Source organism: Oncorhynchus keta, chromosome 33, assembly GCF_023373465.1.
Source record: "Oncorhynchus keta strain PuntledgeMale-10-30-2019 chromosome 33, Oket_V2, whole genome shotgun sequence".
NCBI lineage: Eukaryota > Metazoa > Chordata > Actinopteri > Salmoniformes > Salmonidae > Oncorhynchus > Oncorhynchus keta.
This window is the reverse complement of record NC_068453.1, coordinates 1,748,003-1,892,181: the sequence shown is the minus strand read 5'-3', so window position 1 is coordinate 1,892,181 and position 144,179 is coordinate 1,748,003. Positions and strand designations below refer to the sequence as shown.

General features: G+C 42.3%; 6 protein-coding genes, 1 long non-coding RNA gene and 1 pseudogene across 11 annotated transcripts in view; 4 read left to right on the top strand and 4 right to left on the bottom strand.

Moving 5' to 3' along the window:
* The window catches only part of LOC118370496 (uncharacterized), a 6,568-nt gene extending 2,478 nt beyond the window's left edge, over window positions 1-4,090 (bottom strand). Inside the window, exons 1-2 of the long non-coding RNA XR_004822804.2 lie at window positions 3,830-4,090; window positions 2,154-2,244 (exon numbers count right to left, since the gene is read on the bottom strand). This is a non-coding gene — a long non-coding RNA (uncharacterized LOC118370496). The remainder of the gene's footprint in view (window positions 1-2,153; window positions 2,245-3,829) is intronic.
* LOC118370495 (AP-2 complex subunit mu) lies at window positions 3,420-50,518 on the top strand. 2 transcript variants are annotated; one of them, XM_035755533.2, is made up of 13 exons: window positions 3,420-3,600; window positions 9,726-9,837; window positions 23,834-24,011; window positions 24,108-24,195; window positions 32,920-33,002; window positions 34,986-35,121; window positions 41,543-41,690; window positions 43,194-43,208; window positions 43,786-43,917; window positions 44,027-44,162; window positions 44,396-44,493; window positions 47,601-47,712; window positions 47,890-50,518. In XM_035755533.2, exons 2-13 carry the CDS (start codon window positions 9,764-9,766, stop codon window positions 48,022-48,024), a joined length of 1,335 nt encoding a protein of 444 aa, XP_035611426.1. In that variant the 5' UTR covers window positions 3,420-3,600; window positions 9,726-9,763; the 3' UTR covers window positions 48,025-50,518. The 2 variants fall into 2 exon arrangements, with proteins under 2 accessions (XP_035611426.1, XP_035611428.1); XM_035755535.2 differs by lacking the exon at window positions 43,194-43,208 and having other exon boundaries at window positions 3,421-3,600.
* A 7,080-nt stretch (window positions 50,519-57,598) lies between these two features.
* On the top strand, window positions 57,599-101,169 carry LOC118370493 (matrix metalloproteinase-23-like). Of its 2 annotated transcripts, XR_008088905.1 has the most exons (10): window positions 57,599-57,788; window positions 58,032-58,190; window positions 59,176-59,312; window positions 69,748-69,887; window positions 71,738-71,905; window positions 75,599-75,763; window positions 76,088-76,198; window positions 77,055-77,181; window positions 77,568-77,836; window positions 100,794-101,169. XR_008088905.1 is itself a non-coding variant. In XM_035755531.2 (9 exons), exons 1-9 carry the CDS (start codon window positions 57,777-57,779, stop codon window positions 77,740-77,742), a joined length of 1,194 nt encoding a protein of 397 aa, XP_035611424.1. In that variant the 5' UTR covers window positions 57,599-57,776; the 3' UTR covers window positions 77,743-79,960. The 2 variants fall into 2 exon arrangements, 1 of the variants encoding a protein (XP_035611424.1); XM_035755531.2 differs by lacking the exon at window positions 100,794-101,169 and having other exon boundaries at window positions 77,568-79,960.
* LOC118370490 (choline-phosphate cytidylyltransferase A-like) lies at window positions 79,962-105,668 on the bottom strand. 2 transcript variants are annotated; one of them, XM_035755528.2, is made up of 9 exons: window positions 105,291-105,668; window positions 104,553-104,682; window positions 99,426-99,522; window positions 95,421-95,537; window positions 90,811-90,962; window positions 89,365-89,443; window positions 88,908-89,050; window positions 86,099-86,287; window positions 79,962-83,997 (listed from the first exon to the last, which is right to left on the bottom strand). In XM_035755528.2, the coding sequence occupies exons 2-9, from the start codon at window positions 104,673-104,675 to the stop codon at window positions 83,800-83,802; spliced, it is 1,098 nt and encodes a 365-aa protein (XP_035611421.1). In that variant the 5' UTR covers window positions 104,676-104,682; window positions 105,291-105,668; the 3' UTR covers window positions 79,962-83,799. The 2 variants fall into 2 exon arrangements, with proteins under 2 accessions (XP_035611421.1, XP_035611422.1); XM_035755529.2 differs by lacking the exon at window positions 95,421-95,537.
* A 149-nt stretch (window positions 105,669-105,817) lies between these two features.
* Window positions 105,818-108,657, bottom strand: LOC118370491 (stress-associated endoplasmic reticulum protein 1-like). Its single transcript, XM_035755530.2, has 3 exons — window positions 108,326-108,657; window positions 108,087-108,162; window positions 105,818-106,427 (listed from the first exon to the last, which is right to left on the bottom strand). Exons 1-3 carry the CDS (start codon window positions 108,407-108,409, stop codon window positions 106,387-106,389), a joined length of 201 nt encoding a protein of 66 aa, XP_035611423.1. The 5' UTR covers window positions 108,410-108,657; the 3' UTR covers window positions 105,818-106,386.
* A 221-nt stretch (window positions 108,658-108,878) lies between these two features.
* Window positions 108,879-118,720, top strand: LOC118370492 (eukaryotic translation initiation factor 2A-like). The gene is made up of 14 exons (XM_052491642.1): window positions 108,879-108,965; window positions 109,351-109,420; window positions 109,528-109,599; window positions 109,835-109,953; window positions 110,394-110,493; window positions 113,261-113,343; window positions 113,586-113,659; window positions 113,774-113,918; window positions 114,040-114,156; window positions 115,190-115,764; window positions 116,201-116,314; window positions 116,496-116,612; window positions 116,928-116,993; window positions 117,124-118,720. The coding sequence occupies exons 1-14, from the start codon at window positions 108,938-108,940 to the stop codon at window positions 117,187-117,189; spliced, it is 1,746 nt and encodes a 581-aa protein (XP_052347602.1). The 5' UTR covers window positions 108,879-108,937; the 3' UTR covers window positions 117,190-118,720.
* Window positions 118,721-119,388: 668 nt separating this feature from the next.
* Window positions 119,389-120,088, top strand: LOC118370497 (tRNA-splicing endonuclease subunit Sen34-like; annotated as a pseudogene).
* A 12,837-nt stretch (window positions 120,089-132,925) lies between these two features.
* On the bottom strand, window positions 132,926-142,348 carry LOC118370489 (clarin-1-like). Of its 2 annotated transcripts, none has more exons than XM_035755527.2 (3): window positions 141,745-142,348; window positions 135,394-135,477; window positions 132,926-134,019 (listed from the first exon to the last, which is right to left on the bottom strand). In XM_035755527.2, exons 1-3 carry the CDS (start codon window positions 141,995-141,997, stop codon window positions 133,754-133,756), a joined length of 603 nt encoding a protein of 200 aa, XP_035611420.1. In that variant the 5' UTR covers window positions 141,998-142,348; the 3' UTR covers window positions 132,926-133,753. The 2 variants fall into 2 exon arrangements, with proteins under 2 accessions (XP_035611420.1, XP_035611419.1); XM_035755526.2 differs by having other exon boundaries at window positions 135,394-135,573; window positions 141,745-142,341.
* Window positions 142,349-144,179: the final 1,831 nt, after the last annotated feature.

Here is a 144,179-nt window from a genome sequence, read left to right as displayed (position 1 = left end):
GTAATGTCCTTAAAACAAGTCAAAATGAGGCTCAGTAGTGTGTGTGGCCTCCACGTGCCTGAATGACCTCCCTACAACGCCTGGGCATGCTCCTGATGAGGTGGCGGATGGTCTCCTGAGGGATCTCCTCCCAGACCTGGGAGGAGCATCCGCCAACTCCTGGAAAGTCTGTGATGCAACGTGGCGTTGGTGGATGGAGCGAGACATGATGTCCCAGATGTGCTCAATTGGATTCAGGTCTGAGGAACGGGCGGGCCAGTCCATAGCATCAATGCCTTCCTCTTGCAGGAACTGCTGACACACTCCAGGCACATGAGTTCTAGCATTGTCTTGCATTAGGAGGAACCCAGGGCCAACTGCCACAGCATATGGTCTCACAAGGGGTTTGAGGATCTCATCTCGGTACCTAATGGCAGTCAGGCTACCTCTGGCGAGCACATGGAGGGCTGTGCGGCCCCCCAAAGAAATGCCACCCCACACCATGACTGACCCACTGCCAAACTGGTCATGCTGGAGGTCATTTTTCAGGGCTCTGGCAGTGCTCCTTCTTGCACAAAGGTGGAGGTAGCGGTCCTGCTGCTGGGTTGTTGCCCTCCTACGGCCTCCTCCACGTCTCCTGATGTACTGGCCTGTCTCCTGGTAGCGCCTCCATGCTCTGGACATTACCTTGACAGACACATCAAACCTTCTTGCCACAGCTCGCATTGATGTTCCATCCTGGATGAGCTGCACTACCTGAGCCACTTGTGTGGGTTGTAGACTCCGTCTCATGCTACCACTAGAGTGAAAGCACCGCCAGCATTCAAAAGTGACCAAAACATCAGCCAGGAAGCATAGGAACTGAGAAGTGGTCTGTAGTCACCACCTGCAGAACTACTCCTTTATTGGGGGTGTCTTGCTAAATGCCTATAATTTCCACCTGTTGTCTATTCCATTTGCACAACAGCATGTGAAACGTATTGTCAATCAGTGTTGCTTCCTAAGTGGACAGTTTGATTTCACAGAAGTGTGATTGACTTGGAATTACTTTGTGTTGTTTAAGTGTTCCCTTTATTTTTTTGAGCAGTGTATATTTATATATAGTCTTCACTCATTCCTACTTAGATTTGTGTATATTGGGTATATGTTGTGTAATTTGTCAGATATTACTTGTTAGATATTACTGCACTGTCAGAGCTAGAAGCACAAGCATTTCACTACACCCGCAATAACATCTGCTAAAAACATGTATGTGACCAATAAAATTTGATTTGGAGCTCTGTCACAGTGACCATCAGGTCCTAGGTCACCTCCCTGACCAAGGCCCTTCTCCCATGATTGCTCAGTTTGCCCGGGCTTCCAGCTCTAGGAAGGGTCTTGGTGGTTCATGATTCCATGTGTTATTTCATAGTTTTGATGTCTTCACTATTATTCTACAATGTAGAAATAAAGAACAACCCTTGAATGAGTAGGTATGTCCAAACTTCTGAATGGTATTGTATATAGGAAACATTGATTGTGTGTGTGTGTTCGGGTTCGAGAGACAGTAAGCTAGCCTAATTCTTGAAACATGTACCCTGCAATATGAAAGTGAAGATTTTCTTGATTGATCAAAGATCCTTGTATTTTTGTGTATTTTGTATTTTATGTGTATTGATGTGTATGTGTATTGATGTGTATGTGTATTGATTCCAACTAACCAGCTTTGTACTAGTTATGCGGATGTAAGTAAGTAGCCAAGGCTTGTGCGTGCCGGAACAGCTCATAGGGAAGGAGACTAACACAAAGGGTTCTACCTGGAACCAAAAAGGGTTTACCTATGGGGACAGTAGAATAACCCTTTTTGAAACCTTTTTTCTAAGAGTGTAGTGTACTACAGCAAGTGGATCCAATTGAAATAGCATCGCTTCTCATAAAGCAGGTGCAAAATCCTTGTGTCCTGATTCAACAAACACCTCCCTTGGTGAGTCATGTAAAGTTTATCCCATTTCTCTCTTGCTCATTCTCCCTGTCACTCACTCAAACTCACACACATGTGCAGTTGCAGAGAAGAGGAACAGATTTGCCAATTACACCCATTTTAACAATGTTTGTTGCAGGAATTATATGACAGACATAACTTTTGAACAAGATAATATTTTGTTTATTTTTATTTCCTCTTTACACATACTTACATGTTTGCATTTAGCTTAATTTTAAGACTGCCAAGATGTCCTCAATTGGGGGAACCTCTGTCCGAGACAATGTCCTCAGGATTATGGAGCGCTGTGTATATAAAAAGTTGTTTGAATATTACAACATGTATTAGGTTTAAGTAGAACTTCACCATTTATAGTTAAAAATGGTCATTATCCAACTGATGCTGATCCTCAACACGAGGGCCCCCCAGGAGTGGGTGCTCAGTCCCCTGTACCAGAGCTGCTTCTACCCCCAAGCCAAAAGACTCCTGAACATCTAATCAAATGGCTTCCCAGGCCATTTGCATTTCCCCTCCCCTCTTTACACCGCTGCTACTTTCTGTTGTTATCATCTATGCATAGTCACTTCAATAACTCTACCTACATGTACATATTACCTCAATTACCTTGACTAACTGGTGCCCCCGCACATTGACTCACTATTGTTATTTATTTACTTGTTACTTTTTATTTCTTATTCTTGTTCCTATTTTATAAATTGCATTGTTGGTTAGGGGCTCATAAGTAAGCTTTTCACTGTAAGGTCTAATAACATTTGATTTGATTTTATTACCAGGTTATGATGAGGTCTTAAATCAGCAATACGTAACTTGTAGGGCGACCCGACCAAATTCATATAGACAAGTGAGTGGGAGATCTGTTCTATGTGCTCTATTTCTATGCATCTCGTTCTTACATTTCAGTTTTTTGTCTTTTACTTTTTGTACACCACTTTCAAACAGCTAAAAATACAATATTTTTTGGTTATGAACAGCATATTTAACAGCGGTTAAGATGGTACAATGATTCTCTACACAATGACTGCTTGTTTTGTCACATAAACTGAAATTAGGCTAACTATTAGAATTTTAACAACCAGGAAATGGCGGACCGATTTCTGAATATTGCATCTTTAACTATGACCAGTAGGCTTCATAATATAGCACATAGTATAGTGGGCAGAATTATGACCAGATGCAGAGGTTACAATTATGACAAATTGGTAGTATGGTAGTTAGAAAAAAACGTAATATTCTGGTCCAAAAAAATACGTTAAAAAAACATATTTTTTTCAACCAGTTCAACCATGTTTTTCCCACTGGGCCTGATTTTGTTTTATATAATACACAATTTTTAAAAAATAGTGTAGTTTATTCCACCAAACTAAATGTATATACTAGTCTTGATAATTCTTGACAGCAAAATACGACTGTTTTAATATATAAATCCAGCAGTGCTAGCTAGTAGTGCTGGGTGTTCTCACTTCCCTATATCCGCGTCAGAGTCAGCTGACAGAGAGGCTCTTTGAAACGGTCGACATCTTGAATTGGAATAAGAAAGTGAAATAATACAAAACCTTGATCTTAACCATACTGTTTAAAAATTATTGCTTTCAGGACACGTAGCAAAGTCTTGTGATCTAAACGGGCCTGTGCATCTTCAGGTGAGTTCGAGGGAGACCGCTGGGAACAGTAGCAATGCAGTACAATTTGACTGAGATGAGAGCGAATGAGTCGTGACAACCTTGCAGTACCTTGATAGCTAGCTAACAGACACATTTCGCATGCTAGCAAGTTGATTAGAACAGGCCATTTGAAACGAAGAAACGGTGTTGTGTTCAGTGATTTGGAAAAAGGGACATGGTTATAGAAATACATAAAAGGACAGAATACCTTAACGGTGATAGGTACAAAAATTGATAGCTAGTTTTCGGTGATAAGCTAACGTTAGCAAATTTTCCGGTCAGGCAGACGTCTAGCTGTAGTAACGTTGGCTAGCTAATTTCAAAACCTCTTACGTCAGCTGACATTAGCAAGCTAGGTACATTGGTTTGCTCCATCCCCATCGGAATCGACGTAACAACGATATTATAACTCGTATTTCATGTGTCAGCGCCCTTTGGCACTAATGATGTTCACAGGCCATTGCAATGTCAAGTTGTCAAAATGGACACAAAACCAAATGCCTTGAAAGTAGTTACGATGGTTGACGTTAACTGCTAGGCTATTCTAGAACGCTGAAGACATGTTGATGCATGAAATTATTAATTTAATAGGATTTGTGTTGATACAGTTTGAATGGATGAATAATTCAATTTGATTAGTCACATGTAAGTAAACGGTTGTATTCGGTGCGAGGTCTTTGCCAACAATGCAGACTTAAAAATGAAGAAAATGTGCAAATTATAACTGAACAAAAATATAAATGGAACCATTTCACTGAGTTACAGTTCATATAAGAAATCAGTCAATTGAAATAAACTCACTAGGCCCTAAATCAATTGATTTCTCATATCTGGAAATACAGATTAAAAAAAGGTGAGGCGTGGATCAGAAAACCAGTCAGCATCTGGTGTGACCCGTGGCGATTTTAGCATGTAAAATCTTGGTGGGGCAAACTCAAAAAAATGTTTTAGATGCATTCCAGCAAAGACACAACGCAACGCAACGCAACGCAACACTAAACTATACATTCATTGCACTATAACAGCGACAAGCGGTGCCCACAAACTGTTAGGGCCTACATAAAGAGAGGCTTACAGAGCTTTCTTTTCAGCACCATGGAGTTCATCCTTACCACCGCTACACCTGGCTGTCAGCGGAGCCTTATCTGGCAATGCAACAATTCATTCAGCTTTGTTTACTGCCTTTAAAAAAAACAGCTGATATGGCTGACTTTCTTAAACAAATGTGGTTTCTACTGACAATTGAGATGTACAAACTATGGCATGAGAGAACGATGAGCGGATAATAGGCATTCCATAATTTCGATTAAGACATTAATGAGCGAGCTAAGACGGGCGTAGTCAATATAACTGTGTTCAGCACTTTTGAAATGTACAGCGACAGAATGCAGAACATGGACTGCTCTTACAGTATTTTCCCTGCACACCAAGTCAGAACCTCAGGATAAATAAATGGGGCATATAAGCAAACAATGAAAGCTCTTACAATATTAGATGACAGTTCTCAAAAACAGGTTATAGGCTACATGTGCAGCACCACCAATTCAGAACAGTAACGTTAGGTGAAATTAAGAGGTGAAAATATACCAAATTGTTAGGGTGAGGCACATAGGCTACTAACAGCTTACTACACAACATACACTTATTATTACTTTCTTAGCCACCGTATACATATCTCCCTGGCATATTACATGATTTCTGCAGCAGCATACAATACATTTTTGGACTCCCCTTGGCTTGTGATGTGCTCACTTTTAAACATGAAGGTGGCCCGCGGGTCCTTTGTGGGCACATTTTGTCATCAAAGTCTGGCATTCTCTGGATATATGGTGGGAACTTAGAAAAAAACACAGCCACTCCATTGAATAGCAGGCTAGTGGTTGCTTTGCAATGCTGATTCCTTCCAAACGACTCAATGTTGAATTTGCGATTTGTTGTGTAATCTTTATCTCCAATGGCCGATGAGCACCGATACATTTTATCTATAATTTCTCTTCATTAATTCTCTTCATATGACAAGGATAAAAAAGGATTTGCCAGTAGATTGTCAACTTGATTCATGATGATGACTGCTAGCTAAGGCTTTGAAAGATAATGTTGATTTGATCAGTCCAATCAAAACTACTGTACATAGAACGTGATTTGATGTAATTTTATCTGTGGCCAATGACCTTGAGTCTTCTTGGAAGGGCACTTGTAATATAATTGTATGGCAGGACCCAAAGGGCTGAAATTTTGGATGTCTACCCTTACTAAAGACTTAAACTTGGCGATGACGTAGTGTCCCCATGAGTGACAGAACACTGAGCCCATTACGGCGCAATGCTCCTATTTTCTGCTGACTCGCCACACCACCACAGAAAGCAAGGCTGAAACACCTGCATTTTGTAGCTGCCGTACTCAAGAAAACAAAAAAGAGACCGTGTGCATGTGGCTTTATTAACTCAATTGTATATATATTTACTAGACGTCGACCGATTATGATTTTTCAACGCCAATACCGATTTTATTGGAGGACAAAAAAAGCAGATACCGATTAATTGGCCGATTTTAAAAATGTATTTGTAATAATGACAATTAGAACAATACTGAATTAACACTTTTTTAAACTTAATATAATACATCAATAAAATCAATTTAGCCTCAAATAAATAATGAAACATGTTCAATTTGGTTTAAATAATGCAAAAACAAAGTGTTGGAGAAGAAAATAAAAGTGCAATATGTGCCATGTAAGAAAGCTAACGTTTCAGTTCCTTGCTCAGAACATGAGAACATATGAAAGCTGGTGGTTCCTTTTAACATGAGTCTTCAATATTCCCGGGTAAGAAGTTTTAGGTTGTAGTTATTATAGGAATTATAGGGCGATTTCCTTCTACACCATTTGTATTTCATTAACCTTTGACTATTGGATGTTCTTATAGGCACTTTAGTATTGCCAGTGTAACGGTATAGTTTTCGTCCCTCTCCTCGCTCCTCCCTGGGCTCGAACCAGCAACCTTATGACAACAGCCACCATCGAAGCAGCATTGCCCATGCAGAGCAAGGGGAACAACTACTAGAAGGTTCAGAGCGAGTGACATTTGAAACGCTATTAGCGCGCTAACTAGCTAGCCACACGAAGAGCTGCTTGCAAAACGCACAAAAGTGCTGTTTGAATTAATGTTTACGCGTCTGCTTCTGCCTACCACCATAACAGGCAGTCCTTGTGGAGTGCAACGAGAGAGAGGCAAGTCGTTATTGCGTTGGACTAGTTAACTGTAAGGTTGCAAGATTGGATCCCCCGAGCTGACGAGGTGAAAATCTGTCGTTCTGCCCCTGAACGAGGCAGTTAACCCACCATTCCTAGGCCGTCATTGAAAATAAGAATGTGTTCTTAACTGACTTGCCTAGTTATATATAAAAAAAAAAAATTGGCGCCCAGAAATACAAGAGAGCAGTCACGTGTGTTTTTGAGGCAAAAGTCCGAGCTGAATCGAGCGGAACAGGTACTCTAAGCAAGCAGTGTTTTTTACATAATGTCACACACACATACGTATGTACCTGCTCTGTACACACGCTTGACTGTGTCTGGCTGGCCACATGACAACTGTTTCACTATTACTTTTGCCCTTTTATAGGGAGCAGAGGTGGACAGCCCACCCTGGTTGTCATCTTATTAAGGTCTTTGCAGACTGTACGTAGGATTCAGTCTTTTACAATTATCACGTCACACTGTGCGATGTTACCAAGTATGCATCTTTAGAAATAGTTTTTACATAAAAACATTGTCTGAACTCAAAATCAAATATGCTTCCCCAAAATAACACGATAGAAAGTTTTGTTTAGAGTAATAAAATCCCAACAGGCAGCAACATTTCAGATGTGTCATGTAAACAAGATTTATTCGGGAAATCTTGCACAGCATGTAGGCTAAGCATTTAAACCAAACCTACAGTGTGGCAAAAAAGTATTTAGTCAGCCACCAATTGTGCAAGTTCTCCCACTTAAAAATATGAGAGAGGTCTGTAATTTTCATCATAGTTACACTTCGACTATGACAGACAATGAGAAAAAAAATCCAGAAAATCACATTGTAGGATTTTTTATGAATTTATTTGCAAATTATGGTGGAAAATAAGTATTTGGTCACCTACAAACAAGCAAGATTTCTGGCTCTCACAGACCTGTAACTTCTTCTTTAAGAGGCTCCTCTGTCCTCCACTCGTTACCTGTATTAATGGCACCTGTTTGAACTTGTTATCAGTATAAAAGACACCTGTACACAACCTCAAACAGTCACACTCCAAACTCCACTATGACCAAGACCAAAGAGCTGTCAAAGGACACCTGAAACAAAATTGTAGACCTACACCAGTCTGGGAAGACTGAATCTGCAATAGGTAAGCAGCTTGGTTTGAAGAAATCAACTGTGGGAGCAATTATTAGGAAATGGAAGACATACAAGACCACTAATAATCTCACTCGATCTGGGGCTCCACGCAAGGTCTCGCCCGTGGGGTCAAAATGATCACAAGAACGGTGAGCAAAAATCCCAGAACCACACGGGGGGAACTAGTGAATGACCTGCAGAGAGCTGGGACCAAAGTAACAAAGCCTACCATCAGCAAGGGCATTGAAGATAAAACATGGCTGGGTCTTTCAGCATGACAATGATCCCAAACACACTGCCCGGGCAACGAAGGAAGGAGTGGCTTCGTAAGAAGCATTTCAAGGTCCTGGAGTGGCCTAGCCAGTCTCCAGATCTCAACCCCATAGAAAATCTTTGGAGGGAGTTGAAAGTCTGTGTTGCCCAGCAACAGCCCCAAAACATCACTGCTCTAGAGGAGATCTGCATGGAGGAATGGGCCAAAATACCAGCAACAGTGTTTGAAGACTTACAGAAAACATTTGACCTCTAACATTGCCAACAAAGGGTATATAACAAAGTATTGAGAAAAGCTTTTGTTATTGACCAAATAGTTATTTTCCACCATAATTTGCAAATAAATTAATTAAAAATCCTACAATGTGATTTTCTGGATTTTTTCCCCCTCATTTTCTCTGTCATAGTTGAAGTGTACCTATGATGAAAATTACAGGCCTCTCTCATCTTTTTAAGTGGGAGAACTTGCACAATTCGTGGCTGACTAAATACTTTTTTGCCCCACTGTATATTAATCTGACTATTCACACACACTCTGTGCAGGCCATTTCCCTATTTGTCATTCACCAGGATCGGCTTAACACAATAAAAGGCAAAACAAATCTGATACTGGTAGGCCTACGACCGTACGTATCGGTACTTAATCGGCAGACCTAGACCCGGTCACACTGAACGAGCTAAGATGTCCGACAATCGTTTACGTCCTAAGAATTTGCCTACTACGTGGAAGTTGTCTAGGACATCAAAATCGTGACATTAGACGACTAAAATCGTGCAGTCTGCAAAGGCCTTTAGCCAGCTCTCTGCTCGAACAGGGGTGGAGTGGCGCCTTCAATCAAGCTCAATCATGACATGAATTGGAAATGTATTTCCTATGGCAACTGAAGGTCAAATGAAATGGCAGATGTTTTTAATTCGTTAACAAATTTGCCTATATGACATCGCTCCTCTAAGTAGTGTTCATTAGGGTGCATAATGGAAAATGTTTTAAACTATTTGCACCAAAACACATGTATCAATTATTGGCTTTTTAGGTAGGTCCCTCCCTGTTTGTATGCTTTCTTCATTTTGGGACCTAATGAACACCACCCTGAATCCTCTCCTTGTTTCTGTGTGTTAACTATAGTCATGTCTTTCCAGGAGCAGTAATCTGGTATAGGCATATTTTATTGGTCTTCCTGAGGAGTGGGAAGGAAGAGGATTAGTCTATCGAGGGCTTTTCCTGTTGTGTATCATGCACTTTCTTAAACTATTCCTCCTTTCCTGCCTAGTAGAATCTAGATTAATGTAGTAGCTCTCTGTGCCTCTTTAGTCAGATATGTGATTTTATTTCTGAATTCTTCCTGACTCAAGATGGTTCCAAAATAAGCCTTTCCCCCTCTGATTTTTATATTGTTGTGCTGACTGCTGATCACTTCCCTACTCTCTCTCTCTCTCTCTCTCTCTCTCTCCCATGCAGTCATCCTCATGGCCTGTTATGACTGAGAGGCTGCCATCATGATTGGAGGATTGTTCATCTACAACCACAAGGGGGAGGTGCTGATCTCCCGCGTCTACCGCGATGACATAGGGTAAGTCCACAGAGTAGTGGAGCACGGTATACTGAAAGTACTTTTCTATAATTTTTTTTTTTTTAGCGGTTCGGTACTAACATTTTGTTACGTCTGTCAAATGTGTCTCACATGATTGAGAGAATCAAGTCTATTTAAAAAAACAATTAACACTTATTTTACCAGGTAAGTTGGCTGAGAACACATTCTCATATACAGCAACAACCTGGGGGGATGAATGGGCCAATTGTAAACTGGGGATGATTAAGTGGCCATGATGGTATGAAGGCCAGATTGGGAATTCAACCCCGGTGTCCTGGCTAACACCCCTACTCTTACGATAAGTGCCATGGGATCTTTAGTGACCACAGAGAGTCAGAACACCCGTTTAACGTCCCACAGGGAAATGTCCCCAATCATTTTTTTAGACCATAGGAATGGGTGCCTCCTACTGGCCCTCCAACACCACTTTCAGCAGCACTTCCAGCAGCGTCTGGTTTCCCATCCCCTTTATAGCGTGAGGGCAAAGTGCCTGCTCCTCTTAGTCATCCATTGCTAGGTTGTGTGGGCTGCATTGTTAGCTCCCCACCCATGCTGCACAAACACTTGAATAATGGAAGATGTAGAAAAGTTGAAACTGTTAATTACTGTTTGCAAAACAATGTCCATACAGGCTAAAACACTTTTACAATGCAAGACTATACTGGTAGCTTCCTGCTTTAATTGTAGGCTTACTTTCCTTGCTAGACATTACATTACATTTAAGTCATTTAGCAGACGCTCTTATCCAGAGCGACTTACAAATTGGTGCATTCACCTTATGACATCCAGTGGAACAGCCACTTTACAATAGTGCATCTAAATCTTTTAAGGGGGGGGTTACTTTATCCTATCCTAGGTATTCCTTAAAGAGGTGAGGTTTCAGGTGTCTCCGGAAGGTGGTGATTGACTCCGCTGTCCTGGCGTCGTGAGGGAGTGTGTTCCACCATTGGGGAGCCAGAGCAGCGAACAGTTTTGACTGGGCTGAGCGGGAACTGTACTTCCTCAGTGGTAGGGAGGCGAGCAGGCCAGAGGTGGATGAACGCAGTGCCCTTGTTTGGGTGTAGGGACTGATCAGAGCCTGGAGGTACTGTTCCCCTCACAGCTCCGTAGGCAAGCACCATGGTCTTGTAGCGGATGCGAGCTTCAACTGGAAGCCAGTGGAGAGAGCGGAGGAGCGGGGTGACGTGAGAGAACTTGGGAAGGTTGAACACCAGACGGGCTGCGGCGTTCTGGATGAGTTGTAGGGTTTAATGGCACAGGCAGGGAGCCCAGCCAACAGCGAGTTGCAGTAATCCAGACGGGAGATGACAAGTGCCTGGATTAGGACCTGCGCCGCTTCCTGTGTGAGGCAGGGTCGTACTCTGCGGATGTTGTAGAGCATGAACCTACAGGAACGGGCTACCGCCTTGATGTTAGTTGAGAACGACAGGGTGTTGTCCAGGATCACGCCAAGGTTCTTAGCGCTCTGGGAGGAGGACACAATGGAGTTGTCAACCGTGATGGTGAGATCATGGAACGGGCAGTCCTTCCCCGGGAGGAAGAGCAGCTCCGTCTTGCCGAGGTTCAGCTTGAGGTGGTGATCCGTCATCCACACTGATATGTCTGCCAGACATGCAGAGATGCGATTCACCACCTGGTCATCAGAAGGAGGAAAGGAGAAGATTAATTGTGTGTCGTCTGCATAGCAATGATAGGAGAGACCATGTGAGGTTATGACAGAGCCAAGTGACTTGGTGTATAGCGAGAATAGGAGAGGGCCTAGAACAGAGCCCTGGGGGACACCAGTGGTGAGAGCGCGTGGTGAGGAGACAGATTCTCGCCACGCCACCTGGTAGGAGCGACCTGTCAGGTAGGACGCAATCCAAGCGTGGGCCGCGCCGGAGATGCCCAACTCGGAGAGGGTGGAGAGGAGGATCTGATGGTTCACAGTATCGAAGGCAGCCGATAGGTCTAGAAGGATGAGAGCAGAGGAGAGAGAGTTAGCTTTAGCGGTGCGGAGCGCCTCCGTGATACAGAGAAGAGCAGTCTCAGTTGAATGACTAGTCTTGAAACCTGACTGATTTGGATCAAGAAGGTCATTCTGAGAGAGATAGCGGGAGAGCTGGCCAAGGACGGCACGTTCAAGAGTTTTGGAGAGAAAAGAAAGTTAGCTTACAGCTGAATTCACTAACCTAATACATTGTTTGTGATAGCTTTGAAATCAGTATATGTTGCGTTAATTGTCACCAAAAACATTGTTAATAAACTTTTTCAAAAACTCATTCACTTCTTCGTCTCCCTCACCTCCCGCCTGGTTTCCACTATAGATTCCATAGCCACATTCTACCTTGTGAAGGATGTCATTACTTTCTTAGAGACAACGCAAACTTTTATAAAAGAAGAGCTTGCTGCTTCTATGCAAATGTTGATCAGTACAATAAAATAATGTTCTCCTAGCAGTTGCCAATCAAATAAGTCCTAAATGGAAGGAAGGGATTGTTTGTCGTCTGTAGCCCCACGAAATCGGCTCAAACAAGCTCAATAACTCAATGCATGCATACGCTCCTATTGAATAATATGCATTTACCTGTATTATGAATAGACCTAGGCAACATCTTGATTTACCCAGTTTATCTGTAGATACATCAAATAAATGACCATTATGTTATTTAGTAGTTAGATTGGTAAAATTGGTAATGTATGATAGTAATATAAAGAAATGGTAAGAGAAGCTTAGGCCTAGCCCCAGAAAGATAGAGATATGCTGACCGCATGCTACGACACCGACAGGCATTTCTTTACCCTTGTCAGATAGTCTACTGCGTCTGCTTTACAGATATATGCGTACAGATGGAGGCTAATTCGTTCATTTTCTTTCCAAATATTTTTTTTCTAAGATAAGCATTATATTGTTAGATTATAGTAGTAACTGGTAGGCCTGAACGGGTCTTCCTCACCTCAAGTTCAACTGTCAGAGTCAGTGGGCCCCGGCACACCAACTGTCTTCATATCATAGGCCTGCAGTAGGGCTATAGACTAATTATAGCCACACCAGACAAATCCGTCACAAAAGTTTCAAACTTTATTAGGGTAATATCAAAAGTAAGTCAAGTCCATTGTTTATAGGGACAATACAAGCAGACTATTATATTGCAGCAAACACAACATTACATATGGAACTCAATTTGGCAAAAAATGTCTCAACAGAATGGTTTAAAACAGGTTATACACTGAGTACAAAACATTAGGAACACCTTCCTAATATTGCATTCCACCTGCTTTTTCCCTCAGAACAGCTTCAATTCGACAGGGCATGGACCCTACAAGGTGTTGAAAGCGTTCTACAGGGATGCTGGCCCATGTTGACTACAATGCTTTCCACAGTTGTGTCAAGTTGGCTGGATGTCCTTTGAGTGGTGGACCATTCTTGATACACACGGGAAACAGTTGAGCGTAGAAAAAACCTAGCAGCGCTGCAGTTCTTGACACACTCAAACCGGTGCACCTGGCACCTACAGTGGTTCCTCCTTTAAAAGCTGTGAGCTTACACCGCGGGACTTAGAGGTACCCAGTGTCACGGCTTCATTGCTCCAGACCACCACAAGGGGGAGTTAGAGCACTCATTATGCATTTGGGTCCCAAGGTTTTCATATGACCAATCATATCTAGTGGTTCCAATGACGAATTTGACGTTATGTCACCCGTCGCTGGTGACTTTTCTTCAGCAAAGATGACTGACAAAACATTATGGTGGAAGCAAATGTAAGTAATTATAACGTCATAACAAGTCAAGCAAAAAATGTACAATTGAGAGGAATATGTTAGTTAACTTCTTGGTGACAGGGGGCAGTATTTTCACATCCGGATGAAAAGCATGCCCAAATTCAACTGCCTGCTACTCATCCCCAGAAGATAAGATATGCATATTATTAGTAGATTTGGATAGAAAACACTCTGAAGTTTCTAAAACTGTTTGAATCATGACTGTGAGAAAACAGAACTTATTTAGCAGGCAAAACCGCGAGGGACAAACCATTCCGATTTTTTTTTTGGGGGGGGTCACTCTTTTCAATGAGGTTTCATTGGGAATCCAGATTTCTAAGGGACCTTCTTGCAGTTCCGACCGCTTCCACTGGATGTCACCAGTCTTTAGAAATTGGTTGAGGTTTTTCCTTTGTGTAGTGAAGAAGTAGCCCTGTTCAAAACGAGGGTCACTTCAAGTGTACTGTTAGATAGAGGCTTCAGTTTGTTTTCCTCCTGTATTGAACACAGATCATCCCGTCTTCAATTTTATGGATTATTTACGTAAAAAAATACCTAAAGTTGTATTACAAAGGTAGTTTGAAATGTTTTGGTAACGTTTACAGGTAACCTTTGAGATATTTTGTAGTCACATTGCTCAAGTTGGAACCAGTGTTTTTCTGGATCAAATGCGCCAAATAAATGGACATTTTGGATATATATCGACTGAATTAATCGAACAAAGGGACCATTTGTGATGTTTATGGGACATATTGGAGTGCCAACAAAAGAAGCTCGTCAAAGGTACGGCATGATTTATATTTTTATTTCTGTGTTTTGTGTCGCGCCTGCAGGGTTGAAATATGTTTTCTCTCTTTGTTTACGGAGGTGTTACCCTCAGATAATATCATTGTTTGCTTTCGCTGAAAAGCCTTTTTGAAATCTGACATGTTGGCTGGATTCACAACAAGTGTAGCTTTAATTTGTTATCTTACATGTGTGATTTCATGAAAGTTTGATTTTTATAGTAATTTATTTGAATTTGGCGCTCTGCATTTTCACTGGCTTTTGGCCAGGTGGGACGCATATCCCAGAGAGGTTATTAATGTAGAGACAAACGTTTGTGCATATTATTTTGTCATAAAGTTCATTTACGAAAATCGCTACATTAGCAAGCTAGCTAGTGTTAGGAGATGCAGCTGAAGTAACATAGAGTTGAAGTTTACATACACCGTTTTTCACAGTTCATGGTCCTTCTGTAGCTCAGTTGGTAGAGCATGGCGCTTGTAACGCCAGGGTAGTGGGTTCGATTCCCGGGACCACCCATACGTAGAATGTATGCACACATGACTGTAAGTCGCTTTGGATAAAAGCGTCTGCTAAATGGCATATTATTATTATTATTATTATTATAGTTCCTGACAGTTAATCCTAGTAAAAACTCCCTGTCTTAGGTCAGTTAGGCTCACCACTTTATTTTAAGAACATGAAATGTTTAAGAACATGAAATGTCAGAATTATAGTAGTGATATATTTCAGCCTATTATTTATTTCATCACATTCCCAGTGGGTCAGAAGTTTACATACTAATTGAGTGTATTTGGTAGCATTGCCTTAAAATTGTTTAACTTTGGTCAAATGTTTCAAGTAGCCTTCCACAAGCTTCCCACAATAAGTTGGGTGAATTTTGGCCCATTCCTCCTGAATGTCGGGGAATTGAACCCCGGTCTTCCGCGTGCCCTGACCGCACGACACAGGGATTCTTAGCTAAATATCCCAGTACTGTACTGCCCAACGTCACGTTGTTCATATTTTACATTCCATCCTCACGGAAACATTTTGTTTGGAATAGAAACACTATAATGTTAATTGAATTAATTAAGCAAGTACCAGTCAAAAGTTTGGACACCTACTAATTCCAGAATTTGTCTTTTATTTTTTGCTATTTTCTACCTTGTAGAATAATAGTGAAGACATCACAGCTATGAAATAACAAATGGAATCAGTTAAGAACAAATTCTTTATTTTCCAGGACAGCCTACTCCTTCCTCCCCGTCGGGGAATTGAACCCCGGTCTCCCACGTGCCCGAATTCTGTAATACAGACATGGCCTGCTCTCCCTTATGTAAGGAATTAGGCACTTGCCCATGTTTACTGCAGTATGTATTGTAGGCTATGTTTACTTGTCAGACTGCACAGTAGCCTAATAAACAAGTGCAGGTTGCTTATATCTTCAAAATGCTTTATTATCCAAATGTAAAAGTACTGTATTTCGTCATCAGCATCTTTATGCTTTCGTTATGAAATAATTATAAATACTCATTAAAAATGCAGATGTTGATTTAGTTATGGATCCATAACAAATTACTATGGGAATAAATATCACTGATTTACAGAAATATTGGAACAAAGTTGTCTAATGAAGGCAAACAATTTAGAATCCTCCAATACTGTAGCCTACTCCTGATCGTCACTTTGTACAGCGCCATATTTTCCATTCCATCCTAGCAGAAACCCTGAGGGTTTCGTTTGTCATTTTTCTCAGAATAGAAACACCATGGTATTAAACAATTTCTTAAAGCCAAATTTCTTAAAATCAATCCCATATACTATGTAATTATATGTAATTACAAGAAAGGTTTTAAATTCTCTGGTAATGCCAATATGGAAGACTATCAAATGCTTCTCAAATATGCCCTCTGGTGGTCAAACTAGCAATAACTTGCAATAACAGAATAAATATCTGAGAATTAAATAACCTGCTACAGAATGCTGCAGCAGCACGCAAGGTGTGCTGCAGTATGACACAACTTTTAAGGAGCAACCACTGGACTACCATACTCTGGTCAAGGGCACTTAAATATTTACTTGCCCATTCACCCTCTGGATGGCACACACACAATCCATGTCTCGAGGCTTAAAAATCCTTTAACATGTCTCCTCCCCTTCATCTACACCAGTGGTCACCAACCTTTTTTGAGTCAATCACTTTTGAGTCCTCCGTTGACACTGACTAAAAGGGGACACCCCTTCTAGCTGATGGCAACTCGAGTCGCACCGCATTATTTCTGCGTCATGCACAAATTCATGTTGTTACTCCTATGACCAGAGAAAGTTAAATATGGCTTATTAATATAAAAAAGGCCCAAGCTGCTAATAACAACAATAGATACACTTTCCTATTCATTCATTGTAAAATGGGCACACGTTGCCTACCCGGCGTCAGGACAGCTGAATCAGGTGCACCCAACCGCATGAGACTAATTAAAGAAAATTGTAACGCTAGGTTTTATCGTTGGCCATCGACTGAATGCTTTGGAGATCGACCGGTTGGTGACCACTGATCTACACTGATTGAAGTGGATTTAACAGGTGACATCAATACAGCTTTCACCCGGATTCACCTTTTCATGCTCAAGGAAAGAGCAGGTGTTCCTAATGTTTTGTACACTGTGTTTTGCAGCAATTGCCAACAAATGCTAGTGCCAACCGTACCCAAAAAATGACAGCAATCGGTTAATGTTATTTATTTACAACTGACTTTCATATAACTTAATAAGGAGCAAACAATTAAAGACAGATCTCACTTAATTTTGCCAACAAAAATGTGTCAACAGAATGAAACACAACAAGTGCATATTTAAAGAGCTGGTTTAGATGAATAAAAAACTGTTCGCTGCTCTGGCCCCCCAATGGTGGAACAAACTCCCTCACGACGCCAGGACAGCGGAGTCAATCACCACCTTCCGGAGACACCTGAAACCCCACCTCTTTAAGGAATACCTAGGATAGGATAAAGTAATCCTTCTCACCGCCCCCCCCGCCTTAAAAAATTTAGATGCACTATTGTAAAGTGGCAGTTCCACTGGATGTCATAAGGTGAATGCACCAATTTGTAAGTCGCTCTGGATAAGAGCGTCTGCTAAATGACTTAAATGTAAATGTAAATTGTCCACTACATTCCTCCTAGGCTATAGCCCCCCCCCCCCTGTATTTTGTTTTACCTCAATGAAAAAGGCCAGGGCTTCTCTCTCTCCCTCTCTCTCTCTCTTGCAGCAGGCGCATGCACCTAAGACAGCGCATAAGGAGTGAGAGAATGGTGCTTAATTAAGCATGACATCGGTATGCCTGCTACAATTTTATTTCATAGCTTTGTTTTGCCGGTGTTAGGTTCTAAATATCAGAGTAAGAACTCGACGGACATTATGAAAGCTTTAACCAAGTTTATCCATCCCAAAGGATCGAACAGCTGAACAGACAAAGACATATTCACACAAGCACTGATATTTAATCCTTTCTCCTATGCTGAGTCTCCTGCACATCTGAACAGCCAATGCATCTGTTGCTAGACAGAACCTTAGTGATATCTGTTCTTCCCCACTTCATCTGACCTCTGCCCAAACGGCTCACTCCTCCAACTCACGGCTGTCATGGTGACTGGTACCAGACTTTCTCTTCTCCCAGAGGATCCCTCCCATATGATCCCTTATGGTGAACAATAACATATGCTGACATCATGTAAACGTTATACATGACCCTTTCTCCCTCAGTGACATGAATAAGTATATTTAAATTCTCAGAACCCAACACCGGCTAATGGAAACACTGGTGTGCTTGCACCTGCCTTTCGTGTATCTCTTCCTAACCCTCTGCCCTGATTCCCATTTTCATTATCCATCTTATTTCCCTCTTCTGTTCCTCCTCATCTTTTCTGTTTGTCTCCACTCTTTTTGCTGGTACCATTTCTCTCCATGTCCATCGTCTTGTCCATTGGCTACCGTTGGAATAGGTAAGATGATATGCTTGCTTGGCAACTGATCATGTGTCTTGCCGGGCCTGCCAGCTGCAGTGACAACCCCCTATTAAAGCCGGGTTTCTTTTTCTCCAGATGTAGGCTACATTCCCCTTTACCGGTTCTTCAGTGCATCTCATGGTCCTTTTTCACTCTCCCCCTCTTTCACGTTCAATCATCTCATATCTTTACTTGCCTAATAGTTACAGTGGAGAGAACAAGTATTTGATACACTGGCAATTTTGCAGGTTTTCCTACTTACAAAGCATGTAGAGGTCTGTCATTTGTATCATAGGTACACTTCAACTGTGAGAGACGGAATCTAAAACAAAAATCCAGAAATCACAGTGTATGATTTTTAAGTAATTACTTTGCATTTTATCGCATGACATAAGTACATCAGAAAAGCAGAACTTAACATTTGGTACAGAAACCTTTGTTTGCAATTACAGAGATCATACGTTTCCTGTAGCTTTTGACCAGGTTTGCACACACTGCAGCAGGGATTTTGGCCCACTCTGCCATACAGACCTTCTCCAGATCCTTCAGGTTTCGGTGCTGTCGATGGGCAATACGGACTTTAAGCTCCCTCCAAAGATGTTCTATTGGGTTTAGGTCTGGAGACTGGCTAGGCCACTCCAGGACCTTAAGATGCTTCTTACGGAGCCACTCCTTAGTTGCCCTGGCTGTGTGTTTTGGATCATTGTCATGCTGGAAGACCCAGCCACGACCCATCTTCAATGCTTTTACTGAGGGAAGGAGGTTGTTGGCCAAGATCTCGTGATACATGGCCACATCCATCCTCCCCTCAATATGGTGCAGTTGTCCTATCCCCTTAGCAGAAAAGCATCCCCAAAGAATGATGTTTCCACCACAATGCTTCACAGTTGGGATGGTGTTCTTGGGGTTGTACTCATCCTTCTTCTTCCTCCAAACACGGCGAGTGGAGTTTAGACCGAAAAGCTCTATTTTTGTCTCATCAGACCACATGACCTTCTCCCATTCCTCCTCTGGATCATCCAGATGGTCATTGGCAAACTTCAGACGGGGGGACATTGCGTGCGCTGCAGGATTTTAATCCATGACGGCGTAGTGTGTTACTAATGGTTTTCTTTGACACTGTGGTCCCAGCTCTCTTCAGGTCAAATCAAATTTTATTTGTCACATACACATGGTTAGCAGATGTTAATGCGAGTGTAGCGAAATGCTTGTGCTTCTAGTTCCGACAATGCAGTAATAACCAACAAGTAATCTAGCTAACAATTCCAAAACTACTACCTTATAGACACAAGTGTAAGGGGATAAAGAATATGTACATAAAGATATATGAATGAGTGATGGTACAGAGCGGCATAGGCAAGATACAGTCGGTGCTATTGAGTGCAGTATATACATATGAGATGAGTATGTAAACAAAGTGGCATAGTTAGTGGCTAGTGATACATGTATTACATAAAGATGCAGTAGATGATATAGAGTACAGTATATACGTATACATATGAGATGAATAATGTAGGGTATGTAAACATTATATTAGGTAGCATTGTTTAAAGTGGCTAGTGATATATTTTACATCATTTCCCATCAATTCCCATTATTAAAGTGGCTGGAGTTGAGTCAGTGTGTTGGCAGCAGCCACTCAATGTTAGTGGTGGCTGTTTAAAAGTCTGATGGCCTTGAGATAGAAGCTGTTTTTCAGTCTCTCGGTCCCAGCTTTGATGCATCTGCAGTGGCTCGGGTGGTTGTTGTCCTTGATGATCTTTATGGCCTTCCTGTGACATCGGTGGTGTAGGTGTCCTGGAGGGCAGGTAGTTTGTCCCCGGTGATGCGTTGTGCAGACCTCACTACCCTCTGCAGAGCCTTACGGTTGTGGGCGGAGCAGTTGCCGTACCAGGCGGTGATACAGCCCGACAGGATGCTCTCGATTGTGCATCTGTAGAAGTTTGAGTGCTTTTGGTGACAAGCCAAATTTCTTTAGCCCCCTGAGGGGGGGGGGGGGCTGCTGCGCCTTCTTCATGATGCTGTCTGTGTGGGTGGACCAATTCAGTTTGTCTGTGATGTGTACGCAGAAGACTTTACTACCCTCTCCACTACTGTTCCATCGATGTGGATAGGGAGGTGTTCCCTCTGCTGTTTCCTGAAGTCCACAATTTACATTTACATTTAAGTCATTTAGCAGATGCTCTTATCCAGAGCGACTTACAAATTGGTGCATTCACCTTATGACATCCATTGGAACAGCCACTTTACAATAGTGCATCTAAATATTTTAAGGGGGGGGGGTGAGAAGGATTACTTTATCCTATCCTAGGTATTCCTCAATCACAATCATCTCCTTAGTTTTGTTGACGTTGAGTGTGAGGTTATTTTCCTGACACCACACTCCGAGGGCCCTCACCTCCTCCCTGTAGGCCGTCTCGTCGTTGTTGGTAATCAAGCCTACCACTGTTGTGTCGTCTGCAAACTTGATGATTGAGTTGGAGGCGTGCATGGCTACGCAGTCGTGGGTGAACAGGGAGTATAGGAGAGGGCTCAGAACGCACCCTTGTGGGGCCCCAGTGTTGAGGATCAGCGGGGTGGAGATGTTGTTGCCTACCCTCACCACCTGGGGGCGGCCCGTCAGGAAGACCAGTACCCAGTTGCACAGGGCGGGGTCGAGACCCAGGGTCTCGAGCTTGATGACGAGCTTGGAGGGGACTATGGTGTTAAATGCCGAGCTGTAGTCGATGAACAGCATTCTCACATAGGTATTCCTCTTGTCCAGATGGGTTAGGGCAGTGTGCAGTGTGGTTGAGATTGCATCGTCTGTGGACCTATTTGGGCGTTAAGCAAATTGGAGTGGGTCTAGGGTGTCAGGTAGGGTGGAGGTGATATGGTCCTTGACTAGTCTCTCAAAGCACTTCATGATGACTGAAGTGAGTGCTACGGGGCGGTAGTCGTTTAGCTCAGTTACCTTAGCTTTCTTGGGAACAGGAACCACGGTGGCCCTCTTGAAGCATGTGAGAAAAACAGACTGGGATAGGGATTGATTGAATATGTCTGTAAACACACCAGCCAGCTGGTCTGCGCATGCACTGAGGTCGCAGCTGGGGATGCCGTCTGGGCCTGCAGCCTTGCGAGGGTTGACACGTTTAAATGTTTTCCTCACGTCGGCTACCGTGAAGGAGAGTCCGCATGTTTTGGTTGCGGGCCGTGTCAGTGGCACTGTATTGTCCTCAAAGCGGGCAAAAAAGTTATTTAGTCTGCCTGGGAGCAAGACATCCTGGTCTGTGACGGGGCTGGTTTTCTTTTTGTAATCCGTGATTGACTGTAGACCCTGCCACATACCTCTTGTGTCTGAGCCGTTGAATTGAGATTCTACTTTGTCTCTATACTGACGCTCAGCTTGTTTGATTGCCTTGCGGAGGGAATAGTTACACTGTTTGTATTCGGTCATGTTTCCGGTCACCTTGCCCTGATTAAAAGCAGTGGTTCGCGCTTTCAGTTTCACGCGAATGCTGCCATCAATCCACGGTTTCTGGTTTTGGAAAGTTTTAATCGTTGCTATGGGAACGACATCTTCAACGCACGTTCTAATGAACTCGCTCACCGAATCATCAGCGTATTCGTCAATGTTGTCTGACGCAATACGAAACATATCCCAGTCCACGTGATGGAAGCAGTCTTGGAGTGTGGAATCAGATTGGTCGGACCAGCGTTGAACAGACCTCAGCGCGGGAGCTTCTTGTTTTAGTTTCTGTCTGTAGGCAGGGATCAACAAAATGGAGTCGTGGTCAGCTTTTCCGAAAGTAGAGCGGGGCAGGGCCTTATATGCGTCGCGGAAGTTAGAATAGCAATGATCCAAGGTTTTTCCAGCCCTGGTTGCGCAATCAATATGCTGATACAATTTAGGGAGTCTTTTTTTCAGATGAGCTTTGTTAAAATCCCCAGCTACAATGAATGCAGCCTCTGGATATATGGATTCCAGTTTGCAAAGAGTCAAATAAAGTTTGTTCAGAGCCATCGATGTGTCTGCTTGGGGGGAATATATACGGCTGTGATTATAATCGAAGAGAATTCCCTTGGTAGATAATGCGGTCGACATTTGATTGTGAGGAATTCTAAATCAGGTGAACAGAAGGACTTGAGTTCCTGTATGTTGTTGTGGCCACACCACGTCTCGTTAACCACGAAGCATACGCCCCCGCCCCTCTTCTTACCAGAAAGATGTTTGTTTCTGCCGGCGCGATGCGTGGAGAAACCAGCTGGCTGCACCGACTCCGATAGCGTCTCTCCAGTGAGCCATGTTTCCGTGAAGCAAAGAACGTTAGTCACTGATGTCCCTCTGGAATGCTACCCTTGCTCGGATTTCATCAACCTTGTTGTCAAGAGACTGGACATTGGCGAGAAGAATGCTAGGGAGTGGTGCACGATGTGCCCGTCTCCGGAGTCTGACCAGAAGACCGCTTCGTTTCCCCCTTTTTATGAAGTTGTTTTTTTGGGTCGCCGGCTGGGATCCATTCCTTTGTCCTGGGTGAAAGGCAGAACACAGGATCCGCTTCGCGAAAGTCATATTCTTGGTCGTACTAATGGTGAGTTGACGCTGCTCTTATATTCAGTAGTTCTTCTCGACTGTATGTAATGAAACCTAAGATGACCTGGGGTACCAATGTAAGAAATAACACGTAAAAAAACAAAAAACGGCATAGTTTCCCAGGAACGCGAAGCGAGGCGGCCATCTCTGTCGGTCATTGACCAGGTCCTGCTGTGTAGAACTGGGCTGATCCCTCACCTTCCTCATGATCATTGATGCCCCACGAGGTGAGATCTTACATGGAGCCCCAGACCGAGGGTGATTGACCGTCATCTTGAACTTCTTCCATTTTCTAATAATTGCGCCAACAGTTGTTGCCTTCTCACCAAGCTGTTTGCCTATTGTCCTGTAGCCCATCCCATCCTTGTGCAGGTCTACAATTTTAGCCCTGATGTCCTTACACAGCTCTCTGGTCTTGGCCATTGTGGAGAGGTTTGAGTCTGTTTGATTGAGTGTGTGGACAGGTGTGGACAGGTAATGAGTTCAAACAGGTGCAGTTAATACAGGTAATGAGTGGAGAACAGGAGGGCTTCTTAAAGAAAAACTAACAGGTCTGTGAGAGCTTGAATTCTTACTGGTTGGTAGGTGATCAAATACTTATGTCATGCAATTTATTTACTTAAAAATCATACAATGTGATTTTCTGGATTTTTGTTTTAGATTCCGTCTCTCACAGTTGAAGTGTACCTATGATAAAAATGACAGACCTTTACATGCTTTGTAAGTAGGAAACCCTGCAAAATCGGCAGTTTATCAAATACTTGTTCTCCCCACTGTAAATGTCTCTTAACACTTTGTTCCTCTTCCGTGTGTGTGCTTGCTGCTCAAGGTCTAGCTTTTTAATGTCTCTAACAACCCCCTCCCTTTCTTTTCTGTATTTGTGTATCCAGGCGCAACGCGGTGGATGCGTTCCGCGTGAACGTGATCCATGCACGGCAGCAGGTGCGCTCGCCGGTCACCAACATCGCCCGCACCAGTTTCTTCCACGTCAAGCGCTCCAACATCTGGCTGGCGGCGGTCACCAAGCAGAATGTCAACGCCGCCATGGTGTTCGAGTTTCTCTACAAGGTATATTTATTTGTGTTGTATGTATTGGCTGGCGCAATTGAATGTTCTTCCTTGGGGATTAATAAATAACTGTTTATTATTTTATCTCATCTTAAGATGTGCGACGTCATGACAGCCTACTTCGGCAAGATCAGCGAGGAGAACATCAAGAACAACTTTGTGCTGATCTACGAGCTGCTGGACGGTAAAGGAAGCCTTTTCTTTTGCCACTCTTTTAGGATATCGTAAGGAAAGAGCAGAGCTGATGTGTCAATCATCTAATGTTGCTACTGTGTGTGTGTGTGTGTTAGGGATGGGCATTTGAATTGATTGCCATATTCAAATAATATTTAAAAAATGTGGATATCCCGATAATTGAAATGCATGTTTTAAATATGATATATATATACAGTGGGGCAAAAAAGTATTTAGTCAGCCACCAATTGTGCAACTTCTCCCACTTAAAAATATGAGAGAGGCTTGTAATTTTCATCATAGGTACACTTCAACTATGACAGACAAAATGAGGAAAACAATTCCAGAAAATCAGGATTAGGATAGGATTTTTAATGAATTGATTTATTATGGTGGAAAATAAGTATTTGGTCAATAACAAAAGTTTTTCTCAATACTTTGTTATATACCCTTTGTTGGCAATGACAGAGGTCAAACGTTTTCTGTAAGTCTTCACAAGGTTTTCACACACTGTTGCTGGTATTTTGGCTCATTCCTCCATGCAGATCTCCTCTAGAGCAGTGATGTTTTGGGGCTGTTGCTGGGCAACACGGACTTTCAACTCCCTCCAAAGATTTACTATGGGGTTGAGATCTGGAGACTGGCTAGGCCACTCCAGGACCTTGAAATGCTTCTTACGAAGCCACTTCTTCGTTGCCCGGGCGGTGTGTTTGGGATCATTGTCATGCTGAAAGACCCAGCCACGTTTCATCTTCAATGCCCTTTCACTCAAAATCTCACGATACATGGCCCCATTCATTCTTTCCTTTACACGGATCAGTCATCCTGGTCCCCTTGCAGAAAAACAGCCCCAAAGCATGATGTTTCCTCCCCCATGCTTAACAGTAGGTATGGTGTTCTTTGGATTCAACTCAGCATTCTTTGTCCTCCAAACACGACGAGTTGAGTTTTTACCAAAAAGTGATATTTTGGTTTCATCTGACCATATTTTTATTTATTTCACCTTTATTTAACCAGGTAGGCAAGTTGAGAACAAGTTCTCATTTACAATTGCGACCTGGCCAAGATAAAGCAAAGCAGTTCGACAGATACGACACAGAGTTACACATGGAGTAAAACAAACATACAGTCAATAATACAGTATAAAGAAGTCTATATACAATGTAAGCAAATGAGGTGAGAAGGGAGGTAAAGGCAAAAAAGGCCATGGTGGCAAAGTAAATACAATATAGAAAGTAAAACACAGGAATGGTAGTTTTGCAATGGAAGAATGTGCAAAGTAGAAATAAAAATAATGGGGTGCAAAGGAGCAAAATAAATAAATGAATTAAATACAGTTGGGAAAGAGGTAGATGTTTGGGCTAAATTATAGGTGGGCTATATATAGGTGCAGTAATCTGTGAGCTGCTCTGACAGTTGGTGCTTAAAGCTAGTGAGGGAGATAAGTGTTTCCAGTTTCAGAGGTTTTTGTAGTTCGTTCCAGTCATTGGCAGCAGAGAACTGGAAGGAGAGGCGGCCAAAGAAAGAATTGGTTTTGGGGGTGACTAGAGAGATATACCTGCTGGAGCGTGTGCTACAGGTGGGAGATGCTATCGTGACCAGCGAGCTGAGATAAGGGGGACTTTACCTAGCAGGGTCTTGTAGATGACATGGAGCCAGTGGGTTTGGAGACTAGTATGAAGCGAGGGCCAGCCAACGAGAGCGTACAGGTCGCAATGGTGGGTAGTATATGGGGCTTTGGTGACAAAACGGATTGCACTGTGATAGACTGCATCCAATTTGTTGAGTAGGGTATTGGAGGCTATTTTGTAGATGACATCGCCAAAGTCGAGGATTGGTAGGATGGTCAGTTTTACAAGGGTATGTTTGGCAGCATGAGTGAAGGATGCTTTGTTGCGAAATAGGAAGCCAATTCTAGATTTAACTTTGGATTGGAGATGTTTGATATGGGTCTGGAAGGAGAGTTTACAATATAACCAGACACCTAAGTATTTGTAGTTGTCCACGAGCCGTCCAGAGTAGTGATGTTGGACAGGCGGGTAGGTGCTGGTAGCGATTGGTTGAAGAGCATGCATTTAGTTTTACTTGTATTTAAGAGCAATTGGAGGCCACGGAAGGAAAGTTGTATGGCATTGAAGCTTGCCTGGAGGGTTGTTAACACAGTGTCCAAAGAAGGGCCGGAAGTATACAGAATGGTGTCGTCTGCGTAGAGGTATATCAGAGACGCACCAGCAGCAAGAGCGACCTCATTGATGTATACAGAGAAGAGAGTCGGTCCAAGAATTTAACCCTGTGGCACCCCCATAGAGACTGCCAGAGGTCCGGACAGCAGACCCTCCGATTTGACACACTGAACTCTATCAGAGAAGTAGTTGGTGAACCAGGCGAGGCAATCATTTGAGAAACCAAGGCTGTTGAGTCTGCCGATGAGGATGTGGTGATTGACAGAGTCGAAAGCCTTGGCCAGATCAATGAATACGGCTGCACAGTAATTTTTCTTATCAATGGCGGTTAAGATATCGTTTAGGACCTTGAGCGTGGCTGAGGTGCACCCATGACCAGCTCTGAAACCAGATTGCATAGCAGAGAAGGTATGGTGAGATTCGAAATGGTCGGTAATCTGTTTGTTGACTTGGCTTTCGAAGACCTTAGAAAGGCATGGTAGGATAGATATAGGTCTGTAGCAGTTTGGGTGAAGAGTGTCCCCCCCCTTTTGAAGAGGGGGATGACCGCAGCTGCTTTCCAATCTTTGGGAATCTCAGACGACACGAAAGAGAGGTTGAATAGGCTAGTAAATAGGGGTGGCAACAATTTCGGTAGATAATTTTAGAAAGAAAGGGTCCAGATTGTCTAGCCCGGCTGATTTGTAGGGGTCCAGATTTTGCAGCTCTTTCAGAACATCAGCTGAATGGATTTGGGAGAAGGAGAAATGGGGAAGGCTTGGGCGAGTTGCTGTTGACCGGGGTAGGAGTAGCCAGGTGGAAAGCATGGCCAGCCGTAGAAAAATGCTTATTAAAATTCTCAATTATGGTGGATTTATCAGTGGTGACAGTGTTTCCTATCTTCAGTGCAGTGGGCAGCTGGGAGGAGGTGTTCTTATTCTCCATGGACTTTACAGTGTCCCAGAACTTTTTTGAGTTAGTGTTGCAGGAAGCAAATTTCTGCTTGAAAAAGCTAGCCTTGGCTTTTCTAACTGCCTGTGTATAATGGTTTCTAGCTTCCCTGAACAGCTGCATATCACGGGGGCTGTTCGATGCTAATGCAGAACGCCATAGGATGTTTTTGTGTTAAGGGCAGTCAGGTCTGGGGAGAACCAGGGGCTATATCTTTTCCTGGTTCTAAATTTCTTGAATGGGGCATGTTTATTTAAGATGGTTAGGAAGGCCTTTAAAAAAGATATCCAGGCATCCTCTACTGACGGGATGAGATCAATATCCTTCCAGGATACCCCGGCCAGGTCAATTAGAAAGGCCTGCTCGCTGAAGTGTTTCCGGGAGCGTTTTACAGTGATGAGTGGAGGTCGTTTGACCGCTGACCCATTACGGATGCAGGCGATGAGGCAGTGATCGCTGAGATCTTGGTTGAAGACAGCAGAGGTGTATTTAGAGGGGAAGTTGGTTAGGATGATATCTATGAGGGTGCCCGTGTTTAAGGCTTTGGTGAGGTACCTGGTAGGTTCATTGATAATTTGTGTGAGATTGAGGGCATCAAGTTTAGATTGTAGGATGGCTGGGGTGTTAAGCATGTTCCAGTTTAGGTCGCCTAGCAGCACGAGCTCTGAAGATAGATGGGGGGCAATCAGTTCACATATGGTGTCCAGAGCACAGCTGGGGGCAGAGGGTGGTCTATAGCAGGCGGCAACGGTGAGAGACTTGTTTTTAGAGAGGTGGATTTTTAAAAGTAGAAGTTCAAATTGTTTGGGTACAGACCTGGATAGTAGGACAGAACTCTGCAGGCAATCTTTGCAGTAGATTGCAACACCGCCCCCTTTGGCAGTTCTATCTTGTCTGAAAATGTTGTAATTTGGAATTAAAACGTCCAAATTTTTGGTGGTCTTCCTAAGCCAGGATTCAGACACAGCTAGAACATCTGGGTTGGCAGAGTGTGCTAAAGCAGTGAATAGAACAAACTTAGGGAGGAGGCTTCTAATGTTAACATGCATGAAACCAAGGCTATTACGGTTACAGAAGTCGTCAAAAGAGAGCGCCTGCGGAATAGGAGTGGAGCTAGGCACTGCAGGGCCTGGATTCACCTCTACATCGCCAGAGGAACATAGGAGGAGTAGAATACGGGTGCGGCTAAAAGCAATAAGAATTGGTCGTCTAGAACGTCTGGAACAGAGAGTAAAAGGAGGTTTCTGGGGGCGATAAAATAGCATCAAGGTATAATGTACAGACAAAGGTATGGTAGGATGTGAATACAGTGGAGGTAAACCTAGGTATTGAGTTATGAAGAGGGAGATATTGTCTCTAGAAACATCATTGAAACCAGGAGATGTCATTGCATGTGTGGGTGGTGGAACTAATAGGTTGGATAAGGTATAGTGAGCAGGACTAGAGGCTCTACAGTGAAATAAGCCAATAAACACTAACCAGAACAGCAATGGACAAGACATATTGACATTAAGCAGAGGCATGCTTAGTCGAGTGATCAAAAGGGTCCAGTGAGGGGAGAGGTTGGTTGGGGGTCACGGCGATTTAGACAGCTAGCCAGGCCATCGGTAGCAAGCTAGCATAGGATGGAGGTCTGTTGTTAGCCACCTCTTGCGTTCCGTCAGTAGATTAGTGGGGTTCCGTGTGGTAGAGGGGATTAATCCAAATCACACAACAACAAAAATAAAAACAATAGATATAGTTATAGAGGCCCAAGAAGAAAACATAATAATAATAATAATAATAATAATAAAAATGAATCAATTGTCCGGTTGTCTATTCAGATAGCAGCCGGTAAGACAGCTAACGGTTAGCAGGCCGCAGATGGGCGTTCAGGTCACGTCGCGAAGGAGGAGCCAGCCGGATCTCCTTCGGGTAGATAACATCGGCAGTCCAGTTGTGAAGGCCCGGTGGGGCTCCGCGTAGGCAGTAAAACGGGTCCGGATAGGTGTTTGCGGCCCAGGAGTGATTGATGGAACTCAGGAGTGATTGACGGAGCTGGTTAGCCCCGGAATAATTGATGTTTGCTCCGGAATCGACGAAAGCCGATAGTCAGACAGATAGCAGCTAGCTAGCTGTGAGATCCGGGTATGAATGTCCAGAGAGCAGTTGAAATCCAGGGACATGGAGAGAAAAATTGGTCCGGTATGTTCCGTTCTGAGCCGCGCCATACAAAACTGACGATAGATTTTCGATCAAAAGGATAGCTGATGACCACAAACCGTGGTTAGCTGAATACTAACGATTTGCCAGTAAAGAAGCTAACTAGCTTCTGAACTAGCTTCTGAACTAGCTTCTGAACTAGCTTCTGAACTAGCTTCTGAACTAGCTTCTGAACTAGCTTCTGAACTAGTTTCTTGGAGGATTACAGATTTGAGGTAAATAATACTTTTTTATAAATATAAATTGGTGAGGCGGGTTGCAGGAGAGTGTTTTGAAGATGAGTTGATGGAAATTAAAAATGAAATGTATGTGAAAAAAGTTGTAAATATATATATATACAGGACACGACAAGACAAGGACAAAAGACGTCTGAACTGCTATGCCATCTTGGTCTCCCATATGACATTCTCCCAATCTTCTTCTGGATCATCCAAATGCTCTCTCGCAAACTTCAGATGGGCCTGGACATGTACTGGCTTAAGCAGGGGGACACGTCTGGCACTGCAGGATTTGAGTCCCTGGCGGCGTAGTGTGTTACTGATGGTAGGCTTTGTTACTTTGGTCCCAGCTCTCTGCAGGTCATTCACTAGGTCCCCCCATGTGGTTCTGGGATTTTTGCTCACCGTTCTTGTAATCATTTTAACACCACGGGGTGAGATCTTGCGTGGAGCCCCAGATCGAAGGAGATTATCAGTGGTCTTGTATGTCTTCCATTTCCTAATAATTGCTCCCACAGTTGATTTCTTCAAACCAAGCTGCTTACCTATTGCAGATTCAGTCTTCTCAGCCTGGTGCAGGTCTACAATTTTGTTTCTGGTGTCCTTTGACAGCTCTTTGGTCTTGGCCATAGTGGAGTTTGGAGTGTGACTTTTTGAGGTTGTGGACAGGTGTCTTTTATACGGATAACAAGTGCCATTAATACAGGTAACGAGTGGAGGACAGAGGAGCCTCTTAAAGAAGAAATTACAGGTCTGTGAGAGCCAGAAATCTTGCTTGTTTGTAGGTGACCAAATACTTATTTTCCACCATAATTTGCAAATAAATAAATGTAAAATCCTACAATGTGATTTTCTGGATTTTCCCCCCTCATTTACTCTGTCATAGTTGAAGTGTACCTATGATGAAAATTACAGGCCTCTCATCTTTTTAAGTGGGAGAACTTGCACAATTGGTGGCTGACTAAATACTTTTTTTGCCCCACTGTATTTTCTTACTTCAATGGGGGCGCTACTCAGGAAAGAGCCAGTGTACTCTGCTTGTTGTTTTTAGCAGAAGGGTGGGGGAGGGGCGGGAGAGGGCCAGGGGCCAGTGTGTGAGATGGAGGACACGTATTGCAGCGATAGGTTATCTATTATCTCATCCGGTAGTGTCTTATCTTGACAGCATCAAATCGATGTAAAGACGCTAGCTTCACTTGCCAGCTAGCTAGCTAGCAAGGCTAATTGAGGCTATTTTGCTGCGCTCTTCGTCCTTGTCTACAAAAACAGCCTTACCTGTTGGTTGATCATTTTAGCCTGCTCCTTCTCATTTAGCCAACTTCATTCGATAATTGTAATTTCATTTTGAATTGATTTAGAAATCTACCACTTTATTTGCGACACATGGAGCCTCTGAATGTAGTGCTGCTTTGATTGCCCGACCAATAGCAAGTTACAAAGTGTGTAGGCTACCGGTATGTCTTTTTTTAAGTGCACTCATAAAAAGTGTAATAAAAATAATTTTTACTAACATTTCGATTGTCATGGTCTATCCTTATATATGTAGCAATTAGGGCTGCCCCCGACATAAAAAAGTGATGTCCTTTCGATCAATCAATTGGTCGACATTTTTAATCGTGTATTTCTCCATATATTGATACCTCCTATGCGTTTTAATCAAATCGACTATATTCACTGAGCTTGCCTTGTGCTTTTAAGCACACACTTAGATTGAATTATTAAGACACATAAATGACTAGTGGGAGTCGACCAGCAATTGATTTGATTGAGCTGGGCCAGGCTCAGACTTTATGATGTTAAAAGAAAAGTAACTGCTCGAGACAGTGACCTCCTTGAACATCCGTTGTCAATTTATCCAATCAGTTATTGTTTTCTTGCGCAAACCGTGAGCAACACCTGTCAAACGCAGACATTTCTCAAAACACGGGGATGTCGAGTCGCATGAGACTAATATTATCAGAGGACATTTAGCGTTCACTAACAAACAGTAGGTTATTTTGGCTGGAATTGTTACTCTCCTGACATGAAAAATTACTATTCTTATGTAATATAACCAAATACAATTTCAGTAGCACGTCTTAGACTGGTGGACTGTGTCATCCCCATGACCTCCACAATGGGTCAGTCCACTCAGCGTGAATCAGACTGGTGTCTTGTACACCATTATTTTATTTTTTGCTACTGCTCGACTAAAGAAATCTCGCTCGACCAACAGCCTATCGCGCAAACAATCGACTAGTCGGCTAAATGGGGTCAGCCCTTGTAGCAATATCACATAGATCATTTCATTTTGGACAGTCTTTTCATTGAAAAAATAGGCTTTTTCCCCCCAAAAAGTAATCGAATACTAAAATCCGTTCATATATTAGAATAGTTTAATAACTGCCCATCCCTAGTGTGTGTGGTCTCATTTACAGCATGTTATTTCCCCAATCGTTTTACAACAACCTAATAAACTTTACAGGAATTCCACACAATCGTCATGCCACATCTTGAAGTGGTTCTCTCGTGCTGCGGTCAGCCTTTCTGCTGTGCTGTTGTTTTTTTAGGTTTAGATTTTTGTAACTTCTAAGCAAGAAAATCTCAACCTAAAGAAAATATAGCGCCGGCAGATGTCGAGGTGTGCTGTGTGACGGTGACAGACATTGCAGACTTGCTAATATCCACTCAAGATATTGGTGATATTATTATGATTGCTTTTCTTTTCAAAAATGACTTTTTACATTTTTAAAAATAAATGTTTTATACAGATAGTGACATTGAATTATAGTGGTGAAAGGTGGAGAGGTTGTGTCTAAGGCAGTTGGCCAGATTTAAAACCTATGCCCTGCCTGTGCATGTGTGCCAGAAGCTGCGCCATTACCCCTAGACCAGCTAGGCCACATATTCATTTTCTTTAGGTGAATAGCAATATACAGAAAATGTAGCAGTGGAAATGTTTTAAAAACATACAAGTACAACTTTCTTCTGATCTATGATGTTTGGGAAAGACAATATTGTTTTTTTACTTCATGAGAGTAACGGTTGGAAACAACCCCTCCCCTGCAACCATTTCCCAGATCGTCACTCATGTTCAACACGGTCTCTGAATTTACCTGCTCAAATAAGGGTTACATAAAATAAGATGGTGTTTCTTTGTGAGCCCATCTGGTGAGCTCATAGCAGAAGTGTGTGGTCTCACGGTCCCCTTGTCCCTTGTAGAGATCCTGGACTTTGGCTACCCCCAGAACTCGGAGACTGGCGCACTGAAGACCTTCATCACTCAAACGGGCATCAAGAGCCAGGTGGGCACCATGATCATTATTTTAAGTTATCTCTCATCCAGTTTGGACTGTGTGGTAGTCACACTGTAGTATACCTTTTCAGCTGTTGATGTTGGGTATGAGGGATGGCTTCGGTCAGAGCTGATGACAGTGATGAATTCGATGTAGACTTGTGTAATGTATTTTTCTCTTGCTGGCTCGCTTTCTGTGTGTGTCTCTGTCTCTCTGTCTCTCGGTGTCTGTCTCTGTCTTTGTGCTACGTGGCTGCCGTTTATCCCTTGGTCATTTCATTCTCCAGCACCATGTGAGTACTCTCCCTTTTGATTGGTTGTTTAAAGGCAGACTCGGCTGTTTAACAACTTGCACAGAGGGGTGACTGTCTCCTTACGGATATATGACCAACATATTGCAGAGTCCAACTTTACAGATTGAGTTGTCGTTAGAATTACCCAGGTGAAAAGTGTTAACAGGCATAACAATCTGGCATGGGGCGACAGGTAGCCTAATGGTTAGATCGTTGGGCCAGTAACCGAAAGGTTGCTGGATTGAATCCCCAAGCTGACACGGTGAACATTTGTCGTTCTGCCCCTGAAGAAGGCCGATAACCCACTGTTCCCCGGTAGGTCGTCATTGTAAATAAGAATTTGTTCTTAACTGACTTGCCTGGTAAAAAAAAAAAAATGACATTCTCATTTTCTCTCTCCCCCCGATCTCTGTCCCTACTAATTCTTCCTCACTGTCCTTTTACCCGCTTCTCTTTTTCTCCATCACTCCTCTCTCTTTCCTCCTCCTTGCCCTCTCTCTGTCAATCCCTCTTCTCTCTTTCCTCCTCCTTGTCCTCTGTCAATCCCTCCTCTCTCTTTCCTCCTCCTTGTCCTCTCTGTAAATCCCTTGTTTCTCTACTCCTCCCTGTCCTTTCCCTCTCTGTCCATCCCTCCTCTCTCTTTCCTCCTCCCTGTCCTTTCCCTCTCTGTCCATCCCTCTTCTCTCTTTCCTCCTCCTTGTCCTCTGTCAATCCCTCCTCTCTCTCTTTCCTCCTCCCTGTCCTTTCCCTCTCTGTCCATCCCTCTTCTCTCTTTCCTCCTCCTTGTCCTCTGTCCATCCCTCCTCTCTTTTTCCTCCTCCCTGTCCTTTCCCTCTCTGTCCATCCCTCTTCTCTCTTTCCTCCCCCTTGTCCTCTCTGTAAATCCCTTGTTTCTCTACTCCTCCCTGTCCTTTCCCTCTCTGTCCATCCCTCCTCTCTCTTTCCTTCTCCCTGTCCTTTCCCTCTCTGTCCATCCCTCCTCTCTCTTTCCTCCTCCCTGTCCTTTCCCTCTCTGTCCATCCCTCTTCTCTCTTTCCTCCTCCTTGTCCTCTCTGTCAATCCCTCCTCTCTCTTTCCTTGTCCTCTCTGTCCATCCCTTTTCTCTACTCCTCCCTGTCCTTTACCTCTCTGTCCATCCCTCCTCTCTCTTTCCTCCTCCTTGTCCTCTGTCAATCCCTCCTCTCTCTTTCCTCCTCCTTGTCCTCTCTGTAAATCCTTTGTTTCTCTACTCCTCCCTGTCCTTTCCCTCTCTGTCCATCCCTCTTCTCTCTTTCCTCCTCCCTGTCCTTTCCCTCTCTGTCCATCCCTCTTCTCTCTTTCCTCCTCCATGTCCTCTCTCTGTCAATCCCTCCTCTCTCTTTCCTCCTCCTTGTCCTCTCTGTCCATCCCTTTTCTCTACTCCTCCCTGTCATTTTCCTCTCTGTCCATCCCTCCTCTCTCTTTCCTCCTCCTTGTCCTCTCTCTGTCCATCCCTTTTCTCTACTCCTCCCTGTCATTTTCCTCTGTCCATCCCTCCTCTCTTTTTCCTCCTCCTTGTCCTCTCTCTGTCAATCCCTTTTCTCTCTACTCCACCCTGTCCTTTTCCTCTCTGTCCATCCCTCCTTTTTCCTCTCTTTATCAACCACTTGTTTCTCTCTCCTCCCTGTCCTTTTCCTCCATCTCTGTCTATCCCTCCCTTTTCTCCCTCTCTCTGTCTCCAGTCCAAGGAGGAGCAGTCTCAGATCACCAGTCAGGTGACTGGGCAGATCGGCTGGCGTCGCGAGGGCATCAAGTACCGTCGCAACGAGCTCTTCCTGGATGTGCTGGAGAGCGTCAACCTGCTGATGTCCCCACAAGGTAAAACCGATGTGTGTGTTTTGCAGCAAGGACTTTGTAACACTGCTGTACTGAAACAAATCAACAAAGACAAACGTACACTGGACTCGGGTCTTGGGCCTTGCTTGAATTAATACATTCTATTGGACATGTTTAAAATGCATTTAGAGGTGACTAATTCATGTGAGGACAACAATACATAAAAATGATAGAGAATTTAAAAAACAATGAAGTCTTCCAACTTATTTCCATATTGGTCCTCATTATCACGTGGGCAGCAAGAATGGACCGTTTGGGCAAGACTGGCTGTGCATTGGGCACTTCAAAAGCACTTCACATTCGATACTTTTGGAAAATACATACAACAGTGATCTACAAAACATACTTTTTTTTCTTTTCTGGCTCTGTATGTTAGCACTTTGGATATGAAATGGTATAATGACAGACTGGTTGAAGTGCAGACTGTCAGCATTAATTGGAGTGTATTTTCATCCATATCGGGTAAACCGTTTAAATTACAATATAAAAAAAAAAAACGTTTTTACATAGGCCCCGTTTTTAGGGACCAAACGTATTTGGACAAATTCACTTTTATGTGTATTAAAGTAGTCAAGTATAGTTTTGGCCCATATTCCTAGCATGCAATGATTACATCAAGCTTGTAACTCTACAAACTGTTGTCTGCATTTGCTGTTTGTTTTGGTTGTTTCAGATTATTTTGTGCCCAATAGAAATGAATGATAAATAATGTACAGTTGAAGTCAGAAGTTTACATACACCTTAACCAAATACATTTAAACTCACTTTTTCACAATTCCTGACATTTAATCCTAGTAAAAATTCCCTGTTTTAGGTCAGTTTGGATCACCACTTTATTTTAAGAATGTGAAATGTCAGAATAATAGTAGAGTGATTTATTTCAGCTTTTATTTCTTACATCACATTCCCAGTGGGTCAGACGTTTACATGCACTCAATTAGTATTTGGATGCATTGCCTTAAACTATTTAAACTTGGGTCAACCGTTTTGGGTAGCCTTCCACAAGCTTCCCACAATAAGTTGGGCGAATTTTGGCCCATTCCTCCTGACAGAGCTGATGTAACTGAGTCAGGTTTGTAGGCCTCCTTGCTGCTCGCACACACCTTTTCATTTCTGCCCACAAATTTTCGAAATTTTCTAAGGGATTGAGGTCAGGGCTTTGTGATGGCCACTCCAATAACTTTGGAAGTATGCTTGGGATCATTGTCCATTTGGAAGACCCATTTGCGACCAATGGGTTTGCGACCAAGATGTCTGTTTCTTGCTGAGCGGCCTTTCAGGTTATGTCAATATAGGACTCGTTTTACTGTGGATATAGATACTTTTGTACCTGTTTCCTCCAGCATCTCCACAAGGTCCTTTGCTGTTGTTCTGGGATTGATTTGCACTTTTCGCACCAAAGTACGTTCAACTCTAGGAGACAGAACACGTCTCCTTCCTGAGCGGTATGACTGCTGCGTGGTCCCATGGTATTTATACTTGCGTACTATTGTTTGTACAGATGAATGTGGTACCTTCAGGCATTTGGAAATTGCTCTCAAGGATGAACCAGACTTGTGGAGGTCTACAATGTTTTTTCTGGGATCTTGGCTGATTTCTTTGATTTTCCCAAGAAAAGAGACCTTGAAATACATCCACAGGTACACCTCCAATTGACTCAAATGATGTCAATAAGCCTATCAGAAGCTTCTAAAGCCATGACATCATTTTCTGGAATTTTACAAGCTGTTTTAAAGGCACAGTCAGCTTAATGTATGTAAACTTCTGACCCACTGGAATTGTGATACAGTGAATTATAAGTGAAATAATCTGTCTGTAAACAATTGTTGGAAAAATTACTTGTGTTATGCACAAAGAAGATCACAAATCTCATAATTAAGATTCCTCAAGCATGCAAGTATTTTACACCATTTTAAAGATAAACTTCTCGTTAATCCAGCCACAGTGTCTGATTTAAAAAAGGCTTTACGGCGAAAGCACACCAAAGGATTATGTTAGGTAAGCACCAAGTCACAGAAAAACACAGCCATTTTTTCCAGTCAAGGAGGTCACAAAAAGCAGAAATATAGATAAAATGAATCACTAACCTTTGATGATCATCATCAGATGACACTCATAGGACTTCATGTTACACAATACATGTATGTTTTGTTCGATAAAGTTCATATTTATATCCAAAAATTTGAGTTACTTTGGCGTGTTATGTTCAGTAGTTCCAAAACATCCGGTGATTTTGCAGAGAGCCACGTCAATTTACAGAAATACTCATCATAAATATTGATGAAAATACAAGTGTTATGCATGGAACTTTAGATAAACATCTCCTTAAAGCAACCGCTGTGTCAGAATTCAAAAAAGGTTTACCGAAAATGCACACCATGCAATAATCTGAGTACAGCGCTCAGACAACAAAACAGCCATACAGATATCCGCCATGTTGTGCAGTCAACAGAAGTCAGAAATAGCATTAGAAATATTCACTTACCTTTGATGATCTTCATCAGAATGCACTCCCACCAGGAGTCCCAGTTCCACAATAAATGTTTGATAAAGTGCATTTATTTCCAAATACCTTCTTTTTTGTTTGCGCGTTTAGTACACAATCCAAACTCAAGTTCAAGCGAAAGTTCTGACGAAAAGTTATATTACAGTTCGTAGAAACATGTCAAACGATGTATAGAATCAATCTTTAGTATGTTTTTATCATAAATCTTCAATAATGTTCCAACTGGAGAATTAATTTGTCTGTAGAATTGCAATGGAACGCAAGCTACCTCTCATGTGAACGCCGCGTGGTCAGTTTATGGCACTCTGGCAGACCTCTGACTCATTCAGCTCTCATTCCCCCTTCCTTCTCAGTAGAAGCATCAAACAAGGTTCTAAAGACTGTTGACATCTAGTGGAAGCCTTGGGAAGTGCAATATGACCCCATATACACTGTATATTCGATAGGCAATGACTTGAAAATCTACAAACCTCAGATTTCCCACTTCCTGGTTGGATTGTTTTCTCAGGTTTTTGCCTGCCAAATGAGTTCTGTTATACTCACAGACATCATTCAAACAGTTTTAGAAACTTCAGTGTTTTCTATCCAAATCTACTAATTCTATTCATATTTTAGCTTTTATGGCTGAGTAGCAGGCAGTTTACTCTGGGCACCTTTTTATTACAGCTACTTACCGTAATTTCCGGACTATATGCCGCTACTTTTTTCCCACGCTTTGAACCTCACGGTTTAAACAATGACGCGGCTAATTTATGGATTTTTCCCGCTTTCACAAGATTCATGCCGCCATAAAACTATATAATGTGACGTAAATCGAGCGCGCTCAAACTTCCCATCATTCTGATTACGGTAGTAATTTTGTCACCCTCATCATGGCAAAGACACGGAGAAATGCATATGATGCAGCTTTCAAGTTGAAGGTGATCGATCTGGCTGTTGGAAAAGGAAATAGAGCTGCTGACAGCGTGGAGCATTGTCAAAAACATCCACTATCATCAACGTGTTTCGAAAGGCTGGACTGCTGTGTGTTGAAGAGGGCAGCGATCCAACATCGGATGAAGCAATTCTGAGGCTATTCAACTCCGACACCGAAGGAGATGACTTCAGTGGTTTCAGTGCACAGGAGGAGGAAGATAGTGACCAATTACTTTCTTGGTAGGCTACTGTTTAATTTTTGTTACAAGCCGTGTTTCGTTTAAAGGCTGTGTAAAGTTAATTTGTTTCAATGTACAGGTACCTGCGGTTTATTGACATGTGCGGCTTATTTATGTAAGAAATACATATTTTTTAATAATTCAGTGGGTGCGGTTAATAATGTTTCTAAACACTTTTACATTAATGTGGACGCTACCATGATGACGGATAGTCCTGAATGAATTGTGAATAGAGAGGAGTGAGAAAGTTAGACTTAAAAATATCATACCCCCAAGACATGCTAAGTTCTCACCATTTACAATAACATAACAGGTTAGCATTTTTTTGTGGGGGGGGGGTGATATTTCTGCGTCTTTCTCACTCATTATTCACTATGTGCAAAGGCTTTCATCAGAAGAAGAGGAATCGTCAGACCAAAATGCATCGGGATACACGTTCATCTTTATTGTAAGGAACTGAACAATGAATACAAAAATAACAAAAGGAAAACCCAAAACAGTCCCTGCAAGGTGAAACAAACACTAAACAGGGATACAACTACCCACAACTAAAAGTGGAAAAACAGGCTACCTAAGTATGATTCCCAATCAGAGACAACGATAGACAGCTGTCCCTGATTGAGAACCATACCCGGCCGAAATACAAAACCTAGACATACAAACATAGAATGCCCACCCAAATCACACCCTGACCAAACAAAAATAGAAACATACAAAGCAATCTACGGTCAGGGCGTGACACTATGTTAGCATCCACATTTAATGTAGAAGTGTTTAGAAACACATTCTATTCTTATTTACAATAAAAGGGACTCGGAAATGACAAAATACATTATTTACTGTACATTTGTATTGGGCACAAAAATCGAAACAAGTTTGTAGAGTCACAATCTTGATGTAATTGTTGCGTGCTAGGAATATGGAACCAAATACTACACTTTTGACTACTTTAATACACATAAGTGAATTTGTCCCAATACTTTCAGTCCCCTAAAATGGCGGGGGTGGGGCTATGTACTAAAAGTGCTGTAATTTCTAAACGGTTCCCCCGAAATGGATGAAAAAGACAGTTTGCATGTTAACCTCATAGTCATTGTAATGTTTCAAATTCATAGTGCTGGAGTACAGAGCCAAAACAACAAAGTATGTGTCACTGTCCAATACTTTTGGAGCTCACTATATATGCACAATCTACAATCACCAAGACTAGATAAGGTCAGTGATCCAATGATCTATCATGATCTCACATTACAAAGACTAGGCTACTAGGCTTTACAGTTGCGGCCAAATATATTGTCAACCTTGCACTTTTTGTAAAAATGTCCCAAATTCTTCTAAAATAAGTTGAAATGGAAAAACACTTTTGGTCTCCACACCATGTTATTGGATTTTCAGCATTGCAGAACCAAGTGCATTTTTGAAAATCAGTTTAGAAAATAAAGACAAATGGCATGGACAAAATTAGTAGCACCCCGGAGCTTGTTGCACAGCCTTTGGCCAAGATTACTGCAGACAAAGGCTTCAATGAGCTTGCTGTACCTTTCTGCTATCAATTTGGCAGCAACAAACTGCTCTAATTTTTTTTTGAGAGGTGCCCTCCACCAGATCTCACCATTGGTTTTGGATGTGATTTGAACCATTCCTGGCTGCTTTTTGATATGTGTCCTGCTGGAAGTCCCACAATCTTCGATGGAGACCCAGTTTCTGGACACTGGTTTGAACATTGGACTCCAAAACACCTTGATAATCTGCTGATTTCATGATGTCTTGCACACATTCAAGACCCCCAGTACCAGAGGCAGCATAGCAACCCCACGATTAAAAGAGTAGACTTAAAGGTGCTACACCTAAGATTGTTGCCTATTGAGTTCTCCCGCCGACGCGGCATCTGTTGTACACGTGGGAAAGCTGTTCTGACTTTGGCGGTGTTATCTAGTGGGAAATCCTGTGTAATATCCATGTTTCTAATAGTCTACACTGTATGCTCAATTTCTGTTTATGTGAGAAATCAAGCACTGAATACTGCAAGGGAATCATTGTGGCCATCTAAATCGAAATGACAGAGCGATTTCCGCTAGATAACAGCTTTCCCATTTTGACAACAGATGCCTCTCCGGTGGGAGAAATCAATAGGCCAATATCGCTGGCGGTTAAGTAACACCTGTGAAACACTATCATTACACTATTACTGCAGATATGTTATGGACATTTTCTGAAATTACAATGTAAAAATTAAACAAAAAAATCCTGTGTGTAGCACAGAAATTGGTTCTGCAATGTTAAAAATCCAATAACAAGGTGTGTAAACCAAACATTTTAGCAGAAATAGGGAATTATTTAAGAAAAGTGCAAGGGTGCCAATATATTTATAATATTTTTGGGTGACAGGTAGCCTAGTGGTTAGAGCGTTGGCCAGTAACCGAAAGGTTGCTGGATCGAATCACAGAGCTGACAAAGTAAAAATCTGTTGTTCTGCCCCTGAACAAGGCAGTTAACCCACTGTTCTCCGGTAGGCTGTCATTGTAAATAAGAATGTGTTCTTAACTGACTTGCCTAGTTAAATCAAGGTTAAATAAATATGACGATGAATGCAAATTTAGAGGAGTGGTATAGTGCCAGTGTGGACACTAGAGGCCGCCACCTGCCTGTTTTTAATGTGTAAACCACTCCTTGACAGCTCTCCTGAACCGGTTACCTGCCTTCAGTGTTGCTCCATGGTAACCTCTTCTTCTGCTCAAATCAGGCCAGGTGCTGAGCGCCCACGTCTCAGGCCGCGTGGTGATGAAAAGCTACCTGAGCGGCATGCCGGAGTGCAAATTTGGCATGAACGACAAGATCGTCATCGACAAACAGGGCAAGGGGGGCGCCTCCGAGGAGGCGACGGGCAAAAGGTGAGGGGACAACGGGTGTGGCCGGCTTTGAATATTTAGATTTGAACTGCTTTTATTTGATTGATTTGCCAGCAGCATACCACCCTGCATCCCACTGCTGGCTTGCCTCTGAAGCTAAGCAGGGTTGGTCCTGGTTGGTTCCTGGATGGGAGACCAGATGCTGCTGGAACTGGTGTTGAAGGGCCAGTAGGAGGAACTCTTTCCTCTGGTCTAAAACATATATATATATACAGTGCATTCGGAAAGTATTCAGACCCCTTGACCTTTTCCCCGTTTTGTTACGTTACAGCCTTATTCTAAAAATGATTCAATAACCAGTTTCCCTCATCAATCTACACACAATACTGATACTGAATAATGACAGCAAAAACAGTAAAAAAAAATCATTTAAAAAAGCTAATTTATTAAAAATAAAAAGTGGAAATACCTTATTTACGTAAATATTCAGACCCTTTGCTATGGGACACGAAATTGAGCTCAGGTGCATCCTGTTTCCACAATGTTTGGCTTGCCAATGACATCAATGAATTTGGCAAGAACACAACAGATCTGGGACCAGGCTAAAACTGATTAAATCTTTTTTTCCCCTCATCAATCTACACACACTACACCATAATGACAAAGAGAAAACAGGTTTTACACTTTTTTTTTAGCATTTTAGAACTCTACCATAAAGGCCTGTTTGGTGGTTTTTCTGGAAGGTTCTCCAATTTCCACAGAGGAACTCTGGAGCTCGGTCAGAGTGACCATCGGGTTCTTGGTCACCTCCCTGACCAAGGCCCTTCTGCCCTGATTGCTCAGTTCGTCCGGGCGGCCAGCTCTAGGAAGAGTCCAAACGTCTTCCATTTAAGAATGATGGAGGCCACTGTGTTCTTGGGAACCTTTTTTAGGTACCCATCCCTAAATGTTTAGGTACCCATCCCCAGATCTGTGCCTCTACACAATCCTGTCTCGGAGCTCTACTGACAATTCCTTCGACCTCATGACTTTGTTTTTGCTCTGATATGCACTGTCAACTGTGGGACCTTAATATAGACGGGTGTGTGCCTTTCCAAATCATGTCCAATCAATTGAAATGACCACAGGTGGACTCCAATCAAGTTGTAGTAACATCTCAAGGATGGTCAATGGAAACAGGGTTCACCTGTGCTCAATTGAATCTCATAGCAAAGGGTCTGAATACTTATGTAAATAAGGCATTTCTGTTTTTTATTTGTACTTCATGTGCAACGATTTCTCAGCCTGTTTTCACTTTGTCCTTTTGGGGAAGTGTGTCTAGATTGAGGGATATTTGTATTGGATCCATTTTAGAATAAGGCTGTAACGTAACAGTGTGGGAAAAATGTGACTTTGTTCATCATTTTCCATCACCTTTTCTATGAAGTTTTTTTTATTTCCTGGCATTATGTTAAGAGTGCTAATATTTTAAGTGTCAGTGTCAAGCTCTGTGTGTTCCCCCTTGATTTGTGTTTTTATTTTCTCCCTCTCTGTGCTGGACCTCAGTGATTTGGGGGGCAGGTAGTGTACATCACTCACTCGGTCAGACTGCTCTCTCCATACTCAGTCTGCCTCAATCTGCCTCTGTGTGTGTCTGTCTTGTCTGTCCATCGTTTTGTCTACACATGGTTGCGTTCACTACAGAGCAATGTTGTGTGTCTGATTTTCTGACATGTAGAATTGGATGGTAGTGTTCATAATCAAATGTTGCATCCTTCTGAACGCGACATGGCATGCAAGTCAGACTGACCAGGCAATTTGTGTGTGTGTGTGTGTGTGTGTGTGTGTGTGTGTGTGTGTGTGTGTGTGTGTGTGTGTGTGTGTGTGTGTGTGTGTGTGTGTGTGTGTGTGTGTGTGTGTGTGTGTGTGTGTATTTCAGTATGAAGGAGTTCAGTGTGTGCATCAGCTCAAATTTGAAATTCATACTCTTTGTAAATTTGTGTTAGTCGTTAAATCTCACTGTCATCCATTTTGTAATACACAGACATTAAAATGTCTGTGTATTATGATTAGTTTAGGTTTCCCCTCCAGTGTGTGTGTGTCTTGTCCCCTTTAAACACCTTTCTCTCCCTCCCTCTCTTCTTTATCTTCCTCTTAGTGGCGGTGGTGGCGGTAAGCAATCCATAGCCATTGACGACTGTACATTCCACCAGTGTGTGCGTCTCAGCAAGTTTGACGCTGAGCGCAGCATCAGCTTCATTCCTCCGGACGGAGAGTGTGAGCTCATGAGGTAACCAGCAGCCTGTGTGATACGGACACACGCACACACACATTCACACACAGGCTCTGACCGTGTGTCCGTTTTGTGTGTGTGTGTGTTTGCCTCTTCTTCTCCACAGGTACCGCACCACCAAGGACATCATCCTACCCTTCCGTGTCATCCCCCTTGTCAGGGAGGTGGGCCGCACCAAGCTTGAAGTCAAGGTGGTCATTAAGTCCAACTTCAAGCCCTCGCTTCTGGCTCAGAAAATTGAGGTATGGCTACAGAGGGATATAGGGGTACCATATGAGCATTTGGACACAGTACCTGACCAGGTCGTGGTCATCACGGTCAGGTAAAAGTCCTGAAATAACCTACTTTTGTAGTAGTGCTCAACAGCCATTTCGGATGCACCCTTGGTCTCACCCATTAACTAATGAATGAGTGTTTGTAGATGGGGAATGGATCCACTGAGCTGAATGTCTTTTTCCATGTTCTTACTACCCAGGTGCGCATCCCCACCCCTCTCAACACCAGCGGGGTCCAGGTGATCTGCATGAAGGGCAAGGCCAAGTACAAGGCCAGCGAGAACGCCATCGTCTGGAAGTAAGTTTTCCTCACTGTCGTTCTCAGGTTATCCGTACCAGGGTCCTGTTTATTAGGGCTCACGTTGGAAAACATAATGCAACCGGGGGGAGGGGGAATAGAAACATATTGGGCATGTCCAGGTAGTCCCTCCCTGTTTCAGTAAATTGTTTCTGTTTCGTGCCTAATGAACTCAACCCAGGTTATGTGCCAGCCTGATGAATGTGTATGCTTCGCAGTCATCTATAAACTACTGACCGAAAAAAGGTTTTAATTGGGGACTTTCTTTCACGACACGCGGGGTCGAGCGATCGATGAGTGCTAACCAGGGCCCTAAGAGCTGCAAACTCTTGTTTTTATCAACTAATCCGGACTGTGTGTGTGGCTGAGGGTCAGATGTTTACATACACACATTTGACTGTGCCTTTAAAACAGCTTTGAAAATTCCAGAAAATATCATGACTTGGCATGGCTTCTGATGGGCTAATTAACATATTTTGAGTCAATTGGAGGTGTACCTGTGGATGTATTTCAAGGCCTACCTTCAAACTCAGTGCCTCTTTGCTTAACATCATGGGAAAATTAAAATAAATCAGCCAAGACCGCAGGAAAATAAATTGTAGTCTGGTTCATCCTTGGGAGCAATTTCCAAATGCCTGAAGGTACCACGTTCATCTGCACAAACAATAGTACGCAAGTTTAAACACCATAGGACCCCGTGGCTGTCATACTGCTCAGGAAGGAGACGCGTTCTGTCTCCTAGTGATGAACGCACTTTGATGCGAAAAGTGCAAATCAATGGGTCTTCCAAATGGACAATAACCCCAAGCATACTTCCAAAGTTGTGGCAAAATGGCTTAAGGACAACAAAGTCAAGTTGTTGGAGTGACCATCACAAAGCCCTGACCTCAATCCTATAGAACATTTGTGGGCAGAACTGAAAAAGCGTGTGTGAGCAAGGAGGCCCATAAAACTGACTCGGTTACACCAGCTCTGTCAGGAGGAATGGGCCAAAATTCACCCAACTTATTGTGGGAAGCTTGTGGAAGGCTCCCCAAACATTTGACCCAAGTTAAACAATTTAAAGGCAATGCTACCAAATACTAATTGAGTGTATGTAAACTTCTGACCCACTGGGAATATGATGAAAGAAATAAAAGCTGAAATATATCATTCTCTCTCCTATTTTTCTGACATTTTCACATTCTTAAAATAAAGTGGTGATCCTAACTGACCTAAAACAGGGAATTTTTACTAGGATTAAATGTCAGGAATTGTGAAACACAGACATTTAAACTCAGTTTATGTAAACTTCTGACTTCTATTGTATATCTAGCTATGTCCCTCTCATTACAAATGAGACTCATTATAAATGATAGTTGAATTGTTGGAGATTTTCATTCAGCAAAGGATTGAGAATATTTTCCGAGCTCAAAACTTGTTAGTTGGACCATATTTTAGACTCCTCTGCAAGACCTGTGTCCACATGCTGGACACTATGGATAATAATCACTACGCCAGCTCTGCAACTAGTAAGTGGCGCAAGCTAGCTAGCAAATTTAGCTGGCTAGCAAACAGATCCACACACGCATTGCTTGCAAATGTGTATAGCCTACCGGTGGGTGATTAGTCTACAGCCAAATGAACTTGAATGCTGGAGTTGCTATCTGGCTAGTTGCTAGTTTTTCTTTTGGATGTTGAGTTTAATATTGGAACCTTTTTTGATGGTGAATATTATAGTTCAAACATGCTATAGTTGCTTAGGGTCGACTTTTCCATGCAAGTGTTTGCAAGAGATCAAGCCGATAACAGCACTACCGTTGCACCGCAGTAGGTGGTGTATATTGTTGAACTTGTCTATGTAAATGAGAATTATATTTTACTGCTGTAACGTTCATAGCTGACTCCACTTGTAAATGGTATTTTTTTTATAATACAGTCGAGTAGCCTACATGCAAATGAGAACACCAGCTGTCTCATACTGACTGATCGAAGCAACGCTGGAGAACTCTTAAAGCGCATTGTGACTTCTTGCCGGGGTTTGTTTTGTCGCGCTGATATGTAATATTTCATGAAGACTAAGCTTTCTCAGTTGTAAAAATGGGCCCCCAAAAAATATATATACAGTACCATTCAAAAGTTTGGACACACCTACTCATTCAAGGGTTTTTCTTTATTTAGACATGAAAACTATGAAATAACACATATGGAATCATTTAGTAGCTAAAAAAGTGTTACACAAAACAAAATTTATTTTAGAAGATAGCCCCATTTGGTAGAATTCCAAGTCCATTCCGGCAAGAACAGCTCAAATAAGAAAAGAGAAACGACAGTCCATCATTATTTTAAGACATGAAGGTCAGTCAATCTGTACAATTTTAAGAACTTTGAAATTGTCTTCAAGTGCAGTCGCAACAACCATCAAGGGATATGATGAAACTGGCATTTACATTTACATTTAAGTCAATACTTACAAATTGGTCAGTCAATCTGTAAAATTCTAAGAACTTTGAAATTGTCTTCAAGTGCAGTCTGGGCAACAACCATCAAGGGATATGATGAAACTGCCACACCTCCAGGCTGTGTAAGGACTATTTAACCAAGAAGGAGAGTGATGGAGTGCTGCATCAGATGACCTGGCCTCAACAATCACCCGACCTCAACCCAATTGAGATGGTTTGGATTGAGTTGGACCGCAGAGTGAAAGAAAAGCAGCCATCAAGTGCTCAGCATATGTGGGAACTTCTTCAAGACTGTTGGAAAATGTATCTAGGTGAATCTGGTTGAGAGAATGCCAAGAGCTGTGCAAAACTGTCATCAAGAAAACTTAGAAAAATCTATTTTTGATTTGTTTAGCACTTTTTTGGTTACTACATGATTCCATATGTGTTATTTTGTAGTTTTGATCTCTTCACTATTCTACAATATAGAAAAAAATCAAGAAAAACCTTTGAATGAGTAGGTGTGTCTAAACTTTTGATTGGTCTGTGTGTGTATATCTCTTAATACTTGGAATACTAACAACCATTTAGATTAACCGTGCCCATCCCTAGTGTGTGTGTGTGTGTGTGTGTGTGTGTGTGTGCTGTGGAATGGTGTAAACTGTATGTGGGTATATGTGTTTCCAGGATCAAGCGTATGGCAGGGATGAAGGAGTCTCAGATCAGTGCCGAGATCGAGCTGCTGCCCACCAACGACAAGAAGAAGTGGGCGCGCCCTCCCATCTCCATGAACTTTGAGGTGATTAGGTCTTTTATTTCCTTTACACAGTCATCTCTACTGTAGCTGAGCTCCAGGTCAGTTTGTGCTGTATAGCCAACTCCTATGGTTGAATGACCCAGATGTGCAAACATTTCTGTTCTGTCAAATATGGAACTCTCTCCCAGGTGTCATTATGGTTCTGTTATGGTCTCCCAGGTGCCATTTGCTCCGTCCGGGCTCAAGGTGCGCTACCTGAAGGTGTTCGAGCCCAAGCTGAACTACAGTGACCACGACGTCATCAAATGGGTGCGCTACATCGGCCGCAGCGGCATCTACGAGACACGCTGCTAACCGCCCCCTCGCGATCGGGCAGAAAGAGCGGTGCAACAGGGAGGAGGGAGCGAAAGACAACAGCATGGGATCGCTACCTTCCCATCGATTCTGTTTTTTCCCATGCGCTGGCTGACAAATGAAAACTAATTTTTAAAAAACAGGACCATGCTTTCAAAAGTGTTGAAAATTATGAAATGATTAAACACATAAATGTATAGATAATGCAAACGTCCTGTGGAGTACAAAAAACACCATCTGCATCTAAAGGGTCTTCGACCTCTTTTAATCTCAACAAAAAATCCATTCCACCCCTATGAAATGTAGTTTCTTCATATAGTACTACTGAGCAGAGCAACATAGGGCTCTGGTCAAATTAAAGCCACAAGTTACATTACCATAGTTGTCTACAATTCCTGTTCTACCCATCTATTCCTCATGGCACTGAATTAGTGGATGACTACCCCTTGCCAATAACCACAGATCTGACCATGTGTCAGAGGGGTAACTGCTGCCCTCCCTCTCTTGATGCTGGTGTAGTAGTGTGTGTCGCTCTTCTGTTCTCCTGTCCTACCTCTCTCTCCCCAGCCCTGCCCCTGTATCTGTATAACCAACCGGTGGAGTCCCTCTTTAGCCTAGTGTGTAGTGTGCAGCAGTGTAGATGCATCCATTAAGTGTCATGCCATTTCCAATACATTTTATACGTTGTGTTTTTGTAACACCCCGCCTTCCCTTTAGTATATTAGTGATGAATCGTCTTGTGTTTTTGTATTTAGTGCTTTGTCGTGCTTCTCAAAGCTCTCTGGCCCCCATTCCATCGCGCTCGCTGCCTTTTCCTACACTCAAGTCCTCTACTATTTCCAATAGCTGTGAGTTAGTGTCATTGTCATTTATGATACCTCTATTTACGCAGATATAATAATGAAGATGTTTTATCTGTGGTTCCTGTCGTTTTCTGTCTGTGCTGCAGAGATTCATTCTGTGTGACCAAAATTGTCAGTTTTAGGAACAAACTAAATTCATTGACAAACTGAGAACGGCATACATCTGTCTGAATATAAATATATATAAACACATTTCTATATTGTATGAATCGAGCAGAGCCAGCTGTTACGGTCTCAAGAGTCTGCTGTTAGTGACGGTGTCTGTTTAAGAGACTCAGTTGAGCGGATCTCTGCGTGTGTCTGTGTTGCTATTCTTCCCCAGGACCATGTTCTGCTCAACATCTATTAGGAGTCTGGAATTCTGACCGTCCCATACGCTTTACATTAGCATGGGTGTATTTCTTGTCCAGTTAAAGGGATAGTTCACTCAAATTACACTGGCATTGGTTTCCTTATCCTGTAAGCCAGTCTATGGACAAGGTATGACAACAACATGCTTTGGTTTACTTTCCCTGGCACTGTTATCACGTGCTAACGTTTTAGCACAAATCTCATTCAAATCATGGGACCAATATTGGCATTTGTCATGCATCACGTTCATACATTTGGACATGATAAATAAGAATTTGTTCTTAACTGACTTGCCTAGTTAAATGAAGAAAATATGCATAAAAATTGGTAATATCAGTTCCAAGACTTCAATGGGACTTGTGGCCCAAATGCTAAAATGTTAGCATGTAGCAACGGTGCCAGGGAAACTAAACGAAAGCATGACTTGTTCTCATACCGTGTCCAAAGACTGCTTACAGGGTAAGAAAAGCAAATCGTAATTTGGGTGAACTATCCTTTTAAGCTTCAATAAACTGCTATACTCCATGTGCACTGACTTTCCACCACCCATACAAAAATATTGTTTACAACTTCATTTTGAAATCCGTTTAATGAAAGGGTTTGGATTTATGGCACAATGGTGTGTGTTACCAGAGATCGGGAGATGGGCTGTGTCCCAAATGGCTCCCTGTATAGTACATTACTTTTAGTCTCGATCCCAAATGGCTCCCTGTATAGTACATTACTTTTAGTCTCAATCCCAAATGGCGCCCTGAGTGCTCAACTCCTCTCAGCCTACTGGACTTGGACTGCTTGCATTTCAAATTAAAATTTTAAAACATTCCACATTTTCACTGAGTGTGGCTTGAGATAGCATTGCTCTTCCCATATTCCTTCTGCTTCCATTGTGGCGTTTTGTGTGTATTCAACAAAGGCTATCAGATTGTCTGAGCAGTTGCAACAAACACTGAGTGACACTACAAAGTTTCCATTCTCTTTTTCTCTGTCACTACATTCTACTAATTAACACTAAAATGTGTCTCTCTGGCTGTCTGTAATGGCACACTATTCCCAAAACCCCATGGGCCCTGGCCAAAAGTAGTGCACTATATAGGCAATAGGGTGCCATTTCAGACCTAGTCTCTTTCTCTGGTCAATGCCCACTATGTCATGCCACACCCTGAGAGATGGGGAGGGAGAGTCCTGGGGGCTTGCCCCCTCCGCTTCAATGTTTCAATGGGCTCCATTTGGTAACTTTGTGACTGTCAAGGTAATCCCAATAAAAAGAAAGGTGTAACCAATGGAATCGTGTCTATTGACTTATTTCTGCAGCAGAAGTTCAGTTTCTGCCTTGCAGTTTCAGTTCCTTCAGAAAGTATTCCCACCCCTTGACCTTTTCCACGTTTTTTTGTGTTATAGCCTGAATTTAAAATGGGTTCAAATAGTATTTTTTTGTCACTGGAATTGTTTTTTTGTGTTTATTATTCATCAAAAACAAATGTGTTAAGTATAACCACTGTTATGGCAAGCCTAAATAAGTTTAGGAGTAAAAATGTGCTTATCAAGTCACATGGACTAATTGTGTGTGCAGTAATAGTGTTTTATTTTTATGACTACCTCATCTCTGTACCCCACACATACAATTATATGTAAGGTCCCTCAGTCGAGCAGGTGAATTTTAAACAGATTCAACCACAAAGACCAATGCCTCGCAAAGAAGAGCACCTATTGGTGGTTGGGTACAAAAAAAGCATACATTGAATATCTGAGCATGGTGAAGTTATTAACTAAACTTTGGATGGGGCCTCAACACACCCAGTCACTACTGTGGAAGGACCACCAGGGGGCAGGCTGGTCCCACGGATAGTAGCCCAGCCCGGCATGTGAGTAAAGGTGATCAGAGGTGGGTTAAGCACAGCTGACAGTACTAATCACCTATTTTCTTCCCCCTACAAGAGAGAAGAGGGAACCGGCAGTGAGGGAGACTGGAGGAAAAAAAGAGTGATTAATTCTCCAAAGGAGCGGATTTACCTAAAGGAAGGGTGAAGAGGACAAATGACCTTTTGGGAATGGTAACCACGGATCCGCACCACCACCTGAAAGGAGCTTTCCACAAATGGATAGTTGAGGCGCTGACACAACTGTGATTTATGTTATAGTTAAAAGTTACTCACCTTGTGTCCCTTATTCTTGTAAAAAATAAGATTTGTGTTATCCTTGTGAGATCATCCTTGATTGTTTGAGATCAATGTAAGAGTACCTGCTACCGACTTGTTTAGTCTACCTTTTCACTTTACCTAACCTAAAAATACTTGGTCTGCTCACTACAAAGATACACGCATCATTCCTAACTCTGTTCCCGCTCAGGGATTTCACCATGGTGCCAATTTTGTTGATCCCTGCCTACAGACAGAAACTAAAACAAGAAGCTCCCGCGCTGAGGTCTGTTCAACGCTGGTCCGACCAATCTGATTCCACATTCCAAGACTGCTTCCATCACATGGACTGGGATATGTTTCGTATTGCATCAAACAACAACATTGACGAATACGCTGATTCGGTGAGCGAGTTCATTAGAAAGTGTGTTGAAGATGTCGTTCCCATAGCAACGATTAAAACATTCCCAAACCAGAAACCGTGGGTTGATGGCAGCATTCGTGTGAAACTGAAAGCACGAACCACTGCTTTTAATCAGGGCAAGGTGACCGGAAAAACAGTGTAGCTATTCCCTCCACAAGGCAATCAAACAAGCTAAGCGTCAGTATAGAGACAAAGTAGAATCTCAATTCAACGGCTCAGACACAAGAGGTATGTGGCAGGGTCTACAGTCAATCACGGATTACAAAAAGAAAACCAGCCCCGTCACGGACCAGGATGTCTTGCTCCCAGGCAGACTAAATAACTTTTTTGCCCTGCTTTGAGGACAATACAGTGCCACTGACACGGCCCGCAACCAAAACATGCGGACTCTCCTTCACTGCAGCCGACGTGAGGAAAACATTTAAACGTGTCAACCCTCGCAAGGCTGCAGGCCCAGACGGCATCCCCAGCCGCGCCCTCAGAGCATGCGCAGACCAGCTGGCTGGTGTGTTTACGGACATATTCAATCAATCCCTATCCCAGTCTGTTGTTCCCACATGCTTCAAGAGGGCCACCATTGTTCCTGTTCCCAAGAAAGCTAAGGTAACTGAGCTAAACAACTACCGCCCCGTAGCACTCACTTCCGTCATCATGAAGTGCTTTGAGAGACTAGTCAAGGACCATATCACCTCCACCCTACCTGACACCCTAGACCCACTCCAATTTTCTTACCGCCCAAATAGGTCCACAGACGATGCAATCTCAACCACACTGCACACTGCCCTAACCCATCTGGTCAAGATGAATACCTATGTGAGAATGCTGTTCATCGACTACAGCTCGGCATTTAACACCATAGTGCCCTCCAAGCTCGTCATCAAGCTCGAGACCCTGGGTCTCGACCCCGCCCTGTGCAACTGGGTACTGGACTTCCTGACGGGCCGCCCACAGGTGGTGAGGGTAGGCAACAACATCTCCACCCTGCTGATCCTCAACACTGGGGCCCCACAAGGGTGCGTTCTGAGCCCTCTCCTGTACTCCCTGTTCACCCACGACTGCGTGGCCACGCACACGCCTCCAACTCAATCATCAAGTTTGCGGACGACACAACAGTGGTAGGCTTCATTACCAACAACGACGAGACGGCTTACAGGGAGGAGGTGAGGGCCCTCGGAGTGTGGTGTCAGGAAAATAACCTCACACTCAACGTCAACAAAACTAAGGAGATGATTGTGGACTTCAGGAAACAGCAGAGGGAACACCCCCCCTATCCACATCAATGGAACAGTAGTGGAGAGGGTAGTAAGTCTTAAGTTCCTCAGCGTACACATCACAGACAAACTGAATTGGTCCACCCACACAGACAGCATCGTGAAGAAGGCGCAGCAGCGCCTCTTCAACCTAAGGAGGCTGAAGAAATTTGGCTTGTCACCAAAAGCACTCACTAACTTCTACAGATGCACAATCGAGAGCATCCTGTCAGGCTGTATCACCGCCGGGTACGGCAACTGCTCCGCCCACAACCGTAAGGCTCTCCAGAGGGTAGTGAGGTCTGCACAACGCATCACCGTGGGCAAACTACCTGCCCTCCAGGACACCTACACGACCCGATGTCACAGGAAGGCCATAAAGATCATCAAGGACAACAACCACCCGAGCCACTGCCTGTTCACCCCGCTATCATCCAGAAGGCGAGGTCAGTACAGGTGCATCAAAGCTGGGACCGAGAGACTGAAAAACAGCTTCTATCTCAAGGCCATCAGACTGTTAAACAGCCAACACTAACATTGAGTGGCTGCTGCCAACACACTGACTCAACTCCAGCCACTTTAATAATGGGAATTGATGGGAAATTATGTAAAATATATCACTAGCCACTTTAAACAATGCTACCTAATATAATGTTTACCTACCCTACATTATTCATCTCATATGTATACGTATATACTGTACTCTATATCATCTACTGCATCTTTATGTAATACATGTATCACTAGCCACTTTAACTATGCCACTTTGTTTACATACTCATCTCATATCTATATACTGTACTCAATACCATCTACTGTATTTTGCCTATGCCGCTCTGTACCATCACTCATACATATTCTTTGTCCCCTTACACTTGTGTCTATAAGGTAGTAGTTTTGGAATTGTTAGCTAGATTACTTGTTGGTTATTACTGCATTGTCGGAACTAGAAGCACAAGCATTTAGCTAAACACTCGCATTAACATCTGCTAACCATGTGTATGTGACAAATAAAATTAGATTTGATTTGACTTTAAAACAATTAGTTTAATGGCTGTGATCGGGAAAAAAGCTGAGGTAGATCAAAAACATTGTAGTTTCTGTGAAAAGGAGGAAGCCTGTACAGAATACAAATATTCAAAAAAATCCGAAATAACAGACTCTCCATTTTTTCATGCAGAGTGCTGGCTGCATCATGTTATGGATATTTTTGTAATTGTTAAGGACTGGGGAGTTTTTCAGGATAAAAAGAAAATGAATGGAATGTAGCTAAGCACCTGCAAAATCCTAGAGGAAAACATGGTTGTCTGTTTTCCACCAGACACTGGGAGAGGAATTCACCTTTTAGCAGGACATTAGCCTAAAACACAAGGCCAAATCTACACGAGTTGCTTACCAAGAAGACTGACTGTTACCGTGACTGTTCCTGAGTGGCCGAGTTACAGTTTTGACTTAAATATGCTTGAAAATCTATGGCAAGACCTAAAAATGGTTGTCTAGCAATGATCAACAACCAATTTCACAGAGCTTGAAGGTGTTGAAAGCTGTTAGAGACTTACCCAGAAAGACATACAGCTGTAATTGCTGACAAAGGTGATTATAACATGTATTGACTCGGGCTTAAATACTTATCTAATATATAGATATATTAGTGTTTAATTACATTTTTATATTTTTTTTTTACTAATGTTGCAATGTTTGTTCCACTTGGACAGAGTATTTTGTGCAGATCGTTGACAAAGAATGACACATTTTAATCCCAGTTTAACACAAAATGTGGAAAAAGTAAAGAGATGTGAATACTTTCTGAAGGCACTGTATATGAATGTTTACACTTAAGCAATAAGGCACGAGGGGGTGTGGTATATGGCCAATATACCCCATCTAAGGTCTGTTCTTATGTACGACGCAATGCGGAGTGCCTGGATACAGCTTTCAGCCATGGTATATTGGCCGTATATCACAAACCCCCGAGGTGCCTTATTGCTATTATACACTGGGTACCAACATAATCAGAACAGTAAAAATAAATGTTTGGTCATAGCGGATTTCATAGCTGATATACCACGGCTTTCAGCTAATCAGCATTCAGGGCTCGAACCACCCAGTTTATAATAAACTATATAATAATACATCAAATGTGTATGAATTGTAATGCTTATATACCATTCATAAATGGGGGAGGACTCATTAGTAGCCTACCCACGACTTATGAACAGTTCATTAATGTGCATTCATCAACGTCAATGTGTTAGCAAAGTGATTTTTCTGACTAATTAATTAAAAGGAAAAATGTAAATGTTTAAGCGTGGTTGAGTGTTGTGTAGGCTAAGTCTAATAGTGTGTTACTGACTTTAAAGTAAAACTGTGGCTATAAGCAAAGGCTTTAAGTAAAACTATGTGGGGATAAGCTTTGAATGTGTTGTAAAGTGTTTGTAGGGAGGGGGTTAACTGGAAAAATGTGTGGAAGGTGGCTGTTTAGAAAAGTTAGCTTGTGCAGTGTTGGTGTGGATGGACAGATGAATAAAGAGATGTGTCATTAAATTCTCATCTTTCAGGGCCCCAATGAAAGATTTCCTGTCCAGCTTCTCTTTTCAACTACCCCTTCCCTATTTTCTCTCTGCTCCTTCCCAGGGTGGGTGACATCGTCGGGTCAGGCCGCCCCGAGTTCCACAGTCACCTGGAGTGCAGCCAGACCCTGGGCACAGGGCCAAGTCCAGTGAGGGGCGAACGTTATGAGACTGCCATTCAGGTGCCCTTTATTAAAAAGTCTGTCTCTAGAAAGCATTTATTTTCCTTTTTTTTTACCTCATGTGAATCAAAGTGGACGTCTAAAGGCTACACTTTTCAGGTTTAGGTTCATTTGAACATCTTGATACATACAGACATGTACAGAAAATGTGACATACAATATATAAACACTAATAAAAATATATACCTTTAATGTGTTAATAGTTTAGATATGTGTTAAAGAGAAGTAGTTTTACAGCATTTAAAAATGTGTGATATTCTCTGATGGTTCTTTCAGTATTCCTCATCTCTCATTTCTGGTATTATGTCAGGGCAATTTTAAGTTAATCGTAGGCCTGCAACTAGCTAACTTTCTCAGTTAAAAAGTGATTCATTGATCATAACTCTTCTGGAAAAAGATTGCTGTCAGAGTGCAGTATAACTGCATTTAGAGTGCTGCAAAAAACTGCCCAAAATAACTTTTTTTACTGCAATAATATTGCAGTGTAACTGCAGTTCAGCTGCAGTACACTGCAATTATTCTGCAATTAGTGCGTCCAAAATACCAGCCGATTGCAGTTACTGCACTTTTACTGCAGTTTCAAAACGGAAATATTTTTTTGTAAGGGAATTTATTGGAGGAACGACGGGACACCAAAATCATTTTTGTTGGGCCTGATCCATACATATCATGCAACATAACCCCCAAATTCTTTCTATATGTTCTTAAGAGTCACAGGGGTCAAATTCTATTGAAAACCATAGGCTGTCTCGGGGTCTTCCTAAGGTCAGCCCGAGTGATGGGGATAGGGGGAAACTGTGGACCACTTGGCCAGTCAGACCATGGGCAACGCCAAAAAGTTCCATTGAAAAATATTTTACCTCATTCTGCACAATGGATGTTTTTTTTATGAGAGCACACTTCACATGCAGTTGAGTTTCGATTTGACACCGTGGGCACTTTCTGAAGGTGACTGGAGGGAGGTAGGCTAGAAAAAAATCCCTGGTAAAGCCTAAAGCATTGCAGATGTGACACATTGCTGTAGCCTAGGATGGGGCATACTGTGGGCTAGTCATGATAGCCTTCCTCTTCAATGGATGATGCATCATTAGCTGAGGAGCTATCACACCTACACGGGGCTCAGGGAGAGTTGAGATAGGCTAGATGTATGCCTAGCTTTCAATGATTTCAGTTAGTTAACCTTTGTTTTTTTACATCCATGTTAGTCGTTTTGAGTTGCCACTTGCCAGGAAGTGGACTAATGGAGCCTGTTTTAACAGATGGATTGGAAAATGGGTCCCCGCGCTGACAGTTGGAACTGCGCGCTACATGCGTCAACAGGTGAATAAACGGTCCGTGCAATGCGGGATCCTTGGGACTTACCTACCTCCCATTGAAGGTAGGGGTTCAGGTTATGGTCTAACTGTTATCCCAATGATTCCGGATGGCACTGACCGTGATGAAACCCCCGGCTCTACTGCGGTGTATTTTTGAGGGGTGTCGATGTCACGTTTTGGGGGTAAAATAACACTTTATAATAAATGTGAAAAAATTTTCCTTAATTTTTGGGGGGCTTTAGCCAATGGTCTATGACTTACTTACATAATTTGTTTTAGCCATAGCGGTTTGATAATCTATTACATTGCACGAGTCGTTGTTTAGGCCTGGTAAGAGTTTACAGCTCAACAATAGTTTGAAGACTTTACTGTCTTTGAAAACAGTTGACCATTTTACGCTCCATTCGCCCGGGTGATAACTAGGTGAAGTTTGAGAGCACGTTAGTGAATAGGAGAGCAGAGGCTGAGAGCCAAATGGTTGTTTTAGGACTGGGCGGTGCTCTCTCTCTCTCTGCCCCAACACTCGACTCTACGGACTCGGCAGGGAAGTACCAAAGTTATCCAATAAACATACAAATGCGATGCAATTAACGAAGGACTCGGCGGAAAAGTAGGAGTTTACAGTTATATCCTAGGGGAAAAGCGCAGGATTCTGAATGATATGAGTTTGATGGTAAGGGATCATTTGGAGCGCCGTGCACAAATCCCAACTCTGCAGAATGTGGTTTCCAAGTTGTGATACGCACCGTGTTCTGGTTCAGAGAAAGGATAGCCTACTCATGCTTTCTGCATGAAAACACCTGAATAAAGTAGCCTATCCGAGCTGATCAATCTCTTTTTATACCAAGTATTCAATCTTTGCATTTAGGTGAACCATGTGCTCTCAACATTGATTGCAGGCTTAAAACTATTACAGGTTCCAATGGAGCACAGGACGCAGAAGTTAATGAGTTCGCCCAAGGGCTTCGTGGCTGTGTTCGAGATACGCAGAACTCGTCCAATACTTGTTCTACTAGTGCTGATGTTGGTAGGGTTGGATGAGGTCGGAGGACTCCGGACGTGTAGGAGGAAAACGGTAATTATATATATTTATCATTTTTATTCAGGGTGTGTGTGTGTCTGCGCGCGCGCATTTTCATTTGCATTAATTTATTATATTTTGGTATAGTTTTTAACAGAAGTAATCATTGTTTTAAGTAGGCTACACATATTATAAAATAGTTATGTTTGGATCCTAATGTATATTTGTGCATGTTTATTTGTTGATGTGTGATATATATAGCCGTCTATACTAATGCATTGACCAGTGTTACAATAGCTGAGAACGGGGATACATGAGGGAAAGAAGAAAAGAAAGGTGTTGGTGGTGGTGAGGGGAAGGCTGGAGGAGTATGCTTCTGCTCACATGTGGGTGACAGATATTTTAGCACAGAGAGATGGATAGATGGACAGGGGCTGTCAAGGGATGATAGCAGAGGTGGATTCCACATCTGTGTAGGATTAAGTTGTGATTCGGTTCCTTTTTGCACTTGTGCCACGTGTGTTTTCCTAGAGGAGGCCAGACATGCTCCCTTTGGCAGGAAGCCTGAAAAATGCAATGGCTTGACTTTCATTTATTCCTTTTGAACTCCTAGTAGAAGAAATAGTACTGAAAAAGTGGAGAAATAGAATGAACGACTAACTATTTTGAGTTGAAATCCTCTCCCAGTTGCAGATTGTACATTTTGTCATCATTGAAGGGATTTTAGTCCTGTCTTGTTTCACAGGCTACTGCTAATCTGTTGTTTGTTTCAGGCCCTGTACCATTCTCTACTGCAACATACAGACGGTGCAAAGCCTCTCTCTCTCTCCTACACACACATACACTGTTTTCACCTGTTCATGGTCATGTCATGCTCTTCTTGTCATCTCTAATAATCTCTCTCTCTCCCATTTCAATTCAAAGGGCATTATTGGCATGGGAAACACATTGCCAAAGCAAGTGAAATAGATTCAAAAAATGAAAAAAAGAGTAAAGTAAACAAACAAACAATCTCTCTCTTTCTCTCCCTCTCTCTCAGGAAGCTGGTGGGCGATCTGTGGAGTCCCTGAGCTCTGTGAAGCATCATCCTATGCCTGGAGCGGCACTGAGCCGCTCCAGACGCTACGCCATCAACCCACTGGGACACAAGTGGAGGCATTTCAACCTCACCTACAAGTGAGACCCTGAATCACAATTCAGACCCTTGTCCCTATCCCCTAGGAACTTTTGGAAGTCTGAGAGGATTGGATATACAGTGCCTCAGATGGTATTCAAACCCAATGGTCCCTCAATTCTTTTCATCACAGCAACTTTCAGGTCTGCTGAGAGCAAACTTGAATGTTGTGAAAATTCTATGCAACTTCCAGCGTGCATTTACTGTGAGCGCTGAAGTTGTACCAGCTTTAAGTTACAGTTTCAGACAGTGGTCAAATAGGCTACTGTAGCTATTTGATCATATGTAGGCCTACCAGAGTTCCCTACCATCAAAAACAATGGAGAAAATGCATCCCATAACATTTTAACATGGAAATAGCTCTTCTATTCAGCCTACAGTTGCAGCCAATGTGCGGTGTTCAATGTAGGCCTACAGTCCATGACACGTTTGAAAAAAACATGCAGGGCTTGACATTAACCTGTTTATCCACCTGTCCTTCAGACAAGGAGGTGACTGAAAATGTTGTTTGCCTTCGGAAACTGTTCAGACCCCTTGACGTTAGACTTATTGTAAAATTGATTCAATAAATATAAATTCCTCAGCAATCTACACACAATAACCCATAATGACAAAGCGAAAACAGGCTTTTTAGAATTTTTAGCAAATTTATAAAACACAGAAATACCTTATTTACATTAGTATTTAGACCCTTTGCTATGAGACTCAAAATTACATTACATTTACATTTAAGTCATTTAGCAGACGCTCTTATCCAGAGCGACTTACAAATTGGTGCATTCACCTTATGACATCCAGTAGAACAGTCACTTTACAATAGTGCATCTAAATCTTAGAGGGGGGTGAGAAGGATTACTTATCCTATCCTAGGTATTCCTTAAAGAGGTGGGGTTTCAGGTGTCTCCGGAAGGTGGTGATTGACTCCGCTGTCCTGGCGTCGTGAGGGAGTTTGTTCCACCATTGGGGGCCAGAGCAGCGAACAGTTTTGACTGGGCTGAGCGGGAACTGTACTTCCTCAGTGGTAGGGAGGCGAGCAGGCCAGAGGTGGATGAACGCAGTGCCCTTGTTTGGGTGTAGGGCCTGATCAGAGCCTGGAGGTACTGAGGTGCCGTTCCCCTCACAGCTCCGTAGGCAAGCACCATGGTCTTGTAGCGGATGCGAGCTTCAACTGGAAGCCAGTGGAGAGAGCGGAGGAGCGGGGTGACGTGAGAGAACTTGGGAAGGTTGAACACCAGACGGGCTGCGGCGTTCTGGATGAGTTGTAGGGGTTTAATGGCACAGGCAGGGAGCCCAGCCAACAGCGAGTTGCAGTAATCCAGACTGGAGATGACAAGTGCCTGGATTAGGACATGCGCCGCTTCCTGTGTGAGGCAGGGTCGTACTCTGCGGATGTTGTAGAGCATGAACCTACAGGAACGGGCCACCGCCTTGATGTTAGTTGAGAACGACAGGGTGTTGTCCAGGATCACGCCAAGGTTCTTAGCGCTCTGGGAGGAGGACACAATGGAGTTGTCAACCGTGATGGCGAGATCATGGAACGGGCAGTCCTTCCCCGGGAGGAAGAGCAGCTCCGTCTTGCCGAGGTTCAGCTTGAGGTGGTGATCCGTCATCCACACTGATATGTCTGCCAGACATGCAGAGATGCGATTCGCCACCTGGTCATCAGAAGGGGGAAAGGAGAAGATTAATTGTGTGTCGTCTGCATAGCAATGATAGGAGAGACCATGTGAGGTTATGACAGAGCCAAGTGACTTGGTGTATAGCGAGAATAGGAGAGGGCCTAGAACAGAGCCCTGGGGACACCAGTGGTGAGAGCGCGTGGTGAGGAGACAGATTCTCGCCACGCCACCTGGTAGGAGCGACCTGTCAGGTAGGACGCAATCCAAGCGTGGGCCGCGCCGGAGATGCCCAACTCGGAGAGGGTGGAGAGGAGGATCTGATGGTTCACAGTATCGAAGGCAGCCGATAGGTCTAGAAGGATGAGAGCAGAGGAGAGAGAGTTAGCTTTAGCGGTGCGGAGCGCCTCCGTGATACAGAGAAGAGTAGTCTCAGTTGAATGACTAGTCTTGAAACCTGACTGATTAGGATCAAGAAGGTCATTCAGAGAGAGATAGCGGGAGAGCTGGCCAAGGACGGCACGTTCAAGAGTTTTGGAGAGAAAAGAAAGAAGGGATACTGGTCTGTAGTTGTTGACATCAGAGGGATCGAGTGTAGGTTTTTTCAGAAGGGGTGCAACTCTCGCTCTCTTGAAGACGGAAGGGACGTAGCCAGCGGTCAGGGATGAGTTGATGAGCGAGGTGAGGAAAGGGAGAAGGTCTCCGGAAATGGTCTGGAGAAGAGAGGAGGGGATAGGGTCAAGCGGGCAGGTTGTTGGGCGGCCGGCCGTCACAAGACGCAAGATTTCATCTGGAGAGAGAGGGGAGAAAGAGGTCAGAGCACAGGGTAGGGCAGTGTGAGCAGAACCAGCGGTGTCGTTTGACTTAGCAAACGAGGATCGGATGTCGTCGACCTTCTTTTCAAAATGGTTGACGAAGTCATCTGCAGAGAGGGGGGAGGGGAGGAGGATTCAGGAGGGAGGAGAAGGTGGCAAAGAGCTTCCTAGGGTTAGAGGCAGATGCTTGGAATTTAGAGTGGTAGAGAATGGCTTTAGCAGCAGAGACAGAGGAGGAAAATGTAGAGAGGAGGGAGTGAAAGGATGCCAGGTCCGCAGGGAGGCGAGTTTTCCTCCATTCTGCTCGGCTGCCCGGAGCCCTGTTCTGTGAGCTCACAATGAGTCGTCGAGCCACGGGGCGGGAGGGGAGGACCGATCCGGCCTGGAGGATAGGGGACATAGAGAGTCAAAGGATGCAGAAAGGGAGGAGAGGAGGGTTGAGGAGGCAGAATCAGGAGATAGGTTGGAGAAGGTTTGAGCAGAGGGAAGAGATGATAGGATGGAAGAGGAGAGAGTAGCGGGGGAGAGAGAGCGAAGGTTGGGACGGCGCGATACCATCCGAGTAGGGGCAGTGTGGGAGGTGTTAGATGAGAGCGAGAGGGAAAAGGATACAAGGTAGTGATCGGAGACTTGGAGGGGAGTTGGAATGAGGTTAGTGGAAGAACAGCATCTAGTAAAGATGAGGTCGAGCGTATTGCCTGCCTTGTGAGTAGGGGGGGAAGGTGAGAGGGTGAGGTCAAAAGAGGAGAGGAGTGGAAAGAAGGAGGCAGAGAGGAATGAGTCAAAGGTAGACGTGGGGAGGTTAAAGTCGCCCAGCACTGTGAGAGGTGAGCCGTCCTCAGGAAAGGAGCTTATCAAGGTATCAAGCTCATTGATGAACTCTCCGAGGGAACCTGGAGGGCGATAAATGATAAGGATGTTAAGCTTGAAAGGGCTGGTAACTGTGACAGCATGGAATTCAAAGGAGGCGATAGACAGATGGGTAAGGGGAGAAAGAGAGAATGACCACTTGGGAGAGATGAGGATCCCGGTGCCACCACCCCGCTGACCAGAAGCTCTCGGTGTATGCGAGAACACGTGGGCGGACGAAGAGAGAGCAGTAGGAGTAGCAGTGTTGTCTGTGGTGATCCATGTTTCCGTCAGTGCCAAGAAGTCGAGGGACTGGAGGGAGGCATAGGCTGAGATGAACTCTGCCTTGTTGGCCGCAGATCGGCAGTTCCAGAGGCTACCAGAGACCTGGAACTCCACGTGGGTCGTGCGCGCTGGGACCACCAGATTAGGGTGGCCGCGGCCACGCGGTGTGGAGCGTTTGTATGGTCTGTGCAGAGAGGAGAGAACAGGGATAGACAGACACGTAGTTGACAGGCTACAGAAGAGGCTACGCTAATGCAAAGGAGTTCGGAATGACAAGTGGACTACACGTCTCGAATGTTCAGAAAGTTAAGCTACGTAGCAAGAATCTTATTGACTAAAATGATTAAAATGATACAGTACTGCTGAAGTAGGCTAGCTGGCAGTGGCTGCGTTGTTGACACTACACTAATCAAGTCGTTCCGTTGAGTGTAATAGTTTCTGCAGTGCTGCTATTCGCTGGCTAGCTAGCAGTGTTGTTTACATTACGTTGCGTTAAAAGAACGACAATAGCTGGCAAGCTAACCTAGAAAATCGCTCTAGACTACACAATTATCTTTGATACAAAGACGGCTATGTAGCTAGCTATGTAGCTAGCTACGATCAAACAAATCAAACCGTTGTACTGTAATGAAATGAAATGAAAATGTGATACTACCTGTGAATGCGACCGGGTTGTTGAGTTCTATTCAGTAGACGTTGACTGTTAGCTGTTAGCTGTTGGCTAGCTAGCAGAGTCTCCTACGTTAAGGACGACAAATAGCTGGCTAGCTAACCTCGGTAAATTAAGATAATCACTCTAAGACTACACACTCTAAACTACACAATTATCTTGGATACGAAGACAGCAAAGACAGCTATGTAGCTAGCTAACACTACACTAATCAAGTCGTTCAGTTGAGTGTAATAGTTACTACAGTGCTGCTAATCGGTGGGCGTTTGCTAGCTGGCTAGCTGGCTAGCTGCTGGGCAAATAGCAGTGAAGACTACGTTAGACGACGAAATACGATAATTATGCAATTATCTTTGATACAAAGACGGCTATGTAGCTAGCTAAGAAGAAATAGCTAAGATTAGACAAATCAAACCGTTGTACTATAATGAAATGTAATGAAATGTAATGAAAAAGTTATACTACCTGCGGAGCGAAGTGCCGATGCGACCGCTCGCTCCAACCCGGAAGTACACAATTGAGCTCAGGTGCATCCTGATTCCATTGATCATCCTTGAGCTGTTACTACAACTTGATTGGAGTCCACCTGTGGTAAATTCAATTGATTGGACATGGTTTGGAAAAGCATAGACCTGTCTAGTAGTTGACAGTGCATGTCAGAGCAAAAACCAAGCCATGAGGTTGAAGGAAATATCCGTAGAGCTCCGAGACAGGATTGTGTAGAGGCACAGATCTGGGGAAGGGTACCAAAATATTTCTGCATCATTGGAGGTCCCCAAGAACACAGTGGCCTCCATCATTATTAAATGGAAGAAGTTTGTAACCACCAAGACTCTTCCTAGAGCTGGCTGCCCAGCCAATTGGAGGAGAAGGGCCTTGGTCAGAGAGGTGATCAAGAATCTGATGGTCACTCTGACAGAGCTCTAGAATTACTCTGTGGAGATGGGAGAACCTTCCAGAAGCACAACTGTAATCCCTGCCAAAGGTGCTTCAACAAAGTACTGAGTAAAGGGTCAGAATACTTATGTCAATGTGTTATTTCAGTTTTGTATTTTTTATACATTCGCAAAAATAATGTAACAAATGTGGAAAAGTCAAGGGGTCTGAATTCTTTCTGAATGCACTGTATAGTGTATCTATAACTGAGCATCTACTCACGACCACTCATGCTGTAAACACAGTCCAGTTTAAAGAGAATGGCACAGATCCGTATATGGCACTGGTCTATCTGCAGCTCTGATTGGTGCTCTGATTGGATCTGCAGCTCTGACTGGTGTACTCCGATGCGTCTAAGTCTTGCATAGTTAATTTTGTTTCGGTATGTTGCATTGAACTCCCACAGTAGTTCAATGCAATAAATTACTTTCCCACACTAAAGGGAAATGTTAACTAAGGGGAAAAACTGTAGAAAGTTAAGTGAAGTTCAATCTCGTCCTTCTCTGCGTAGGCTGGTGGTTCTTCTGCTTCGCAGTGCCGGATCAGCGGGATGCCCATGCGCAGTTTAAAGGGAACATTGTTCACTCCCCTTGACTTTTTCATATTTTGTTGTTATAGCCTGAAATTAAAATGAATGAAATTGAGATTTTTTGTCTCTGGCGTGACACACAATACCCCATAATGTCAAGGTGGAGTTATGTTTTTAGAATTGTGTTATAAATTAATTAAAATTGAAAAGCTGTAATGTCTTGAGTCAATTCAAACCTTTTGTTATGACCTAAATAATTTCAGGAGTAAACATTTGCTTAACAAGTCACATAATAAGTTGCATAGACTCACTCTGTGTGCAATAATAGTGTTTAATATGATTTTTTTAATCCCACACATACAATGAATTATCTGTAAGGTCCCTCAGTCAAGCAGCGAATTTCAAACACAGATTCAACCACAAAGACCAGGGAGGTTTTCCATTGCCCCGCAAAGAAGGGCACCTACTGGTAGATTCGTCAAAATGAAAAAAGCAGACATTGAATATCCCTTTCAACATAATGAGGTTGGTGTATAAATACACCTAGTCACTACAAAGATACAGGCGTCCTTCCTAACTCTGTTGCCGGAGAGGAAGGAAACCGTAATGCTAACATAAATGACAGAAGGAAGCCTGTACAGAATAAACATATTCCAAAACATGCATCCTGTTTGCAATAAGGCACTAAAGTAAAACTGTAAAAAATTGGCCAAATAAACTAACTACATGTCATGAATAAAAAAACTATGTTTGGGGCAAATAACAACACATTGAGTACTACTCTTCATTTTTTCAAGCATGGTGGTGGCTGCATCATGTTATGGATATGCTTGTCATTGGCAAGGACTAGGGAGTTCTTTAGGATAAAAATAAACGGAATAGAGCTAAGCACAGTCAAAGTCCGAGTGGGAAACCTGGTTCATTCTGCTTTCCAACAGACACTAGGAGACAACATCACCTTTCAGCAGGACAACAACCTAACACACAAGGCCAAATATACAATGATCAACAACCAACTTGACAGAGCTTGAAGTATTAAAAACATTATAATGTGCAAATATTGTACAACCCAGGTGTGCAAAGCTCTTAGACTTACCCAGAAAGATTCATAGCTGTGATGGCTGCCAGAGGTGATTCTAACATATGTTGACTCAAGGGTGTGAATGCTTATGTAAATGTGACATTTCTGTATTTATTTTCACTAAATGGGCACAAAAAACATGTTTTTACTTTGTTATTATGTGTAGATGAGTGAGAACAAAAATTCAGGCTGTAACACAACAAAATATGGAATAAGTCAAGGGGTATGAATACTTTCTCAAGTTGTAAGGAATATAGCAGCAATTCCACCTAACCTATCAGGGGGCAAGGTTCAACCATATTACTGACACCTATCCAATCCTCTCAGATGTAGTGTCAAGGGGGAAGGGACGAGGGTTGACTTGGGATTCAGGGAGTTCAGGGAGGGGATGGAAGAGACTGGGAGGTCGGCTTCTGAGTACTGTTTTGAGAATTAGAGCTTCAGAGAATGTTGGAGGATGGCCCACTGACCAGATATACAAATATTATTTCAGTTATGAATACAACTATTGTTCCCTGAAGGGAAATCAACAACCATTCATATTCCCCTGAAAACTGAAATCACGCCCAACTGGCTAATGGATGCCAAGCCTGCCCTCGGATGCCGCGTCTTCCTGGCTATAATACCGGGACATTAATTTCCTCAATTCAGTAACACTTTTCAGCGAGCCCAAATCCCCTGCGCAAAATATGTTATACCTCATTACCTCCTTAACTGAACAGTAGTTATTTTCATACATTGCCATTCAGTCGGTAACTTGGTATAACATACTATGGGGACATACAATCAAGCCCCAAGCTGGCTCATTGGGTACCAAACTAGGAGATGCATGGCAGCTCAAGGATACACACGTTCTACCGGTCAAAAAATAGTCTACAGAAGCCACCTTTTCCCCTAATACTTACCTGAGAAGCCTGAACTGTCAGAGCCTGATGAAGCCTGAACTGTCAGAACCCCATATAGGGAACCAGAATCTGCTGCAACTTGACACGCTGCCACTGCAGCCCAAGTCCATAGAACCCATGGTTCCAAGAACAATACTTACCTTGTGAGCCTGAAATGTCAGAACTTGTAAAAAGAACCGTCAAAAACAACAGAACACTTGTTGTGACATGGTAAAGCGCACACTCACGCTTGCATAGCATCAACCAGAGTCGATGAATCATGGCAAGGTTACTATGATCCCCAACATGCTAGGCTGATGCCAAGGCCACGAGCAGGGCAGTCTTGTAGGAAATTAGCTTTAGGTCCACAGACTCTAATGGTTCAAACGGAGACTCACACTGAGGGGACCAAGGCCCGGTCCCTAGTCGGCGCCATGAGTCGACACGCCTTTTAGGGGCCACACCACCGGAGGATGAGTCCCCTGTGTGGAGCTGTCCATCCCTACATGACACGCAGAGATGGCTGCCATATAAACCTTCAATGGAAACGCCTCAGCACCAGCCAAACTGTCAGTATCTCTAGGTAATTGATATGCAACTCCCTTTACGCTGTTGACCTAATCCCTCATCGAGTAGCCCACACAGAGTACTCCCCATCTCATAAAGGATGCGTCTGTCGTGATCACCCTGCGGGACACTACCCGGCCCATGAGAACCACCTGCAACAGAGAACCTGCAAAACAGACTCATCAACAGCGCTGAAACAGACATATCAACAGAAGTCCTAGAGACACAATAGCTATCATAAAAGAACTGTACCAGACAGAGCTGGAATTCAAACCTACTTTGTTGGGACCAAAGCACATGATTCAGAACTGAGTCCAGGAATTGAATGTGCTGAGTCAAACCATTTTTCCTGTGATTCACTCTGAACCCCAGAGACTGAATATGGGAAACCAGTGTGGCAGTATGGAGCTCCACCTGTTCCCTCGACTCCACTATGACCAGCTAATCGTCCAGATAGGCCAATACTTAAAGTCCAAAAGGCAGGACCAGAAATTCATAGGCTACACCCTTTAAATGAAACCTCCGAAACTTTCGGTGGGGAAGATGTATAGCCACATGAAAGTACGTATCCTTCAGATCTATGGACATGAACCAATCACAGTGATGCGCCGACTGCAATAGCCAGCAAAGTGTGAGCATTTTGAACTTGCAAACCCTCAGGTACAAAACCAACTAATGCCAATAGTGTGCAAAGCTGTTATCAAGGCAAAGGGTAGCTACTTTGAAGAATTTCAAATATAAAATATATTTTGATTTGTTTAACTTTTTTGGTTACTACATGATTCCATATGTGTTATTTCATTGTTTTGATGTCTTCACTATTATTCTACAATGTAGAAAATAGTATAAAATAAAGAAAAACCCTGTAATGAGTAGGTGTGTCCAAACCTATGACTGGTACTGGGTTTTATAATTTTTTCTTTCATGCTTGTTTTCATATCCATCACCCTTAACAACCGTGTGTCTGAATGTGGGGAATTAACTTTGTTTATTATGCCCACATCTGGACGATGCCGTACTCCCGATACCCCTGAACGTAGAGAAACCTTGGGTAGAAACACTGTGCTTTCGTGGTACCGCCATTCTGATACCCAGCCAACACCGGGTTTGGGGTCTTCGGCAACCAGTAACTTGCCCCCGTTGACCGAGCCACTTGGAAGCACTGTTGCCATTAGTAAATGTGGAGGAGGGCTCCGAGAACATGCCCCTCCACCGGCCTCCAGCTAGGGTCGTGAGGTCTGCTCATTCCCCCATGGGCGTGGAAGAATCAGCGTTCACCCCACTCCCCTTCGACCCAGCACAGCGTCTGTGCCAAGACTTCCGCTGCTTCCCAGAAACACCAATACGGTCAAAAACCAACCTCGACGCCAGCCTCTGGCCTGGACTCGTTCCTTCACGCTTCTGGAACTGCAGAGCTGCCCCCACGAAGGAACTTTCGTGGGAAAAGGACCTGTAGAGCTGGGTCCTGTTTTTGTTTCTCCTCGAAACAGGACTGTAAGGACTCCATAGCCGAGCCAAACAACCTTGTTGGCGAAACTGGCTCATCCAAGTACAGCCGCCTGTTCCTTTCAAGAACCACACCCTCAGCCTGGTATACTTTGTCCAACTGCTCCGCCTAGAACCGGGACTGTTTATTCAGAAGATTAGCCTCCTTGTTAGCCTCAGAACTGGAGCTAAGTAACTCGGCAGCTTTCCATCCATCGGTGGTGTGCAAATGAGCCCCGCCTCCTCTATACTCTACATTCATGAACTCACCTTAACCTGGTAGCACCAGCCTGGCTGAATGAGGGGAATCGCAGGTCACCTTTAGCTCATCAGTGACGGAGCCGAATCTGATAGTCTTTGTGTGCTTGAAAAGTTTGTCATTTGCGTTACACGGTCTTCCTTCAGGCGGGCTGAAGAGAGAAGAATTGAGGAAATGGATGTGAGCCCCGGTATTATAGTCAGGAAGGCAGGACTTCTGGGGATTGGCTCGGCATCCATTGGCCCGTTGGGCGTTTTCATTTTTTTCAGGTGAATATGGTTGGCCATTGACTCCCCATAATGTTATACTGAGTGACTGACTGAAAGGGAACAGCACTGCGTTTTTGGGAATCCAAGTTAGTCGCATTGTCTGTCACTTTCCTGTCTGTCTTTCTGTTCACAGCTGTATGTCTGTCTGTCTATGTTTGTCTGTTTGTCTGTGTGTCCGTTCACATCTGTCAGGATCGTGAAGTTTCCCAACACGCTGAACAAAGATGACACCCGCCAGGCCATCAGCATTGCGTTCTCCAAGTGGAGCGACGTGTCCCCTCTCTACTTCGCCGAAATCAAAAACCCCAACAAGAGTGCTGATATTATCATCGGTGAGACCACGTAATTGATTAGAACCACATTGTATCACCTTAAGATATGGGTGTGTGTGAGTATCTAAATATTTGTTAAGTCTTTAATACCCTGTTGTGTCTCGAGTATGATTAAATGAGATGACATGCTATTTTATCAAATTGATTACCTAACATTTGATTACGTGATTTGAATTGGGGCGGCAGCGTAGCCTAGTGGTTAGAGCGTTGGACTAGTAACCGAAAGGTTGCAAGATGGAATCCCCGAGCTGACAAGGTACACATCTGTTGTTCTGCCCCTGAACAAGGCAGTTAACCCACTGTTCCTAGGCCGTCATTGAAAATAAGAATTTGTTCTTAACTGACTTGCCTATTAAAATAAAGGTAACAATTAACTACTTAATAACCTTTGGAACCAGGTTCTGGTTCTTAAAGATCTGAAGGTCTTTTATATCAATAGCAGTCAATTATTAATTATCACCTTATTCAGTCTCATCTGAACGTTGTAAAATTCTTGGTTATCTGCACAAACCCTGGCTAACAAGTTGAATCAGCAATACAAAAATTGGCTTCATTATTTACTAAATACCTAAATAATCACACAGAATTACATATACACAGAATAGATCATAAATTGATTACTAATCATGTCATAAAAGAAAAAGTCCCTTGCAGATGAAACCGATAATGATGGCTGGTTACACAAATAAAGGGGGTTGGGTTTGAATGAAAGAGCGGGAAGACTGAGGGATAAAGGGGATTGGGTCTATATTGGACCTTGAGAAGCTATGCTGCCGTAAATACAGAATCTTATGCATTCTAATAACCGCCCATTCGGAAAAGGAAAATGCAAGATATATATTTACACTGAGCTGCGTTTTGATAGATGAGTCGAAGATTGAAGACTGGTTTACCCAGCAGAGATCACCAATGTTCTTTCAAGAATCTTTCTGGTCGTAGTGTTGTAGAGCGGATATGTTCTTCTGAGAATGTAGGGCTATCGGATATGTTCTTCTGAGATTCTGTCCATGTACGTTTACAGCTGCAGCTGATAACTCGACATCTAGGAGGTATCACTTCTTCTTTAGTAAATAATCATTCAAAGTTCTTACCAAGTTGCTATAATCAGCTTGTGCTGTATTTTGGCTGGGCTAGTCTAAATTCACCATTCGTCACCTCCACATTGAAATTCACCCTTTTAATAAACATTAGGACAGCAGTCCTAACATTTCTGGAACTAAATGTTAATATCGTTAGCTTGTAGTTGAAATTAGCCCTTTTAAACGTCTGGACACCAGTCCTCATGTCATCTCGAACGGAGGTTGATTTCCGTCAACGGGCTTTTGTACTGTGGGAGAGAAGGGCGTGTTTCATAGTTCTCAACCAATGTCTGTTCACTTGGGAGTGGCCACTGAGTGAGCATAAGTTTACTTATGAAAACAATTCTGTCATTTAGAAGCTAAAATCACATTTAATCTTGTCACAAATAGTTTCATATTTAAACATTTAAATTGCACATCAATTCCATTTGAATATAACTAGAATGTGCAGACTTTCCAAGATACAATTTGTTGTCCTATCATCAGATATAATGTCCCAGACAACAACTGATCTGACGACATATTCTTTAAGTACCAACGGACACTTTCAACTGGTTGAGAAAGGAAAATATTGTTCCATTCCCCAACATTTTGATGTTCCCATACTTTCTCTGTGGAAACACAGGGCTTTTCAAGAGTCCATTCTGCAGAGTGGAGAGAAAAGGGGGAAATGTATTTATGTGGGGGTATGTATTTATGTGGGGATAAACCTCACCCAACAGGGCAACGTCATGACAACCCCCTGCTTTTTTTGTGTGTGTGTGGGCACAGGCTTCTACACGTGGAACCACACAGACTGCTGGTGGTCTCCATTGCATCCCTGTTTTGATGGACTAAACGGGGAGTTGGCCCATGCCTTCCTGCCCCCACGCGGGGAGATCCACTTTGACAATCATGAGTTCTGGATCCTGGGGAAGTCCCGCTTCAGCTGGAAACAAGGTGCAAATAATATCTACATTCTGTCTGTCTGTGCTCCGATTCTCTTCCCTTACCCCAAATAGTGTACTCATTCACCCGTGTATTTCCTTCAAGGAAATTCCTACAATGGAATCATGTAGTAACTAAAAAATAAAAAATAATAATAAAGAAATGTTATAGTTGAGATTCTTCAAAAGTAGCCACCCTTTGCCTTGATGACAGCTTTGCACACTCTTGCATTCTCTCAACCAGATTCATGAGATAGTCACCTGGAATGCAATTCAATTAACAGGTGTGCCTTTTTAAAAGTTAATTTGTGGAGTTTCTTTCCTTCTTAATGCATTTGAGCCAATCAGTTGTGTTGTGACAAGGTAGGTTTGATATACAGAAGATAGTCCTATTTAGTAAAAGACCAAGTCCATATTATGGCAAGAACAGCTCAAATAAGTAAAGAGAAACGACAGTCCATCAACACTTTAAGACATGAAGGTCGGTCAATACGGAAAATGTCAATAACTTTGAAAGTTTCTTCAAGTGCAGTCGCAAAAATAATCAAGCGCTAAGATGAAATTGGCTCATGAGGACCGCCACAGGAAAGGAAGACCCAGAGTTACCTCTGCTGCAGAGGATAAGTTCATTAGAGTTACCAGCCTCAGAAATTACCAGCCCAAATAAATGCTTCAGAGTTCAAGTAACAGATACATCTCAACAACAACTGTTCAGAGGAGACAGGGTGAATCAGGCCTTCATGGTCTAATTGATGCAAAGAAACCACTACTAAAGGACACCAACAAGAAGAAGAGACCTGCTTGGACCAAGAAACACGAGCAATGGACATTAGACTGGTGGAAATCTGTCCTTTGGTCTTACGAGTCCAAATTTGGGGGTTTTGGTTCCAACTGCTGTGTCTTTGTGATACGTGGAGTAGGTGAACGGATGATCTCCGCATGTGTGGTTCCCAACGTGAAGCATGGAAGAGGAGGTGTGATGGTACTTTGCTGGTGACACTGTCTGTGATTTATATATATATATACAGTGGGGCAAAAAAGTATTTAGTCAGCCACCAATTGTGCAAGTTCTTCCACTTAAAAAGATAAGAGAGGCCTGTAATTTTAATCATAGGTACACTTCAGCTATGACAGACAAAATGAGGGAAAAACATCCAGAAAATCACATTGTAGGATTTTTTATGAATTTATTTGCAAATTATGGTGGAAAATACAATACTTATTGTGGGAAGCTTGTGGAAGGCTACTCAAAACGTTTGACCCAAGTTAAACAATTTAAAGGCAATGCTACCAAATACTAATTGAGTGTATGTAAACTTCTGACCCACTGGGAATGTGATTAAATAAATAAAAGCTGAAATAAATCATTCTCTACTTTTACTCTGACATTTCACATTCTTAAAATAAAATGGTGATCCTAACTGACCTAAGACAGGGAATTTTTACTAGGATTAAATGTCAGGAATTGTGGAAAAAATGATTTTAAATGTCTTTGGCTAAAGGTGTATGTAAACTTCTGACTTCAACTGTGTGTGTGTGTGTGTGTGTGTGTGTGTGTGTGTGTGTGTGTGTGTGTGTGTGTGTGTGTGTGTGTGTGTGTGTGTGTGTGTGTGTGTGTGTGTGTGTGTGTGTGTTTCACTACTGTTCAAAAGTTTGGGGTCACTTAGAAATGTCCATGTTTGTTGAAAGAAAATATTTTTTTTTCGTCCATTAAAATAACATGAAATTGATCAGATATAAAGTGTAGACATCGTTAATGTTGTAAATGACAGAGGCCCATTATCAGCAACCATCACTCCTGTATTCCAATGGCACGTTGTGTTAGCTAATTCAAGTTTATAATTTTAAAAGGCTAATTGATCATTAGAAAACCCTTTTGCAATTATGTTAGCACAGCTGAAAACTTGTTCTGATTAAAGAAGCAATAAAACTGGCCTTATTTTATACTAGTTCAGTATCTGGAGCATCAGCATTTGGGGGTTCGATTACAGGCTCAAAATGGCCAGAAGCAAATGCCTTTTTTCTGAAACTCATCAGGCTAGTCTTGTTCTGAGAAATGAAGGCTATTCCGTGGAGAAACTGAAGATCTCGTACAACGCTGTGTACTACTCCCTTCACACAACAGCACAAACTCTCTCTAACCAGAATAGAAAGAGTGGGAGGCTCCGGTGAACAACTGAGCAAGAGGACATGTACATGAGAGTGTCTAGTTTGAGAAACAGATGCCTCAAGTCCTCAACTGGCAGCTTCATTAAATAGTACCCGCAAAACACCAGTCTCAATGTAAACAGTGAAGAGGCGACTCCGGGATGCTGGCCTTCTAGTCAGATCTGCAAAGAAAAAGCCATATCTCAGACTGGCCAATAAAAAGAAAAGATTAGGATGGGCAAAACACTGGAAGATTGGAAATAAGTGTTATGGACAGACTAATCTAAGCTTGAGGTGTTCGGATCACATAGAACATTTGTGAGTTGGTGGAGGCAAAGTGATGGTCTGGGGGTGGTAAGAGTTGGAGATTTGTACAGGGTAAAAGGGATCTTGAAGGAAGGCTATCACTCCATTTTGCAATGCCATGCCATACACTGTGGATGGCGCTTAATTGGAGCCAATTTCCTCCTACAACAGGACAATGACCCAAAGCACAGCTCCAAACTATGCAATAACTATTTAGGGAAGAAGCAGTCAGCTGGTATTCTGTCTATAATGGAGTGGACCTTATTGAGCTGTTGTGGGAGCAGCTTGACCGTATGGTAGGTAAGAAGTCCCCATCAAGCCAATACAACTTGTGGGAGGTGCTTCAGGAAGCATGGGTTGAAATCGCTTCAGATTCCCTCAACAAACTGACCGCTAGGATGCCAAAGGTCTGCAAGGCTGTAATTGCTGCAAATGGAGGATTCTTTGACGAAAGCAAATTTTGAAGGACACAATTATTATTTCAATAACAAATCGTTATTTATAACCTTGTCAACGTCTTGACTAGATTTCCTATTCATTACGCAACTCATTTCATGTATGCTTTCATGGAAAACAAGAGAATTTTTAAGTGACCCCAAACTTTTGAACGGTAGTGTATATATATATTTTTTTTAACAGGACAAATATGAGGGGGCATGACGCCTCTGGCATATATTCCACAAGTGTCTGGAACTCTATTGGAGGGATGCAGCAACATTGTTCCACGAGAAATTCCATAATTTTGTGTTTTGTTGATGTTGGAAAACGCTGTCTCAGCCGCCGCTACAGAATCTCCCTTAAGTTTTCAAATGGGTTGAAATCTGGTGACTGAGATGTGCGTGCACACACACACACACACACACACACACATACTTTAAATCCCCTAAGCTCCTTTGAGACCTCTCTTTTAAAGTCACTGAGATATCTTGTTCTAGCCATGGTACACAAAATAATGGTTAACTGGGCATTTATATTCATAACCCTAAGCATTACTTTCTTAATTAACTCTGAAAACTACACCTGTGTAGAAGGACATGCTTTCAATATACTTTGATCCCTCATTTACTCAAATGTTTCCCTTATTTTGGCAGTTACCTGTATATACCAACACACCATTCTAGAATCTAGATGTTATCTCAAATCACACACCATACACACAAGACTGATCACATGTATTCTATCCAGGGATCCCAATCCTTGTCCTTTGATATAATGTGTGTACATGCCTAATTGGGTCTGTTCCCTTCCCCAGGTGTGTGGTTAAATGACCTGGTACAGGTGGCGGCTCATGAGATTGGGCACGCCCTGGGGCTGTGGCACTCCCGTGACCCCCAGGCCCTGATGCACCCCAATGCCACCTACACGGGCCAGAGGAACATTGCCCAGGACGACATCTGGGGAATCCAGCGCCTTTATGGTAAAGGAACACACAGATCAAACATGTTTTTTTTTGTTTATTTATGATGATAAATCAAGACTTTCTATATTTTTTTTCATACATGTATTGTAATGATGTAATTTCTAACATTGTTTTAATATAGTCTAAACATTACTATTAACATTCTCTATTCCACCAATTCCCGCTCAACTCATTGTGCAATTACAACACGATAGCAATACAATTACTACAGTACTATGTAACATGTTAATACAATGTTATTGCTACACAAGTAATTTGTTTTATTACACAGGTATAATTACACACTAAGAAAATGTTAATACCACAAATGTCGTATTCCAGGATGCACAGACAAGAAGCGAGTGTGTGATCCATGGGCTCGCCTTGGCTTCTGCGAAAGGAGGAAGAGCTTCATGAAGAAACACTGTGCCCGACGATGTGATCTCTGCTATGGTCAGACAGGCATATTGTCCACTCTTGATTGGACATGAATTTAACTGCGCCGCAGTTCACCAGTTGGAATTGAAAGTTGCAATCTCCATGAGATCCTATTAATGACATGCTTTTAGGACTGTCTTAAGCCAGCAAATAGATCAGGACTTGATAGTTAAATGTGGATCTAGCCTGATTTTGGACATTTTAACACAAACTGGCTGCCTGGTAGGTGTCTTTCCAAAGAATTACCTCTCCAAATTAGATGTGTAATTATGGACCTGCCTGGATTTGTAAGGCACTTTGAATTTTTTTTTTTACCTTTATTTAACCAGGCAAGTTAGTTAAGAACACATTCTTATTTAATGACGGCCTGGTGGGCAGTGGGTTAACTGCCTGTTCAGGGGCAGAACGACAGATTTGTACCTTGTCAGCTCGGGGGTTTGAACTCGCAACCTTCCGGTTACTAGTCCAACGCTCTAACCACTAGGCTACACTGCCGCCATGGAATGACAGAATGGACATCTTAAAATGTTTAACCGCGTGCTATGTTGCCAACATTCAGACTGTAGCTTGCCGAACTCCTGTCCTGTGTCATCCCTTGTCCTACTGTACTGATAACACCTCTGTGGCATATGCTTTATCCCCAATAAACTATTTCAAATCTTTACACGATTCCTCGCATCCTCTCTTTCTCAACCATATTGGAGAACGTCCAAGGTCTCCTCCCTCAGCCCTTCTCCGATTTGTTTTGAGGAGGCGACGAGGAAAGAGGATGTGAGGAATTGAGGAAAGATTCATTGAGAAAAAGCCATAAGAGGAATATCTTGTGGGGGAAGTCTTATGACCGTCCTGGTATTTCACTCACTTCCTGTAGAGCCTCTGGAGGCCGTTACCACGCTAAGTCCACCGCCTGCCAACGTCAAGATCAAGATAGTTCCTCGTGGAAAGGTTGTGGGCTTCCGCTGTGGGACGAAGAATCCTAGATCGCCTCCCAAAGTCAGGTGAGAGAATAGTCTAAATACAGTAATGTACAAATCATATTTGTGGTGTTTATTGGACAGGATACGTAGATAGGAGAGAGGGTGCTAGAGCAGTGGGTTGGAGTCAAACCGATACACACAATGGCAGTATACAATACATGTGCTCCAAAGACAGGGGCTTAGACCGCTTGACAACCTCGGACCACTATATACCATAATTACCGGTCTGATTCTCCCATCGTTTTAACAGGTCTTTTAATGGGAGCATTTAAACAGCATGCAGGTCGTTTTCTCTTATTTACTATGACTATGTTGCTGGCAAAGGTTGTTGGGCATACATGACATTTGAATGGTTGATTCCTCTCTCCCTGTGCTCTTCCCTGGTACGGCCTTTGACCTTGCTCTAGTTGGTACAAGGATGGAGAGCAGCTCGTGATCTCTATCCCCGGCTACATCACCATGAAGGACCGCGACCTCCGCGTCGTCGCCAACGAGTTTAACGAGGGCACTTATACCTGTCGCGTCAATCGTGGCGGCAACGTGGTCTCCGCAAACTCCTGGGTCATCCGCCTGAACAGCTGAGCTGAATGAAGAGAGTGAGGGAAGAATGAGAGCTGGGAAGGAAAGAATGAGGCATGGAGGAAAAGAGGACGAACCCACCGCAACAATATTATAGGTGGACTCAGCAATACAACATCCTCATACACAGCATGACGACTTCCTGCTTACTAATATTAAATATGCCAAGACTGCCACATATTGGACCTTATTCACCCAGGGATTGTGAGCTTTCAAAATACATCTTTGTGTGGTGATAAAAAAAAAAACATAACTTAAGGTTAACCTTGGAATGAACAGATAATTGACCAATGGAAACAACCCTCTATTCTAGAGCCAATAGTGTCAGTCTTAGCACATCAAAATTCTGTTGTTGATGTCTGTAAACAGGAAGTTTCCCCGGTTTGAAGGATGTCGTCATATGTCTGAGTCTAACTTTAAGCAGGCTGTACTCTGACAGTACTCTCTTAAATCCAGGTCATAAATGGAATAGATCCCAGAACTCAACCTTGTCCTTAATGATGAATGAAGTTTCAGACTAAGATCTGGTCAGAAAAGACTAGCCGTGCTCACCCTTTAAACGTGATGCCTTATTTTTATGCAGTTGTTGTATTGATACATCTCACTTTGTTAAAATGTCTAGGGCAGAGTTGATATTTCTATGTCACTTAACAGTATAGTAATTTGTTTTGAGATAAAGGGTGTAAATGTGATGCAGTGCTTATGGAAAGTATTCTCTCCCCTGTTTTCTATTACTTGCCTTGCATTTAGAGGGGGGGAAACAATACATTGGGATTTATTCACAACAACCTTTCAAAAAAATGTATTTATTTGTACCCCAGGGCAAATACTTGGTGGAAGCACCTTTAGCAGCAGTTTGACCCACTTTTTGAAAAAGTCTCCAACTTTGCTGTCACACTACGGTCAGATTTTGACGCAGATTTAACTACTAGGCTAGGTCACTCGAGCCCCGTTTTATACCTGGTTCTAACATGCATCCCTATCTTGTCCACGTTCTGATTGTGCCATCATTTTCAGACGACTTTATACGGCCTTATCCGTCCACCTTGTCTGCATTGTGACCTGTTTTCTTGTCCCCCCCCCATATACAAATTATTTGATGAATAATCTTTCAAAATAATATATATTTATATTAACACAAGTCAATGGTGCCACCTGTCAATGATTTTTAGACGGCGGTTACACCACCAGCTGTGGACACAATCAGGATGTGGACAAGGGGCTCGATTCGATCCGTAGAGCTGAAGATCCGCACTACAATGCTATTTTAAAGACAATGGTTCCCGCGTTTGCAGAGACCGCATTCATGGTGAACGCTGCATATGTTGGCTCAATCGGAAGTTAACCTTTAAATGTAAATAGTGATGTAACGTGAACCTTCAGCACTAGATCAGGACAAATGTTACAACTGGGTAAAAACAGGGTTTCAGAGACATTGACCATCTTGGCAAATCACTCCAGTGCAGCATTGGTCTTATTTTGGGGTTATTGTCCTGGCGAAATGTCAACGTCTTATCCAGTGTCAGGTGTTCAACAGACTGAATATGTTTTACGTGTCCTTTGCACCATTTTGCTTTTGACCCTTCTAGTATTGGAGTGACTGAAATGTTGATCTTCCCCCCCCCCATCCGAACCAAGAAACTATTCTACAATCACCATGGTCACCTTCGTGATAAATCATTCACAGCTTAATTATTAACTTGACCATGCTTAAAGGACCCTCCCCTAATCTGTACCTACCTACAAATGTGTTAATGAGATGTTCTGAAAGCGCCGGGGTAGCTTTGAGGTTAACTCTTTGCTTGAAATCCATTAACTGAAGGACCTTACAAAGATGGGTATTTATATTGTAAACAAATATTGTTGCACATGGAGATGCCACAGCAAAGGGGGTGGATACGTATGCATTCAAGCAGAAGTTAATTTTAGAACCGTCTAGATTTTGTCTCACTTAAAATGTGGTGTAGGATGTGCAGATCAGTGAAAAATGCCAATGTTATTCATTTTATATTTAAGGCAACATGTAAAAACTGTGCAATTGAAGTGAGTACTATTGCCTGTTTTTCTACCATGTTAAATTGTTTGGTATATATTTTCCCTCCTGTGTAACAAGGAATGGTTGCCAGAACTGTATATGCACCACCACCACTTTAGAAATATGCAACAACACATTGCCAAACATAAAATCACTTAAATATACAGTGGTCTACTTCAAAATTGAGTATTTTTCTTTGTACATATTTATTTTAGTCCTTGTTATAACTGATAGTAGTCAACAGGTTGACAGTTCATGACAAGACAGACATTTCCTTTGCCGACTGTTCCCAGGCCGTCATTGAAAATAAGAATGTGTTCTTAACTGACTTGCCTGGTTAAATAAAGGTAAAAAAAAAAAGAAAAAAAAAAAGAGAAATAATGAGGACATTTAAAAACAGGAGGATATTGTGTTGGCCCTCATAAGCCTGCCACTGGAATGCATACATTTGTGACCAGCAAAAACACAAATGTAAGCAGTAACCAGCTGCTTTTACACACACAACGCATTCAGAAAGTATTCAGACCCCTTGACTTTTTCCACTTTGTTACGTTACAGCCTTATTCTAAAATTGAAAAAATTGTTTTTACTCAATTTGCAAATAATTATCAATTGATTGGACATGATTTGGAAAGGCACACACCTGTCTATATAAAAGGTCCCACAGTTGTCAGAGGAAAAACCAAGGCATGAGGTCAAAATAATTGTCTGTAGAGCTCCGAGACAGGATTGTGTCGAGGCACAGATCTGGGGAAGGGTACCAAAAAAATGTCTGTAGCATTAAAAGTCCCCTCCATCATTCTTAAATGGAAGACGTTTGAAACCACCAAGACTGTTCCTAGAGCTGGACGCCCGGCCAAACTGAGCAATCGGGGGAGAAGGGCCTTGGTCTGGGAGGTGAACAACAACCAGGTGGTCACTCTGACAGAGCTCCAGAGTTCCTCTGTGAAGATGGGAGAACCTTCCAGAAGGACAACCATATCTGCAGCCAGACGGAAGCCACTCCTCAGTAAAAGGCACGACAGCCTAAAGGACTCTCTGTGGTCTGATGAAACCAAGATTGAAATCTTTGGTCTGAATACCAAGCGTCATGTCTGGAGGAAACCTGACACCTTCCCTACGGTGAAGCATGGTGGTGGCAGCATCATGCTGTGGGGATGTTTTTCAGTGGGAGGGACTAAGTCAGGATCGAGGGAAAGATGAACAGAGCAAAGTACAGAGAGATCCTTGAAGAAAACCTGCTCCAGAGTGCTCAGGACCTCAGACTGCGGCGAAGGTTCACCCTCACAACAGGACAACGACCCTAAGCACACAGCTAAGACAACGCAGGAAAGGCCCAGCCAGAGCCCAGACTTGAACCCCATCAAACATCTCTGGAGAGACCGGAAAATAGCTATGCAGCAACGCTCCCCATCCAACCTGACAGAGCTTAAGAGGATTTGCAGAGAAAGAAATACAGGTGGGCCAAGCTTGTGCGTCATACTCAAGAAGACTCAAGGCTGTAATCGCTGCCAAATGTGCTTCAACAAAGCACTGAGTAAAGGGTCTGAATACTTATGTAAATGTGATAATTCAGTTTTATTTATTTTTTATAAACATGCAAAAATTTAATTATGGGGTATTGTGTGTAGATTGATGAGGGGAAAAAACTATTTGATCCATTTTAGAATAAGGCTGTAACGTAACAAAATGTAGAAATAGTCAAGTGGTCTGAATACTTTCCAAATGCACTGTACAAAGCCTGGATTGCGGATGCCATATATTGGCCATTGAGAGGCCTTGAAGCCACCGCCCGGCAATATTGCCACTCCCCAGTAGGAGCAGTCCTCCATAGGAATGAATGGAATTCTACAGTATTTCAATTGAACACAACACAGGCAGACCAATTCTGATCTTTCTTCCACATCAGATCTTTTTCAGAGATGATCTGATTGGTAAACATATCAGAATCAGGCTGAGCTGCCCGTGTAAACGCAGAATAATATTTCACATACTATTGTATAAGTGCCTAAACGATTTGAATAACCACAGACTCTGGCTAAGCTTAAACATGAATTCTATTGAATAAAAAACATGTCTGGGAGGAATGCCACAATGCAGGTCTGATTACACATAGCATCAGCACTCTGGAAAAAAATCTAATAAATCACCCCCCCAAAACAATTATTTGGAATCTATTGGCATAAAGTTGTGGAGATGCACAATGTATTTGGAATTACTGATTAGTGGAATTACTATTTTCTACAACAACAAAAAAAGAAAAATCAGCAGAAGGTTTTTCCAGGAGGTGTACAAAAATGACATATATACAAGATTAAAGTACATACAGTAGATCTCCTTTAACACAAACCAACACACTTCGTACATATTAAATAAAAGCAAATGACAAAATACAAGGATAAAACAACTCAACTTGGTGACTAATCAGGTGACCAATGTAGTCAAAAGTCCTCGATCAACCTAATTACAGTTACAGAGTCGGGAGGTTATTAAGCAGAATGGAGTATGGTCAAGTGTCCCCTGATCTTGGGTCAGTTTAGCATTTTCTCCACTAATGGGGGGTATTGGGGGAGGAAGCTGATCCTAGATCTGTCCCTAGTGAAACTTCACTCCTGAGCAAGTGGAACAGCCTTAGGCCACCTGTAGGTCTACTGGCCTAGTTCACATTAGGTTGTACAACGCATATGATACAACAGGTATTCGTTATGCATTTGTCTGCACACAAATATTTACCCGACCACTCTGGAGACACCAAATAACAATATTTTAAACGTTTCCGTTTAAAAACAATATCCATTGCATCACAACTGTCGAGTCCAATGCATTGTACAACCTCCGTGTGTCCTAGGCCTAAAAGGACTGAATAGGTGTATCCAACACAGTGCAAATGCCACCCAGCCAGAACGCAAAAGCTATCCCATCCTTTCAGATCTACAGGAGTGCCTAGGCCCTATAAGGGGTGGTAGGTGGCTATGGGGGTATTCGGAATTCTGCACAAGGCTTTCTTTCTACCAAAGTGGTCTTTTTCTGTGGAGTTGAAGAGAATGCATCTACGAGAGGAGGGAGGCTCACTATGTCTTTCATTGATAACAACAGGCTGCTGTGTTGCTCCTGTAGCGTGATCACGAGAGGGAGGAGGGATGGCATTCTACTGCTTCATATTGGAGGAAACTCTCCCCATGTCCCCTCCCTCCCCATGTTTGAAACCAGCTTTTGTTATGGGATAAAAAGGCAGACAGCTGGTATGAGGTGCCGGCTAGTTTTAGACTGGGAAACAGGGAAGGGGCTCCGTACACTCCGGTACGATGGTTAACCCCTACTAGATTCAACAGCTTCTTACCCATGTCGTGCTATATCCATGTGAACTATGCTTTCACCAGAGAAGTTTAAAAATCCAGACGACTTAAGCGATTACTTCATGTGACACCCATAAAGAAAATTCAGAATGAAATCTATGGGAAAGTAGAAAGATATTATTTACAGAAAGTACCGGTTATCACTTGTTCAATTTTCTCTGGCGCTACCGTGGATTTAGCATGGCAAATACAATTCAGTGTGTGTCGGAAGAACATGCAAGTCATTTGTGAGCGAATGAGTGTCCCATCACCCACGCCCGTATTAGCTGACACCTTCCCATGCTCATTAATTCATTTTATACATCATAAATGAAACATGAAAAAACAACAACATTTTGTGTATAACAACACTGTGACCCCAAAGAACAGCCGTTTTACAGAAAGTTATGATTAAACTTCCTGTGCTATTGTGTCGTGGTTTCCTTTAAACATGACAAAGGCCTAACTGACACTAGAGGCCTGGTAAAGATAACCAGTAATGTGAGCGGGATAGGAAAAAAACGCAACATGGCATCCTAATTCAAGAACATGTGAATTATCAATTCCTTGTGAGCACTTGGGCTGGGGTCAATTCCATTTCAATTTAATCAATTGACTGAAATGGTATTTACCCTAACCCTGACCTGCACCATCTCAGCCACAGGGAGAGAAAGGAATGGAGGGAGGCTCCTAATCGTCATCCTCGCTTATGCGGTCTGCTCCACTGAGGTGGTGGGGCGAAGAGGGAGGGGAGGTCTTGGTGAAGAAGGGCAGACGGAAGGAGGGCGGCGGAGAGGGTGAGCGCTCTCTGGTCGGGCTGCTGTTGGGGCTCTGCCTGGGGCTTATGGCTTGCAGCATCCGCCCCTTCCCCTCCTTTAGCATGTGCTTCTATAGAGGGAGAAGAGAATAAATGAAAGAGAAAGATATTGAAAGACAGATCCTGCATCCCAATATGGGCTACACAAGGGTGTTTCCATCATATTTCTTATTCTACCAGTCATTTCTTTTCAAATACATTGTTGTGTCTCTAGTATGGTTAAATTAGATGACATGCTATTTTCAAATAGATTACCTAACGTTTAATTATTTGATTAAATTAATCAGACAATAACTAACTCATTAGGAATCCGGGGCACCACGGAAGTATTCGTTTATATAGAGCAGCTATTTCCCAAATCCACTCTTAAAGATCTAAAGATGTTTTATATCAATAGCAGTCAATCATTAATTATTCTTTACCTTCTATCAGTCTCATCTGAACATAGTAAAATGATTGGTTATCTGCACGAACCCTAGCATAAATTATAAATCAGCTATAAAGAAATCGACTTAATTATTTATTTACTAACAAAATAATCACAGAAATAAATAACAAACAGTAGATATTGGTTACTAACAATGATGGAAAAGTCTCTAGTGGGCTAAGCCAATATGACAGCTTGGTAGACTGAGAAAGAGCTGGAAAGAAACGGATTCATTACACAGTCTATAATTATATTAATTGAAGTGCTAATCCTTTGCACATGAACGGCCACTCATTCGAGAATAATTGCAATGTATATATATTTACGCCCGTACGTCGTTGTTGTCTTCTCTGTTGAAATCCTCGATCGTCCTGTAGGGTTCATCAGAGTCTCTGGTTTCATTTCATTTCACTTTCATTGAAGTTAGTCTTTCCTGGTTGTAGGTGGTTGGAATGGATACTTCAGAGTACCATTCAGAAATGTTCTAATAGAATAGATACATTGGCGGTTGTCTGTATTCTCATCCTAGGTTTACGTAATTTCTAGCTGTAATTTCTAAATCTTACGTCTAAGATTTGCTCTTATTCTGTAGGGATCGATAGTCTCAGAGTTTAACCATTTCTAGCCATGTAGCCAATGATCCACGTGGTATAGTCTTGTCCTTTGGTAGAGTTGTAGTTTAAATCACTTCACACACCAGCGTCACCCGGCATGTTTTGGGTCTCATAGATTCAACCATTTGCAACCTAAGCTTACTGGTTTGCGTGGTCTGGTGTGAATTTAATCAGGAGTGGTTTTTATACGTTTCAGTTGAAAAGGGTGGTTCCATGACGCCTAATGTAATGTCTGGGCTCACGGGGGTGTGGCCACTGACTAGTTAATCTTGATATGAAAATACATGCTCTCATTTAGAAGGTCAACATCACTTCACATCTTTAATCACATACATTTCACAACATTTAGATGTAAACCTGACAGCTGGGAAATGTACACTAAGAGATAGTACACTAAGAAATGTACACTAAGAGACATTTGTGTGTTCCCTGTCCTTCATGAGAACCCCAAATGAAACACACTCAACATAAGTGTGCACAGATCATTCCCACATTCTCAAATGTAGAAAGAATGTTCAATTCTCCCATTTTGAGGATTTAGGAGTTTGGCCAAGTGAAGTCCATTGTTCTCTTTCTGTGCTCTCACCCTCTCTTTCTGCATGACCAGGTGGATAACAATACCTGGGTTTAGGAGAGAGAGTGTGGGGGGGGGGCACGATCTACACCCAAAAAGGGCTATGTCATGATAACATGAAGAAAAATGAACCCATGCACACTTCGGGAGAAAGGATAGTGTCAAAAAGGATCGAAAATTTGAAACAACAACCCATAGCAACTGACAGAGGAGCTTCACTGAGCTAGCTTGATGCAGAACAGTGGCTAGATCGGATTGGTGTTGGACAAAAAGCAAGTAGCCTAACCTACTTTCCTGGGTAGAATGGGACCCCTAGCTGCTCCTCAATAGGGAGGCAGGACATTTTGCTGACCAGGAAACACGTGGGGCCCTAGTAACACGGTCAAGAAAAACTCCTGGATCATGACCCACACCCTGACATTCTCAAAAGGCTCTGTTCCAAGTGTCACCATATTCCCTACACTGTGCGCTACTTTGGAGCCTTACGGGTCCTGGTCAAAAGTAGTGTACTACATAGGGAATAGGGTGCCATTTAGGACGCATGTAGTGACACTCACCAGTGCTCCCTCTGGGCCAAACATTTGAAGGAAGTTGGCGATGAACTCTCGGGACTTCTCTTCCCACTTCTGGATCAGGTCGATGCTCTTTGTCTCTACCTTCTGTACAAACTCTTTGGATCGCTCCTCCACATCCTTCACCCTCTTCTTCACTTTGTCCACACGCTCCTGCAGGTGGTACTTCTTCTCCTGGACGGATAGGGGGCAATGTTGAGACGCACACCAAGGTCCGTAACCACAAAGCTGATCTAGGATCAGGTCCCCACCTGTCCATGTGATCTTATTCATTATGATCTAAAAGGCTAAACTGATCGTGCTTATTCTGAGGCCCTGTTTGAATACTTAATAAATGCCTCCTTCCTTCATTCCTCCCTTTCTTTGAAGTAACAAATGATATAAGGTGAGTGAGGTACACTACAGATCAATGGCAAATCACAAAGAAAGGAATGAAAGGCGGATGCATTTTTAGAGTATACGAACAAGGCCATAGTCTAACTTTATTCAAAAGGAATGCCAGAGGTAAAATGAGGCTTTCCTGTAGAAAAACATGTATTGCTATAGTCCTGTAGATACAGTTGAAGTCAGAAGTTCACATACACTTAGGTTGGAGTCATTAAAACTCGTTTTTCAACCACCTCACAAATTTCTTGTTAACAAACTATAGTTTTGGCAAGTCTGTTCGAACATCTACTTTGACCATGACCGGTAATTTTTCCAACAATTGTTTACAGACAGATTATATCACTTATAATTCACTGTATCACAATTCCAGTGGGTCAGAAGTTTATATACACTAAGTTGACTGAGCCTTTAAACAGCTTGGAAAATTCCAGAAAATTATGTCATGGCTTTAGAAACTTCTGATAGGCTAATTGACATAATTTGAGTCAATTGGAGGTGTACCTGTGGATGTATTTCAAGGCCTACCTTCAAACTCAGTACCTTTTTGCTTGACATCATGGGAAAATCAAAAGAAATCAGCCAAGACCTAAGAAAAAAAATTGTAGACCTCCACAAGTCCAGTTCATCCTTGGGAGCAATTTCCAAATCCCTGAAGGTACCATGTTCATCTGTACAAACAATAGTACGCTATTATAAACACCATGGGATCAAGCAGCCGTCATACCGCTCAGGAAGGAGACGCGTGCGGTCTGTCTCCTAGAGATGAACGTACTTTAGTGCCAAAAGTGAAAATCAATCCCAGAACAACAGCAAAGGACCTTGTGAAGATGCTGGAGGAAACAGGTACAAAAGTATCTATATCCACAGTAAAACAAGTCCTATATCAACATAACCTGAAAGGCTGCTCAGCAAGGAAGAAGCCACTGCTACAAAACCACCATAAAAAAGCTAGACTACGGTTTGCAACTGCACATGGGGACAAAGATCTTACTTTTTGGAGAAATGTCCTCTGGTCTGATGAAACAAAAATAGAACTGCTTGGCCATTATGACCATCGTTATGTTTGGAGGAAAAAGGGGGAGGCTTGCAAGCCAAAGAACACCATCCCAACCGTGAAGCACGGGTGTGGCAGCATCATGTTCACAAAATAGATGGCTTCATATGAGGCAGGAAAACTATGTGGACATATTGAAGCAACATCAGTCAGGAAGTTAAAGCTTGGTCGCAAATTGGTCTTCCAAATGGACAATGGCCCCAAGCATACTTCCAAAGTTGTGGCAAAATGGCTTAAGGACAACAAAGTCAAGGTATTGGAGTGGCCATCGCAAAGCCCTGACCTCAATCCCATATACAATTTGTGGGCAGAACTGAAAAAGCGTGTGCGAGCAAGGAGGCCTACAAACCTGACTCAGTTACACCAGCTCTGTCAGGAGGAATGGGCCAAAATTCACCTAATTTATTGTGGGAAGCTTGTGGAAGGCTACCCAAAACGTTTGACCCAAGTTAAGCAATTTAAAGGCAATGCTACCAAATACTAATTGAGTGTACGTAAACTTCCGACCCCCTGGGAATGTGATCAAAGAAATAAAAGCTGAAATATCATTCTCTACTTTTATTCTGACATTTCACATTCTTAAAATAAAAGTGGTGATCCTAACTGACCTAAGACAAGGCATTTTTACTAGGATTAAATGTCAGGAATTGTGAAAAACTGAGTTTAAATGTATTTGGCTAAGGTGTATGTAAACTTCTGACTTCAACTGTACATTTCTGGCCACAAAATGTACTGTTTAGTGAAACAATGTTATTTTTGGCCTGAAATATCAAACTTAGACTTTGACTGACAAGGAAGAAGGGGTCATGGTGATTACGATCACTTTATTTATCCAACTGTACACAAGGTCCAACGGATTTGACTTCTGCTTTATCCCAACCCCTCCAAAAGTCACAAACAAGGTTGGAGCTGGGGGCTGCTATACTATGTCAGCCGTGGAACAGTTGTTGTGGAGAGTTAAGTGCCTTGCTCAAGGGCACAACGCCAGGCAATGGCATCTAATATTTGATTTCAGCAACCCTCCGCTCACTTCCCGCCAGACCAGGGATTTGGAACTGGCAACCCTCTGGTTTCTGGCTCACCTTTCTAACAGCAAGTTCCATTATAAGTACAGTTGAAGTAAACTTGCAGTTTCATGTACTGCAATTTAAAAATAAATAGAACTAAAGTCAAAGTCTGTGTTTTTCTACACTTGTTTTAGAATGCAAGCTTCAGTGGGACATTTTTTTCTTTCAAAAGAAAAGTTGGAAAGACATTGACACATGAACAAACCATTGGGATATCCATTTCTATGGTCTAAAATGTATACATCCTTGAAGTTGACTACATTGCTAGAAAAGGTGAATAACTCACATTGATGAAACTGACATTGAGCTCTTTGGCAGTGTAGCCTCTCTGCAGGTTTCTGCGTGCGTACACGTCGTAGTCGCGGACAATACGGGTGATGATGTCAGAAGTAGAGATGCCTTCTGTCCGCTGTGTGGGTGCGAACATGCCTGAAGGTGAAGGGAGAAGTCAGCTAAACCCAATGCAGCAAAGCCACACCGGCATCAATGTCGGCCGCTGCCCAGAAGCAGCCCCTAACCTAGCCCCTGCACACCCGTGGCACTTTCTCTCAACATACAAGGAATTGATAGGTATAAGAAATATGTCAGTTGCTCCACTTAGCCTTCTGATAGGCTTAGTAGAACATTCACCATATTGCTTACACCTATCTGATGCTTTCAACTGCAAGTTCCTAGGGGCTGTTTCTGGACTGGGCCCAAGTCTTGCCGGTGCAGCGTTTACTAAATGTTGCGACTATACCCACCTGCCGCCTTGATGTGCTTGTAAACATCGTCACTTCCTGCAGAAGAATATGGGTAATCGTCATGGGCGACAAAGTCAATCTGTCAAATGTAAGACAAACAAAATGTTAGCAGAACTGATGACAGTGACAGATGGCCAACACACTTCCTGGAGAGCTACCGTGCATTCAGAAAGTATTCACACCCTTGGACTTTTTTCACATGTTGTTGTGTTAAAGCCTGAATTTAAAATATACTTCTTACAAATGAATTTAAAATGAAAAGCTGAAATGTCTTGAGTCAATAAGCCTACATAAGCTTAACAAGTCACATAAGTTAGTTACAGGGATTTCACCATGAGGCCAATGGTGACTTTAAAACAGAGTGTAATGGCTGTGATAGTTTTCTCCTGAGGATGGATCAACATGGTACTGTAGTTATTACTCCACAATACTAACCTAAATGACAAGAGTGAAAAAAGAAGGACGCCTGTACAGAATAAAATCTTGTTTGCAATAAGGCACTAAAACATTAACTTTATGTCCTGAATAGAAAACATTATGTTTAGGGCAAATCACTGAGTACCACTCTTCATATTTTCAAGTATGGCAAGGACAAGAGAGTTTTTTTTATGCTAAAAAGAAACGGAATAGAGCTAGGGACAGGCTAGAGGAAAACCTGGTTCACTTCCAACAGCCACTGGGAGATAAATTGTACTTTCAGCAGGACAATAACCAAAAACAGAAATATACACTGGAGTTGCTTAACAATATGGCATTGAATGTTCCTGAGTGGCCTAGTTACAATTTGGACTTAAAATTGACTTGAACATATATGGCAAGACTTAAATGGCTGTCTAGCAACCAACTTGACAGAGCTTGAAGAATTTTAAAAGAATAACGTACAAACACTGTACAATCCAGATGTGTAAAGCACTTAGAGACTTACAGCTGTAATCGCTGCCGAAGGTATTGACTTAAGGGAGTGGATACTTATGTAAAAGAGATTTTATTAGCAAAAATGTCAACAAAAATGGTGTTTTAACTTTATCATTATGGGGCATTGTATGAAATGGGTGAGATTTTAAAAAAATAAGTTGAGGGGTATGAACGAATACAATTCAAAATGGATAAAAAAAATTAATTCAATTATCTCATCTATTTCAACAATACTCCATGATGACAAAGTGAAAACAGGATTTTGGGACATTTTTGCAAATTCTTCCTGAAGGCACTGTACTGGTGTGCAGGCTTTCACTAAAGTCCTTCTCGAAGACACAGGATTATAGGACCTCCTTGTTTAGCTGAATCAGCTGTTTTCGAGTAGGGCTGTATCAAAAGCCTTCATACCCAATAGCTCTAGTAGTTTTAGCCATCCCTAATACAGAGTGCAAAAATCTTGTGAAAACTTATATTCTTCGGTGCAGACTGAGTGCAAGCAAGTCCTGTCCTCCGACATTTCTCACTCACCCTGTGGTCAGCCAGGAACTCCGGCGTGAGCGTCCATGGTGCGTTCCGTACGATCTCATCAACATAGCGACAATGACTGACGGTGTCGTAGCGTTCGTCCTCGTTCATTACGGTGAAGCCCTTTAAGTTGTGCGTCAGGTCGTCACTGCATACTGAGGAAAGGGAGGTCACAGGGACTATGGTCACTAGATCTGATCGGTCAGTAAGAGAAGGATTATATAATCCATGAGCCAGATCCAATTTTGGGCCATTGTGATTTTGTTGAAGGTAGGGCTGCTGCGGTGACTGTATTACCGCCACACCGGAGGTCACGAGTCATGAAGGCAGTCAAATTCCACGTGACCGTTTAGTCACAGTAACTAGGCTTCTCCAAGCTCTGATGCTGCTGATGGTCATTAGTAGTCTACCAAACGTGCTAGCCGCCTGGTACTCAGCACTCATGAGTGCCCATGAGCTCATGTTGCGCAACATTTCTATAGGCTATGCGTGAGAATAGAGTTTTGATGGACTCTAATAAAAAGAGGATCCCATCAGCTTTCTACAGGCCAGGCCTACAAAACGTTATTTATCAACTTATCTATTAACTTATTTATTAACTTCCTAATATTAAGAACAATGACAGGAACATAGCCCACCTGGCTGGTATGAAAGTCAACCATGGGAAAAGCATCCTCTATTCACTATTTAAGTGCATAGATGACAGGTATTTTCCTCCCCTGCCCCTGTTGATACAGGTGCATGATAGTGGTCCCATTCTAAATCTAAACTAATTTCACACATATGAATTAGTATATGTAAACACAAGATCTAATTAAGAATAGTCTGATGGGTCACCATATTAGCCTATCCCTTCTGAAGGATGTATTATCACTTGTGAATGGTGCCCAACTTGTGCATTAAGGCACGAAACGGAGCACACCTTTTTCCTTTAGACCTTTTCAAATCATAGTCGCAAAACCTCATGTATCCTAGTCCATATGTTTTGATAAGGTTTGTATCACAACTAAATAACAAAATTACTTAAAATTAAGCACATTAATCCACTTTATAACCAGTGTAGCGACTAACTGGCATACATAGGCTGTGTGTAAGTTTCAAGTTTGGGGAAGATTTTCACCATAAAAATTCACCTTTATAATAAAGCATTAGACGCATAATCACATTTGCAATCACTTTAGAGAACAGCGGTTTCCTGCTAATTGATTGCATTTTGGAATATTTGCGCGTATAGCCTAACGCAGTGTGTGCTTTGCTGCACTTATGTTAAAGCTAAATGATTAGGCTATCAGCCTCATTGCTTTTAAAACATTTTTTTTATGTGAGTGGTTGTATTAATTTGGGATCAATCGCATCCCACAACTATCCCAGACTATGTTTGGAATATATATATTTATTGCACAGAAGGACAAGTTGACCAATAGAATAGGTCAACTTTTGTACTGTGGGGATGTTAGATTGACTGACAGGCTAGTGCTTTTCCTGTTCGTTAGTCCTAATCCTGTTGGCAGATGAAAAGTAGGTTAATAGTGGACAGTTTTAATATCTTCAATATGCACCTCGGAATTCGTTAAGGGTGTCTGTCTTCATTCACTTGTAGCCTAATTCTTAGCTGAAATGCCTGTTAGAAGGACCCGAAAGATCTGAAAGAGCCATGTGAGTGAGAGGTGCTTTATACCACGGCAGCCGGGAGAAGGGAATTAAAAAGATTATATTCAGCCCAAGGGCACAACTGACACATGGGAGATGCTGCTGGGAAATTCAAGGTCTGGTGAGAATATTATCAAGTTCTTGTCAAATTGTGAATGAGAGATTGATGAAGTATGTGCAGCTTACAACTTTTTTCTAAATCATCATTAGAGTCCCATCATGGAACCTTTTTGAGAAAATATCCTATTTTATTAATCTAAGGTCAATTGTATTCTTCTGACCATAAAATCATAAAAAAATAATGCCACAGAATTCTAAGCAATCTTGTCTGCTAAATTAACTAGTGTAGCCCACAGCTATATTGCATATCCATTTCAGCACCTAACATAAGGACAACTCAGAGTATGCCATTCTGTTCTGCACGACAAAATAGACTACATATTCTTCATATCATGTTTCTTTAGACCCGTCTAAAATAAATACATGTGTAATACCCTTGGTAGAACCAAGTATTGAGTTTATTTGTTATAATTAATTGATAATGTACAAGTGAATAGGTTGGTTTACTTTTAAGTTTTGATGAATAAGGTCGCTTGCTAAGCTGTGGCCAATGGGAGTTGACCTGGTTAACGCGGGGGGGGGGAAGGAGGGAGAGACATTGAGAAAAGGATGGACATTACATTACGACCGTTGGTGAAGAAAAATGATAAAAGATCACGCTAAATAGAACAAAACCCATACCTATTGAGTTTGGAAGGGAAATACCGTACAAGTACTGTTGCCCTCTTATATTTTTTCACTGAAATTGTCCATCATCCCATCTGAATGTTTGTTTTATCTTGTTCATTTTAAAGATGATACATTGTTTTATCTAAACCAGATCTATTGTGTTATATTCTCCTACATTCAATTCACATTTACACAAACTTCAGAGTGTTTTCTGTCAAATGGTACCAATAATATGCATACCCTTGGTTCTGTGCCTGAGCTACAGGCTGTTAGATTTGGGAAGGTCTTCAGGCGGAAATTGCACAAAGTAGGGGGTAGCTGTAAGAGGTTAAAAGTTCACTTGTGGAATTTCTTTCCTTCTAAATGCATTTTAGCCAATCAGTTGTGATAAGGTAGGTATACAGAAGATAGCCCTATTTGATAAAAGACCAAGTCCATACTATGGCAAGAAGTCCATCATTACTTTAAGCAAGCCAAAATTTAAATAACTTTGAATGTTTCTTCAAGTGCAGTCGCAAAAACCATCAAGCGCTATGATGAAACTGGCTCTCATGAGGACCGCCACAGGAAAGGAAGACCCAGAGTTACCTCTGCTGCAGAGGATAAGTTCATTAGTTACCAGCCTCAGAAATTGCAGCCCAAATAAATGCTTCAGAGTTCACGTAACAGACACATCTCAACATCAACTGTTGAGAGGAGACTGCGTGAATCAGGCCTTCATGGTTGAATTGCTGCAAAGAAACCACTACGAAAGGACACCAATAATAAGAAGAGACCTGCTTGGGCCAAGAAACACGAGCAATGACCTCCAGGCTGTCTAAGGGCTATTTGACCAAGGAGAAGAGTGATGGAGTGCTGCATCAGATGACCTAGCCTCCACAATAACCCAACCTCAACCCAATTGAGATGGTTTGGGATGAGTTGGACTGCAGAGTGAAGGAAAAGCAGCCAACAATTGCTCAGCATATGTGGAAACCCCTTCAACACCATTAGAAAAGCATTCCTCATGAAGCTGGTTGAGAGAATGCCAAGCGTGTGCAAAGCTGTCATCAAGGCAAAGGGTGGCTACTTTGAAGAAACTAAAATATAAAATAGTTCCTCTGTGGAGATGGGAGTAGTTTCCAGAAGGACAACCATCTCTGAAGCACTCCACCAAAAAGTCAATAGGTCTGAATACTTCCCGAATTCTTTGTATGTCATGGATGTTTAGTAAAGTTTTGTACACTCAGTGTATATCTGGCACATGTGTCTGTGTATTTTACATCACTATGAAAAATGTTGGGCATACTACAATTACATTTCATACAGTCATGCAAAATTGTCCAATAAGACTCCATTGAGTTCCTTGGTGGCCATAGTGGCTTATGTGAGGTTAATGTGTGAATTCTGTGATGCCACATCTACAAACATGTTTTAAACCCTGTTCTAGCTTTGTGTGTGCAATTTGGTGCCTCTATTACCAAAGTTACAATTCAAAAACATAGCTGTCCCAATACATGTATTTCTATGGCTAAGCTGCCACCATTCTAATACCAATGGCACAATATGGGTGATATGGTATTTTTAAACAATAGATGTAGCTTTGCTTTCAAAGTTGGTTATATTTTAAATCATTTGAAGTAGAATTTCATTACCTTTTAGAAGCACTTGTCAAACATACATTTTAAGCTATCAGGGTGTTTCTTTATAAAGCCATTTATACATGTAATTCTGATATGTCCCCTAGAGGACAACGGTCAAAATTCTATTGAAATGAACATTCCAAGAATTAGTCTGATGGATTGCTGTGAATCGAAGCTTTCCAATAATTATATATGATAAGAGTATAAGTGAGCAATAACTTGTATACTGACATTGTATGTCAAAGGGTAAAATCCCTATGGGAAAAATTAATGGGATGGAGGGATGAATGAAATAAGTTAACAAATGCTGCACTGTCATCACAAATTTTCCAACTAGGGACATAGACCTTCAAATAAAATCACGATGAGACATCATTGACCCAAGAGAGCCTGACTGACCCCCCTGGCTCATGGATTAATAGGGCCATGTAACCTGACCAGTAAAAACTCTGGGTACCGTAGTTTAACTACGGCATTCATCAATTTAGTGTGACTGACCAGAATGTATAGGAGTGAGGATAACTTGGCAAAAGTGACATTCATAGATGCCTTTGCCCCTTCTGGTCATGAAGAGGTCAAGAGAGAAAACATACAGTACTTATCAACCCTGACCTCCGACAATTAGATGGGTGTTTGGGAAGAGCCCCTTGGCTTGCATCAGTGCTCGGGCGTGGCCGGAATGGAACATGTCAAAGATTCCATCTGCATATACCCGCACTGGACGCTCTTCTGAAAGAGCGAAATGGGGAGTGTGAGGGTGTGAGAGTGAAAAAAGGGAGAAAAAAAACAGAGAGAGATGGAATGTTAACACCACGGTCGTGTTCACTAGGCACAAGACAGTAGTAAACGGTCCTTCTATAGGACGGTCCAAAACCTCCATAGGACGTACTTCCATGACAGAACTTTTCATTGTGGAGGGTTTTGAAACATTCTGCTACAGTGTACTCAAATGAACACAACACAGAAGTGCAAAAACTTTAGCTGGTGCCAGGGGGAGCTCTGATATTTCTCTAAATATGAGTATGAGTCATAATACCCATAAAACCTAGCGGTCAAACAAGGAAATGGTTCCAATCATTTCTCCACTATTCATTTTTCCCATAGGAAATTTTAGAAACACTTAAAATAAGTACTGTGTTTCATGTAGGCTTACCCTGGAGTGACGTTTTGATAACCGTGTAAATCTTCCTAGAACAAGGTGACTTTTATCAATATATTCGCCTGTATTTACCCTCCAAAAATGAAATTATAATTAGCTGCTAATGTGGCTATCATAAATAACTACAAATGTCAAGATGATCTGGACTAGACTGACGAATCAGGGCACAGGTAAGAATCTCTGGATCTAACGAGACCTACATTTTGTAAAGAATAAATTGGATACATTTCTTTAAATGGACAATTCTGTGAACTGTCTGTGTACATTTTTTATTGAAACAATACCTGTTAGCATATGTGATAGCTAGAGATGACCTGCACGAGTTTGCAGGGATTTGTAGTCTTGCATGATGTCTACTTTGATGCTAATTAACATTTTCAAATCTGAGTAAATTTGTATTTATTATGGATCCCCATTAGCTGCTACTCTTCCTGGGGTCCAGCTAAATGAAGGCAGTTGTATAAAACATTACAATACATTTCACAACACATTAAGTGTGTGCCCTCAGGCCACTACTCTAATACCACATATCCACAACAACAAAAATCCATGATTACGTGTGTGTATCGTGCGTAAGTTATCGTATGTGTATGCATGTGTCTACGCCTGTTTGCGTTGCTTCACTGTCCCATAAGGTGTATTTTGAAATAAAATGTTACTGCTTGCATGAGTTACTTAATGTGGAATAGAGTTGTAGTCATGTAGTCATGGCTCTATGTAGTACTGTGTGCCTCCCATAGTCTGTTCTGGACTTGGGTACTGTGAAGAGACCTCTGGTGGCACGTCGTGTGGGGTATGCATTTGTGTCCGAGCCAGGGCTGTGGGGGTCACGAAATTTCGTCAGCCGGTGATTGTCAAGCAAATAACTGTCGGTCTCACGATAATTGACCGTTAATTAATATGAACACATTTAGCAATGCCTGGCTTCCACACACAGCCTTCAAGCCATTTAGAAAAGTCTCATGAATCCATGTAATATAGTCTACACCTTCACAATAAATCCATTATTTTAGACAGGTCTAAAGAAGCATAATAATAAGAAAATGTAGTCTATTTCAGAACAACATACTCAGAGTTGTCCCTTTGTTGGGTCCTGATCTGACTATGCCATATGGCTGTGGGCTACACTAGTTCATTTAGCAGATAAGGTTTGCTTATTATTCCATGGCATTATTTCATAGTATGTAAAATAAAATTGAACAAAGCTGAATAAAATAGATATTTCTCCAAAACGTTGAGGGAATATTCTGTGTTGAGGGTTTAAGAAAGAAACAGGTACTCCTATATGCTTAATTAATTTAGAGTTATTAATGTAACTTTAATAGTTCTACACATTTTGGGCTATACGTTTTGATTTTGAATACATTGTAAGGCTACATGAGACTAATAATGTTTTTGCTTGAAAAGGCATGAGCTCTGCTTTGTCTTTTTGCGCAGGCTGTACATACTCCAATAGTCTCTCACTGACAATTTGCCAAGCACTTGATAATGCCTCATATTTTACAGCGACATCCCCTGGTGGCCATAATGCACCCCCCCCCCCAAAAAAAACATGCCTTTTGCGGCCCAGAATGCTGCGTTGTGCCCTTCTCCCAGAGTGTGCTGCACAATCCGAAGCGCCTCTCCGTCACGTGATCGGGTCTTTCTCACAGGCTACAAGTGAAGACAGACACATTGGGGGCGCAACTGTGGACGTCCTGATCCAATTCCGAGGTGCATATTGAAGATATTGGAAGAACTGTCCAAATTTACTTCGCCAGCCAACTAGATGAGCAGGTCTAACGAACAGCAAAAGCACTAGCCTGTGTCAATCTACTATCCCCCATAGGACAAATGTCAACCTATCATATTCTGTGCAATAAATAAAATATTCCAAACATAGTCTGGGACAGTTGTGGGATGCGATAGATCCCAAATTAATTACAACCACTAGCATCAAAAAATTTTTTTTATGCAATGTGTCTGACGCAACAGATCAGAATGTTGATAAACTATTAGGCTATTTAGCGGGAAAACACCATTCTCAAAAGTGTCCGCAAATGCAATTATGCATGTAATGCTTTTATTATAAAGGTGCATTTTTATGAAGAAAATTATCTTCCCCAAACTTGAAACTTACGCACTACTTATATATGCCAGTTAGCTTCTACACCCCTTGTAAAGTGGATTAATGTGCTAATTTTAAGAAGTTGTTTGGCCACTTTAGATACAAAATATGTAGGCATATAGGCTAGGCTACATGAGGTGTGCGACTATGATTAGAAAAAGTCGCAAAAAAAGGCAATGTTTCTTATAATTGCAATTGCAGTCCCTCTTTGTGGCACCTGACCACACGACTGAACAGTAGTCCAGGTGCAACAAAACTAGGGCCTGTAGGAACTGCCTTGTTGACATGCCTGTTAAGAATGCAGAGTAGCGCTTTATAGACAGACAGTTTTTACAATCCATGGTTAGTCACCTCAACTTGCTCAATTTCCACATTATTCATTACAAGATTTAGTTGAAGTTTAGGGTTTAGTGAAAAAAACAATACTTTTTTAAATATTTAGGAGTAACTTATTCCTTGCCACCCATTCTGAAACTGCAACTGTTGCAGTCATTTCAGTCACTGTACTAGCTGACATGTATAATGTTGAGTCATCCGCATACATAGACAAACGGGCTTTCCTCAAAGCCAGTGGCATGTCAAAGCAAGAGGCCTAGACAGCTGCCCTGGGGAATTCCTGATTCTACCTGGATTATGTTGGAGGCTTCCATTAAAGAACACCCTCTGATCTGATAGACAGGTAACTCTTTATAATAATATAGCAGCGGGGGTAAAGCCATAACACATACGTTATTCCAGCAGCAGACTATGATAGATAATGTCAAAAGCCGCACTAATGTGTAACAGCGACAAATCTTTCTAGCATCAATTTCTCTCAGCCTATCAGTAATTTGTGTAAGTGCTGTGCTTGTTAAATGTCCTTCCCTATAAGCGTGCTTTGTTTACTGTAAAATAGCATTGTATCTGGTCAAACACCATTTTTCCCCAAAAGTTTATTGAGGGTTGGTAACAGGCTGATTGGTTGACTATTTGAGCCAGTTAAGGGGGCTTTACTATTCTTAGGAAGCGGAATGACTTGCTTCCCTCCAGGCCTGAGGTCACACATTTTCTAGTATTGCCACTCCAATTTGCTATGGCAAATAGGAGTGGCAATATCGTCAAATATATGGATAAAAAGTAACTTTGTCCAAGAGAGATTTACATAGTGTTGAATATGTCACGCCAGGGTAAACCTATATGAAACACAATACTTAGTTGAAGTGTTTCTAAAATTTCCAATGGGGAAAACGGTGGAACCATTTTCCCGTTTGACCGCTAGGTTTTATGGGTATTACGACACCACTCAGGTGCTTTATGAACCTAGTTTAGCTGTGGTGAGCTAGAAAAATGGAAGAATGAGTGAGAAACTTACGTGGGGTGCCCTGGCATGCCTCCTCCATACTGACACGCACGTACGGAGCGGTAACTGGTTCTAGCTGGTCAGCAAATGGGGCTGGATCTGTCAGACCCTATAAAACACACACACAAACACAGACAGTATGACAATGTGCTTGGGTGACAGTCTTCACCCAATCACTTCCTTAAGTCCCATTCACATTAACCATAAGCACTCTTATGTTATGCATGATGTCATTCACTTGAACGGGGAATGTCCAAAAATATGCCTTTTCTGTTAAGCAAATTCTACTTTATGACTGTTGCCTCCAGTTTTAGTTTATTGTGATTTGTTTTTTATTATAATTATTAGGTGCAGAGGTCGTTACCTACAGTTTATACAACGGGTGGGTCTAATCCTGGATGCTGATTGGTTAAAACTGAATTCCGGACGGTGTCTATTCCACAAGTTACCACTGGCTAAATCTACGACGTTAAAATGTTCTGTTCCATCTGACTGCGCAATCCACTTTCTCATCAGCCCAGCCAGGCAATTCATAAACTTGATCCACTATAAAAAGCATCAAGACATTATCTCCCATTTCATTGAGACTGGCATTTGATTTAACAGTGGAGATTTGTATAAACCTTGGTTGTCTGTCTCTCTGACACCTGCAACATTATTTCAATTTTGAAATTCGATCTCCAGCGGTCCCATAGTAATGAACGTGTCAGTAGTTAGGACGAGACAGACACCTTTTCTCAGCCAGTCAAAATCATGAATCAGCTGGCATCAATATTTATGGATATATACAGTACCAACCAAAACAGTACCACACCTACTCATTCCATTTTTTTATTTTTTTTATTTATTAAGTTTTTTATTTTATATTTTAAACAATTGTCTACATTGTAGAATAATAGTGAAGACATCAAGCTATGAAATAACACATATGGGATCATGTAGAACAAATATTTGAGATTCTTCAAATTCTTCTTGCCTTGATGACAGCTTGGCACACTCTTGGAATTCTCTCAACCAGCTTCATGAGGCTACTGAAGGACAAATAATAAAAAGAGACTTGCTTGGGTCAAGAAACACAAGCAATGGACATTAGACAGGTGGAAATCGGTCCTTTGGTCTGAGTCCAAATTTGAGCTTTCTGGTTCCAACCGTCGTCTTGGAGACGCAGAGTTAGTGAAATTATGATCTCTGCATGTGTGGTTCCCAACGTGAAGCATGAAGGAAGAGGTTTGATGGTGTGGGGGTGCTTTGCTGGTGACACTGTCAGAGATTTATTTACAACTCAAGGCACACAACCAGCATGGCTGCCACAGCATTCTGCAGCGATACGCCATCCCATCTCGTTTGCGCTGTGTGTGACTATCATTTGTTTTTCAACAGGACAATGCCCCAAAACACACCTCCAGGCTGTGTAAGGGCTATTTGACCAAGGAGAAGAGTGATGGAGTGCTGCATCAGATGACCTGGCCTCCACAATCACCTGACCTCAACCCAATTGAGATGGTTTGGAATGAGTTGGACCGCAGAGTGAAAGAAAAGCAGGCCAACAAGTGCTCAGCATATGTGGGAACTCCTTCAAGACTGTTGGAAAAGCATTCAAGGTGAAGCTGGTTGAGAGAATGCTAAGAGTGTGCAAAGCTGTCATCAAGCTAAAGGGTGGCTACTTTGAAGAATCTAAAACATCTTTTGATTTGGTTAACACTGTTTTGCTTACTACATGATTCCATATCTATTATTTCATAGTGTTGATGTCTTCACTATTATTCTACAATGTAGAAAAAAAATAAAAATAATAATAATAAAGAAAAACCCTTTAATCAGTAGGTGTGTCCAAACTTTTGACTGGTACTGTATATAAATAAATGTCAACAGAAAACAGGTAAAATGAAATTAAATTCAGCTAGTTTGCTGTCTTTCCAGCTTCAGTTTGAAGTGATTGTGCAAGCTGTGTTGTTGGCTAGCTCCTCTGACCAACGGTGTCCTGAGAGCACATTTTCTCTGCCAGGCGAAATCTTGCATCATTAGCTCATTGTTGTGGACGTATCAAAATAAATCTCACTAGAAAACAGCTTAAAGAAACGCAAATGCACCTACTTTGCTGTTTTTCTGTCTGGACTGTTTGACGTGACTGTAAGTTAGCCGCAGCTGTTGGCTAGCTAGCAAGCAAGGGATCAGAATGAACGATTGGGTCACGTCCATAAACACAGAACAAAAATAGTTAACGACAGGGTCATGTCTCTGGCAACCCAACGGATAGAACGGCTTGGATAGCAAACTTAGATGTGTGCCGGGACAATATCTCGTGGAAGGATGAAATTGTATTAACACATTGACAACTTTATTTTGATTAATCATTACTTGAAAATGTTGATAACCAGTTGTATAAAAGTGATTATAAACTGGGTGGTTCGAGCCCTGAATGCTGATTGGCTGGCAGCTGTGGTTTATGAAACCGTATAGCACAGGTATGACAAAACATTTATTTTTCCTGCTCTAATTACGTTCGAAGCCAGTTTATAATAGCATTAAGGCACCTCAGGGGTTTGTGGTTTATTTCCAATAGACCACGGCTAAAGGCTGTATCCAGGCACTCCGCGTTGCATCGTTGTCGTGCCATATTCTTTCCATTGTTTAATACTGGATTTAAATGGTGCTCCGTGGGATGTTCAAAGTTTCTGATATTTCTTTATAACCCAACCCTGATCTGTACATCTCCACAACCCTGTCCTATTTGGAGAGCTCCTGGTTCTTGATACCGCTTGCTTGGTGGTGTTGCAGACTCTGGGGCCTTTCAGGTGTGTGTGTAATATATATATAAATACACACACACACACACACACACACACACACACACACACACACACACACACACACACACACACACCGATTATGATTTTTCAACGGCGATACCGATTATTGGAGGACCAAAAAAAAGCTGATACCGATTAATTGGCCGTTTTTTTGTTTTTGTTTGTAATAATGACAATTACAACAATCATGAATGAACACTTATTTTAACTTAATATACAAATAAAATAAAATAAATTTAGTCTCAAATAAATATTGAAACATGAAGTTTTACGTTGTAGTTATTATAGGAATTATAGGACTGTTTCGCTCTATTCCATTTGTATTTCATATACCTTTGACTATTGGATGTTCTTATAGGCACTTTAGTATTGCCAGCCTAATCTCGGGAGTCGAAAGGCTTGAAGTCATAAACAGCGCTGTGATTCAAGCATTGCAAAGAGCTGCTGGCAAACACAGGAAAGTGCTGTTTGAATGAATAATTATGAGCCTGCTGGTGCCGACCACCACTCAAGACTGCTCTATCAAATCATAGACTTAATTATAATATAATAAAACACAGAGGTCAGTAGGTCATTAATATGGTCAAATCCGGAAACGATCATTTCGAAAACAAAATGTTTATTCTTTCAGTGAAATACGGAACCGTTCGGAAATACGGAATACGGAAAATGAATTACAGTCTTTGTTAGGAAGAAATGGTCTTCACACAGTTCGCAACGAGCCAGGTGGCCCAAACTGCTACATATACCCTGACAAGAATGCAAATGAGATAAATCACCCGTTTGGCGAAGTAGGCTGTTATTCGATGATAAATTAACAGGCACCTCATTGATTATATGCAACGCAGGACAAGCTAGTTAAACTAGTAATATCATCAACCATGTTTCGTTTTTTTACAAGATAAGTTTAATGCTAGCTAGCAACTTACCTTGGCTCCTTGCTGCACTCACGTAACAGGTGGTCAACCTGCCACGCAACGCAGTCTCTTAGTGGATTGCAATGTAATCGGCGTCCAAAAGTACAGATAACCGATTGTTATGAACACTTGAAAATCGGCCCTAATTAATCAGTCAACCTCTAATTCATACTGTTTCATCCTTCCACAAGATATAGTCCCGACACAAATCTAGGGTTGCTACCCAAGCCGGCTGGTCGTTCATTCTATCATTCTATTTGCAAGAGACGCAACCCAGTCATTCAGTCTTTTTGTTCTGCATCTCTGGACACGACCCAGTCGTTCATTCCAAAATGTCCCATTACCATATTGGCTGGCAACATTCTTATCCCTTGCTTGCTATCTAGCCAACTACGGCTAACTTACGGTCACGGCAAAAAGTGCAGCAAGAATGGCAAAGTAGCCACATTCACATAAGCTGTTTTTAGTGACATTTAGTGGGATACATCCAAAATAATGAAGAAATGAGGCGTGATTTCGCCTGGCATAGAAAATTTGCTCACTCGTGAGGACACTGTTGTTCAGAGGAGTTAGCCAACAGCACAGCCAATACAATCACTTCAAACTGAAGCAGGAAAGAGTGCAATCTAGCTGCATTTAATTTAGTTTTACCTTTTCAATTTACATTTATTTGTATATATCCATAAAAATTATGTCAGCTGATTCATGAATTTGACTGGCTAAGAAACTCTACCTGCCTTCCTGTCTGTCATCTCGACTCCCAACAAGTTCATTACTATGGGACAGCTGGAGATCGAAATTTGAATATTGAAACAATGTTGCAAAATGTTGGGAAAGACAGACAGACAAGGTTTATACAAATCTCCACTGTTGAAAACTAAATGTTAGTCTAAAAGAAATGTGAGCTAACATTTAGATCATTTTTTATAGAGGAGATCAAGTTTATAAATTGCTTGGCTGGGCTGACGAGACAGTGGATTGCGCAGTCAGATGGAACAGAAAAAAATAGGTATTTTAAGGTAATAGATTTAAAAGGTGGTAACTTGCGGAATATACACCGGCTGGAATGCGGTTTTAACCAATCAGCATTGTACCCACCCCGTTGTATAAAATTAATTATAAACTGGGTGTTCGAGCCCTGAATGCTGATTGGTATATGAGACCGTATACCACGGGTGTGAGGAAACATTTCTTTGTACTGCTCTAATTACGTTGGTAACCAGTATATAATAGCAATAAGGCACCTCGGGGGTTTGTGGTATATGGCCAACATACCACGGCTAAGGGGTGTATCCGGGCACTCCACGTTGTGTCGTGCATAAGAACAGCCCATTGCCGCGATATATATACACCACAACCCCCGAGGTGCCTTATTGCTTAAATAGGTCGTGATGTAAACGGGCGTCACTCACCACTGTGGATCGTCGGACTTTGACGGCCTGCTCTCCCGCCATATCTCCATTGATTTCATCCCTCCTCCTCTTTCTTGATGTTTTCCCAGGCAGTCGGTGACAACTGTGTGCTTCTGCTTCCATGGTCGCACTTCGATATGGATAGAGAATCAATTATTTTTCTGAAAAAGCTGTGCTCTGGCTTTTAATCTTAACCACTGGATGTGGCTGTTATGCACGTTTACAATATTTTTTCTTTACAACTTTCACAATTAGCTACAACTTCTTGATGCCAATTGGTGATTTCACCAGATACGCATTTATTGTAGCCCTTACTGTATACAAAGGATCGAGAAGAGGGTCGAGATTTCTAGGCCGTGCAAATTTTATTTTATACTAGGCAGTCACAACCATTGCTGACTCAATACCAATACAATAAGCATAACATAAAACGTTAATGGACTAATCTATCCGGGGACAACTCCCAAAAATGCAATCACGCGGGTGAGATTGACACTGGTGATTCCTACGTGTGACAGACAGGAAGGAATGATGAGATATATCAACATCTAGCTAGCTAACGTTAGCTGCCCAAGAGTCAATGATTAGTTTTAGCTACGATTTCAGCTCCACACTTTCTCAAAAAGGTTGTGAAATTGGGCCATTTTTCTTATTTCGGCAATGGAAAATGCCTACTGCTGGCTGGCTCAAACAACTGTTAGCTAACTTAGCTAGGTAGCCTAAGCGTTAGCTACAAACCTGTGTGTAAACGCAGCTCGTCTCGCTTATTAACGTTAGTTCTCTTCCGGGTTTGATGTCCAAGCCCGCAAAGTTTCCATCGAAAGTGTAAATGTGTGGTTCTGATTAAGTTGCTTTCCAAGACAAAGTACCAGACAACAATCGACTGACACAAAGTTTGATTGACAGCTTGTCGGAACTACAACGCTTACAGTAGGAAATGACATAACTCATCAGTGAACCATGCACGTGTTGCCATCTGCTGGATACTATATGCAACAAAACAATTCTAAAGACATTACATTACATTTAAGTCATTTAGCAGACGCTCTTATCCAGAGCGACTTACAAATTTCCCATCATAACTCATCAAGCTTAGTTAGCTAATTAACTAGTTGCCTAGTTCTAATACAATTACAACCAGGGCAAAGTGGTTTTCCAATCTCTCTTATGGTTGTATGCCTATGTTCCTTTTCATACAACATTTGAAGTGCATGAGCCGCTAAAATGTTATTGGGTATGCAGCCCCTCAAGAAAATAACATGTCAAACAAGGATACACCTTTTTAATTTGTTTGATTAGGCAGAAATAGTGAATGTCATTGTCTTAGCAAAAATCTTCTGATTCAAAGACCATTTAGTTTGGTGGAAGAAATCTGAAAAAGGCATCACATAATATTCATTATAATATGAAGGCTATAAGACACCAGATACTGTCCGTGTACAACCAAGAAGAGTTAAAAGAGTTTAGTTCTAGAATTAAGTCACTGTGGTCTTGTGTTCTGGAATTTATACCACAGGAGAATATCAGAAATTCACTCCATTTGGTTTTGGCACATCAAGCGACACATACAGCAGTCATCACTGTACAAATACCCATGTAGTTCCCTGAAACAAAATCCTTCAATCGTTCTCCAATCTTTTTCATCAGTTATGTAAGGTAAAGATGACAAGGGTGTGCTTTCCCTGCTTGGCAATGCCAAAAAGGGGAAAAGAGAAATAGGAAAAAAGGAATGGACAGATGGTAGTTGATAATCTTTGATCCTGTGAGGCACCATGAAGCCACTTGTTGTGTAGAGGAATGCTGGAAACAGGTGATGACGGTAGGACTCCTGATATTACATTCCCATTCTAATGCTCTGAATGATCTGGAAGATTGCTGAAACAAAATATCAGAGGACACTATTAAGCATTTGATACATTGGGGGGGGTAAAATAGGGCCCTCAATCACATTACAGAAATTGAGGTTTATGTACTCTTGATTTACTGATTCATTTATCCCACTTGTGGAAGGGAAATAAACATTTGTGATATGACGCCGCAAACACAAGCCCATCTTATCTTTAGATTGAGCATTTGAATACAAAGGCTCTTACTGCTTCTATCAAATAGCATTCATCACATTCTAATCAGTCCTCCTGTGCTGGCTAATAGGACTGATGGTAGAGGCGGATTACCCACTCGGTGTCGGATTCTTACAAGGCACCCCGACCTACAACCCCTATATACCTGTCTCTTCTTAATGCGAATGACTGGGATTTGGAACTTTGCCTCCGACTCATTAAATAAAAAATATTTTTCCAGTACGAGTAGAATAATCCCTGTTCTGATATCCAGAAGCTATTTTTCGGTCATACGAGACAGTGACAGAAACATTATGTACAAAATAAGTTACAAGTAATGTCAAAAAACACACAATAGCATAATTGGTTAGGAGCCTGTAAAACGGCAGCCATCTCGTACGGCACCGTCAATTATTACTATTAACCATGACTGCAATCTGACCTCAGTTCAGCTCAGTGTAAATAAGCGTAACAGTAGGGTCGATATCTTCTGGCAAGGCCATGTGGGAACATTAACCAAAACCCTATAAAAAGGTGTAGTAAATTATTATATATATTTTTTAAGTTATTTCTCGCTGATATGTTTCCAAAACTGTACCACAAGCCATGCATGTTCAGGTTTAGACCTAGCCCTTGATCATGACTCTCAGTTCTGGAATAATGAAGGAGTCTTCTGTATGGGGGAGTTTTGTTAAGAGCCCAGACACTCAGTCTGAACATTAACACGAAACGCTTGTGTTAAGGTTTTGGAAGCATGAGGACCTTATCTTTCATATCAGATATTTTTTTTCTCTCCAAAAAACAAAACTTGATATCCACGTTTTGTAGGGTTATTATTCTCACAAAGCCATATCTCCATGTTACAGCGGGTGTTTATGGAAGACAAAGGGACCACCTGTGCTAATGAGTTATCTATAGCATGCTCTGAACACCTGTGTGTAAAGGACGAAGGTCGCCAGAAACACGTTGTCACTGAAAAATACTGTCGGCTGCAACTGTGATAAAGGTGGTTTAAAACAGTGTTGCCTTTGTGAAATTATTTTGATGCGATATGAAAGTAAAGGCTTTATGTTTCTGTAACCATATCACAATTGAGAATTGATTCAAGTTTATAGAGTATGTATTTTTTGACTGCTATAGCCAGTCTACCTCTGAAAATAGCACAAGGTCCTTGGACCTAAAGGGTTAATGGTAAGCTCATTAAGTGTACATATTGGGCTAGTTCAGACCAAGCAGAAGAAGATACATTCATCAATAGGCGCTAAAGGTAGTTATAGAGTCTATGAATAGGGTATTCCTAACCTGAATCACGTAATATTAGCCGCTCTAACACAAATTGGTTTATTATGAGACTTTGGTCTCGAGACTTTTCAAATGTTTTAAAACATGGGGGAATAAACCAATAATGTATAACATGTGTTTGTATACATAATTGGAAAATAAACATTCGTGTACACTGTACATGTGCATTTACCTGATCCGCAGACGACAAAGATGAATAAGGCCAAAAGCCATGGTCCCACTGCCACCTTGTCATCACCTGTATTTCTCTGCAGAAATATATCAGAAACCAACATCAAGATACATCAAAATTTTGAAGTAAACTTTTAGATATTTTGAAACCATTCAAACAAGTAGCTAAGCTATTATTTTCAAGCAAATAGAAATGCATCTAGAAGACTGACTATTGACTGATTGCATCTCAAAACTTGCCGTGGATTTGGCCACATTGCCTCTCAGCGTGATGTTTTTGCTGTGTTTCTCGTTGGCCATGCGTATTCTCTGTTTTGCCACCATTGTTTAAGCTTATTGCAGCCTTTTAGCTATCGATTACTTATGAAGTTGTAGCTGTCAAATGTAGACAGGAGGCTAATTTTCAGAGCTCGATCGCCGTTTAGTGATGAGTGAATGCTGGAGTTCGGGCGTAGCTGGAGTTGGACTTGACTCACTTTCGACCGGTGCATTGGTCCTTCAGTGAAATCTGCATCCACCGGGCAGCGTGTCTTGAGTTTGTCTACGTACACAGAATGTAGAACACTCCCACACAGGAAGAGCATTTCCTTGGTCGTGTCATTCCAAAATGTTGTTTCGTTTCATAGAAAAAAATACAACATGGCCAAAAGCGATTAATAAAACATATTTGTTTATAGATCAACATGTATTTGTTAGTAAACAACATTCAATGTAGGAGTGAATTTATTATGGAGAAAAAAAGTGATTAGTCACACAATTCTCTGATGACGTGGCCAACGTTCCAATAACACGCCCCTTTTTTCTTGAGACTTTGGCATTTCCTTTTGCAGATTATTCTCTTTCCGGCACATCATGGCGCCCCCCACACCTCTCTTAGCAGGTGGGTTCTTTCATTGAAGAGTAAATTCTTTATTTGTTGTTTACGTATTGTTTTAGATGTTAACCTGGGTTGTAGAATATACGCCACGGACACTATGAACTGTCACGTGATTTGGAATGTTGAATAATTTCCTTACTTTCAACTCGATTTTGACGTGCTCTTGTCAGAGTAATGTTACAAGCTTGCCAAATGCTTTCTAAACATTTTGCCAGATGCTGTATGCTTGCATGCTGCAAACCCATCACTGTAGTATTATATCTTGCAAGCCCAGTTCCGTTCCAATCATATTTACCTCCTGCTGATGATAATGTAGCTAATTCGTTAATCTTACATAGCTATTACATCAGTGATTTTAGACTAACTGCTGCTGTTATTGTGATCACAGTCCGGGGATCTGACGGCACAGTGCTGCTCCGTGGACCACCAAACTGCGAGAAGAATGCAGATTTTCAAAGGTCATTCCCGTTCTATCAGACTTAACATAATGTTACATTGTTAGCCAAATCAATCCCTGTTCATGTGTTGCAAATGCAATTTTATTTATTAAACCTTTCATTTTCAGGGACCCTCTGCAAAGTAAATATGTTGCTTTCAGCAAGGATGGGACATTGTTTGCATGGTGCAATGGAGAGAAGTAAGAAAAGCTACATCATGGCACTAAATCTGCATCCCACATGGCACACGATTCCCTATATAGTACACCACTTTTGCCCCGAGCTCTATGTATCAGTATGCGAAAGTAGTATAAAACCCCTGCATGCTGTAGTGACATTCGTCATGTAGGCTACTTCTTCAGGCATTGAAATATTTTGCATGCGTTGAGACTGTTCCGATCACATTAGTTGTCATGCCCATGTTTTGTTTGTCAGGGTCACTGTTGTGAAGGTTGCAGATGGCTCACAAGTCAGGTCATTTGACCTTCCAAAGACTGCAATGTTGGCGTTCTCTCCGCTGAACACTGTACTGGCTACATGGCAGGTGTATAGCAGTAAGTTTACATAACTACATTGAAATGCAATACAAATTCTAACACGAGATTTGATTAGATTATGAAAATGGAAAGCACTGACTCTTGAAATTGTGCTCCTTAGCCTTTTTCTGGAATCTATTAATGACCAAAGGGCTCTACACACTACGCAAATGGAGCGACGGTGCATCACTTTCTACATACAGTAGTTCTATGTACTTTAGTTTCAATGAATTCTTGTCCAGCTGATTTTTTTTTGACAGACCGTATGTCACTGTTTGCGTAGTCTGTAGAATCCTTAAGCAGGCACACAATTAGGGAGTCTAAATGTATTATGTTTTGAACTAGATATAATTTAAATGTCATGTCCATTTCAATGTATGGTTTGTGGTTGGTTGTGCTGCACTAGCACTCATCTTTACAATAGGTAATGCAATGGTATTTTTCCTTTCTCTTGTTAGAGACACAAGAAAACCCACAGGGAGATGCCAACTTGCAGCTGTGGGATTTGCAAACTGGGACCTGCCTCAAGGCTCTCTACCATAAGAAGGTACAAGGATGGTGAGTTTGCACCATTGTCTATTACTGTGTGTTTGTCCATCTGAGGAAATACAGAGGATTACCCAGCAGCATAACACCCTGCTTGCCTCTGAAGCTAAGTAGGGTTGGTCCTGTTCGGTCCCTGGATGGGAAATCAGATGCTGCTGGAAGTGGTCCAGTAGGGGGCACTCTGGTCAAAGGAGATTCCAATGTCCCGGGACAGTGACGGGGACATTTCCCTGCGTAAGGTGCCGTCTTTCAGATGGGACATTCAAACGGATGTCGTGACTCTTCGCTGTTGCGCCTTCTTCACCATGATGTCTGTGTGGCTGGACCATTTCAGTTGGTCCATGATGTGCACGCCGTGAAACTTAAAACTTTCGCCACCTTCTCCACTACTGTCCGAGGGCCCTAACCTCCTCCCTAACCTCCTCCCTGTAGGCCGTCTCATCGTTGTTGGTAATCAAGCCTACCACTGTAGTGTCGTCTGCAAACTTTATAATTGAGTTGGAACTGTGCATGGCCACGCAGTCATGGGTGAACAGGGAGTACAGGAGAGGGCTGAGGACTCACGCTTGTGGGGCCCCAGTGTTGAGGATCAACGGGGTGGAGATGTTGTTTCATACCGTCACCACTTGGGGGCGGCCCGTCAAAGTCCAGGACCCAATTGTACAGGATGGGGTCGAGACCCAGGGCTTTGAGCTTAATGACAAGTTTAGAGGGTACTATGGTGTTAAATGATGAGGTGTAGTAAATAAACAGCATTCTTACGTAGGTATTCCTCTTGTCCAGATGGGACAGGGCAGTGTGATTGCGTCGTCTGTGGACCTATTGGGGCAGTAAACAAATTGGAGTGGGTCTAGGGTATCAGGTAGTGTGGAGGTGATATGATCCTTGACTAGTTTCTCAAAGCACTTCATGATGACAGAAGTGAGTGCTACGGGGCGGTAGTAATTTAGTTCAGTTACCTTAGCTTTCTTGGGAACAGGAACAATGGTGGCCCTCTTGAATGTGGGGACAGCAGACTGGGATAAGGATTGATTGAATATGTCCGTAAACACACCAGCCAGCTGGTCTGCGCAAGCTTTAAGGATGCGGCTAGGGATGCCGTCTGGGCCGGCAGCCTTGCGAGGGTTAACGCGTTTAAATGTTTCACTCACTTTGGCCACTGTGAAGGAGAGCCCACAGGCTTTGGTAGCGGGCCGTGTAAGTGGCACTGTATTGTCCTCAAAGCGAGCAAAGAAGTTGTTTAATTTGTCTGGGAGCAAGACGTCGATGTCCGCAACGGGGCTGGTTTTCTTTTTGTAATTCGTGATTGACTGTACTGTAGACCCTGCCACATACGTCTCGTGTTTGAGCTGTTGAATTGCGACTACTTTGTCTCTATACTGACGCTTCGCTTGCTTGCTTGCCTTGCAGAGGGAATAGCTACACTGTTTGTATTCGGTCATGTTTCCAGTCGCCTTGCCATGATTAAAAGCTGTGGTTCGCGCTTTCAGTTCTGCGCGAATGCTGGCATCAATCCACGGTTTCTGGTTAGGGAAGGTTTCAATAGTCACAGTGGGTACAAAATCACCAATGCACTTGCTAATAAACTCGCTATCTGACGCGGTGAGCGAGTTTATCAGCAATATGTTGTCTGAGGCTAAACCGGAACACATCCCAGTCCTCGTGATCGAAGCAATCTTGAAGCGGGGAATCCGATTGGTCAGATCAGCGTTGGATAGGCCTGAGCCCGGGCATTTCCTGTTTTATTTTCTGTCTATAGGTTGGGAGCAACAAAATGGAGTCATTGTTTGGTTTGCCGAAGGGAGGGCCGGGGAAGGGCTTTGTATGCATCGCGGAAGTTGGAGTAGCAATGATCCAGAATGTTATCGCGCATTCCATATGCTGACAGAATTTAGAAAGCCTTGTTCTCAGATTAGCTTTGTTAAAATCCCCAGCTACAATAAATGCAGCCTCAGGATCTATGGTTTCCAGATTACATAGTCCAGTGAAGTCCTTTCAGGGCCGTCAAGGTATCTGCTTGGGGGGGGGGGGTGTATGTGATATGTGACTATAATCGAAGAGAATTCTCTTGGTAGATAATGCGGTCGGAATTTGATTGTCAGGAATTATAGGTCAGGTGAACAAAAGGACTTGAGTTCCTGTATGTTGTTATGATTATACTATGAGTCATTAATCATAAGGCATACACCCCCGCCCTTCTTCTTACCAGAGAGATGTTTCTTTGTCGGCGCGATGCGTGAAGAAACCGGGTGGCTGTACCGACTGACAACATATGCCGAATGAGCCAGGTTTCCATGAAACAGAGAATGTTACAATCTCTGATGTCTCTCTGGAAGGCAACTCGTGCCCTAATTTCATCCACCTTGTTATCTAGAGATTGGACATTGGAGAGTAATATGCTCGGAAGCAGTGGAAGGTGTGCTCGCCTTCCAAGTCTGACCAGTAGGTCGCTCCATCTGCCTCTCCTGCGGCGACCGCTTTGTTTTGGGTCGACCTCTGGGATAAGATCCCATGTCCAGGGTGGAGGTCCGAACAAAGGATCTGCTTCGGGAAAGTCGTATTCCTGGTCGTAATGATGGTTACCAATCATGTGAGTGTGATTCTCTGTTACACAGATGATGCACTTGGGAAGGCTAGATAATGTCTGCCACCACTTTATCATTATCACCCCTCACTGCTTTGAATAGAAACTGAAAAATGATGATAGTTTTTAGTTATATGTTTGCATCATGACCTTTATTTTCTGAACAGATTGTTTTTGTCTTGTCAATATGTACAGGTGTCCAGGCTGGTCAGATGACGAGAAGATTGCGGTCAGGAGTGTTAACAATGAACTTCATTTTTTTGAGAACAACGATTTTAGTAAGTATCTTTATCGTCCCCGTTCTTGTCTACATAGATTTTATTTATTGAAAGTTTATTCAACCAGGAATTCCAATTGAGGTCAAGAAATCTCCTTAACAATGGATAACTAGCCATGATGGCAGCTCCATACTGATTTGACACACAGAACCAAGCATTTATTGAGAGCACTAGGTAGCGCTTATGCACATTCTATTATAAAAGTAACAATATTTGTATTAGTTAATTGTCTCTTTTTCCAGGCACCATTGCCAATAAGCTTCACTTGCAGAAGGTGTCCGAGTTTGTGCTGTCCCCAGGAAGTCAGCCTAGTAAGGTATACCTCTGTTTTATTCTGTTTCCTGCCGATAAACTTAACAATTCATATATCTGTTTGGTTAGCTGACTGTAGAAGAGGGTATTGACATTTGCCACTGTGTTTCTGCTGAAGGTGGCTGTTTATGTCCCTGGGAGCAAAGGTGCCCCCTCGTTTGTCCGGCTATACCAGTACCCCAACTTTGGTGGCCCGACCTGTGCTCTGGCCAACAAGAGTTTCTTTAAGGCTGACAGGGTGACCATGCTGTGGAACAAAAAAGGTTGGTCAACATTTACAACAGAATTCTGTTATGGAGAATGTGTCGTTTGCGTTATACTAAAAGTTTGTTGTTTGTAGAAGATTAATGACATGACGGCTTTTTTTCTTTTTTCCTCAATCAGCCACTGCGGTTCTGGTGCAGGCCAGCATAGAGGTGGATAAAACAGGGGCCTCATACTACGGAGAACAGACTTTACACTACTTGGCCACCAATGGGGAGACTTCTGCGGTGCAGCTACGTGAGTGCATCATTTTTATATAGTGTGTTTTTACTCCACTTTACTTATTTGTACGTCTGAAGGCAACGATATGTAAATACCAGGGGAGCAGCACTGGCGCGATGGTCATTCGGTATGTTTTTATCTGTATCACGGAACCAAAACCAGCTGCGCGCGCCATCTTGCATAAATGTATTTTGTCCCCTTACACCAAACGCGATCACGACACGCAGGTTAAAATATCAAAACAAACTCTGAACCAATTACATTAATTTGGTGGCAGGTCGAAAAAGCATTAAACATTTATGGCAATTTAGATAGCTAACTTGCACTTGCTAGCTAATTTGTCCTATTTAGCTAGCTTGCTGTTGCTAGCTAATTTGTCCTGGGATATAAACGTTGAGTTGTTATTTTACCTGAAATGCACAAGGTCCTCTACTCTGCCAATGAATCCACACAAAACAGTCAACCGACTCATTTATAGTCATCACTCCTCCTCCCAGGCTTTTAATTCTCTTGAATTTATATTGCGATTGGCAACTTTCATAAATTAGGTGCATTACCGCCACTGACCTCGCTCGTCTTTGTCACCCACGTGCCATCTCCTCATTGGTTATCTGCTTCTATAAACCAATGAGGAGATGGGAGAGGCAGGACTTGCAGAGTTATCTGCGTCACAAATAGAACTGACTTCTATTTTAGCCCTTGGCAATGCAGATGCTCATTGTTATGCACAAGTAGGGTGGGTGCCATAATTTAACAATACAGATTTCTAAATGTATTGTGCAACGCACGCGATGCGAGCGGTGTAGTCAGCCTGTTACACTGGAAGTGTACCTTTTTTGCCGGCGTGTGCGCATGCCGCATTTATCAAGTGTTCTCGGGCATGAGAAGCTCGTCATTCTTTAAAAAATTGAACCAGAGCGCAATTGTACACTGAGCAGCTCGAGCCTCTCCCGGAGCCTCGCTGCTTACACCCAGGAATAATTTTAAATGAATTTAGCTGATGCTCTGTGGTTCGTAAACATATGGTATCTATCTGTGTTGTGAACAGAGAAGAACGGGCCCATCTACGATGTGGCATGGAGCCCAAACTCCACAGAGTTCTGCGTGGTCTATGGCTTCATGCCCGCCAAGGCTACTGTCTACAACCTCAAGTGCGACCCTGTCTTCGACTTCGGCACGGGCCCCCGCAATGCCGTCTACTACAGCCCCCAGGGCCACATCCTGGTCTTGGCCGGCTTCGGGAACCTACGGGGCCAGATGGAGGTGTGGGATGTCAAGAAGTGGAAGCAGGTGTCCAAGCCCCAGGCGCCGGACTCCACCCACTTCGCCTGGTGCCCAGACGGTGAACACGTCGTCACGTCGACCTGCGCCCCCCGGCTACGTGTCAGCAACGGCTACAAGATCTGGCACTACACAGGCACGGTTCTGTACAAGCAGGACACACCGACGGGCACAGAGCTCTGGGAGACTGTGTGGCAGCCCTTCCCAGACGGGACGTTCCCTGAGAGGCCGGTGAAGTACCAGGCAGCACCCAGCGAGCTGGGCAGCACAGAGTCCAAGCCAGCTCAGGCCTACCGCCCACCTGCCCTACGGAATAAACCGGTCACAGCCAGCTCTAAACTAGTAAGTAGAGGAGGGCCAGGGGTCAGGTTTTTCTTCAGTAGGCATTCCGTTATAAAACAAAACATGAGCATTTAAAGGGAAAGTTCATCAAATTCCAATTAGCATTTTTCATGTCCATGTTTTAAGTAACTTTATTGAAGTCCACAATCGATTTTAGACACTTTGGGAGGATTTGGACGTAAAATGCTAATATTAGTGATACCAAGCATTGGTGTTGTGCTGTAAATGCTGAAAAGTTAGCAGGTGAACCAAAGCATTGATTGCTGACTTACCTTATCCATAGACTGCTTACAGAGTAAGCAAACCAATATAGAATTTGGGTGAACTATCCTTTTAAAGGGCCAAATAAAGTTGCATTGTATTAAATCCACCCCTGAAGAGGAAGACCTAATAGTGATGAAAAAGGTCTGTAAATATCCACTCTTTTCTCTGTCAGCATGAAGAGGAGCCTCCACAGAACATGAGGCCTGGCGCCACCGGGGACAAGCAGCTGTCCAAGACTGCTCTGAAGAACCAGAAAAAACGAGAGGCAAAGAAAGCAGCCAAACAGGTACAGATACTTTGCAAAATCTTCTCCTAATGTGCTGGAATGTATGACTGAAGTGGAGAATTGCTCTTGTCTAAGATATCAGGAGTGGGAGGTGGTTAGGTAAGCGATCAAGTTGTGCGTGATTTTTGTGATGTTTTAAAGCCTTCTAGGGTTCAACAAGTTGTGTTTTCTGCTTGTGTAGGAGATAAACCCAGATGCCCTTGAGCCCCAGTCAGATCCCTCTCCAGCCAGCAGTGCTCAGACTGAACTCTCCTGTGGCGACCCAGAGACTGACAAGAAGATCAAGAACGTAAAGAAGGTGAAAAAATATGGTCACTGTTTAATAGTCAGTAGTAACTGTATCAGTTGGTGGCTGAAGTACCTGTAGTAAGCTGTTTGTGTTTCGTCCAAATTTACCTTACAGTATTTTTACAGATTCAATTTACGTCTTTGGGGTAGCAGGTTTTACTTCATAATGTAATTGACCTTTTAATTTTCACTGCTATGAAAATGATTTATCACAAGCATACTGTCGACAAATTAGTCTTGAGTAAGTTCCACATCAAGTGTTGCCCTTGGTGTTGAGAATTGCTTAGCTGTACGTTAATTCTGTTAATTTCAAACTTACTCCTAGAAACTGAAAGCTATAGATGAGTTGAAAGCACTGCAAGCAACTGGGAAACCCATTCAAAAGAACCAGGTATTGTTCTGACAAACTACTGTCACACACACATTCAATAAAGATCCAGTTGACACATTTGTATATTCTACTTGAAAATAGAGAATTGGTGCTAACATGTGTTTTATTTTTGTCCCTTGTCGTTTCTCAGCTTGAAAAGATGGAAAAGGAGGCTCAACTCATGAAAGAGCTTGAGGATCTTCAACTAGTAGTATAAAATAAAATATTTAATTTGTTCATGAAAACACAACATCCTTGCCATATGATCAAGAGCACACCCAAAGCTATGTATAATGGACACCCCCTCAATCTACACACAACACCCCATAATGACAAAGCTAAAACAGGTTTGACATTTTTGTAAATGTATATAAAAAAAAACACACATTTACATAAGTATTCAGACCCTTTACTCAGTTCTTTGTTGAAGCACTTTTGGCAGCGACTACAGCCTTGAGTCTTCTTGGGTATGATGCTACAAGCTTGGCACACCTGTATTTTAGCAGTTTCTTCGGTTCTTCTCTGCAAATACTCTCAAGCTCTGTCCGTATGATGGGGAGCATCTGCACAGCTATTTTCAGGTCTTTCCAGAGATGTTCGATTCGGTTTAAGTCTGGGCTCTGGCTGGGCCACTCAACTCCTGCATTGTCTTGCTTAAGGTTGTCCTGTTGAAGGTGAACCTTCGCCCCCAGTCTGATGTCCTGAGCGCTCTGGAGTAGGTTTTCATCAGGGATCTCTTTGCTCAGTTCATCTTTCCCTCGATCCTGACTAATCTCCCAGTCCCTGACGCTGAAAAACATCCCCACAGCATGATGCCACCACCATCCTTCACCGTAGGGATGGTATTGGCCAGGTGATGAGCAGTGCCTGGTTTCCTCCAGATGTGATGCTTGGCATTCAGGCAAAGAGTCTTGGTTTCATCAGACCAGAGAATCTAGTTTCTCATGGTCTGAGAGTCCTTTAGGTGCCTTTTGGCAAACTGTCATGTGCCTTTTGGCTTTGCTCAGTTTGGCCGGACGGCCAGCTCTTGGAAGAGTCTTGGGGGTTCCAAACTTCTTCCATTTAAGAATGATGGAGGGGACTGTGTTCTTGGAGACATTCAATGCTGCAGACATTTTTTTGGTACACTTCCCCAGATCTGTGCCTTGACACAATCCTGTATCGGAGCTCTACAGACAATTCCTTCGACCTCATGGCTTGGTTTTTGCTCTAATATGCACTGTCAACTGTGTGACCTTTATATAGACAGGTGTGTGCCTTTCCAAATCATGTCCAATCGTCTTTACCACAGGTGGACTTCAATCAAGTTCTAGAAACATCAAGGATGATCCATGGAAACAGGATGCACCTGAGCTCAAAATCGAGTCATGGCAAAGGGTCTGAATACTTATGCAATTAAGATATTTGTTTTATTTTGATAAATTTGCTCCAATTTAAAATATCTGTTTTCTCTTTGTCATTATGGGGTATTGTATGTAGATTGAGGGGGGAAATTTAGAATTTTAGAATGAGGCTGTAACGTAACAATGTGTAAACTGAAGGGGTCTGAGTACTTTCCGAATGCACTGTATGTACAGGTTATTAAATCCATTGACGATACCTAATAAACACTTAAAGGTGTCAACAGCTAGAAATGGTTGGTTTTTACTTTAAGTTGAATGAACTCGTTTCAGTTAATTGAGATGTAATAAGAACATTTTGTTAAATGTATTCTTCTTCATGGTTCCAATAAACTGTTGCGATTTTCATTAATCGTCACCGAAAAAATTGGAGAATAGTTTGTGTATCACTTATTTGGCAATGCTCTTGACCAAATTCAATCACGGTTCTTCCTTGCCATTGGCTACCACACGACACACCGGTGATATTGTTCCCACCCACAAGGAAATGCCAGAGCTCTCCCACACTTACACTGCACATCACGCATGCTCAATATTTTAGGGATGTTTGTGTGTTTGACTGTTGTGTCATTTCTCTAGATTCTACTGTTCCAAATAGCTGCTTCAACCCAAGGAATCATTAGATTATTATGCTTTTCAGCATGTGCCAATACGCATCCAGATCAGAACTCATGTGGACACCACCCAGTGTGTGCGACAGTTCAGTGCATGAACATTTAATTCAAAAACCCATGGTCGGGTATGTCACAGTCCGATGGATTCGCCAAAGACAAGGAAAACTGTCCAAAGACGATGCGAGTTGAGGAAGCATGGCGAACAGCCGCCAGGTCATCGGAATAAACTTCTGTGGGCGTGGACGACTTGAATGCAGCTAGTGAACTGGGCATCATAGGGACCCTGGCGGGGGTCTCTGGCCCGACAACCTAGGCAGAACACCCAGTTTCTTCCCCCTCAAGCCCTACACGCTCAGTTTGGTTTAATTGATCCTTACAGAATCCTGAGGTGAATCCAGAGCAATGTGGCAGTACCATGCGGGACTGGAGAATAGCTTTAAGGAACAGAGTGCCTTGGAAGACAGGAAGACCACATTGCTGAGAGTTATGACTGAGAAACATAATGGTGTGGGGGTCCATTACTCACATCAGATGACTAGTAGTAGGCCGAATACAGGCATTTGTACGGGACATGGCCATTCACATGACTTAATCAAGTGGCCTGGCACTGACGGCACTATATTGTCTCTTAGAGGGTACTGGAGCTCGCCAAGGCTTCTACCTCACCTCGGCTGGGAAGTTTGAGGGAGAATACCTGGTGTACCCAGGTGAGCTCCATACTTCAATCACATTGATTTATGATTAATTGATCAAAATTGATTGAGCTCAGCTCAGTGCATGATGCTAGTAGTTTGCCAGTGGCTTTTTTTGTCCGATCTTGCCAACTTAGACAGCCCATCATTCTCTACAAAACAGAACCTATGGTCACGTGTCAGTCTTTCTATGAATCTCTTCTCTATCCCCTTTCTCTCAGGTGACCCCCTCCGTTTCCACAACCATTTCATGGCCGTATGCGTCTCCGTGGACAACTCGACGTTTTGACCATTGCCAGTCTAGGGTCCAACGTGAAGAGACAGTCCTGCTGTGTTCATCAGGGGAAAGCCAGGACAATGACAGGGAGGAGGGGGTGTACACGTCACTACAGTGGAGTGGAATGGTGTAGGCAGCACCACAGTAGGATACTATATATGGTGATATCTTTCACCGAGCCAGAAGTTATAATAATGCTTATATCTTTCAAATTAATTCAGAAAAAAATGGATTGCCAAGGGTATAAAAGGAAACGTTAGACTTCTCTGTCACTATCCCCCTCTAAGTGAATGAACTAACCAGTCACTGGACTTCTGCAGCTGCACAACATAATGAAATATTATTGTTAAAAATGATCTATAGGAATACCCCTGTATGATGAGTCATTGTTATCAAAGCACTTGTGACTGCAACAAGGAAAATATTTGCCTCATCCCTTACAGCACATGGATCATTTTGTAACCCAATATAACAATTGTGCTAAATTATACAATTAAACAGATGTTTTGAAAACAGTCAGTGTGACATCTTTGAAAGCTGACTAGGACCTGTACAGTGTTATATTGTCACGAAACATTGACGTGGTTTGTTTTATACTGAACAAAAATATAAACGCAACATGCAACAATTTCTACAATTTTACTGAGTTACAGTTCATATGAGGATATCAGTCAATTGAAATAAAATCATTTGGCCCTAATCTATGGACTAAACATGACTGGGAATACAGATATGCATCTGTTGGTCACAGGAACCTTGAAAAAAATGGATCTCAGGATCTCACAGTACTTCTGTGCATTCAAATTGCCATCGTTGTCCATAGCTTATGCCTGCCCATAACAAAACCCGACCGCCGCCATGGGGCACTCTGTTCACAACGTTGACATCAGCAAACCGCTCTCCCACAGGACGCCTTACACGTGGTCTGCGGTTGTGAGGCTGGTTGGACGTACTGCCAAATTCCTTAAAACGGCTTATGGTAAAGAAATGAGCATTCAACAGCTCTGGTGTTCCTGCAGTCAGCATGTCAATTGCAGCTCCCTCAAAACTTGAGAAATCTGTGGCATTGTGTTGTGTGACAAAGCTGCACATTTTTGAGTGGCCTTTGATTGTCCCCAGCACAAGGTGCACCTGTGTAATGATCATGCTGTTTAATCTGCTTCCTGATATGCCACGCCTGTCAAGTGGATGGATTATCTTGGCAAAGGAGAAATGCTCACTAACAGGAATGTAAACAAATGTGTGCACAAATGTTGAGAGAAAAGCTTTTTTGTGTATGGATCTTTTTGTGTATGGATCTTTTATTTCAGATCATGAAACATGGGGCCAACACTCTACATGTTGCGTTTATATTTTTTGTACAGTGTAGTTAAACAATTTTCTTGAGATGCAACATGTAATCAGTTTTATTAGTCATACCTAGCTGAATTACCATGGTTAAAAGGACATTAGGTTATACTCCAAAATCTAAGTTTGTCTGTTTTCAGAGCTCAAAAGTGTTCTTCTGTTGAGATAAGTCCACGTCAGAGGCCATCTGTTTTGTAGCTGCAGCCATGTCCCACAATCCAAAATTAATGGATTAGAATAGCACCACATTCTTTTTTACGCTTATATTTGAATTCATTTGGGGTTGAGCGGCAATGGGCATATAGCTACAATGCATTCAGAAAGTATTCAGACCCCTTGACTCTTTCCACATTTTGTTATGATATAGCCTTATTCTAAAATGGATTAAATTGTATTTTCCCGTCACGAATCTACACACAATACCCCATAATGACAAAGTAAAAACAGTTTTTTTCAGTACTTTGTTGAAGCACCTTTGGCAGAAATTACAGCCGAGTCTTCTTGGGTATGATGCTAGAAGATTACGAGACCTGTGTTTGGAGAGTTTCTCCCATTCTTCTCTGCAGATCCTCTCAAGCTCTGACAGGTTGGATGGGGAGCATCGCTGCACAGCTATTGACTCTCCAGAGATGTGTGATCTGGTTCAAGTCTGGGCTCTGGCTGGGCCACTCAAGGACATTGAGGCTTGTTCCAAAGCCACTCCTGCGTTGTCTTGGCTGTGTGCTTAGGTTTGTTGTCCTGTGATCTTTCTCCCCATGTTGAGGTCCTGATCAGGCTTTCATCAAGCATCTCTCTGTACTTTGCTCCGTTCATCTTTCCCTCAATCCTGTTTCCCAGTCCCTGCCGCTGAAAAACATCTCCACAACATGATGCTACCACCACCATGCTTCACCGTAGGAATTCCCATTCAGGCTAAAGAGTCTGATATTGGTTTCATCAGACTTGAGAAAACTCCAAGTGGGCTGTCATGTGCCTTTTACTGAGGAGTGGTTCCGTCTGGCCAATCTACAAAAAAGGCCTGATTGGTGGAGTGCTGCAGAGATTGTTGTCCTTCTGGAAGGTTATCCCATCTCCACAGAGGAACTCTGCAGCTCTATCACAGTGACCATCGGGTTCTTGGTCACCTTCCTGACCAAGGCCCTTCTCCCCGATTGCTCAGTTTGGCCGGGCGGCCAGCTCTAGGAAGAGTCTTGGTGGTTCCAAACATTTTCCATTTAAGAATGATAGAGGCCACTGTGTTCTTGGGGACATTCAATGCTGCAAAAATGTTTTGGTGCAATTCCCCAGATCTGTGCCTTGACACAATCCGGTCTCCGAGCTCGGTTTTTGCTCTGACATGCGCTGTCAACTGTGGGACCTTATATAGACAGTGTACCTTTTCAAATCATGTCTAATCAATTTAATTTACCACAGGTGGACTCCAATCAAGTTCTAGAAACATCTTGAGGATGATTAATGGAAATAGGATGCACCTGAGCTCAATTTCAAGTCTCATAGCAAAGGGTCTGAATACATGTAATTAATTATTATGTTTTAATTTAATCAATTTTATAATAAGGCTGGAATGTAATAACATGTGGATAGAGTCAAGGGGTCTGAATACTTTCTGAATGCACTGTAGATCTACACACGTTTGAGGGGCATATAAACTCAGCAAAAAAAGAAACGTCACTTTTTCAGTCTTTCAAAGATCATTCGTAAAAATCCAAATAACTTCACAGATCTTCATTGTAAAGGGTTTAAACACTGTTTCCCATGCTTGTTCAATGAACCATAAGGAATAAATGAATTAGTGAAGACACTAACAGTTTACAGGCGGTAGGCAATTAAGGTCACAGTTATGAAAACTTAGGACACGAAAGAGGCCTTTCTACTGACTCTGAAAAACACCAAAAGAAAGATGTCCAGGGTCTCATCTCATCTGCGTGAACGTGCCTTAGGCATGCTGCTAGGAGGCATGAGGACTGCAGATGTGGCCAGGGCAATATATTGCAATGTCCGAACTGTGAGACGTCTAAGACAGCGCTACAGGGAGACAGGACGGACAGCTGATCGTCCTCGCAGTGGTAGACCACCCGTAACAACACCTGCACAGGATCGGTACATTCGAACATCACACCTGCGGGACAGGTACAGGATGGCAACAACAACTGCCCGAGTTACACCAGGAACGCACAATCCCTCCATCAGTGCTCAGACGGTCCGCAATAGGCTGAGAGAGGGTGGACTGAGGGCTTGTAGGCCTGTTGTAAGGCAGGTCCTCACCAGACATCACCGGCAACAACGTCGCCTATGGGCACAAACCCACCGTTGCTGGACCAGACAGGACTGGCAAAAAGTGCTCTTTTGTCTCGGCTTTGTCTCACCAGGGGTTTTGGTCAGATTCGTATTTATCGTCGAAGGAATAAGCCTAACACCGAGGCCTGTACTCTGGAGCGGGATTGATTTGGAGGTGGAGGGTCCGTCATGGTCTGGGGTGGTGTGTCACAGCATCATCAGACTGAGCTTGTTGTCATTGCAGGCAATCTCAATGCTGTGCGTGACAGGGAACCAATCCTCCTCATGTGGTACCCTTCTGGCAGGCACATCCTGACATGACCCTCCAGCATGACAATGCCACCAGCCGTTCTGTGCATGATTTCCTGCAAGACAGGAATGTCAGTGTTCTGCCATGGCCAGCGAGGAGCACAAATCTCAATCCCATTAAGCACATCTGAGACCTGTTGGATCGGAGGGTGGGGGCTAGGGCCATTCCCCCCAGAAATGTCCGGGAACTTGCAGGTGCCTTGGTGGAAGAGTGGGGTAACATCTCAGAGCAAGAACTGGCAAATCTGGTGTAGTCCATGAGGAGGAGATGCACTGCAGTACTTAATGGAGCTGGTGCCCACACCAGATACAGACAGTTACTTTTGATTTTGACCCCCCATTTGTTCAGGGACACATTATTCCATTCCTGTTAGTCACATGTCTGTGGAACTTGTTCAGTTTATGTCTCGGTTGTTGAATCTTGTGTTCATACAAATATTTACACATGTTACACATGTTAAGTTTGCTGAAAATAAACGCAGTTATGAGAGAACGTTTATTTTTTTGCTGAGTTTACAATAACTGGATCAACGCAACCAATTTTGAGGGATGTGGATTCATCTTGACATCAGACTACTTTTTTAGACTACAGACAGCATGAGTTTTCAGATGATTTTCTTACGGGCATTCAGCAATCTTTTATCAGGCAAATATACTTGCATGGGAGTCCAGACGGCAGCATTAACCTTATATTTGTACCCATTCCATGCAGTCCATAAAATAGAGACAACCTGCAGAATTGTGTCCAGAGCATTCTCTTCCATCTATACCTTACCAGAGCACAATGCAGGTACTCACGGTTACATAAAGGCCAGTTTTATTACTTATTTAAATCAGGACAACAGTTTTCAGCTGTCCTAACATAATTGAAAAGGAGTTTTCTAATGACCAATTAGCCTTTCAAAATTATAAACTTGGATGAGCTAACACAACGTGCAAATTGGAACACAGGAGTGAAGGTTGCTGATAATGGGCCTATGCCTATGTAGATATTCCATTAAAAATCAGTTTCCAGCTACAATAGTCATTTACAACATTAACAATGTCTACACCGTATTTCTGATCAATTTGATGTTATTTTAATGCACCAATTTTTTTTCAAAAACAAGCCTTTCCTTTTCAAGTCCTGGCCCAGGCTGCCCAACAGAGACCCCTCCCAAATGAAGTCACCGCTCCCATCCCATCTCACCCGCCCGCCCTTCCCATCCTACCCCCCCCCCCTTGGAGAATAAAAGATCAATGACATTTAATGAGGAGCTGGCGGATGCTGCCGTTACTGATTCTGCATCCCAGTGGAGGCACATCACACACCGTAAACACAACGCAAGGTAGCGGCCTTTGGTGAATGGGGCTGAAATGGCTTTGGGGAATCCCATCCTGCTTCCAGAGATTCCTGCACTACCCTGTCTCCTGAGGGTCCAGCTCAGGCCCATACCACTGGCCCATACCCTCTGGCTCCCTCTCACATCAGGCCTTGAGGGTGTCTGAGGCTCAAGGTCCTCTCCCCGCTCAGAGGGCTTCTATTGATGACGTGGGTCCTCCGCCCCCCCAATCTCCCGCCGGTTCTCAAGGAGGCTCAGAAAAGGCCTGTCGTCAAAAAGGGTAAATCAGAGCTAATGAATATTATATTATTGAGCTGATCACCACCCCTGAAAGGTTCAGCATGCTCTTCATATCTGGCTTAAAGACTACTGATGGCATAACTTTCATTGACAATTTTGGAAACAAAATATGCTATATAGAGATGATGTACTCCATCCAAAACCATATAGGAGCCTTTACATTTCAAGGCCGGGTCAAAATAATGATTCAGAGACAGACCAAGAAAGGACGGGAGGTATTACCTAAGCGCTATCGTCATACTGTTGTCTACACTGCCAGGAGTGTTGTCAGTTGTAATCTTCTGGGCTATGGAGACGAATCCGGACATTCTGGTATTGACTGAAACTTGGATCTCTGGGGACATTTTGAGCTCTGATATTAAGAGGGTTATAATGTGTTTAGCACTGACAGACGAGGTAGTAGTGGTAGAGTGGCCATTCATATAAAAAATAATTTCTCTGTCTCTACTGAAATCCATTTCACTTGCATTTGTTTTTTCCTACTATCTTTAAGCCTTTGTCTGGGGAAAAAATGTATCTATAACTGTTTTAGGGGTCTTACCGTCCTCCCTCGTCTAACAATTGTGCACTCGAGGAGTTAACTAGTTTGTGTTCTTTTATTAAATCAGAAGTTATTATCCTGGGTGATCTACAGTTTAATTTGGAAGTTTACATACACCTTAGCCAAATACATTTAAACTCAGTTTTTCACAATTCCTGACATTTAATCCTAGTAAACATTCCCTATCTTAGGTCAGTTAGGATCACCAGCAAAGCACCCCCGCAACATGATGCTGCCAGCCCTGTGCTTCATGGTTGGGACGGTGTTCTTCAGCTTGCAAGCCTCCCCCTTTTTCCTCCAAATATAACGACGGTCATTATGCCCAAACAGTTCTATTTTGGTTTCATCAGACCAGATGACATTTCTCCAAAAAGTACGATATTTGTCCCCATGTGCAGTTGCAAACCATAGTCTGGCTTTTTTATGGCAGTTTTGGAGCAGTGGCTTCTTCCTTGCTGAGCGGCTTTTCAGGTTATGTCGATATAGGACTCGTTTTACTGTGGATATAGATACTTTTGTACCGGTTTCCTCCAGCATCTTCACAAGGTCCTTTGCTGTTGTTCTGGGATTTATTTGCACTTTTTGCACCAAAGTATGTTCATCTCTAGGAGACAGAACGTGTCTCCTTCCTGAGCGGTATGACGGCTGTGTGGTCCCATGGTGTTTATGCTTGCGTACGATTGTTTGAATAGATGAACGTGGTACCTTCAGGCGTTTGGAATTTACTCCCAAGGATGAACCAGGCTTGTGGAGGTCTACAATTTTTTCCCCCCTGAGGTCTTGGCTGATTTCTTTTGATTTTCCCATGATGTCAAGCAAAGAGACACTGAGTTTGAAGGTAGGCCTTGAAATACATCCACAGGTACACCTCCAATTGCCTCAAATGATGTCAATTAGCCTAACAGAAGCTTCTAAAGCCATGACATCATTGTCTGGAATTTTCCAAGCAGTTTAAAGGCACAGTCAATTTAGTGTATGTAAACTTCTGACCCACTGGAATTGTGATACAGTGAGTTATAAGTGAAATAATCTGTCTGTAAACAATTGTTGGAAAAAGTAGATGTCCTAACCGACTTGCCAAAACTAGTTTGTTAACAAGACATTTGTGGAGTGCTTGAAAAACGAGATATAATAACTCCAACCTAAGTGTATGTGAACTTCCGACTTCAACTGTACATTGTAATTGATTAGGAAATGCAGGCTTCAGACAATCTGAAAGACGTGTAAACCTAAACCTACACGGCCCAACCCTAAAGATCATTCAAAGTACTCTGATCTTATTTGAACAAATACACCAGATAAATATGTTTCTACAGGTGTAGTCGCCCAACACATTAGTGACCATTGTCCAGTTGTTTGAGTAAGAGATGTGAGAATACAAAAATCTAAGCTTCATGTCATCACGAAGAGGAACTTTTAAATACTTCAGTGAACAGGCGTGACCTTTATTTTAGTGACCTTAATTGTATTTCAGCTATCCTTGAACCTGGTGTAGCCTTCAGCCTTTTCGTAGATGCCTTTAATACAATTGTGGATAGTCATGCTCCCTTCAAAAAGATGTAGAGTTAAAGGCAGATCGAATGCCTAGTACACTCCGGAATTATCAGAAGTCATTCATAAAAGAGATGATGCTTGGGTCAAGGCCAGGAACACATGCTTAGGCCCAGACTGGCAAGCACTTAAGCAACTGAGGAATCATTGTTTAAGACAAGTCAGAAAGGCCAAATCTGACTTATGTAACCACTCGGATTGTATTGGGAACCTGGCAAAATTCTGGAAAATTAATCTCAGCTCTTTGACAGAACTTCTAAGTCTATTCAATGATTTTGGTATGGATGCTGATAGGGGAAACTTGCTGAATGATCAGATAAATTATAGTCAAAGCTTTTCTTTTAGGTTAGTTACAGAAAAATAAGTCCGGGATGCTTTGCTAGCAATAGAGAACAAAAAATACACACGGGCCGACTAATTAGATCCTGGTCTGCTTAAGTGTGCAGCGCCATTGAGCCAACAATGATGAACAATAACTCACATTTTTTGTTTAACATTTATCAGGAAATATTCAAAAAGGATGGAAATCATCTCTTGTGCTGCCACTCAATAAGGGTGCGGATTGTAGTGATCTTAATAACGATTGCCCCATTTCAAGGCTTCCTTGTCAAGCTAAGATTCTTGAATCCTTGGTAAATGTACGACTTTGCTATTTTTTATCTGAGAAATGTATTTAGAATGTAAACCAATCAGGGTTTAGGCCTGGGCATAGCACTGTTACAGCAGCCACTTAGGTCTTAATGATCTTCTCAATGCTGTAGACACTAAAATCAAATGTGCTGCTTTGTTTGTAGACCTGTCAAAAGATTTTGATACTGTTGATCATGCTATTTTATTGAATAAGTTGTCCTCGATAGGCCTGAGCTCTGATGCCTGTTCATGGTTTCAGGATTATCTTCGTGACAGAACATGAATTTCTTAATGTATGTAAAGGTGTACCACGGATAGATTTTGGGACCGATTCTCTTCACTATTTATATAAACACCATTGGTCAATCTATAAATAAATCTATATGTAGATGATAATATTATGTAAGCTATTGCCCCAACTGTCGATCTGGCTGTGTCAAAACTACAGTCAGATTTGATAGCGATGCAGAAATCCCTTCCTAATTTAAAACTTGTTTTGCCTGTATTAAGCACAAAATACATGTTTTCAAACTCTTGTAAGAATGTTTCAGATGAAATACATATTCACTCATGAGATGGAATACATATTCACTCATTAGATGGTTCTCCTATCGAACATGTGCCTGCATATAAATACTTAGGCATTTGGATTTATATGGATTTTACGTTTAAAAATATACAGTGCATTCGGAATTCAGACTAGAGGTCTGCATGGCCGATTAATTAGGGCCGATTTCAAGTTTTCATCACAATCAGTAATTGGCCTATTTGGACGCCGATTACATTGCAATCCACGAGGAAACTGCGTGGCAGGCTGACCACCTGTTACGCGAGTGCACCATCAAAAGGACCTTGTGGGTGCAATGAGCCAAGTTAAGTTACTAGATCGCATCTTCACTAGTTAACTACACATGGTTGATGATATTACTAGGTTAACTAGCTTGTCCTGCGTTGCATATAATCAATGCAGTGTCTTAATTTATCATCGAATCACAGCCTACTTCAACTTTTCCAAACGGGTGATGATTTAAAAGCACATTTGCAAAAAAAGCACATTCGTTGCACAAATGTACCTAACCATGAACATCAATGCCTTAAAATCAATATACAGAAGTATATATTTTTAAACCTGCATATTTAGTTAAAATAAATGCATGTTAGCAGGCAATATTAACCAGGGAAATTGTGTCACTTCTCTTGCGTTCAGTACAAGCAGAGTCAGGGTATATGAAACCGTTTGGGCCGCCTGGCTCGTCATGAACTGTGTTTCTTCCTAACAAACCCGTAATTAATTTGCCAGAATTGTACATAATTCTGACATAACATTGAAGGTTGTGCAATGTAACAGCAATATTTAGACTTAGGGTTGCCACCCATTAGATAAAATACAGAATGGTTCCGTATTTCACTGAAAGAATAAACGTTTTGTTTTCGAAATGAAAGTTTACGGATTTTACCATATTAATGACCAAAGGCCGTTATTTCTGTTTATTATATTATTATTAAGTCTATGATTTGACATTTGATGGAGCAGTCTGAGCGGTGGTGGGCAGCAGCAGGCTCATAAGCATTAATTCAAACAGCACTTTACTGCGTTTGCCAGCAGCTTTTGCAATGCTTGAAGCACAGTACTGTTTATGACTTCAAGCCTATCAACTCCAGACATTAGCCTGGCAATACTAAAGTGCCTATAAGAACATCAAATAGTCAAAGATATATGAAATACAAATGGTATATAGAGAGAGAATCTATTAATTCCTATAATAACTACAACCTAAAACTTCTTAACTGGGAATATTGAACCACCAGATGTCATATGTTCTCATGTTCTGAGCAAGAAACTTAAAACATTAGCTTTTTTACATGGCACTTTTACTTTCTTCTCCAACACTGTGTTTTTGCATTATTTAAACCAAATTCAACATGTTTCATTATTTATGTGAGACTAAATAGATTTGATTTATGTATTAAGCTAAAATAAAAGGGTTAATTCAGTATTGTTGTAATTGTCATTATTACAAATATAAATCTGTCCACCAATAATCGGTATTGGTGTTAAAATCATAAAATCGGTCTACCTCTAATTCAGACCCCTTGACTCTTTCCACATTTTGTTATGTTACAGCCTTATTCTAAAATGGATTGTGTTTTTTCTTCATCAATCTACACACAATACCCCATAATGACAAAGAAAATACAGGTATAGAAATTTTAGTAAATTTATAAAGAATAAAAAAGGAAATATCACATTTATATAAGTATTCAGACCCTTTACTCAGTACTTTGTTGAAGCACCTTTGGCAGCGATTACAGCCTCAAGTCTTCTTTGGTCTGATGCTACAAGCCTGGCACACCTGTATTTGGGGAGTTTCTTCCGTTCTTCTCTACAAATACTCTCAAGCTTTATCAGGTTGGATGGGGAGCGTCACTTCACAACTATTTTCAGGTCTCTCCAGAGATGTTTGCTCGGGTTCAAGTCCAGGCTCTGGCTGTGCCACTCAAGGACAATCAGAGACTTGTCCCGAAGCCACTCCTGCATTCTCTTGGCTATGTGCTTAGGGTCGTTGTCCTGTTGAAAGAGGAACCTTTGCCCCAGTCTGCGGTCCTGAGCACTCTGGAGCAGGTTTTCATGAAGGATCTCTCAGTACTTTGTTCCGTTCATGTTTCCTCTCGATCCTGACTAGTCTCCCAATCCCTCCCGCTGAAAAATATCCCCACAGCATGATGCTGCCACCACTATGCTTTACCGTAGGGATGGTGACAGGTTTCCTCCAGACGTGACGCTTGGTATTCAGGCCAAATAGTTCAATCTTGGGTTCATCAGACCTTTGGCAAACTCCAAGTGTGCCACCAGATTTCTGTCATTTGCCTTTTACCTAGGAGTTTCTTCCGTCTGGCCACTCTACCAAAAATACTGGATTGTTGGAGTGCTGCAGAGATGGTTGTCCTTCTGGAAGTTTCTCCCATCTCCACAGAGGAGCTCTGTCAGAGTGACCATCAGCATCTTGGTCACCTCCCTGACCAATGTCCTTCTCCCCTGATTGCTCAGTTTGCCCAGCAGCCAGCTCTAGGAAGAGTCTTGGTGGTTCCAAACTTCTTCTGTCTCGGAGCTGTACGGACAATTCCTTCGACCTCACGGCTTGTTTTTTTGCTCTGACATGCACTGTTAACTGTGGGACCTTATATGGACAGGTGTGTGCCTTTCCAAATCATGTCCAATCAATTTAATTTACCACCTTACAGTGAAATGCTTACTTACAGGCCCTTAACCAACAATGCAGTTAAGAAAAAGTGTTAAGTAAAAAATAGTCAATGTGCGGGGGTAGAGGTTATTTGAGGTAATAAGTACACTACCGTTCAAAAGTTTGGGGTCACTTTGAAACGTCCTTGTTTAAATGTTTTTTTTTTTTATTGTCCATTAAAATAACATCAAATTGATCAGAAATACAGTGCAGACATTGTTAATGTTGTAAATTACTATTGTAGATGGAAACGGCTGATTTAATGGAATATCTACATAGGCGTACAGAGGCCCATAATCAGCAACCATCACTCCTGTGTTCCAATGGCACGTTGTGTTAGCCTTTTAAAATTATAAACTTGGATTAGCTAACTGATCATTAGAAAATCCTTTTGCAATTATTTTAGCACAGATTAAAACTGTTGTCCTGATTAAAGAAGCAATAAAACTGGCCTAATTTAGACTAGTTGAGCATCAGCATTTGTAGGTTCGATTACAGGCTCAAAATAGCCAGAAACAAAGACCTTTCTTCTGAAACGCAGTCTATTCTTGTTCTGAGAAATGAAGGTGAGAAATGCGAGAAATTGCCAAGAAACTGAAGATCTCGTACAACGCTGTATACTACTCCCTTCACAGAACAGCACAAACTGGACCAGAATAGAAAGAGGGAGGCCTCGATGGACAACTGTGCAAGAGGACAAGTACATTTGTGTCTAGTTTGAGAAACAGAAGCCTCAAAAGTCCTCAACTGGCAGCTTCATTCAATTGTACCAGCAAAACACCAGTCTCAACGTCCATAGTGAAGAGGCGACTCTGGGATGCTGGCTTCTAGGCAGAGTTGCAAAGAAAAAGCCATATCTCAGACTGGCCAATAAAAAGAAAAGATTAAGATGGGAAAAATAATAGACACTGGACCTAGGAACTCTGCTGGTTAAAGAGGAACGCTGCAGGTTAAAATATCAAAACAAACTCAACCAATTATATTATTTTGGGGACAGGTCGGAAAGCATTAAACATTTATGGCAATTTAGCTTGCTATTTTATCATTTTTATCTAGCTTGCGGTTGCTAGCTAATTTGACCTGGGATATAAACGTTGAGTTGTTATTTTACCTGAAATGGACAAGGTCCTCTACTCCGACAAATTAATCCACACATAAAACGGTCAACCGAATCGTTTCTAGTCATCTCTCCTCCTTCCAGGCTTTTTCTTCTTTGGACTTTATATGCCGATTGGCATCTCAGTTACCACGACGAAATACCGAACTCAGCTCATCTTTCAATCACCCACGTGGGTATAACCAATGAGGAGATGGCACATGGGTATCTGCTTCTATAAACCAATGAGGAGATGGGAGAGGCAGGACTTGCACTGCGATCGGTGTCACAAATAGAACTGACTTCTATTTTATCACTTGGCAATGCTGGCGCGCGTGAGCAGTGGGTGCAATAATTGAATAACGTATGTTGAAATTTATTTTGCAACGCTCGCGCACGCGAGCGGTGTGGTCAGAATGTCAGACCAACAGAATATAAATCTAGAGCAAATCTAAAAAGCTCTACACATAAAATAAAATGTTGTATTAGGAATGATCATCATTAAAATCATTCAAATTGGCAAATCACATGATTCTGAATACATAATCTAACTAACTAAACAATGAAGCGACCTCTAGGATTTCTAAATATGTAAGTAAAAACCAATATGAAGCACAAGGGATAGAGAAACGGCTGTTTAAGTTGTACAGTTGTGGTCTTTCAATACATTTCGGGGGCACTAATGAAAGGCTAAACACACATGGTACCTATTCTGGTCAATCAATCGTCACATACTGTTTAACAGTCCCCCTTCATTGATAAAACTTGGGACTGCCAAGGGAGGGACTGCCAATTCTTGGAAAAACCTGATAAAAGGAGTGGAACCAAACAAGTCTCTGCTTTTCTATATTTAATTGGCCACCTCCTAACGAGATATCACCAATTAATGACACGATGGAAAGAAAAACAAGAGCCCTCCCCTCCAAGATTCAAAACAGCGTCCCTAACAGAGGTGGTCAGGGAGACTTCTCCGGTTGTCGTCTGAAGGACTGACAGCTTGTCATGGGAAGGAGAAAAGAAGTGGCTCAGGACAGTCACATTTTCTTGGACCTTACAACAGCACATGGGCACCAAGGAGCTATGGCCCCAAGTCTCCCATTGAGACATGCCAATAGCCGAGGCTCAGTGTCACTAGAGTGGGGGAGGGGCAGCCAGCGGCCACAAAAACAAACAAAAGCCCTGGTCAGTACATGAGATCTGATGCCCCAGTGTTGACATTCGACTCTTTGGCCTCCTGGAAGGGGAACTGGATCCCGGCCACACGGATCAGTAGGATGTTAAGGCCATGGACGAGGAAGGTGAGGAAGATGAGCCAGAAGGAGTGGTCGAATTGTTCTGTGTGCGTTTTGTACATAAACGTGCCCTCGTTGAAGTTGGCGATGTGGTCAGACAGCCGGTGGAGCTTCACCTCGGAGGCAAACAGAATCATCACCAGGCAGCTGCAGAGGCCTGTTCAGAAGGTCAGGCAGACAGACACACAATATTATACTATTACAGTTGAACACTGGGAGTTCAAATAAGAAGTCAAAGGCATCCAAATGATCAGTTACTGTAAACACGTTCCTATAAGGCAGAATACCTTTTCCCCACATCACCACATTAAAAGGAAATATGTTAATGCTACAGTAGTTGCAATCACTAAAAGGTTACCAAAACAATTAAGCATAGGTCATTCACTGCAGCGAGAGATTTTAATTAACATGGTGACATCTTTCACATAATCGTAAAAATAGGTTCATTGATAGGATGAATCCAAACTTGCATTCTAGTGTAAACCTGGCAAGCAGTAGGGCCTCGGTTCCAGATAACTGAGAAATATCCTTTAACTCTGGTGCAGTTTTTCTTAATTTGTGCCATTATTTGGATGGGAAGTCAAGTAGCCCACTCTCTCCTGATGAGATGGTAAGCTACTGGATAATGGTTTTAAAGCTGAAAAAGGCACTAGGAAAGTGGATCCTTTTTTCAATAACGTACAGCCAACCACTCATGGCTTGGCTGTTGTGTTTGAATGACTCTGATATGCACTTATAACTAATGTTGAAGTGTTGAAGGACACCTTTGTTGGACCCCAATCATGTTCTCTATACCAGTGATTCTCAACTTTTTTTGGTTACTGTACCAGCATGAGTCAAGTACCCAGTGTATAGGCCAAGTACCCCCAAGAGTACTAGTACTCCTGGTTGAGAACCACTGCTCTATCGCCCCGTTTATACATGGGGCTAACATGCGTTCTGATCTTGTCCACATTCTGATTGGGACCACATTTTCAGAATTATTGGTCCCTTGCTGTATCCACATTATTTGAGATTTTCTTTCCAAATAATATTTCTTAATTTATTTAAAGACACAATGGACCCACCTGTCAATGATTTTAGAGGGCGGGATAATGATTATTTAAATCGTTTCACTAGATCTGTCTACAATTGTAATATATCCAGACACAATGTGTGCCTGACTACCTTCAGAGGTGGTCAGGAAGAGCTGATACAATCAGATCACAAGGAGTCTTAATTGTGTACACCTGTCTAAAAATGTGTCCAACATCAGGAAAAATGCCACGGTAGAACCAATAAACGTGGCTCCTGTTTAGCCTACAGCGAGCTATTTATATCTGAAGTTGGAATGCATGTGTGTAATAGAGCTGTTCACCTGTGATGTGAGCGGTGTGCTTTGTGCTTATGTTGCAGAGTATGGGGGCTTGTGCTTAGCCAATGTTCATATGGTAGGCTGCTTGTTCACAACTTAGAGGGTGATTCGGCTACCCTGTGAAGGATATCACTCTAGAAAGAAAAAGGATAAGATGCTATTTTTGTGTGTGCTTACAGCAGACGAAGTTCCAGAGGTAGAGTCCCAGGGCTCCGTGCAGAGTCTCGTAGGGACTACCAAAGGCGTTGTACACAAAGAAGCCTGTGGCCACAGAGGAGAAGAGGATGAGAACTCCGCAGAAGAAGATCACAGTGACATGAAGACTGGCTGGGATGACGTCCACCAAGTTCGGAAAAACTACAAGGAGAGGGACAATATGGAGAGGTGTGGGAATGTTCTACAGTTATTAAACAGTAAATAATATCCCCCCACGTGATGAAACACATGCATGAGTCTCTGTGTTCTATTTGTATAAAGGCAGATGGCGCAAACCATCAGAGAACAAATAGTTTTTGTTCATATAAAAAGCCATCATAATGGTTTAGTAAGCCTGCCGGGTCAAGCGAAAAGATAATGTGTGTGTGTGCCAAATCTCATTAGTGAACAGTTGCTGATGATGCATGTGTCTCGGTCCACTAAAGATTCAGTCCACTGTGCTTGTGTAGGATTCTTGTTACTGCAACCTCAAAACATGTACTGCTGAGTTATAAGAGATGCCCATCTCTTATGAATGGCCAATTAACCTGGTTGAAGGCAGTTGAGTTTCCCCTGTAAGGCTAGCCTACATGATTTTGATAAAGGGTTCTCTTTTTACTCCATTTACATCGCTTTGTTTGATTTGAGTTTGTTGTTAGCACTAAATAATGTTCTGCTGACATTCCAAAATGTGTCAACTTCAAATTGAATCATCTCCAGCATGTGAAAACGGTGGATTTATAGTCAAAAAGATACAGATACAAAATAAAACATTTCTGATTTGAACCAACTATGAGTTGGCAAAGTAAAGTAATGTCAAACACATTTCCACTATCTGTTTTACTAAAAAAAACATAGAAATATACAGTTTTCACATACATTAATGGTGGGGTAGTGCTGTAGATGATCAATATTAAGTTTACGGTATTTCTACCACCGAGGGTAGGCTACGTGCGCATTTACACGTGGTCATCAGGGCTCCATGACCCACATGTGTGTACAGGCTTACTGTATGTGTAGCCTAGTCTAGTCTCATTAGAGATGTGACTGTTCAATCAATTTCCAAATACCTTGAACAACAGAGGTCAATTTTACAGCAGCGTTATACATCTTCGCAGCCTGTAAATCTATTATCATAAAACAGGTTGCTTGGATCTAGGATTCTGATTGGATGATAGTAGGGAGTTATAGCACAACAATGACACATCCTCCAGGTAATGCCTGTTAATAGTTCCATTAGATTTATCCCACAGCCCAGCCAGTCAATGTATAAACTTAATCTCCCCTGGAAAAAAAGTTTAGACAATATTACCTCATGCCACGAGGCTATCATTTGTGACCAGTAGGCATTTGATGCCATTTCCTACACAGTAGGACCATTAGATGTTGTATTTATTTTTTCCAGAAATGCCTTCTTGAACATGTAAACTTTCACATGACTTAATTACAAACTTATATGGGATCCGTAAATATGAATAAAACATTTAAGTTACTAGCCTAGTTTAGCCAAGAAGAGAGCACTGAGCTTTTTAGAGAAAAATAAATGCAGGATCGGCTGAAATAATGGGGGGGGGGGGTAATAGGGTTTCCACTAGACAGCACAGTGACAAAGTCAAATTGTCTATAATCTTAAAAATGGGAAAATAATTGCTTTTTGGTATTCATTTAAGTTTAGGCATAAGGTTAGCAAGTGTGGCTAGGTTTAAAATCGTATTTAAAGAACATAAAACCCTGCCCCTTTCTACAATTGATGACTTAACTAGTGACAATCGGATAATAGAGAGACTACTTTCTGGAGGGCAATGCCATGCTGATTCATGCAATAACACGGGAATTCTTAAAGAGATAGGTGGGGCTAAGGCTTAAGCGGATGTGGACAATGCTGAACGGGCATAAACAAAGTTGAGCTCTCCAGTGTGGAAATTATTAAAGTGCATTTTCTCCTACTTGTCTCTGAAGTGGGTTAACAAGTTGATCACATTTCAAAGACACATAACTTTACAATGTTTCCCCCAACTACCATTTTGAATTCTGTACTTTTATAAAATGTTTGGTTTGGGGGGGCCTCCCGAGTGGCACAGCAGTCTATGGAATTGCATCGCAGTGCTATAGGCATTACTACAGACCCGAGTTCATTCCCGGGCTATGCCACAACTGGCCGTGATGGCACAGTTGGCCCAGCGTCGTCCGGGTTTTGCTGTAGGTGCTTTACTTGGCTAATGGCGCCCTACTGACTTATTGTGTTGAAAAGTGTTTCCTTCGACACATTGGTGCTTCTGGGTTAAGCTGGAGGGTGTTAAGGAGCGCGGTTAGGTGGGTCATGTTTCGGAGGACGCATGACTCCAACTTCGCCCCTCCTGATCCCGTTGGGGAGTAAAAAAAAGACATGTTTGGGTTTGTCTAAACTTTTCTGTCTGCCTCTCCGACCTGTGGAACAAATGCATATAAACGTGCCATGCATATAAATGTGACGAGACGGACAGCTTCTCTGAGCTAGGTAAATTAATTTATCAGGATCATTATAATGGATATAGCCAAAGACACTATATATACAAAAGTATGTGGACATCCCTTCCAATTAGTGGATTCGGCAAGTTTAGCCTCACCCGTTGCTGACAGGTGTATAAAGTCAAACATACAACCATGCAATCTCTATAGATAAACATTGGCAGTAGAATAGTCTTACTGAAGAGCTTTCAACATGGCACCATCATCGGATGCCACCTTTCCAACACGTCAGTTGTCAAATTTCTGCCCTGCTAGAGCTGCCCCGGTCAACTGTAAGTGCTGTTATTGTGAAGTGGAAATGTCTAGGAGCAACAACGGCTCAACCGGAAAGTGGTAGGCCACACACGCTCACAGAACAGGACCGTCGAGGTACTGAAGTGCATAAAAGATTGTCTGTCTTCGGTAGCAACACTCACGACCGAGTTCCATAAAAAATAAACAATATAATTAGAGATAAACTGAAAATACCAACATGTGAGGAATACTGTACTTTATTAATGTTTCAATGGAAGCCACCAAAATAATTTACTGTTTTAATTAAAAATCAATGTCCTCCAAATCAAGGTGTCACAGTTAATGGCACCCTTAAAGATTGTATTTACAATCTACCAAACTTAAACCAGGAATTAAATTCTACGTATTTAAGTTTATCTTAAGTCTTAAGGAACTACATTGAGCCATTACATCACTTCCTGTTTCACTAGGATATAAAAATCAGGTAACACGCATGCAATATTCCTTTTATCCAACTCCATGAAGAAAACAAAGGAACTGGCAGGTCAAAAGAGACAGATGGTCGTAGACCTTCATGAATCTGGTAATGGCTACAAGAAGATCCACAAACAATTGAGCACTGTCAGGTCAATTATTTAAAAAATCAAAAGATATGGAACAGTTGAAAACCTCACGGGTAGAGGACGCAAATGCATTTTGCCCCCCCCCAGGATAGGGAGGATGTTGAGAGAAGCAAAAAAATCCCCAAGAATCACTGTGAAAGAATTGCAGGCCTTGGTGGTGTCTTGGGGTCACCAGGTTTCAAAAAGCACCATCACACGCCACCTCCATAACCACAGGCTCTTCGGAAGGGTTGCCAGAAGAAAGCCCTTTCTGACCCCAAGACACAGATGCAAGCGTAATTGAACATAATTTAAATTATGACTGGAAGAAGGTGCTTTGGTCAGATACGGCATCGGCATGTTTGGGGTCGAAACAGAGATGCATACAAGGAGAGGCACCTCATACACATGGTGAAATATGGTGGTGGGTCGTGATGTTTTGGGGAGGTTTTCATTCCAGAGGTCCAAGGGCACTGGTTACGATGGATGACATAATGAATTCCACCAAGTATCAGGCAATTTTGGCTGACAATCTGGTTGCGTCTGCCAGAAGGCTGGGACCTGGCCATAGGTAGACTTTCCAACAAGACAATGCATATATATATATATACACATACATACATACATATACACACACACACACACACACATACATACATACAGTATCTGTCAAAAGTTTGGACACACCTGCTCAAAGGTTTCCTTTATTTTTACTATTTTCTACATTGTAGAATAATAGTGAAGACATCAAAACTATGAAATAACACATATGGAATCATGTAGTACCAAAAAAGTTTTCAATAAATCAAAATGTATTTTATATATTAGATTCTTCAAAATAGCCATGATGACAGCTTTACACAGTCTTGGCAACCAGCTTCATCTGGAATGCTTTTCCAACAGTCTTGAAGGAGTTCCCACATATACAGAGCACATGTTGGCTGCTTTTCCTTCACGCCGCAGTCCAACTCATCCCAAACCATCTCAATTGAGTTGAGGTCAGGTGATTGTAGAGGCCAGGTCATCTGATGCAGCACTCCATCACTCTCCTTCTTGTTCAAGTAGCCCTTACACATCCTAGTGGTGTGTTGGGTAACTGTTCTGTTGAAAAACAAATGATAGTCCCACTAAGCGCAAACCAGAGGGGATGGTGTATCAATGCAGAATGCTGTGGTAGCCATGCTGGTTAAGTGTGCCTTGAATTCGAAACAAATCACTGACAGTATCACTAGCAAAGAACTGCCACATCATCACACCTCCTCCATGCTTCACGGTGGGAACCACACATGCAGAGATCATCATTTCACCTACTCTGCGTCTCAAAGACGACGGTTGGAACCAAAAATCTAAAATTTGGACTCAGACAAAAGGACAGATTTCCACTGGTCTAATGTCCATTGCTCGTGCTCTTGGCCCAAGCAAGTCTCTTATTTTTGGTGTCCTTTAATAGTGGTTTCTTTGCAGCAATTCGACCATGAAGGCCTGATTTACACAGTCTCCTCTGAACAGTTGATGTTGAGATGTGTCTGTTACTTGAACACTGAAGCATTTCTTTGGGCTGCTATTTCTGAGGCTGGTAACTGAAGTTATCCTCTGCAGGAGAGGTAACTGGGTCTTCCTTTCCTGTGGCAGTCCTCATGAGAGCCAGTTTGATCATAGCGCTTGATGGTTTTTGCAAATGCACTTGAAGTTCTTAAAATGTTCTGTATTGACTGACCTTCATGTCTTAAAGTAATGATGGACTGTCGTTTCTCTTTGCTTTTTGAGCTGTTCTTGCCATAATATGGACTTGGCCTCTCATCAAATAGGGCTATCTTCTGTATACCACCCCTACCTTGTCACAACACAACTGATTGGCTCAAAGGCATTACGAAGAAAATTAAATCCACAAATTAACAAGGCACACCTGTTAATGGAAATGCCTTCCAGGTGACTACCTCATGAAGCTGGTTGAGAGAATGCCAAGAGTGTGCAAAGCTGTCATCAAGGCAACGGGTGGCTACTTAGAAGAATATCAAATATATTTTGATTTAAAAAGATTGTGGGTTACAACATGATTCCATGTGTTATTTCATAGTTTTATTCTACAATTTAGAAAATAGTTCAAATAAAATAAAAACCTTGAATGAGTAGGTGTGTCCAAACTTTTGACTGGTACTCTATATTCCAGGCGGTGTCAGAGGAAGGCCCAAGAAATGTTCAAAGACTCCAGCCACCCTAGTCATAGACTTCTCTCTGCTACTGCACGGCAAGCGGTACCGGAGCACCAAGTCTAGGTCCAAAGGGCTCCTTAACAGCTTCTACCCCCAAGCCATAAGACTCCTGAACAATTAATCAAATGGCCACCTGGACTATTTACATTGACACGCCCCCCTCTGTTTTTTACACTGCTGCTACTTGCTGTTTATTATCTATGCATAAGTAACTTTAACCCTACCTACATGTACAAATTACCTTGACTAACTTGTGCCCCCGCACATTTACTTGGTACCAGTGGGTGGGCCTATGCCCTCCCAGGCCCGCCCGTGGCTGCCCCCCTGCCCAGTCATGTGAAATCCATAGATTAGGGCATAATGAATTAATTTCAATGGACTGATTTCCTTATATGAACTGTAACTCAGTAACATCGTTAATTGTTGACTGTTGTATTTAGATTTTTGTTCAGTATACTTTATTGTAAAGGTGATTTTTTTTTTAGTCTATAAGTAGGCTTTATATTGTGCCAATCCTGCCAACGAATTAATGCTCAACATCACATTTGATTTAATCAAATAGATCCTTCAGTCACAGGGATAGGACTCAATTAAAACAGGGTGTAGTCTATCTATAGTCATTTGAATTATTAATGGAGTGGGTAACCTCGTCTCATTGTTATTCACTTTTCATAATAGATGCTCAAATGAGAACATGATATTTCAACCCAGCAGTAATCTTTAAAACCACAGTGTTTCACAAACTTCTCATGCAATTCACATGGACTTCTACTCACATGAAAATCTGAAGGTTCTTCCACCAAGTCCACATTGCTTCACTGTCTGTCCGTGAAAGAGACCATAGTTAACCCTACCGACAAATTTATCAAGCTCTTGTCCTGTGGCATTTACAAGCTGCGCCCCGGTTGTACACAGCATAGTCCCCTGGACCCAAAATTGCGACCCCATCGCGGCCGCAACAATGAGGACGCAACCGAAACTCAACACACCGGCGACAGAGAATATAATTTTCTTTTGACGATTTGGCATGGTGTCAGAAGAGTGTGAGAAAATAATTAGTCTGACCAGTCCATGATGTTCAATTCTTCTCCAGTTGGTAGCAAATTCTTGTTGAGGCAAATAATCCAAAACGAAGACGCTAAATATCTGTGTTAAGCTATTATGACAAGCCTCATTGAAAAAGCTAAATGTTTATACCGTATTGATGTTGTTCTAACGTGGCCGTTGTGTATTACGTTACATTGATAGTTTTCCCCCTTGCTCATTGTTTCCAAGTAACCAAGGTTTTAAATTCGGGAGACGCTTCTCAAAGACAGCGAGAGGGACGACTTTAGCCTCGGTGACCTGTTGTCTGATTGGGTACGAAGCTCATCTGCTGCACTGAACACGTGAGTTTTCTTCTTCTTCCGTGAAGTTTATCGGCGGTTGGCATTCAATGTCATGGTGCATTACTACCACCTATTGTACTGGAGTGTGGGCCAGAGACTGGGAGAAAATAAATCCTACGTGGCAGCACGTTTCCCTTAGTCTCAAAAAAAAATATATATAAAAAAATATATATAAAATATATATATATATATTTAAAAAAAATCTAATGACGTTCTAGTCAGTATACTCTTTAAACTCATTTCCTGTATCCCCTTCTCCATCATCCTGGATCTCATCCTCTCTCTTTCCTTCTCATTACATCCACACTGTATCAGTACATGCTCCACTGTCTCTATTCCCTGGCTAACAATAATCACACTTTCCTGTTGGATGCTTTCCTATCATGTTTTAAAGTCTTATTCAACTGTCTGTGTCCCACCCTTAATCATGTAAAATAGCCTCCTCTCTTCTGTCTCTTCCTGTGGTCCTCCCCTCCCGACTTTCTTCTGTACTTGAAATTAATGCCTGCCCTTCACTGTAAGGTCTACACAACAGATGTAGACCTTACAGTGAAATTCTTACAAGCCCTTAACCAACAATGCTTTAAGAAGTTTTAAGAAAAAAAAGTGTTAGGTAAAAAAATAGAAAATAAAAGTAACAAATAATTCAAAAGCAGTAGTAAAATAACAATAGCGAGACTATATACAGGGTGTACCGGTACAGAGTCAATGTGCGGGGGGCACCGGTTAGTCAAGATAATTGAGGTAATATGTACATGTAGGTAGAGTTAAAGTGACTATGCATAGTTAATAAACAGAGAGTAGCAGCAGTGTAATAGAGGTGTCTGGGAATCCCTTTGATTAGCTGTTCAGGTGTCTTATGGCTTGGGGGAAGAAGCTGTTAAGAAGCCTTTTGGACCTTGACTGGCGCTCCAGTACCGCTTGCCATGCTGTAGCAGAGAGAACAGCCCACGACTAGGGCGGCTGGAGTCTTTGACAATTTTTAGGGTCTTCCTCTGACACCGCCTGGTATAGAGATCCTGGATGGCAGGAAGCTTGGTCCCAGTGATGTTGCCTACCACTGCTGTGTCATTGGCAAACTTGACAATGGTTTTGGAGTCGTGCCTGGCCATGCAGTCATGAGTGAACAGGGAGTACAGGAGGGGACTGAGCATGCACCCCTGAGGGGCCCCCGTGTTGAGGATCAGCGTGGCGGATGTGTTGTTACCTACCCTTACCACCTGGGGGGCGACCCGTCCCAGGGTCCTTAGCTTAGTGATGAGCTTTGAAGGCACAATGGTGTTGAAATCTGAGTTGTAGTCAATGATTAGCATTCTCGCGTAGGTGTTCCTTTTGTCCAGGTGGGAAAGGGCAGTGTGGAGTGCAATAAAGATTGCATCGTCAAATCAAATCAAATCAAAGTTTATTTGTCACGTGAGCCGAATACAACAGGTGTAGTAGACCTTACAATGAAATGCTTCCTTACAGGCTCTAACCAATGGTGTGTGTGTGTGTGTGTGTGTGTGTGTGTGTGTGTGTGTGTGTGTGTGTGTGTGTGTGTGTGTGTGTGTGTGTGTGTGTGTGTGTGTGTGTGTGTGTGTGTGTGTGTGTGTGTGTAGGTAAGTAAAGAAATAAAACAACAGTAAAAAGACATTTGAAAAAAGAGTAGCAAGGCTATATACAGACACATGTTCGTCAGGCTTATTGAGGTAGTATGTACATGTAGGTATTTTTAAAGTGACTATGCATATATGATGAACAGAGAGTAGCAGAAGCGTAAAAAGAGGGGTTGGTGGGTGGTGGGGCACAATGCAGATAGCCTGGTTAGCCAATGTGCGGGAGCA

Coding starts and splice junctions, on each gene's coding strand:
- LOC118370495 (XM_035755533.2), top strand. CDS start 9,764: ATGATTGGAGGATTGTTCATCTACAACCACAAGGGGGAGGTGCTGATC. Junction 44,494..47,600: donor GAGAACGCCATCGTCTGGAA/GTAAGTTTTCCT, acceptor ATGTGTTTCCAG/GATCAAGCGTATGGCAGGGA. Junction 47,713..47,889: donor CCATCTCCATGAACTTTGAG/GTGATTAGGTCT, acceptor ATGGTCTCCCAG/GTGCCATTTGCTCCGTCCGG.
- LOC118370493 (XM_035755531.2), top strand. Junction 58,191..59,175: donor GGACGTGTAGGAGGAAAACG/GTAATTATATAT, acceptor CCTCTCTCTCAG/GAAGCTGGTGGGCGATCTGT. Junction 75,764..76,087: donor GGGAATCCAGCGCCTTTATG/GTAAAGGAACAC, acceptor GTCGTATTCCAG/GATGCACAGACAAGAAGCGA.
- LOC118370490 (XM_035755528.2), bottom strand. CDS start 104,675: ATGGAAGCAGAAGCACACAGTTGTCACCGACTGCCTGGGAAAACATCA. Junction 95,538..99,425: donor GGCATGCCAGGGCACCCCAC/GTAAGTTTCTCA, acceptor TCGCTCTTTCAG/AAGAGCGTCCAGTGCGGGTA. Junction 89,051..89,364: donor CAAGCACATCAAGGCGGCAG/GTGGGTATAGTC, acceptor CTTCACCTTCAG/GCATGTTCGCACCCACACAG.
- LOC118370491 (XM_035755530.2), bottom strand. CDS start 108,409: ATGGTGGCAAAACAGAGAATACGCATGGCCAACGAGAAACACAGCAAA. Junction 108,163..108,325: donor GCAATGTGGCCAAATCCACG/GCAAGTTTTGAG, acceptor ATATTTCTGCAG/AGAAATACAGGTGATGACAA. Junction 106,428..108,086: donor CTTTGTCGTCTGCGGATCAG/GTAAATGCACAT, acceptor ATTTTGTTTCAG/CAATCTTCCAGATCATTCAG.
- LOC118370492 (XM_052491642.1), top strand. CDS start 108,938: ATGGCGCCCCCCACACCTCTCTTAGCAG. Junction 109,954..110,393: donor TACATGGCAGGTGTATAGCA/GTAAGTTTACAT, acceptor TTCTCTTGTTAG/AGACACAAGAAAACCCACAG. Junction 113,660..113,773: donor CAGGAAGTCAGCCTAGTAAG/GTATACCTCTGT, acceptor TTTCTGCTGAAG/GTGGCTGTTTATGTCCCTGG.
- LOC118370489 (XM_035755526.2), bottom strand. CDS start 141,997: ATGCCAAATCGTCAAAAGAAAATTATATTCTCTGTCGCCGGTGTGTTG. Junction 135,574..141,744: donor AAGAACCTTCAGATTTTCAT/GTGAGTAGAAGT, acceptor CTCTCCTTGTAG/TTTTTCCGAACTTGGTGGAC. Junction 134,020..135,393: donor CCTCTGGAACTTCGTCTGCT/GTAAGCACACAC, acceptor CCTTCTGAACAG/GCCTCTGCAGCTGCCTGGTG.